Below are 144,179 nucleotides of genomic sequence, written 5' to 3'. Positions count from 1 at the left end.
GTGATTAGGAAATAAAAAATACATATAACTTATATCAATCAAATCTTAATCACATTTTATATGAGAAGTTAGTCCTAAAACCTCTTCCTTTGGCCTTATTGTTCCGAAGAATTCCGATTAGCTCTTTGGTAGTCAATAAAAGTTTCCACGTACGATAGGGGATTATAATAACATTGTCCGACCACAGTAGGGTCCCATTCGGGTAAAATTTATTCTGGTGTGTATTCACCCCCTGCCACACACCTTAGTGGTGGCTTGCAGGTTACATAAATAAAAAAAATAAAAAAAGAATATTCAGATAAATATCATCTTATCGGTTTTCCGAATCGCATCAACAATCATAAATGAGTTTGTAATAGGGCGGTCATTTTGGCTTCCGCGGCTAGAATTTTGAAAACATCAATTTACACAAAGTATGGCCTTATTCAGAACCATTTTTGAGGGAAAAAACAAGGTGCAATGAAAAGGAAGCACGTTTTGTGTTATAATGAAATTTCCCGTTGAAATAGAAATCTCAAGGCTCTCGTGACGGTGGAAGAAATCATTTTCGCATCCGCTTGAGCACGATTCTTGAGTCACGACATTCACGGGGGTAATTCCAACAAATAAAAAGCCGGTAGATTCATCCTCCAGGGCATTGTTGGGCTCAAACCTCTTCTCTAGGGAGCGCTTCTCACTTGTCCTGACCTTGGGAAAAGAATGCATAACGAGCCCTCTCTTGTTTTAAAGCTGGGAAACCTATGCATATAACCTGATGAAAGACGAAAGCATTACGTTCTTTAATTACTCGCCCTCGAAGAGGTCAAATTACATAAGAGGAAGATGGAGGCTTTGTCGGGAGTTTTTTCACTCGCTCATGATATCACAATCAAGTGTATTCCATTATCATAATGCTAACAATTACAATGCGGAAGGAAACAATGAGTTGATAATGGTTGAAAGGGAAGGAGACATGATGCCACTGTTGGCTTAATAGAGGAGGCGTTACACCGTGTAGTAGAGTGGGGAAAGTTAATAGAGTTATTCTAGAAGATGGGAGTTGACTACGAGGATAAGTGACTAATTATAAACTCTTAAATAAATCATGCAGCACTTTAAATGCTAACGGAGAGGAAAAATCGGGATGGGCCGTGATTGGCAGGGGGGTAGGACAGGGTCATTGCCCATTATGGCCAGTACTTTTCGATTTTAATGATGAAAAAACGTTAAGGTTGACATTGGAAGGGCTAAAACATGGAATAAATGTGGATATAGAGATAATTAAGTCAGTAATGTTTTTAGATTGCCAAGAAATTATGGAATCAGACATCCAAATCATTGCAGCTTTTGACTGAGTTGAACATTTCTCAGGAATAGTCCGAGAAATACCTACGGGATAAAGATTATTTATTAGAGAAAAAAGTAATTAAATTATCGAATAGTGGGATCCTTTTGATAAAATTTTAAAATTTGGAGGAAATAAAGTAGAGCATTTCATGCATATGGGCTCTATTTTAGAAGGAAAGAAGACATTAGGAAAAGAATTACGCCAATAAAAGAGGCTTTTGCAAGAAGAAGAGCATTGATGGCGGGTACACTGAGTAAATAGACGGAGAAAAGATTGATTATAACTTTAATATCGAGCGCAAAGCTAAAATATGGATATGAAAACTCACCTTTAAGGGGATAAGGGGGAGAACGCTGATATGATTGGAGTTCTTTTGAAACTTGGACGCGTGATGGCGAGGGTCGGAAAAAATAAGTCGGAACGGAGAGGAGGACGAACGATGAAAGATTTACATACGGTGGGAGAGGAGAGGAAGTTCCAAGAGAGGAAATCCGAATAAGGCAGAGAAGGCGGACGATGGAGGATATATTGAGAGGTGCAATTGTAATCGATCTATCGATTATATCGACCACATACAGGAGAAAAAACGTTCGAGAAATTTTCCCTCGTATACCGCATATTTAAAAAATCCCGTGCTCATATGGATGACTCTTAGTGGGGCTGTTTATGATTTGTTCAGACCCGCATACTATATGTGGAGAAGGATATCCCCTCGACCCCCTAATTCCCTAAAGAAGTACCCTGAGGAGATTGGGGTGAGATATCGACAAATGGGAACGCTCTTCGCATTTCAGCACTTTTTAAAAACGTTCCAACACACCTCGCGCGGTGGTCGTCACTTTTCTCTTCTTCCAGCCCCCCCCTCCCTCTCTCCATTCCTCACGCATTATTTTCGCCACTGGTGGTCATTGCCCTTATCACCGTTCATAATAGCGTGTGGGTGTCCTCTGGTGACGTCATACCGCGGTCCCAACACACCCGACCTTCCCTCCTTCCTCGTGTGCTGGATATTAAATAAATATGAAAAATAAAGATCGGGAAAAAACCGAGCGGGTGGTCGCTTCTCATTTGTTCGGTCGCGAGATGGAGATAGCACGTGGTTCGGAGTGTGACGCGTTGCGAGTTCAGAAAGTAGGGTTGGGCAATGGGGGTTGGGGGATGGAGAACAAGGGGAGGTCATCGTGTGGGAGAAGAAGGGAGCTTGTGTCCTCAGGGTCGGAATCACCATTCTCTGAGTGACCTTCTCTTGGGGTTATACATTTCCACAATTCCTATTATTGCTCAAACGCTTAATTCGAGTTGAATATGTTAAGAATTCTTAGCAGTTCTTACCCCAAACGAGTACAAGCAAAGATATTGTGGGATCAGCCAGAATTTTGCGAAGATATACAATCCTGAAAACGTAGAAATAGAACCTCTATCCTCATTAGCTTAGTGGCATAAACATGACCTTACTTTGCATCTATTTTTTAGAATATACGTCATTAAACAGTATTATTTTACAAAAATAAATATAACCCATACAACTCTGGGGGCATAGAGCATTAATTAGATTGCCGATATTACAATATGGGTGTTTTTCTTGAAATAACATACTTACTGCCTATAAAAAATCATTAAAAATAGGTAACAATGACATAATTTTCCAAAAAATAATTACCAAACCATATTTAAATATGATATAAAGTAAAAAAATATTATTTATTTTAAATGAAGAAGTTCCTTCTCTCCCTTGAGAAGGGTGGCTTGACCACCGAAAATTTGGAAACGTTGAAGCATTCATTTTTTGTGCGTTTTCGTATTCGCTAGTACCATCTTGATACACATTATTATTCACATCCGTGTGACTTTCACATAAATTTTATATGCATACATATATATTTTAAAAATATATGTATATATATATATATATCAAAAAATTGTATATCAAAAAATTTAATAAATATGTATATACTCAATTATATGGGTCGCGGTAGTCCAGGGGGTAGAGCGCTGGACTACTGACCGGAGGGTCCCGGGTTCGATTCCCTCTGGGAACCTTCGGCTCCATCCAAGCTAAAGTGATTTTTCGGGTATTAGGTCTTCCTGGGAAACCATAACCGGCACAGGGAAAGAAACTGGCCCCCCTACCCTGATGTGTGAATTTCATACGCCGTTTAGGGCTTAGTACTGGGTGAACTCTACCATCACCCACCAAACCGACCTTCGGGTTTATGGTTTTTTTTAAATACTCAATATATTTATTTAATTAATATCTCTTTTTCTTATGCGTGTACCATGTGAGTGAATTTATTATATATATATATATATATATATATATATATATATATATATATATATATGTTTTAATTAAGAATTGAGGCACATGATGCATGCAAAGAGGTGTGGGGAAAAACTACTTCCTCGCCATGGCGTCGATGTTACATAACCAGTTCCTAGGATTATTGACACCACTCTATTTCCCCTTCCAATGATTCCTTTGATGGCTGAATGAATCAACGAAATCACTTTTTTATGGCCCAGGTGAGATCAGCAAGTGAGTGCTTGGCGCATTATCTGCTGCTCTATATATATATATATTCCTCTCTCCCATTTCCTTTAGAGCAGCAGATATTGCGCCAAGCACTCACTTGCTGATCTCACCTGGGCCATATATATATATATATATATATATATATATATATATATATATATATATATACCGTTCGTCCCTTCCTCAACTTCCTTCTCCTCACCACGACCTTAAGAGAAATACATTAAATATTCCCTCATTCACCGCCTAGTGTCAGGAGTGGAAAATTTGTAGCTAGTTGCGAGTATGCCAACGACCTGGAGATCCCAATCTATCCATCCTTGTCCCTTAATTGATGTATTGATACAGCGGTCGAAAACACGAAATGAAATCGTATCGAAAATTACCGAGTATCCTTTAATCATTAATCATATATTTAGTTTCAGTCTGTATTCCCATCAACTTCATTCAATCCAATAAAACTTGAATTTCCGATTTGCTCGATGTTTTTAGCATAAGTAACATTTTTTGTTGGTTTTTCATGTAGTTGGATCATATTTTACGGATAGGATCCTAGACAGCCTTTTTCACGATATTTTAATATGTCATCGCTGCGTAAGACTTTCCAGGAGAATGTGCTGAATATGTTCCTTCAAATATGTACGTAAATTAAACACCAAATGGTCATATACAAAAATTATATCATATTCAGGGAGAAATACACACATCTAGATTGTGAGCTGTACGACATAACGCCTTCCAAGTTGCCACTTCGACGGCCCTATACCCGCCCTTATTACCGCCTCATGCCGCCCTATGACGTCTGAAAACCCCATCTCTCAAAAACAAAAGGATAGTCGCGGTGAGGATTTTCCACCTCCGATAACTAACATTTGAAACGGCGGTTATCTCGGCGGCGAAGCCTAAAGCGATATCGCCCGCGTTAACTCCGCCTTACGTCACGCCTCTCCCATTGTTGTCGCAGAATTGCCGTTCCTAACACCCGTGCGCGCGCGGTATTGCGAGAACACTTCGGAGGCGGTGGTTTTCGCAACAAGGAAACATTTCGACGTCGAAACACTCGAAAAACGCAAAGAAAGGCGTGCCCGGAGAGCACACACTAATTACGTAATACCGTCTACCACTGTGAGGACATTCCGCAAGGAAGAAGATACAAGGAAGGTCTTAAAACGCCGCCCACCCATTTCCTTCACCTTCAAGTTTTTCGAAATTAACAATTACAACTTCCCGACGAGGAAGTCGTGTTTATCGTCGATCTTTCGAGTGGGCGGCAATGTAAACAAAAAGATTGAATCACATTGGTTCAAACGTATTGCGGGACGGGAGGAGGAAAAATCCTCATTGGAAATTAATCAGGCATCTTAATCCGATGAGTGGTAGGCTTAAGATAAGGCTTGTCTTAATAACTCACTATTCATTCGAGGTTTTTGCTTTCAAAGCGATAAATAAAACCGAAAAACAAAATAGATCTTCACCCCTTAGACATCTTCCTTAGACTGGATAAATTGTCATATATATATATATATATATATATATATATATATATATATATATTATATTTATATATATGAGTTGCTGAGAGGGATGTTGAGTAAGGATGTTAAGAAAAGACTCGTAAAAACTTTCATATGGAGCGTAGCTATGTACGGCGCGGAAACGTGGTCATTGAAGCGGGAGGATAGACGTAGACTGGAGGCTTTTGAAATGTGGGTGTGGAGAAGAATGGAGAAGGTGAAATGGACAGAGAAGAAAACAAACGAGGAAGTACTTGGTATGGGTGAAGAGAGGGGTTTGTTGGGAGCAATCCTATGGAGGCAGGAAAAGTGGCGGAAGGGGGTATTGACCGGCAGTGGGATGTTGAAGACTGTAATAGAGGGGAGGATAATGTTAGGCAAACGAGGAAAGGGAAGGAACAGGATATGGATGTTGGACGGGAAGAAGGGAGGAAGAAAGTACTCAGAGATGAAGAGGGACCTGATGTAGAGTAGGATGTTGTTTTTTGCTTGGGGTCACAAATTATTTAAATAGTAATTATGTCCATCCAAAAACCTACCTTAACTGGTAGATTACCTAATAATAATATACATATATATATGTAAATAAAAATTCATAAAGACAGTAATTAACCCGAGGGTCGGTCAGTTGGTGACGGTAGAGTTCACCCAGTACTAAGTCCGACGGCGTGTGATATGTATGTATATATATATATATATATATATATATATATATATATATATATATATATATATATATAACTCGTGTATGTATGCATATGTATGTGCTCGTCCTGTATCATGTAAACATAAAATGTGTAATTTAACCTCTGCTTAGTGAGTGATTCCCAAGCTTACTCCTATAATAACTTTATACGCAACTTAGCTCGCTACAACAACGTTTGAATTCATTGGGTTTTGACTCTACTGTGTGAAATTAATTTATTCAGTGATGAAGGCGTTTTAAAATTCCATCCCCTGTACGCTGCATGCGATCCAATTCGGTAATTTATTTAACTTCGCTAGGATCCCATATATTTCAATGGAGGTCTAACAAGGGATAAATAGCATTTCTGCAATACATTTGGCAGATAAGGTATCTTAGTATTAACCACGAAAATAATGCCGGAGTTAATTTCATTTAAAGGTAAGATAACTAAAAATTTAGAATATTTTATGAAAATGGAATGTACGTACTTTTCATTTTGATATAGTCTACCTTTTATTCCGGTGTCCCAAGATGGATTCATTCTTTAAATGTCTTCGTGAAATTCACTTTCTAGAAATCAGTCTGGTAAACTTTGAATAACTCGAACTAACACGAGCACATTGATAATTCATAAATTCTGCATTGATAAGCTGATAGTCTAAAAGAAAACATTACTTTGGCAGCACCTATGGAAGATAATGATAACAAAACATTCGAGTTTCAATTTCCGTAAGGAATTACATGAAAATCACCATGAAAAAAACTATACTTTCAATATTAAGAAAAATGAAATTTTTATTTAATTTAGAATGCCTGCATATGTTTATTTAGAATCAATAATAAATATCATGTGCATGAACAGGTCTTCCATGATAAGTACCACTTGTAAATACCATCGTATTCGTTGAATCACAACATTGCGTTGCCCTGGTGATCGCAAATAGTAGGAGTAGTTTTTATGGGAGGCGACCGACAGCTGAGGTCATTTGCGCCATTAGGGGTGGATGAGAAAGGAAGAGGGGTGGAGAAAAACCCGGCGTCGGCATTAGCCTACTCTTGTCGAAAGTCGCCAAGGGGTCCGCAGTTTAACGTCCCATCCGACGGAAGGCTTACTCACTCAAAGTTCTCTCCACAAAGCACCTCAAGTAGGGATCGAGATACCACTGAAAAAAATCTGCCGCCTCAGGGATTCGAACCCGGTCCCTTTCGATGGGATGCCTGTACGTTAGCCACCGCACTATCCCGATCCCTGTGACACAAATAAATAGCTGATTCGGAAAGAAATGTTTGAAGGATAATATTATTCCTCTTCTATTAAACGGAAGAATCGTAAATGTCCACAGGTTCACGGCATGGATTCAATCTACACTCATATTTAGAGTCAGTATAGATTACGTTGCTATCTATATAGACGGACTCGGACAACAGGAAATTTCGCAGCATCGCGGGGAACGGTTAGTGCGCATGCGCGCAGAGAACTCAATGCGTCGGATCAACGGGGAAACAGTTCGAATCAAACGAGGAGAGTTGACGTGTTGAAAAGGAATCGGTCCGACGGCGAATGGCAACGAAGTTGGTGGGCACAACAGCGGAGCGATGGGATCTCCCAGATAACTCAACGGGGGGAACCGGACCCCATACAAACCCATCGATTCGGCCGTTGGCTAGCGAGGCTAGGCCACCCACGCCGAAACGATTTCGGCAAATTAACTCGGTCCCGCGAGGTCTCCGATGAGATGAAAAGGCTTTTGCGCCCACGCGAATGTGTTTTAGTTAGTACGGGCCATTCCCAAGGTTATATTACGGCCGCGAGTGAAATCCGTTCCACTGATTCGTTCTAATATTGTGGGTGAGTGCGATATGAATTTCAGTATTTTCAGTTATTCATTGCATAAGGAAGAGACAGGTCGGCAAATCGGAACGTCAGGGATGATATTTTTTTGCGTTCTGAATCTATAAATAATTATAGTTCCTGTAAATATAAATGAATGAACCTACGGTCATGAAGCAATGAAAATTAGATAGCAGAGACCTTAAAAATTGATTGCCACTAGGTTTGTAAAAGGAGGAGGGAGGTTAAAAAAAAAAATTACAATTACGGGGAAAGATACGGAATACACAAGAGGTCACTTGGGTGTGCTGGGGAAACAGTGACCCACTTATACCTCATTCACACACAAAAATGCCAAATTAATAATAATAAAAAATGAAATTAAAACCAACTTACAACCACTCAATCACTAGGGTGTGTTAAGGTACAAAAGTCAAATCTCGTAAAAATCGCATTCACGCACACAATCAGGGTTTGCAAGGATATCTCCTAAGCCAGGGACCCGTTGTACTCACACAGGAATAAAAACAATACAAATTAAAGAGAAAAGGCCCAAGTCCCCGTCTTCAATACTCGGATGTGTTTGACCTTTGTGAATCGCACTGACTCACTCGTTCAGGGTTTATAAGGATTCCTCCTATGCCAGGGACCCCTTTTACAAACCTATACTATAGTATATATATATATATATGTGTGTGTGTGTGTGTGTGTGTTTGTGTATGTGAATATATATGTATGTCTATGTTTGTGTGTATGTGTTTATACATAAAAGGGTGCAGGTCGCGGTAGCTTAGGGAAACCCTCCGTGGGCACCCTCACCTTCACCCAAGCTGTGTGATTTTTTCGGTTTCCAGATCTTCCTGGGAAACTATAACCGGCACAGGGAAAGGAACTGGCTCCCCTACCCTGATGTGTTAATTTCACACGCCTTATAGGGCTTAGTACTGGGTGAACTCTACCATCACCTAACAAGCCGACCTTCGGGTTGATTACTGTGTTTATGGTTTTTGTTATATCAGGGTATATTAGTATCCATTGTATTTAAAGCCATTATTTTGCCAATGACCTTAAAAAACCTAGACATATGTATTTACGTGTATTATATCACGTTAAATCCGTTTAAATTCACGTGTACAAATAATTATTATCCATGTAATCGCAGTTTTTAAAATGAAAATATATTTGTTAGAGGAGCAGTTTGAATTCAAGGGGGAGTGTGGCAATTTAAACCATGTCCTTCCTACTCACCTTTTTTCACTGCCTCATGACGCGAGGGCAATTAGTACAGTAGTGATATCAGAGTGACCTCCGAAGTTAGTCATCCGCCGATAAATCCAATCCTTTCCAATTATTACCCTGGGTCAAACTTTTATCGAATGTCGATAATTTTTTGGGAGCTCTTGCTCAACGAACGGCATTTGACTACTATTTTCGACCGAATTGGAACAACTTCTATTTGAATTTATGTTCCCGGACATCGAATAGGTGCAGTTTAATGCTACCCTTTATGAAATACGCCTTTAAAATGTGAGATAACTGCTTCATTTTTCCTCTCTCCTCAAATCCCTTCTAATTGCTAAACAAATTCAAGTGGAACGCATTTTTCGAGCAAGCACCACCTTGTTAAATTTTTACGAATGGATAGGAAAAGATTTAAATAATAATATTATCCATTCCCCATAAACTAATTAGATTTTCTCTACACTCAAATAGGCTCGATATATTAAGGAATATTTGTATATTTTTATTTGTGTATTGATTCCTTTATATTTCTAATTCTGCTGTAATGTCCGTAGAGCGCAAAAATTTTATCTTAAATTCATTAAACATGTTTAATAAAAATTCTTCTCTTCAAGACAAAAAATCTCGCAATATATTTTTTTTTTATTTTATCAAAAAACTAAAAAAAAAGTACACAAAACCCACCACTTCCTCGATCAGAATTTTTACTAAAAATATTTCAACAAGCTAAGGTATAACATTTTTCGCTTGAAATCCAGTACTTACGTTAGAATGCAGATTTACTGGTCAATTAAAAATAAGATATATGAAAAAATAAGATAATAAAATAATTTTGAAAATATTTTCACGGTTAAGTTAAATTAACAGTTCATCTTCAGAATTTCGAGAAAGAGATTACTAGAATATGCGAGTATTGAAAATCTACGGAAAGCTAACCCTTTATCACTGAGAAGCTGTTGTTCCAATTAAATACACTTGCAATGGTCAATATGCTGAATGGCTAGCTACTCAAGCCTCTTGAAATTATGGCTTATTGTCAATATATTGATTAGGTCTTAAATGAAACCTATATTGATTTGATAACAGTTTCGCAGAGTTGTACTCATGGAAGCAAAGCTAAACCTGATAACATTTTATTTATCTTTAATTGACTTATTATTGGGAACACTTTGCCGCAATGAGAATGTACCTAAAACCGTGTCTCAATACACCGCAATAAACAACTTGCTGTAAATATATGTAGTATAAAGCAAAAATATGTGATAAAGATTTTTTTAAAAGTTGGTCCAGCCTAATTTCTTTTAAAGGCCTGGATGATATAAATATATAGAATCATGGAGACCCTGTTGTGATGACTGCTCAGGCTACTGCTTAAGTTAGGCTTTGGATGGATATCTCTACGTCACATTCACAACCCCCCACAAGCCACCGCAAGGGCGTGTGGTGGAGGGTGTTAGGTCACCACTGGTGACTTACCAACCATGCATGAACAATCCCATTCATGACACCTTTACAAATATATTACTTTCATCATGCACTGGAGTAAAAGTTAATCACACGAAGGAAGATACTTAAAATGAAACAATATTCAATAACAGGATACGTCTATTAAAATCATGCGGAAGGAGTGTTAAAAAGTTGGGTCAATTTAAAATTCGTGCTGGATATGGACAAAATATACGAGTGGGGACCCATAAGTAACGGAAATTGGGCTGCGGTGGGGAGCGAGAGTGGGGGAAGCCTTTGTTAGGCCGGTCGTACGTCAGGCTCACGCCTCCTTCGTCAGTATACGCAGCGCCGTCGCTGTGACTAGGTCGGTCCATCCGTGAGACCTGTTTCAGTGAAATAACTTTTTGTTTTTCGGCGAGAAACGTGATGGTGGATTATCAAGAGCAACGCACTGCAGTATAAAATTTATTTCCTGTTGGGGAATTCGGCCGGGGAAACTATTTTAATGCTCAATACATCTTATGGAGAAGTTGCCCTAAGCAAAACCAGAGTCTACGAGTGGTTTACACGTTTTAAAAATGGTGAAATGCCAATTGAAGACCAACCCCTTTCAGGCCGCCCTTCAACATCAAGAACAGACGAAAGCGCCGACAAAATCAATGCCCTCATTTGTGAAGACCGTCGCAGAACCATTGACCAACTCTGTGAGATGTCTGGAGTGTCTTGGAGTTCAATTCAGAGGATTCTAGAGAAAATCTTTGGCACACAGGCGACTGGTTCTTCCATCATGACAACGCGCCGGCTCATACCGCCCTCTCCGTGATACATTTTTTGACAAAAAATGGCATGGCATCGATTGTCCACCCCCTCCCCCCTACTTGCCGGATTTAGCTCCCTGTGACTTCTTTTTGTTCCCCAGACTCAAAAGAGAGATGAATGGAAAGCGTTTTGACACTGTGGAGGAGGTAAAACAAAAATCGCTAGAAGGCCTAAAGGACAACCCGGTAAATGGATTTCAGAAATGTTTCGAACAATGGAAACATCGTCTGGAGAAGTGTATTATGATCAATGGGGAATACTTTGAAGGTAAACCAAATTTAATGTAAATATATTGAGAACTAAAGAATCTATAATAATATTCCTATTAATTTTGGGTCCCCCCTCGTATATGCTGCAAATGCTAATTAGCTACAGGCTCGGTTCCAAAAGTAATGATTTTATTTTTTTAAAGTAATTTATTGAACAGATTTGCACAAACACTTAAAATTCTTCAAAGTACTTTCCTTGGCCCACTACACATTTTTTCCTGCGACTCTACCATGTTCGGTACGTGCCCTGGAAAGCGTCTTTGGGGACCTCTCACAAGGTATTCGTCACGGCTGGTTGCATCTCTTCCATGGACGAAAAACGGGTTCCTTTCAGGGCTGCCTTAATCCGAGGGAACAAAATGAAGTCTGCTGGGGTGACGTCAGGACTATAGGGGGGGTTGGGGCAGCGTTGGACCCTGGTGTTTGGCCAGGAACACGCGATGCCGTAGCGCGCTGTGCTAAGGCGTGTTGTCGTGATGGAGTTGCCAATTAGCGAAAATGTCTCTTCCCATCCTGATAACCCTTTTTCGGAGTCTTTCCAGCCCATCCACTTACTAGGCACCATTAACTGTCTGTCCTTGAGGAACAAACTCCTTATAGATCACTCCTTTACTGTCGAAAAATACAATGAGCACTGTTTTAACTTGTGATTTGCTCATTCTTGCCTTTTTGGACTTGGGGGACTGGTCAGTGTGCCACTCAGAGCTTTGGCGTTTTGTTTCTGGGCCGTATTAAAAAACCCAGGTTTCATCACCAGTGATTACGTTGTCCAAATAATCAGATTCATTTTTAATACGTTGCGAAAGTTCACTTGAAATTTCCGCTCGGTTAGTCTTTCGTGATGCGGTCGGCGAGCAGAAGTGAACAATAACTGACGTCCTGCCGCTTCCACAGCTTAAGAGAGCACTGAGACCGGTTTCGCGGCAAAGCTTAGCGTCCCCCTGTCCCATCAACTCCAAGCGGTTTGATTCCACTCCGACCAATTGGAGCGGCACGAAAAATTTAATTGCATTACTTTTGGAATGTATCCAGTAATTCACGCCCGCTTTGATGTTAATTTTTATCTCTAATTATACGAGAAAAAAACGACATTTTAAATATATTGGTTGTACATCTACATCTACATAATACCCCGCAAGCCGCCGCAAGGGCATGTGGCGGTGTGGGGGTGTTAGGTCGACAACCGTAAAAAGGAAAAATACCCCATGCAAAAGAACAACACGGAAAATTACACCCACAGCAGCGCACACACTCATGCAAACACATCTACATCTACTTAATACCCCGCAAGCCGCCGCAAGGGCGCGTGGCGGGGGGTGTTAGGACACCACCCGTAATTTAGAAAAGAAAAAAAAACCGCATGCAATGACCACAAAATCATATATCCACAAAAAAATGGCATACATTCATGCATGAACACTTATACCCCACACACATGCAAACACTCAATCTACATCTTACATACACATGCACCTGAAAGTATACCTACAGCTTTGCAGTGTTTAACTTTGCTCCGACTTGTAAATTCAGTGTTTTCAATATTTCTAAAGTTACTTCGGTTTCTTACTATTATGATTTCTGATTGTTCGGGGAAAGAATGAGTATTTGTACCACCTATCTCTCTGATATATCGTTCGGCACGAACTTCCTCGTTTGTTTTCATTTATGTCCATTTCACCTTCTTCATCCTTTTTCACACCCTCATCTCAAAAGCCTTCACTCAAAGCCTGTTATCTTGCTGCAGTGACCATCATTTCCGCGATCTACAGTCAATTATAATGCTTTCATGTGACTTTTCTTAATATCCTTTCTCACTGTCTTTGCTAACGATTTCTTCCTCTTTGAGAAAACTTCTGTGCTTAACGGCATTCTTTTCTTGCCTCGTTATCCTGTCGAAATCCATCGTGTATATGACTCGCGGGGATGAATATGTTTGCTCTCGAAGTACGGTAACATTAATGAATTCAATTATTTCAGGCGGATGAGTACCCTTCATCTACATAATACCCCGCAAGCCGCCGCAAGGGCGTGTGGCGGGGGATGTTAGGTCACCAACCCCGTCTATTAATTTAACATTCGCTAGCCTGTTTTCCGATTCGTTAATCGGGATACATGGTACATGCAATGGAAATAAAACAGATACATGAGTATCAGTTTGACCTGAAGAAGGCCTCAGCTCAGGTCGAAAGCTCAAACAATCTATAATGTGATAATCCTTTTACATGTTATCTGTTTCATTTTGTGTTCTATTGTGCTGTCCAAACGTTATAGTGCTCTCGTGAGTGCTTCTTTAGCATCTATATATATATATATATATATATATATATATATATATATATATATATATATATATACTTCTATATCTTCAGAGGAAGACGGATTGTTTCCGTCGAAATATCAAGAAATAACGTGTGAGTGTTCTTCTTTTTTTGTGTTTCTATATTGTGTGTTACTGTGTATTGTACTATATATATATATATATATATATATATATATATATATATATATAGTATTATTATTATATATAGTATTATTATTATATATATTATATTATATTTTATAGACACACTGGTGTGTTTATACTCATAATTTCATCCAAACCTTTCTTCTCGTTACTAACAGTTTCTTCCGCATCCATAGAGAAGTATATCACGCTAAGAGACTGAAGTAATTGTACCTGTAGTTTTCTTTATATCCATAATTTAAATTGCTTTACCTGGTGTTGAGTTACCCTCTGCCACACACCCTAGCAGTGGCTTGCCGGATGTTATGTACATCTACATAATACCCCGAAAGGCACCGCAAAGGCGTGTGGCGGGGGGTGTTAGGTCACCACCCGTAAAAAGGAACAAAAGCACATGCTAAAGCAACACACACATGCAAAAATATACCCACAGTGGCGCACACTTTCATGCAAAAATCCCTTCATCCTACACACATGCAAACACATACGCCATAAACTAACCAATCAAAATGTAGATGTAAATATGTACGTTGAGTATTGTTTTGTAAGGGTTTAGACAAAAATGGTGCAAATAATAATCGCAGCTCTCGCTAATCATTAGAATAATTAGAGGTGGGGAACCTAGCAGTGATTGTAGTATATCTTTCGATGGCTAGTTTCTGATAGCACTGACCAGACGGCCGTGTTAAAACCTGCTCGGCCAAAGGGGGCCTCCTAGTATACCGAGGTTTTCGATACGATAAAACGACCTTCGCTTCGTGGCCTGCCTTGTTTTCTGTAAAATGGCGCGGCGGGTCAGGGGCGCGTGTTTGCCCGTGGAGTTCACGGTCGGGATGTGTGGTGGGGGGGGGGGAGTGCGTGTGTGTTTGGAACCGCGTCGGAATTATGGGTCGTTCGGCTGGATGGTCGCTCGGGAGTGGCCCGAACGCACAAGCTCCAGTCGGGCAGCAGCAAGTGGTCTCCAGTGCAGGAAGAGAGAGAGTGGCACGAACACTTTGAAAAGGGACGGGGAGGGGGTGTTAGGGGAGGGGTGAGGGAGGGAGACGAAAGGGGTGTGCTGTGTTGGTGGGGGAGGGGTTGAGGGGGAGGTGGGTTTGGGCCGAGCGTGAAAAGGGATTCCCTCTTTCCTTTCGCTCGTGGCGAGCGGTTGTTGTCGGGGAGGAGAGAAGGGGAGGGAGGGATAAGAAGGGAAAGAGGAGGAAAGGAGTGTGAGGAGAGAAGGGACGGACGGGTGAGCTCGGAAGGACTGTCTTCTTCTTCTGGCCAGTTGCAAGTCTGCGGTCAGAGCTGTCGGTGTTCTACTTCCTTAGGCTAGTTCCTCCTTGGCGATCATTTTACGTGTGTTGTGCTTGTGAACTTACTTGACTCGCAAACTTCAGAAGAATCTATTTCCTTTTATCGGTGCAGAGGTCGGCATTAGCGATTGTCCCTTCGACCCCAAGTGCAACGTCGTGAGATCTCCTGTGGACATCTGCGCGACGTCCGGGAGGGGGGGTGATTGTCCTCCCATCCCCACCCGCCTACACTCGCGAAAGGGGTTAGCCTCATTCCCCCCCCGCGTGTGGTGACTGTCTCTAGGGGACGAAGACAAGGGAATGCCATCGGTCTGAACGGTGGACCGCAATCGACTTCCTTCCTATGGTGGTGACCCGTATCGGCAGGTGAGACTCTTTATCTCTCTCTCCCACCTCCCCAAATCGATTTCCGCATCAAATAGTGTTAAGTGTATATTGCGATATTAATCATGACTGAGGGGTGGTGGTAGCATAATCACACTCTAAGTATTTCGTATCTGCCTGTAATGGTTACGTTTCCAAAATAAAAGTAACTGTTTCTCATAATTTAATCACGGTTTCAAGGAAATAATCGTCACAATTTTCGTAATCGTAACATTTGAGTTATTGTTCGATGTAAGTAATTTTTTACCTTTAGGCCATCTTTGCATTTAAGTAATCGTTACATGTAAGCATTCCTTATAGGTAAGACATCTTTACATTTAAGTCATAATTACCATTAAACAATCCTTGCATGTAGGGGTTGTTACATTTAAGCCATCGTTACATGTAAGGCATTGTTGCATTTAAGGTGTTGTAACATTTAGGCAACATTTGAGCAATCGGTACATTTAAACAATCGTTACATTTGAGCCATCGTTACATTTAAACAATCGTTACATTTGAAAAATCGTTATATTTAAGCAATCGTTACATTTAAACAATCATTACATTCAAGTCATTGCTGCATTTGAATAATTTTTAGGTTTAAGTCATCGTTACACTTAATAACCGTACATTTACGAAATCGTTACCTATTCCATTGAAACCACCCGCGATGAATTCATAATCAGTTTTAAAACAAATCTTTCTTGCTTTTGGAGGTCGAGCACTGTCGACATCGACTGCCGTAAGTTGCAAAATAAGCTTAGTCGTAACCTTCAAACTACTACAATATCTACATTTCTCCTGAATAATATCTCATTTTTATTTAATCCGTGCATGCTACTTAATTCAACAGTCAGAGAATGTCTGTAAAAATCTGTAAAAATAGTAACTTATGCATAATGAGAGTAAATCGAGAACGGACAGGCTTTCAATATAATGTATACTTCAAACGATTAACGGATCAAATAAATACCAACGTCTGCAATCAGGGAACTACATGTTTATTTTTAACCAAGTAACCGAATTCGTAGCCTGTGTTTCAATCTGTCCAACTCTTCTTCCCTTCGTCGACCCTATCAACTCATCTCGCGAGCGGTGGACAGTGTTTTAAAATTAAATAAAGCTGTAGTTCGTGTAAAATTGTTGGTTCATTTTACTCCCATCATTTTAATTGTACCTCTTCTCCGGGAAACGCTAACATGTAGGTACAATATAAGATTGTTTTCGTAAGGTTATTTTTATCGACCCCGGTGGCGGCGGGGTAACGTCCTCGTCTGCCATTCCAAGGGTCGCGGGTTCGATTCCCGCCTGGGTGAGTTTCCCTCCACCTAGGGCTTGGGTGTTTGTAAATGTGACCATTGTTATCGTTGTTAATAGTTCGATGTAAAGGCCTAAATGTGCTGTTTTCGGACCAATACAGAATAAATAAATAAAAAGTAAGCGAGGTGCGATATCACCCTCTGCCACATACCCTAACGAGTGGCTTGCCTAGTGCCATGTAGTTGTAGATAAAGATTGATAAAGGTTTGATTTTTAGCGTAGAAGCGATGTGATTATTTAGTTCTCTCTACTGGGTAGGAATGCCGAGATTATTATTGTTGGTAGTCTACTGGTTAAGGAAGGTTTTGGATGGACGCGAACATAAAATTCTTCATTTTTTAGCCTCGTATCAAAAGACACAACCTGACACCCATAAAAAAATCCTTCTTCAAATACTCATTTATTGTACCTCCCTTCATTCCGTCCATCATGTCTATTCTTCTCTTCATTCCTCGCTCACTCAACATTCTCCCTTCTGAATCACAATCAGCTCTTCATCCACAATGTTCTGTCGTCTTGGGACCTCTCCCAACTACACTTTCTCCCCTCCTTTCACCATTCCTCGTACTTCTTTGTTTACTTTCCTTTCTATCTATTTCACCTTATTCCTTCCTTCTCCACACCCCTCCAATCTACGCCTATCATTTTGTTTCATATGTTTCCAAGTCGTACAAAACCACGCCCAACATCATAATTGTCACTAATCTATTGTTAACAATCCTTACTTAAGGTCCCCGTCATCAATTCCCTCCCTCCTTGTGAGAGCCTCTTTGCACAAAGCAATTCATCTTCTTACGTCCCTAACACATGGGCCATCTTTATCCGAGACACTTCCAGGATATGGTAACTCTTCCACCCGCTCTTGGTTTTTCCTTACTAGTGTGAACTTTAGCTTATCTACTCGTCTTTCTTGAAAACAACATATGTCTCATGCCGAGAATACGTTATGTCTTGGAAAAATAGCATTCCCCTTGAAAATAAGCGGCAGTTACGTGTTGGGCAAGGACTGAGAACGTAAATTCTTGGACCCGTCGACCCTCTGCCTTTGAACCGCTGTCGACAAATCACACACCTTCATCCACCCCCTGGAAGTTTCTAAGAATAAATGCGTGTGGCAGTGGGTGTCAAGTCAACAAGCTCTGAAGTCAGTTATTGCTATTATTGGAAAATAATTTTTAGTTTTACTCATTATTTGAAATTATAAATTTACCGTTATTGACGCCAATGACATTAGTAACCTCCTGTTAAAATTGAAACCAGTATGCTTTACCATAAAAATAAATAGACGTATATGCATGTCACGTGTTTATAAATCGCTGTCTGCTGCTACATCTACACAATACCCCAGAGCTGCCGCTGGGGCGTATAGAGGGGGGCGTTAGGACACCCCCGTAAAAGAGAATAAAATCACATGCATTGACAAAATGTTTAGGAATGTCAAATTACACCCACACTACTGCATGGTGCCCTAAGAACCATAAATGCGAGGCAGGCAGTGATTACACATAAGGTATGCAACATCAGAAATTAAAGTTTTTCTTAATTTTTACTTATACGAGTAATATATTTGTAAAATATTTCCATTATTGAGTTCATGATAACTTCAGGTACATCCACCGCGTAATCTAGGTGAACTATGATTCTTAGCAAATACGAGAGGAGCTGTTGGCAAAAATAAGGACAATTAATTAAGTTAAATGACATAATGATTACACACTGAGCTATTTTGAATGAAAAAAGAAAATGTTACCCTGTCCGCCTGGCGGCGGTCTGATAGTGTTATTCTGACCCTTATCGTTCGTGGGAAAAACATCTAAAAATTATCTGTTCAAAAGATAATCCAATTTTATATACTGGTCTCTCGTACCGTAGTACGATGGGGCTAATGAACATTTTCTTCTTCATTCCTAAGGAGACCTCCTTCCAGTTTATGCAAAAGATGTAATCTGTAATGTAACTTTCGCTCAATTGAGTGATTCCCAGCCAAGCTCTTCTAATATTTTGGATACGCTCCTAAATTTATCATGGCGACGTTTTAAAAATCTAGCTCCTCTGCGCTGCACGCGATCCATTTCGGCAATCACTCTAACTTCGTAAGGATTCCATATACTTGCAGCATACTCTAAATTAAGCCCAACCAACGAAGGATAACATTTCTCTTTGACCATTTCATCACATTTACCAAGTACCCTTCTAATAAATCCTAATTTATATATACACACATTTAGATGGAAAAATACCAACAGGTGATGACGGCATTGGGTATAGATGAAAGGAATGTGTCGAAGTACTCTGTCAAACTCCCATACCACTAGAAGGTATATATTTTTTTTGCGTATTATTTTAGCCCTTTGCCACCTCGTCACCAGTTCTCGCGGAAGAGTTCATCTTCTGTCTGTACAGAATCAAGCTGTGGCGATTCCAATACAGTTCTACGACTCAAACTCCAGAGATAAAACTTTGCTTGCGTGATGGGGATTTTACCCAAACCTTCCTCCCATTTTTGGAATTCCAGCCACCGAGATCTCCCTCCTCCCCTTTCCTCTCTGCATGAATTCCAAGAATTTCTTCCAGCGACCTTCCCGATTTCTCCAAGATTTCTTTCTTGACATATTTGAACTTTTATTGCTCCCCAATGGCCACGGTCTTTCTTCTCACCTCAATCATTAGCGTTGTTATATTTGTATAAAGTTTCATTTATAAACTGATATTTAAGTGGCTTATATAATTCTGAGGGAGCATACTCTTTGGGAAACGTTCCGCAGACCTCATAAGTGGCTTGAAGGGTGTACCCTGGATGTAGAAAGTCCACTAAAATAACTCCAGTCAAGTCGACCTCCTAATTGCCGCCTAATTTTCCATGAAGCGTCAGGGATCCGAAGGTGTGAACATCTTTGTCTATTTTTTAGACGTAAAGTGCTGTTTTAATCTCGCAGGACTCCAGTCTACCATATTGTTAATTGCACTAATACCATTTCTTCAAGCCGTAGGAGTAAACACACACACACACACATATATAAATATATATATATATGTATATATATAATTATGTATATATATAAATATATATAATTACATAAGGGGTCGCGGTAATCCAGTGGGTAGAGCGTTGGACTGCTGAGTCCAACGCTCACTGGACTGATGGTCCCGGGTTCGATTCCCGGGCAAGGCACTCTGGGCACCTGCAACTCCACCCAAGCTATGTGATTTTTCGGGTACCAGGTCTTCCTGGAAAACCATAACCGGCACAGGGAAAGGAACTGGCCCCCCTACCCTGATGTATGAATTTCACACGCCGTCTGGCTTAGTACTGGGTGAACTCTACCATCACCTACTAAACCGACCTTCGGGTTGATTACTGTGTTTATGGTTTATATATATATATATATATATATATATATATATATATATTTATATTCATACATACTTTGACCTGGACTTGAACCACGGCTCTTGCAACTTGCACTTGCAACTCTTGGAGCATTGCTCCGACGCCTGTCACTGTGGCTAAACCTGAAGACAACCAAGATAGCACTAGCGACCAAAAACACGGAAACACACGCAAAAGAAATAAATTTGTGTGCATATATATAGTATAAATTCCTATCCCTTCTTCCACTAATGAAGGCGCGAATTTCTACTTCTCCTGTGTTTTTCCCTCTTTTTCGTGCAGTTTTTCTTTTTTGTCTAAGTCTCACTTCTGCGTCATTAATCGAGCCCTTGAGAGACAGTTAACTTTATTCATAATTTCACGGGAAGACCTTGACGAATTCGTGAAAAACCAAGGTCAAAAGACGGAAACCTGACGGTCATAATTGATTCGGAAATCCGCTTTAGGGCACGGAAATTCCAACCCATAAATTCCAAGCAAATGCGAATTACTCAACCCGTTTTTACTGCGATCATTCAATATTTTGTACATACTGTCATAAAGACTTTTGTTTTGTTCCAAGAAGATTATGTAAATCATTTTCTTCGAACGCTCAAGGAAATTAGTCGATGCAGATAAATAAACAATAGGTCACCCATAATTCTCAAATTTATTTGTCTTATTAAACTTATATATTATTTTACTAATATTAAGGACTCCCGAAAAGGTTTCCTACGTGGGCTATGTCTGCATATAAATAGTGGGCGTGGCAGTCTATTGGTATCGATCGTTTGTGGAGCACTGGACTATTGACCCGAGGACTATTGTTCTATTCCCGGTTATTCCTGTGAGTACCCAAGCTGTGTGATTTTTCTGTTGCCAGACCTTCTTGGGAAAACATCGGCGGTGCAGGGGAAAGAACCATTTCCCCTTATTAATACCCTGCTAATGTGTGAATAAGTACATATCTACCCTCAACTGTCAAACCAACCTTCAGGTTGATAAATTTGGTTGTTATATTAATTGAAATTTGCCTTCCTTCAGTTTTAATCGTTATTCGATGGATATGTTCATATTAAAAATCCAATGAGCCATGCGAAAATCGTAAAAATAATTATTATATAGCGAGTATGAGGTTATAGCATGCAAGTAGAGGGCGTGATTGGCAAATATTAAGGAAATCTAAGACGTTTTGACGAGCAATAAAATATCTTCATCACAATATCACGTATCTATTACGGTAAACTGACGAATATGACCTTTAAGTACCAAACATAGTTTATTCATTTATATACCAAGACCATTGCTAGAGGTGTACCAATTGGTCAGGAACTCATTTAAGAGAAACATTCGTCGAGTGATAAAAAATTAGAAATTATAATGCGAGCGTTGTACTGGTGAGATGAAAATTTAAATGTCCGGTGCTATCTTGAAATATTTAGCTTGTTAGGCATCGTCAGCACGGGTTTATTCAATCCGAGGATTGGTTTGTAACAGCCTTCCAATTTTATTTATCATGTTCCCATCTGCCAATTTCCTCGTTCCCATAGTAAGTCATTGTACTGACATATCCCATCATCTGCTTTGCGTGGTCCATCATTCTCATTTTAATGTTTTCTTCAGTTATCGTCTTCAATATTAGCTGCCGCGCCTCAGTATGTGTCCATATCAATTTGCCTTCTCCAATTTTTATCTACATCTACAAAATACCCCGCAAGCCACCGCAGGGGCGTGTGGCGGGGGGTGTTAGGTAACCACTCGGAAAATAGAACAAAACAACATGCAAAATCAACACATCCATGCAAACTTATACCCACGGTGGCGTGTACATTCATGCAAAAATCCTTTCAACTTACACGCATGCAAATACATGTACTGTCAACTAACAAACAATTGCACCTTAAGATGCAGTTAAAAGTGTATCCAATAATGTGCAAGCAGAAAATGTGTATTTGAAAATAATAACATAGAAATTGTTTGGTGCTCCTTACTGTGATGTAATCAACCCAACATTAAAATATGCTCTTTCTATACATTAGACCTGGACCTCCAGACTCAGATTTTAAAACACTTAATACCCTCAATTATCAAATATACAAATTTACACGTAAAAATAATGACAGCATTAGCATAATTGGTGGTGACTCTGACCTCCCTGCTATCGATTGGGACATCAAGGGCGTTAAATCTCGGACCCGCGAGTGTCTTTGATGGGCACATCTTCCAATTTTTACTACGCTACCAATATTGTCCGTATCTAAAAAACTAAGACATTTCCCCCGGAAAAGATTCATTCAGTTCACTTCACGAAGTAAGTAGGCACTAATTCAAGACTTCTAGTAAGGTACAGGACACCTGAGTTTTATTGCGACACAGATTCAATTATTGAGGAACCAAATTATAATTGGTAGATTCGACCACGCAAGTGTTGAAATAAGATAATAGGCATCATCACAGACAGGTTCGAGTCCTCATTCTACCCTCGCATGATACGACATCATCGCAAAATCGAACCCGCCTCGCGCCATTCCGGTGGCTTGCGTGGTAATTAGTACGGGTTAACGAAATACGTATTTACTTTACAAGGTCTAGACACATGAGAGACACCACTCGCTGGCGAAAGCGAGAATTAAATCGGCTACGACTAGTTCAGGAAGCGCAAGGTTCAAAACAAACTAATTTTGAGTCACTAGCCAACATTTGACAACATCTCAAACCCATCTTTTTTAATCCAAAACAAGCATATATTGTACCCTGTGCTGCACCCGGGTGTGTACTCGTTCCACTGCGGAAATAGTATATTTAATACACCTTAAAAATTCTTTAGTGGATAAAATCAACACTCGTTTTAAACTTACTTTGTCACTAGCAAGTACACACGAAGAGGTATCGTAAAATTTTAAATATTGCTAAAAAATAATAGCGATAGAAACTTGATTTTTATTTATTCTTAAGACTTTTCTAATAAGTCACTATCCAGAGTTGTTCATTTCTTTAACTTTTCGAAGTCCGTCATCGTAGAAATCAGCAGATTGGGTCGAAAACCATCTACATCCACATTATACTCCACAAGTCGCCGCAAGGGTGTGTGGCAGGGGGTTTTAGGTCACCACTCGTAAAAGAGAACAAAACCACATCCAAAATCAATACATCCATGTAAACCTACACCCACTGTGGCATATAAACTCATGCAATAACCGTTTCAGCTTACATACATGCAAATACATATATCAACCAACAAAAAAATGCACTTTAGAATGTAGTATAATGTATTAAATAACGTGAAAACTAGAATTTGAAAAGTAAGAATGCGAAATCCCTCCACCACATGGACATGCAACATACAACGGTCTTTTTCCCAAGGGCAGAGGTACCAACACGGTCAAAGAAGTAGGGACGTAAGGAGAAGAAATGCGCTAGGCAAAGAGGTTTTCACAAGGAGGAGGGAGTTGATGACGGGGACGTTGAGTAAGGATATTAAGAAAAGACTCGTAAAAACTTTGATATGGAGCGGAGCTATGCACAGCGCGGAAACGTGGTCATTGAAGCAGGAGGATAGACGTAGACTGGAGGCTTTTGAAATGTGGGTGTGGAGAAGAATGGAGAAGGTGAAATGGACAGAGAAGAAAACAAATGAGGAAGTACTTGGTATGGTGGGCGAAGAGAGGGGTTTGTTGGGAGCAATCCTATGGAGGCAGGAAAAGTGGTTGAATTGGGTGTTGACCGGCAGTGGGATGTTGAAGACTGTGATAGAGGGGAGAATGTTAGGCAAACGAGGAAAGGGAAGGAACATGATAGGGATGTTGAACGGGATGATGGGAGGAAGAAAGTACTCAGAGATGAAGAGGGACCTGACGTAGAGTAGGAGACTGGATTTTGTGTTTTATTAGGAGTCCCAAAATATTTATTTGGTAGTTGTGCCCATTCAAAAACCTACCTTAACCGGTAGAATACCTAAGAAAATAATAATTGTGTGCGTGCGTGCATGTTTGGCTGGTGCCCTAACATCCTCTACCACACACCCAGCCTACGGTGTATGGCGATGGTGCACAAAAGTGGGCACTACTTATAAGTTTGAATGAATCGCTTCATTATGTCTATGCAATTACTGCTTAACTTTAGTGGTCGAAATTTTTAACCTCGGATGGGAATTTCTGATAAAATATATAATATTCTTAATAAGGTTAAATTTGGATTTCAGATTAAGATGCGTTGCGCCAAAAAATGTCCTCATTTTTAATGGCGAAGTATTTAAGGTTAGTAGCCGTAATGGTTGAGAGCTTGGACGCTGATTTTTTATCGTCCTCGAGTTTGAATCCTCATAGATTCCTTTTAACAATTTTGCGTAAAAATCTAAGCGGTGCTATTTTATGGCCACTAAAACACCAGAGGGGTGGAATGGTGGGCAGAGGTGAAAGGAGCTGACCTTCCTTCCCCAGAATGAATGTGATTTTCACACTTGAGTGATGATTAGTACGCGGAGATATCTGCCTAACATCGTCCGTCAAAAGAAATCTTATTTGAGTTGATCTTTGTGGATAAATGGAAGGTGAAAGCGGAGAGGGGCAGATAAAGGTCCAGGGCCCCGCGAAGGATGAGAACTCCTCAAGAGGTTAGCCTCTCGTATTGATGTTTACGCTTTTTATATTTCTAATGGGCATAATTCCAGTTTCTCAACCCGTCCAATTGCCGAAAGGGAAATTATATCATGGTGAAAGCAATAATAGCCTTTCAAGAGTCTTTTATGGTACATCTACATCTATTTAATACCCCGCAAGGACGTGTGGCGGGGGGTGTTAGGACACCACCCGCAATTTAGAAAGAAAAGAAAAAAAATGCATGCAAAAGCCACAAATTTATACTATCCAAAAACAAAACATGGCATACATTCATACAAGAACACTTACACCCTACACACATACAAACACTCAAACTACCAACTGATATACCCATGCTCCTACAAATAAACCTGATATCTTTGCAATGTTTAATTTTGTTTCGGCTTGTAAATTCAATGCTTTTAATATTTCTAAAGTGATTTCGGTTTCTTACTATTATGATTAACACAGATAATATTATGGTAAAGCGAATTAATCCGCTGAAAGCCAAGAAACTGTCTATTTTATTCGAGGGTAAGCTAATAAATAAGTCGCAAAAGTCGTTGAGGGAAACTCAAAAGTTGTGGCAATTATTTAATTAGAAATGCTTAAACATTCACCGTACAGTACAAAGATAAAATAAGGGAGATAGATTCTAGTACAGATAATTTTAAATACTCATCCTTTCCCCGAACAATCAGAAATCATAATTGTAAGAAACTGAATTTACTTTAGAAATATTAAAAATATTTAATTTAAAAGTCGGTACAAAATTAAACACTACAAAGATATCAAGTATATTTGTAGGAGCATGTGTATGTTAGTTAGTAGTTTGTGTGTTTGCATGTGTGTGGAGTGAAAGGGTTCTTGCATGAATGTATGCCATGTTTTGTTTGTGGACTGTATAACTTTGTGGCTTTTGCATGCGGTTATGCAGTTTTTTCTTAATTACGGTTGGTACCCTAACACCCCTCGCCACACGCCCTTGCGGCGGCTTGCGGGGTACTAAATAGATGTACAGTCCTGACTTGGCTTCCCGATATGTCATTTTTTCCATGAACTTTAAGGGATCATAATAAAATTATCCGATCGCTTTAGGGGTCATATTCGGGTCAAAATTAGTCTGGTGTGTATTCATCCCCTGCCACACACCCCCTAGCGGTGGCTTGCAGAGTAATAAAATGTAAATCTAAAGAAAAAAAAATTGGTGAAACTGATTTATACTTTCGATAACGAACGAATCTCCTTGACAATTTTCAATTGAAATTGCTCGGATATGCTAGTTTGGCTATCATTCATGATAATTATATAATTTGAACCACTATATTCAACCGAACTATTGAATTTTATTAACTAGCTTTACCACCGGTGCGATAAATCATGTTCCATGGTTTGCATAAAACGTATCGGGAAAAGCTTCGGAAAAATAGATTTATTTTAGATATTGCTTTAATGCCTCAAAATGTTTCAAAGTACATCAGGACACACTTTTGCCAGCGACTTATCCACGATTAGAAGGCCTCAAGGGAGGCGGGGTCCGGAAGGTACGCGTAGCATGGAGTGATGTCCTTTGAGGGAGGATTTCAATTTAAGGAATAGGAAGTATGCTGGGGCCAAGTTGGGACTGTAAGTGGGTTGGGTAATCATCGCTATGCAATTGCAAAGGTCTTCGCAAGCAGACACTCGACTCTGCTCTAGATCGTCCGTCAAAAAGATTTTCGGGACGAGTTTAGTGCAGATCTTTTGCATCGCCAAATTTTCAGTAATTACGGTGTGCACTGTCATCTTACCAATGCCAATATACGATCTGCGACCATGCCCACACCTAACCGAAGGTCTTAATTCAGTACTTCACGCACACATTAGGATAAAATGGTACCCATACATTTTATACAAACCTTGTATATGCATGCCTCTCTCGAATTATCATGATGGCATCAGTTTCAGGAAGCGAATGTTTAAGAAGAACCAACGTGATGAAATAAATGTGAAGATTACGGCTACCCACTTACATAAACTTAAAATGCACGTACAAGACGACACGTCTGAATGGACAAGGAAGTCCTAATGGATTATTGATGTTTATGGTAGATTTTTTCTTATATGGTGCCAATACGCAATCTTCCGAGAGTAATATAGCCGTTGCAACACTTAGTTTATGCCCACATTTCACGTGGTGTACCTTAAGAATGTTTATGTGACATTTACGACTGTTACATCGGTGGGGGACTGCTTATAGGGCTTCTATCTTTCGAGAAATGAACATTAGACATCGCAACCTTAAGATACCGTTTAAGCTTGGTGTCACGTCTTAAAAGAAAACAAAAGTTGTCGATCCGCCATGTTCAGCTTGTTTACGTTTTGTGCGATCACGAAAGGTATCTTTTTTTTCGCGAATGCGAACGCATGGTGGGAAAAGTCGACGTGATTTTATGTACGTGAATGCTTAAACTGCTTTATATGAGGCCATTCAATATGTGTTAAATTCATATTAGAAATACTATAAGTTCTCCTATTTTTAATTCTCCATTTAAAAGGTATTTTATTACCACTCAACGAGGAAGTTCGAGTCAAGGTAGTCATATATTCTTGACCCTTGGTTTTCAATCCTCCCGTGTATAATCTTACAATATTAAATGGAATTAATCGGAATCCCTTCAGCAATCATAAGTTCCGGAAATTGTGTGCATATTTATATTTCAATGGACTTTAATGTATGACTATGCGTTTATATGTGCTTGTTGAGTATACTAGTCGAAATAGCCTTGTCTCTTCTGCCCTTATTTCATTTCTTCCTTGTTACCAACAGCACCTCATATACATCTACATAATACCCCGCAAGCCACCGCTAGGGTGTTTGGCGGGGGGTGTTAGGTCACCACCCGTAAAAGATAACAATACCACATGTAAAAAAACAACATGAAAAACTACACCCACAGCAGCGCACGCACTCATGCAAAAATCCCTTCATCCAACACTCATGCAAACACATATACCATAAACTAACAGACAACTGCACCCCAGGATGCAGCACGAAAGTCATCCAACAACACGCAAACCAGGACACAACATGCAAGAAGGCGAAACACCACCACAACATGAACATACACCACAAAACGCTCTCACCTCGCATTTATAGAGAAGTATATCTCACTTAGATGCCGTAGTGGATGTCTTTGTAGCTATCATGATCCACGTAATTTAAATAAACATCGACCTGGCTAGTCGGAACATCCGTGGTTCAAGTCCCGTCCAAGGAAATACTTCTGCACTTGTGACCTGCTCAATTCCTCCTTACCCACATCTTCTGTGTCTGTCTTTTGTGTTCCTAACCCTTTTCCTTATATCTTTATTCGAGTGAAAAAAATATATGCATGTATCTTTAGCAGTGATGTTGAAAATGTATTATTACCTAATTATTCCCATCGTACTAAGGTAGGAGGGATCATATTGATAAAATTAGAGAGATTAAGTGTAGAACAGATAGATTTAAGATATCATTTTTTCCATGAACAATAAGGGATCGGAATATCATTGTCCGATTGTTGTTGGGTCATTTTCGGGTCCAAATTAGTCTGTTGTGTATTCACCCACTGCCATACACCCTAGCGGTGGTTTGCAGGGCACTAAAATATCAAATAAAAACTGTCTTTCTATATTTCTTCGTAATGTCTGCCTGCTTTCATTCAGTCTAAAAAAAAGCCCTCATCTTTTCTTCCTCTGTCTTCGGATTTCCCAACGTCCACCCTTCTATATCACAGCCTTATTAACATACCACTCCCCCTTTCAATTATTTCCTCCACCCCTCGTTTTCTCTTCCTTATTCTTATCTCTCCAATCATCTCCTCTCTTGCCTCACCATAAAAGGCTTTGGTGTTCTTTTCTATCCGTATTATTATTTCCATTCCCCGGTAAAATCGAAGGAAAACGTTCAAGTAGAAGTGTTATCTCATGCTTCTTAAACCTCATCTTGATTAGACGTAGTGCTTTTGTAGAAATACGGATTTAATTTCGGAATTAAACCGTATACCAAGAAAGGCTAACCGTTTCGTGGATAATTCCCAAGGAACGTACGAATAGTAATGCTTTTTTATTTGGATGGGGAGGGGAGCGGTTTGTTCAGTTAGCTAGCGTGCTTGCCCCTTTAAGATTAGCTGACCAAGTATTGACCACATCTGGGAATTACAATAAATTCGACCCTGGTTTGAAGTGCCAGCGCTTCTATGATTTATTTAGTGGTATCATCCCGATTAATTAGCACCCCTTCCGCTGCCTGCAGCGTTGGGTCACAGTCCCTACCTGTTTACTTGGGGAGGAGACCATTGTATGTTGCATGACCATGTGGTGGTGAAATTTCACCATCTTGCTTTTCAAATTCCAGCTTGCATGTTATTGGATAAATTTCTTACGGCATCCTAAAGTGCAGTTGCTTGTTAGATGGTATATACGTTTGCATGCGTGACAAAATGAAAGGATTTTTGCAGGAATGTATGAGCAACTGTGGGTATAAGTTTGCATGTATGTGTTGATTTTGCATGTGATTTTGTTCCTTTTTACGGGTGGTGACCTTACACCCCCCGCCACACGCCCTTTTGGCGGCTTGTGGGGTATTATATAGCTGTAGATAGATTAGTGTAGGGTTAGTGCGATGGTTAGAGGTTACTGCCATCACACCCGGGATCGAATCCCTGTTGCGGCAGGATTTAGCAGTGATATCTAGATCCCCACTTGGGTTGCCATGTGTGGAGAGATCATTTCAAGTGAAATACGTTGTCCGTCGGACAGGCTGTTTAACTGTGTTACCCCTCGGCGCTTTCGATAAGTGTGTGTAAATTTCCTATGGCATACGACCAGACCAAAATGAAAATTTAAGAGGAAAATGTCTGTCGGGAAGGCATAGTATGCAATAACTTTTTTCCGCGCACATATCACAACAGTTAAATTACGCACTATCTGAAATTACATTTACAGCTCTCCGGAGCTAAGATTGAGCGACATTATTCGCTAACTACCATTAATTACTACTGTCTGATGCCCTGATACCCCCTGCCATGCACCCAGATGGCTTATTTATCGCGTATTGGAATTGCGGTTGTATTTTCGATACCTTTTCAGCGGCTTATGCTACTAATGCACTCCCAAGGGGCGTTTCGCAGTGCTATGATGTAGTTTTGCATGCTTAATAGAAACATAAATATAAGTTGACTTTGTACCCTGGTCTCCTTTCATGGCCGAGAACAAGTTTTCTCCATGACAACAGCATCCTCACTGCGTAGATGCGTCTCTCCCTACCCCCTCCTCCCCCTCTAACCTCCCCCCTCCCCTTTTCCCTTCTCCTCGCACCCTTCACCACCGACTTCCCCCTTCTTCCTGCGCGGTACGCCCAGGGCGGGGGCTATTTTTCACGTGTGCCTGACGCACCGTCGGCTGTCACTTTTTGTGTCTCGCGAGGACTTCCTTCCATCCAACACGCTCCCCTCGTTGAATTTTAAGTTGAGAGTGCAGATGTTCGCGTCGCTATTCGTCGTTATTTTATATTTAAGATAAAGGATGCGTGTGTTTATTAAGTCTTATTATAAATAATAAGTTAATAAAAATAAGTTTATTAGGTATTATAAATTAATTAAATGTGTTTTTAGGGTGTTTGGGTCGTTTTACGCGTTATTTATTACAATTCTGGCTTCAGAGTACTTCAATATCGTGTCGCGTGTAATGAAGAATCTATAAATTGGTGGAATTCACTTTTCAGTACTGCAACCAAAAAAAATTGTACGGTACTTATACATTCTTTTCACATCTACAACTGTAATTTACTCCGGAAGCCTTCGAACGGACGTGTGGCGGGTTGGGGTTGTTGTGCCACCAGTCACTGATTGGAGGTTATTACTTAATGCATGCTTTTGAATATATATTAGCTAGTATGCCAATAGAGTAGGTGCATGTGTGTGTCAGTTGGTAGTTTGTGTACTTGTATATGTGTGTGGGATGCAAAGGTTTTTGCATGAATGTATACCATGATTTGTTTTTGGACTGTATTATACAACTTGTGGCTTTTGCATGCGGTTTTTTTCTTATTTACGGGTGGTGCCCTAACACCCCCCGCCACACGCCCTTGTGGCGGCTTGCAGGGTATTAAGTAGTTGTAGATGAACTCATTTGAGCGCATACTTACACGATTACATGATTATTTCCATCATGCATTAGTTGATGTGTTTTCTCTCATGTATCCCAAATACTTATAGCCGCGAAGTCCGTATTAGGCCTAACTAAAGCAAGTGGTAATTACAGTAATTATGTATGATGTAAATAGTTTTCTCCTTCTTTTCCATCACAGTTTCTTGCAATTTTCTTAGGAAACCTAATTTTTTAAAGACATACCCATGCCTGGTGTTGATACACTCCTGCCACGCACCTTCCCAGTGACTTGCAGTGTATTATGTAGATGTAGATGTATTCGCCTAGTGTGTGTACCCCATGAAAGGTTTGAATACGATTCTTGAATCCAACAAACAATCAAAGGCGAGCAGAAGCGCTTCAAGAGACTACGGATTGTTGCGTCGGAATCAACAGTGTTTTACGGTCAACAATTGCGTCGGCCAAAAGCACATGCGCAGTAATTGAAACTCGTAATAAGAGTTAGATCAATTGAAAAGGCTCATAACCCCAAGTTCGCATGCAATGTTGAACATCCTGATTTCATTAACTGAAGTAAGAATGGCGTTGAATGGACTTCGAGGTTAATTAAGTAGTTGCGTCTTGAGCCGTCCAAAAACCAAACAAATCGCCTGGATCGATATCTGTATGCGCGGATACAGTTTACGATAGAATTTCGATAGATAATGCCCCTTAAGGAGATTGCATCGAGATGTCATGTATATGTCTGTAATAGGGATATCTTGGAACTGAAGCGTGCCTCGTGAATGGTAAGACGAGAAGTTAAAGGAAAATAAATGTTCTACAAGGCGATTTTAAAATTCATACACGTAATTACATACTTTTATACACAGCTTAAACTTCCCAGACGATATCAATCATCAAAACGAATCTAATAGCTGATGACCTTACACCACCTGCCGCCCTCCCTCATAGCAGGTTGCAGGGTTAGGTGTAGTTGAATCAACAAAACTGCGAGTCAGTTTCTGCTTGTAGCATGAGGCTCATAGGTTTCATGTAAAATATGAGAAAACTTCAATTTGGCATGTAGTTTAATATAATATTCCCGTGGCCAACGGAGGCCCGTGTTCGCATCTGCAATTTTTTTAAAAATGAAAAAAATATTCATACTGCTTCTTTATTCAGTAATAACAGGAAGTGAAAGAATTTTCTCGTCATTCCGACCATTTGCCGAACTGAGAAATGGAAGTAGTTCAATAATGGCTTTCGGAGAAGCCTAATTATACGTAGGAATGGTATTAAATTACTATGCCTCAGTCGAAGTTTTAAATGTTTTCTGTGAATTTTAAGATGATGTCAAAATCTCGTGAAGTATACACGGCAAAAGTTGGGTTTTGAGAATCTAGAGATGATTCATGGACCACCCCTCCTCCCTTCGGTGTTGAATCATACGGAAAAAACCAGGTTGGCAAATGCCTTGTCTGTTGAATAGCTATTTACGCAATTGTGTATCCTACAAGGTCATTTTGATTTTTGGGTATTTCTGTGTTTTTGTCTTTGTCCGCTCGTGCTAAATTCATATAAATTATTTTCACATCCGTTAGACTTTCACATAAGTTATATATATATATATAAAGATAGATATATATGCATACAACTTATGTGAAAGTGAAAATTTTATATATATATTTATATATTATATATATAGAATATATATATATACCATATATATTTTTATATATATATACCATATATATTTATATATATATATATATATATATATATATATATGTATATATATATATATATATATATATATATATATATATATATATATATATATATATATATATATATATACTCATATAATTAGGTAATCTACCGGTTAAGGCATTTTGGGATGGACACAACTACCAAATAAATATTTTTTATAACAAAACAAAACCCAACATCCCACTCTACGACAAACCCCTCTTCATCTCCGTATACTTCCTTCGTCCCTTCTTTCCGTCCAATATCCCAATCCTATTCCTGCCCCTCGTTTGCCTAAAATTCTTCCCTCTGTCTATCACCGCCTTCAACATCCCACAGCCGATCAATACACCCTTCATCCATTTTTCCTGCCTTCAAATATTTTCCCCAATTCACTCTATCAAACGCTTTTTCGAAATCTACGATCAGGCAAATACCTCCTGGTTGTATTCTATATTCCTCTCGATTAATAATCTCATTACTGCAATGGCATCACGCGTACCTCTCCCCTTCCTAAACCCAAACTGGTCATCCCCTAAGTAATCATTTGCCCTACTCTCTATCCTTATCTTGATGATCCTGAGAACAACTTTAATTTCGTGGGATATCAAACTAATTGTTCTGTAGTCCTCACATTACGTTCGTATGTAGCCTTTACCTTTTTGTAATAGGAACTAAAATTGATCTCACAAAGTCTTCCGGCCAGATTCCTACCTCATAAATACTACGAATCAGTTCATATAGACTTTTCCCTAAACATTTCAATAGTTCCGCGGGAATATTATCCACCCCCACGACCTTATTTAGTTTCATCTCCCTTAACGCCTTTTCTATCTCATCGTCGAGTATGGTTGAACCTAAGCTATCTTCTGGACCTCTACCTCATGTTCTTTTTCTAAGTCTAAAATTTTTAGCAACCCATGCAGGTCTTCTATGCATTCATTCCATCTCTCTTGGATATTTTCCGTGCCAACTATAATCTTACACGCCTTATCTCTAACTGTTAGCACAGTTTTTTTTTCTTACTTCCCGATAGTTCTTTAACCTTCTTGTGTAGCACACCAATTTCACCCTTTTTCTTTAAACTTGCCATATCCTCGCACTTCGTCTTCAACCATACTTCTTTCGCTCCACTGTTTACCTTTCTCAATTTATTAATTAACTCTTTGTATTTCCTTCGGCCTAACTCTGTGTTTAAAATCTCTCATTTTTTTCTCTCATCTATCCTACTAAGAATCTCATCCTCGATCCATGATTTCCTTGTCTTATTAACAGTTCCCATAGTTTCTTTTGCGGCTTTCGATATCCGTTTTTGATTTTTTCCGTTTGGACTCAATACATACATACATACATATATATATATATATATATATATATAGCTGTGCTATTTATTAGTAGCTGTGTCCATCCGAAAACCTACCTTAACCGGTAGATTACCTAATAATAATAAATTATATATATATATATATATATATATATATATATATATATATATATATATATATATATATATATAAGCGCTAAAAATTAATAAAAATTTAATTTTTCATTTTGAATGTCTTGTTTTTAATCACCCACTGTTAAATATCCCGTCGTTATCTTGTACGGTGAGAAGTTGAAATTATTTTTCTCCTCGGATAGTGAAACCTCTGTTTTTTTGGCTCTGATGTCCTTGAAAAATAGAAAGAACGCTATTCGTTGGGTTCACTGATGCCTATGAATTTTTTCCGACCCCATACTTACAATTTGGGATGGAGGAAGTAAAGCATAGGAGAGGACGTATTGGATAAGAGAAGTGGATGGTGTTTCAAAAAGATGTGGACGCGTCCCTATTTTACGGTTCGGGAGACGTTTCTGACTTGAACGCACATCTTTCCAGTGAGGTGATTGAGTAACAGTCAGTGTAGATCTCCAGGATAAGTTGAACTCTCCCCCTCCTTATTAAGATAAGGTTTAAATAATTTACCGTTTTCAGGAAGAAATTCTAAAAACTATTTGGTCGGGACGGGAAAACCCGAGTTGAAAAACCTTATCGGTTCCGCATCAGAGAAACCCATAACATTAAAGAGTAAGAAAAAGGTCTGCTTCCGAAAAAACTAATCTTTTTTTCACCCTCCTTCGCTCACCTATTCGTTTAGAAAACCCCGACTCCCTTGTAAGACGCTTGATGAATAGGAAGTGCGTCGGGGTGACCAATTTGGACGTGCGACAACTTGGAGTCATCTTAATTCTCGAGCGTTTTCCGCAATTTGCGCCTCGGTAGAAGGGTACAACACCTCAATTTAGCACCCCTAGACCTTCAGAGTCCCCTCTACGCCACTATTGCCCCCAATCCAGAGAACCTTTCCTTCTCACCCGTCCCTCAAAAGATTTCCTCAACCGACAATCCCTCCCCTCGCCTACCTGTTCCGAGACCTCGGGTAGGCGCTGGAAAGGGTCGCCGGGAGGGTAAGGATAAGGAGCAGAAGGGATTGCTCACCCAAGCCCTCCTCATCTCCCTCCTCTCAGGGAGCCAACCCTCCGTGTCTCCCCTCACGTTACGCCGACCACTCTCGCTCACCCTCTCCACAACCCACACCCCTCCCAGCGGCCCTTGTTACCGCCCATTGTTAACGAGCTAAGGAGGGGAAGTGAAAGGGAGACACACGACCCCGTTTGGGATGTGGATAAGGTAGTGGAGAGGGAAGTGAGGGAACAGGTGTGCGCAGAGAGAGAGAAGAGATCTAGAGGTATAGTGGGTGTACCCCAGAGTGCAGTTTTGGGACCTCTTCATTTCTACCTTTTTTGTGGGCGGATAGGAGCCGGTGTTGTACCGGCAAGGAGTTGGGGTGATGAAGGAGGTGGCAGGTGATGACGGATTGAGCTGTTGCCGAGAGGATTTTCCTCCCAATAAAGAAGGGGATGTAGTAGTTAGGTCGGAGCAGTTGACCGTTTTCTCCAGCGGCAACAATAGCTGGCTTGTCCACCAAAATTTTCACGACTGCTCCCGCGTGAGTTGCCCCGTGTGAAGGTAGCTTGGGTCTTTTGATGACTTATTCACTGAAGGGACTGAGCTATTCTTCAGCAGTTAATGAGCGACTGAGAATTTCCTGATGACGATTTTTTGCAGTCGAAATTTTAAGCACGGACGACGGTTGAGAGCGTATGTTGAAGCGGGTGAAATTTACTTTGGTGTTGCCAGAAGGAGCAACATTTGTACAAAGCATTTAATGATAGACGTTCAATTATTGGTTTGATTTTTTTCGGCAAATGTAGTACTATTAATTAGGTAATCACGCAGGAAACCAAGTTTAAATTATAGGCCATACATCTTACATGTAACATAGAATCAAACAAGAAAACTACTTCTTAGCCCTTACCGCGGTCGGATACAGTTATTCTGATCCCTTATCGTTTGGTTCGATGGTATAATTTCTTTTTTTTAAATTGTATATCTTAAGACACAGCAACTATCTTTCATTTCCACTCAATATCTTCCATGCAGCTCCAATTTTATAAATGTGCAACTTACCCTAAATCCGAAGGGTGAGCGCAGGTAAGATTAAGACAAACTATCCTATGTGATACATAAATCTACATCTACTTAATACCCCGCAAGCCGCCGCAAGGGCGTGTGGCGGGGGGTGTTAGGACACCACCCGTAATTTAGTAAAGAAAAAAAACCGCATGCAAAAACCACAAAATCATACATCCACAAAAATGGCATACATTCATGCAAGAACACTTACACCCCACACACATGCAAACACTCAAACTACCAACCATGCACCTGAAAGGAAACCTAATAGCTTTGCAGTGTTTAACTTTGCTCCGACTTGTTAGTTCAATGTTTTTAATATTTCTCAAGTGACTTCGGTTTCTTACTATTATGATTTCCGATTGTTCGGGGAAAGAACGAGTGCTAGTATCTACCTGTATATGTAGTGGAATCTATCTTCCTTATTTTATCTCTGTGGTCTGATCTACCTAAGTAGTGTGGGGCCATTATAATTCCTTCAGTGTCATCGTTAAACTCGTTTGTTCTGAACCTTTCTAAATGTCTAAGCCTCGCTTGTTCTCTCCGCACTTCAAGTGGTTCCCAGCCTAAATCCCCTAAGAGACCTGTCACACTTGTGTTTTTATCATAACAATTTTTAACGAATCTAGCGGATTTTCTCTGGACTTTATCTAATTCTTTTTGCCAAATTTTCTCCCACGGATCCCAAATACTTGCGGCATATTCTAAATGAGGTCTAACTAGAGCAAAATAACACCTCTCTTTAACTTTTTCATTGCATTTGCCCACCACCCGTTTTATGAAGCCAAGATTCTTAAAAAGCTGATCCGCATATTGTCCTGATATGTGCCTGATATATGGGGAATATGCGGACAAACTGGCAAAATATTATGTTTAATCAGAAGAGCACATGGGAAATGTGATGAAAGGGTTAAAGAGGAATGTTATCGTTCGCTAGCTGAGATCTCATTTAGAATATGCTGCAAGTATATGGGATCCTCATGCAATTTGATTGATTGCCAAATTAGATCACGTGCAGCGTAGAGGAGCTAGATTTGTAAAAAGTTGTTATAAACGTGTACATATATATATACACACAATGCCCCAAAAGCCACTCCAAGGGCGTGGAGAGTGTTAGAGGACTACACACTACAAATAGTAGTTTATGTATTCATTTGAATATACGTGTATATAGCCCATATAACAGTACATTCGCGCACACCCATACTACCCACATATTACCCACTAGTCATTTTAGATATACTATATTCCCTCTTATTTCTGTCTGCATGCACCTGGCACCCCGCGATCCACCAAAAACTACTTGGAAAGGGGGCGACCGAACACCAATGATACAACATGCCAAAATATACTACTAGTATTACATGGCTAGCAGATATTCCTATGCGTACATAGAGGGCAAGAAAATACCTTAGAAGAGGGCTGGCACACATGCACCTATGTGCACCAAATTTTAGTCTAATTATTGTAGCAAATTGGTTTGATTTTGTTGGATTTGCGCATCTACATCTACGAGTACGTAACACCTCGAATTCCACCGCGAGGGCATGTGGCGGGGGGTGTTAGGTCAATAAGGTCGTATCTCGCGAGGAATGAACAAACGAATACTTGACTCTGTCTTTGACGGTGTCTATATCTCAAAATTTTATCTCAGTGGTCCAATTATAATACCAATTATAACATGGCGACATTATTCCCACGGTGTCGCAAGAAAACTCAGGTGTCCAATCCTATAACTTTTTCAAGTCTTGCCTGCTCTCTCTGTGAATCAATTGGACCACCAAACTAATTCGTTTCAACATATCCACATCACTTACTCCATTTTCGTGGAAATTTTTAGAAACTTTGGATAATATTCTTTGAATATTCACCAAATCCTTAATTGACGTGTTCTCCCATGGCCGCGAAATACTTTCCGCGTATTCTAAATGTAGCATTACTCATGCTTAGTTTATTAACCATCTTGTTACTAACAACCTGTCTCTTATGTGTAGAAAACAATACATAATTTAGATACCGTCGTGAACGTACCTGTAGTTATTATGATCTACATTACTTGAATTATTTCAATTATATATTTTACCTAGAAATAACATACTACTTAATTTTTGATGTTGCATGCCTGATGTAAAATCATCTTCTGCTACACAGCCTATTAGTTGCTCTTAGGATACCATGTACATGTAAAATAGAGTATCACCTTTTCCTTTAGGTTTTTATATCTCAATGTCTAATGAAGACAGCCAGATATCTTCAAAGTTGGGCCGAGTATTTTTCTCTCTACGCCTTTTACATTAATTTTACGTTCAAAGTATAAATAAATAAAAATGAATAAATATATTTATATATATATATAACAATGATATAGAGTAGGATGATTGATTTTGTGTTTTGTTAGGAGTAATAAAATATTTGTTTGGTAGTTGTGTCAGTCCAAAAACCTACCTTAACCGGTAGATTACTTTAAAAAAAAATATAACAATATAAGAACACATAAAAAGATCACTCACACGTTATTTCTTGATCGTTTCGACGGAATTCAGCTCCGTCTTCATCGAAAGAAATAGAAGTAATGACTCTCTCTCTCTCTATATATATATACATACATACGAGGGTCATCCGGAAAGTAGTACCCGTTCGTGCCGCATGAAGTGCTGACGACGCGAGTAGCCGCTGGACGAGGTCAGATAGCTTCAGTGGCTTGTCTGCCTTCTCTGAGCCAAGTTGGGTGACGCTAGCATTGCCTGTGTTGTTTCTGTGATTGTTTACAATGTTTAAAAAAATTGAGAACGCCGCCAGTTGTGAAGTGAGGGCAGTGATTAAATTCCTCAATGCAAGAAACGTTCGCCCATGTGATATTCATCGCCAATTAAAGGAGGTGTATGGAGACAATGTAATGGACGAGTCGTCTGTTCGGCGGTGGTGTCGCAACTTCAACATGGGGAGGGGGAACACACACGACGATGAGCGTTCGGGGAGACCGTCTGTCATTACAGACCAACTGGTGAGCTCAGTTGACGAATTCGTGAGGAACGATCGGCGCGTCACAATTGATGACATCTGTGAGCATTTTCCCAATGTTTCTCGAACAATTGTTCATGAAATTGTTAAACACCATCTGCATTATGCAAAAATTTGTGCAAGATGGGTCCCTCGCGTATCTCAATGAGCTGGCGGCGAAGGACTATGCAGCAGGAATACAGAAACTTGTCACACGTTATGACAAATGCCTTAATTTGCTTGGAGATTATGTTGAGAAGTAGTTTAAAGTATCCTCTTTCAAATAAAATTTTTTATGTTTGTTAATATTTACTTTTGTGTCTTTATTTCACGAACGGGTACTACTTTCCGGATGACCCTCGTGTGTGTGTGTGTGTGTGTGTGTGTGTGTGTATATATATATATATATATATATATATATATATATATATATATATATATATTTCTATATATATTTCTATATATATTTCTATATATATATTTCCATATATATTTATTTATGTAGAGAGAGAGCTCAGTTCTGTCCTTCTATTCCTCGAGAAAGGTGGCGTGGACCACCAAAAATTCGGAACCTAATGAGTTTATTTTCTTTTTATTTGTGTTTCTGTGATTTTGTCTTTGTCCACTAATGCTATTTCTTCCGATGAGCATAACACATATAAAATGCTCCAATTAATTTCCGTTAAATCAGAAATATTTTCCCCAGGAAACGACCCTCGTCCAAATTTACATTACTAAAGAACTGTTCACATAAGCAAGAAATTAAATAGTTGAGTGAATACGGAATTGGCTAAAATATATTTTCTGTGTGATACGCAGGAAACTAAATTAAAAGAACATCAATATTGCCGTTACAGGTTCAGACGCCATTAAGAATTGACTTTTCTCCGGCGTATTCTCTGGAGCCAATCCAGGTGGCGGAGGCTGGAACTGATTTCTGGCATTCCCTCTTTCAATGAAGTTCTGCTCCTCGAGAACCCTTTGGCGCCCTGCAGCAGATAAAGGAAGATAAAAAATAAGAATCCTATGCCTATGTTTCCTGGAGAAGAAATTTACTACCAGAAGGCACCGAGCGCCAAGATGGCGATGTTCACCTCTTTTCTGGCGATTCTGGTGTTCTCATTGTCCGTTGGTGGTGAGTATTTTTTTTGGTATGAGGAGTTTTCATATTTATTTTTGACACTACTGTATGAGGAGAAGAATGGAGAAGCCTAATTAGTTTCAATTGCCATAATTTAATGTTTTATCAATTGTCTATTCAGTCAGTCATCAAATATCGTATTCGTATCGTAGTCGTGTGATAAAATCAAATGATCACATATTTATGTATTCATCATCAATATCGTCAGTGTTTCATTTCCAAGATTGGTCCAATTCTGACCTCCATTCTCCTCTATTCATTGTTGTATTCCTCCCTCACCCCCCTGCATGATATCTTCACTGCTTCAAACCTTTCTTGTTTTTTTTCCTTTTTGTATTTGCCTCTTGGTCTTCATGTACGGGATATTCCCTTTAGTATTCCCACCTACTATGTCTCTAACCAATCAATTTTGCCTCAAAGTGTATGCTCAATCCATATTTAGTAGTATTTATTCTTTACCGTGGAGTTTATGGATGCCGAGGGACTAAAATATAAACTGCTAAAATAAAAACGCGAGTTATTCAACATAGAGGCGTGGTTAATTGAATTCGTGAGGGAAAATCAGTTTCTTCACGATCACTGAATTAATCAAATCAATAAACGAGTGATGCTCTAAGTCCCATCAACTCGCTAACATCCATGTTTACACATAAATTCATATCTCATCACATGCTATTAAAACTTCAGTTGTTTGCCACGAGTGACCTCCCCGAATCGTTATGGATGACTTGTTCCTATTGATTGACCTTAGAAAAGACAAATATGTTCTTTGGATGGCCGAATTCCGTATAATTCTAAATCTGCGTCTGCATAATATCCCACAAGCCACCGTATGGGCGTATGGCGAGGGGTGTTAGGACACACCAGACTTGCATGCACAATCGCAACAATAAAATATATACAAAAATATAATTTTTATCATGCACAATTGCGGAAACGTCATTAAACGTATTACACAAACGGCGCTGCTGTGAGTGTAATTTTCCACGTTGTTGTTTTGCATGTGGTATTGTTCCTTTTTACGGTTGGTGACCTATCACCCCCCGCCACACGCCCTTGCGGCGGCTTGCGGGGTATTATGTAGATGTAGATTAAACGTAAACAACAAACCATTGATCTGTACGGTTACGGTTGAGTACTTACGATAACTTCTTACATTTATTGTAAACCGGTCTTTAACGACCACTTCAATTTATCAGGGTTTAGGTAAATTCGCATCTCCGACGAACCTTGAGGGTCAAATGGGGTTAGCTGTATGTCTGTCGAATTAGAAGGGAAAGGCGAGGAGAGATTTTGGTCCAAGCGGTGCCCTCTAGTTGCTATAGGGCGGGGTCTACCCTTAATGACGTAAGAGTTAAGGAAGTGAGTGGGCGCATGCCAGTGCGGGGGTTGGGGGGGGGGGGGGAGTGGGAAATGGAGGCTTCTCCGCATTCATGGCAACTTTTTCCTTTCATCCCCATTCGCCCAGGGCCACAAAATCGTCAAGACGACGATACAATCTTCCTCTCCGGCTTGTACCAATAGAGGGATTCGGATGCTAAAACGTTTCCATTTCTCCCGTCGAGAAAGGATGTCGTTTTAGGAATAGTTTCTCAAGTAATTGGTTCGGTGATCGCATCTCGTTTCCTCCTTTTGGGTAATTGAGATGCGGATACGATAAGGGAAGATGGGTCTGGAGGTATGGTGAGGTGGAACGCTCTTGCTCATGTTTGCGTGGGAATCGAATGAGGGAGGTTTTCTCCACCTACCAGACCCATTCAACTGACCTTCCTACGCTCCCTCTTTCCCCTTCGATATTGACAAATATCTTCGTTTGATTAATTAGGCACCTAATTCTCCTCGAGTCTATCATTCAGCAATTAGAATTTTAAAGAAAAAATTATATATATATATATATATATATATATATATATATATATATTGATATTGTCAGTATTTGACCATTCGCCTGAGTTTAGGTTAAGAAGAAGCTGGTAAATATGTCTTCATCGCACACCTTCCATATGTATTCAACCTCACTTTTAACGGGACATCCACGCATCTATTCATTTATTTTATTTTCTTTTAAAACAGGGACATCTTTATTGATAAAAATTCAGATCAAATAATGCTTTATATTTGAGGTTTTTTTCTCAAATAGGATCTCTCCCTATAATTAGTTGATTAAATCCGGGAAAAAATACGATGATCAAAGTAAAGATTACTAAAATTCTTCAAAATAGCAATAAAAAATAGAAAAATAGCTCATCTTCAAAATACCTTTTGTATCGACACACTAATGCCTTCGCCTCTGTTAGTCACGATATGCTTCCTGGAAGATATTGTCGGAATCTCGTTCAAGTACCTTGCCACGACCTCTTTGAAGTTACCCAGCGTTCCAAAATGGTTGCCTTTCAATCTCTTTTTTATTCTTGGGAGAAAAAGAAGTCCGGCGGTGTTACAGCATCGGGGCTGTAGTAGGGCGGCCACCTTGTTGCCACAACGTTGTCACCTGGTGCTTGGAGAGGTGCTTATGAGTTCAGAACCTTCCGACAGCGCTTTGGGGACCATCTTGTCACACAACTTTCTCATCATTAAATCTCCTCTAAGAACGCGATGCATGGAGGGAATATTGCACTCTTATGCTAACATTCTAACACTTATGCTTCGATCGGAATTGATCATGTCTTTCACCTTATGTACATTTTCACTGCAATGTGTCGTTGATGGGCGTTCCTCGTCGTCAACCTCCTCTCTACCTTCACTAGCATCTTGTGTCTGCGAAAAATCATTCCTTGGTACAATGCTGCATCTCCATAAGCATCCTTAACTATGATCAAGGTCTCCGAACTCAATTTTCTGAGCTTAACACAAAATCGTATCGCGGATGATTGCTCCTTGGAGTGTGGAATCGTGAATTAGTGATGCGACCTTCGAACAGGGGTTCAGTCTAGCAGCGATCCGCACTCTGTAACAACCCGCAGACAACTTACACGGAGCGCCTTGGTTTTCCAAAGACATCCCCACCACCATCCCCGCCATAAATCGCGCAGCTCCAGCCATCCACGTCGGCGGGAAAAAATGGCTCTCCTCACTTTTGGCGGAAACCCTGTGTATTTCGTAAAATTTTGAGTTTTTATGGCAAAAAATTTCAGCGGATATAGACCCTAATCGGAAATATCCGTCGAGTAAATGCATGAAAATTCATAACTCAAAGCCATGGAAGCCATCAGCATTCTTCAAAACGTATCCGAAAAAACCTCCTCCCGCCGATCTCATAAAACTAATGTTCCTTCCATAATTGAATGGGCTTGGTCTCGGTGTTCCATTTGATTATGGTTAGATGAAACTCTTACCAAAATGAACACACGGGGGCGTGCTTTGCTTTGGTTTTTAATTGCATACATCTTTCTTGTGCTTTCCTTCTCTCTCCTGCTCTCGTCCTAGTATTCATTCTTTTGGGTCGTTTTTCATTTAGATGAAAGCTATCCAAGCGCTAAGATCTTATTGATTAGAAAACCCCTTAAAGTCTTGAGTATCAAAGTCCGCCTCCTCGACACCTCTCGAACAGCCGATCAGATTTTATCTTCTTCCTCCCGTCGCCGCCCTTAATCAAGCACTGCGAAGTTTGTTAGTTGGGGAAACCACCGCTCGTGGGGCACGGCGCGAGCGTGCATGTGTGCTTGTTTATGGAGACCCGACAGAGTGGGCGTGGTTCTATCTTAAAATGTTCACAAACTAATAGTTAAAAAGAGGTGGTCACCGCAAGTATAATGGCAGCTATCAAGAACAGATTCACCATGAATCTAAAAAATGTTTTTGCAAAACAAATTTTAGAAAACGATTTAAATTCAAAAAACAAATTAGAAAAAAATACCCGTCGCCATCTTTGTAATTCGATGATGAACCGGATGAAATTAGAATGCGATCTCTCGTGAACTTAAAGGAAGGAGTTTTCATTTTGATTCTTAACTGTTAACTTCATTAAAAATTAAGTTAGGTTTCAACTGTCCATGCTGACTGCCCTTGTTCCTTTTGTCGAGGCATATGGCTATCTTTCTTAAAAATCTCTACAAATTCAAATTTTAATGTAAATAGAAAATTGAGTATTAGTAAGCGGGAAGAAGTGTTTGTGTTGCAGGCGTGATCGCGCGTGCGCACAGCTAACGTCTATATATATATATATATATATATATATATATATATATATATATATATATATATATATATATATATATATATATATACACACATACATGTAAATATATATATGTATATAATATACATATATATATATATATATATATATAAATATTATAAGTTTCAAAAATATCCAGCGGCTTTCGGCGTCTCTCAGAGTTTTGGAATAATGTGAAAAATTGATTGTGTTGGTATTCAGTAGCTGTATGGCACTCGAGGTGCCATTATTTACGTTGGTCTTAGAAAAAAGTATTGCCCGCCATTCATGGTAGCCAACGTTTCAACCAATCTCCGATCATCAGCATGTCGATTACTGAGTACAGACTTTTGAGAATCACGGTGCATATTTCGGGTGAAAATTCTTTGAAACGACTATTTTGAATATAATTTTAGTGAAAAAATTGTGCATGTACTTTTGCCAAATGCTCATTGAAATTACTGGTATTTTAAATTTATTTTTTTTTAAGATTCTTCGGCATCACAAACCGATAATATGATTAGGAGCCTCTTGATTTCTCAATGTGAAGCAAAAGGTTAAAAAAAATCTCTTTTGTCTGCGAGAACGAATAAAATTTTGATTTATCAAGTTGCATTTGACGAAATTCGAATATTTTCTTGATAGTATCTGAACGAAGTTTTTGGTAGTTGGTCCCAAGTTTTCATCCTAATGCTCGTTTTTTTAATGTTGAAATTTTTTAAATGTTCCCCATGCTTTTATTTTCTCCTGGAATGGGATATAACCATGACCAGACCCCCAGAAGAAATTTTTCAGAAATGCGAATTAATAAATCCATTGAAGAGACAGTAATGTATAAAGGGTCGATTTCCACGGGCAACACTGCATTTTTAATTTTCATAAAAATAATTAAATTTTACATTTCCGCTTGTTTTTAATCGATTTGGAGAAATATCGTTCAACAGAGTTCTCTCCGTTCCCTCAACTGTTTCAGTTTATTTGCCAAAGAAGTTCGACATTCTTTGCGAGACAAAGATTCAATTCTGCGGAGCTAAACTTTTAAATTATCCATTCTAGTCTTAGCCATAACTCATATGTAATCAGTTCAGTGACAATGGCAATAGACAACTTAATTTCCAACAAAAGATTCAAATGAAGATCCTGACTTAAGTCGAAGCTACATGTTGATACTTATATTTAGAGGAAACATTTTTTCCCAACCTCTAGCGAACTTTCTGGAGTACAGGGTCGCACCCAAAAGTGGTGGGACTGATTCTTTTACAAGAATTTTATTGATGATATACTTACATCGACTTAATAATCTTCAAAGTGTGCTCCTTGAGCGGCTACACACTTAGTATTACGTTGGTCCCATTCCCCGTACGCCCGCTGGAAATTTTCTTTGGGGATGCCGTTGATGACCCTCGTCGAAGCCTCTTGAACGGCCTTTATCGAGTCAAAACGTCGTCCCTTGAGCTGTCTTTTCATCAGAGGGAAGAAGAAGAAGTGCGGTGGTGCCAGATCGGGAGAATAGGGCGGGTGCGGCAACGTGGCAATGCCGTATTTGGCCAGGAGCTGCCTGACGACGAGCGCGCCATGGCACGGCGCGTAGTCATGATGAAGCACCCACACCTTGCGCATGGCCAAATCCTGTGAAATAATGCGTTAGACGTTGGATGCAGGCAGACCCAACTGGTCTGCAATTTCTTCACTGGTTAAGCGTCGGTCTGTGTTCAGCAGTGTCCTCACTCTGTCCACATTCGTGTCGGTTCTTGCCGTCGACGGCCGTCCGGAGCGATGGTCGTCTTCAACGAGCTCCCTACCCTCTTTAAACAAATTGTGCCACTCAAATACTGTGGAACGGCTTAAGGCAGTGTCCCCATAAGCCTGCTTGATCATATCGAGGGTCTCAGTTTCCGTCTTCCCGAGTTTCGCCCAAAACTTCACGGAACAACGTTGCTCTAAATTCAGATTCATTTTGTTTTTCGACGCGGACAAAAAACTTGCTTCATTAAAAACGGTGTCCTCACTCAACGACAGCCCGCAGGCAACTGAGGTTGGTGTCGGCCTGTTGCTAAGAGCCCCCTCCACCGTACCCTGCCAGGCAGACCCCCCTTCACCGCTCCGTTCGCGCCAGAGAAAATCAGTCCTACCACTTTTGGGTGCAACCCTGGATAGGCAACCCGTTTGTCGTCATCTGATTCGCATATGTCAATTGATCGACCAATTTTCGATATATTTTCATGTCGACCAAGCCGGTATGGATCATTTTAAGGAGTGGGTACATTGAATTTAGATTTATGGATGATGTCACCATATTGTCGGCATGACGTAATGGACGATGTTGGTACTTGGACGATATGAACGTGAATACTTGAAGTTACGAATCTTTCAAATGATTTGGACGATGAAATGGATGTAAATCGTCGCATAATTGCTCGACGATGCACCTACTAGAAATCGATATATGTTATACTTTAGATGTATGGCGATACGTCGGTATATCCGCCCGTCCACTGCATTCATTTCTTTCATATTAGGTCGATATTGATGGATGAATATCACAGGGCTCCTAATTGAGAGTAAAACCATGATATTCAGCGTAAATTTTCCGACAGGTGACTTTCTAATGCTCTGATTAAAATCCGACTCTACGCATCGGAATCCTAGTTTAAGCGTGTAGGTTAATAGGTAACCTGGATTGCTGCTAACTTGCTGGAAGGAGATGCCCAATTGTTGGGAGGAGGTGCCCAGTTGCTGGAAAGAGATACCTAATTGTAGTGAAGAGATAATTGTTGCAATGACATTCGGAATACTGCAAAAGAGAAAACTATATTATTACATATTAGTAATCTGTTGGAAAAGGATAATTGTTGAAAAGAGATAATTGTTGGAAAGAGATAATCGTTAGAAAGAGATTATTGCTGAAAAGATCTTTGTCAGAAGGAGATAATTATTGGAAGTGGTAATATTTGTAAAGGGATTATAGCTGATGGGAATTTTGCCAACAAATGGAAATACCAGGTGGAAACTTATTATCCATTTAAATCTAAATTTATCTCGCAATGGTTTTACATTTACTCTTACATGCTTTTAGTGAAAAAGCTTGGGAATGAAGATCCAAAATCCAAAAAAAAAAAGGATTAAGAGCCTCCCATTTTTCCCATTTTCACTAATGAGCAGCCATTGACCCTAGTTTATTTTATTGTATCTTCCACAGGTGTCAGTGCCCTACACAGTCAGGTTGATATTGACCTGAGCACTGGCGTTGTCCGTGGCTACAGTGAGCAAATAAGGTTCATCCTGACACCTTCTAGGGATGAGAGTCCCATCTCAGATGTTACCGCTGCTGGAACCACCTGCTCCAGAAAGGCCATCATACGGGTGGACTTCGGTTCCGGGCAATTCAAGGTAAGCCGAGAAGATCAATCAACCTTGTTGTCACATGGATAGTTAGGCATATTTTTTCTACTTAGCATAATTTCTTCTTTAAACCATGCCCCACACAAAGGTCGACTGAAAGTTGACATATTATGGCATAATACAACATTTATATTTATCGGACTTCGGCGGAATGTAAGTGAACACATTTAGGGCTAGGTAACTTGGTTTATACGGGTACCTATGATGATATTTTAGTATATGCAAAAAGGTGCTCAAATATTGAATTTCAAAATATTGTTTGATGAAGCTTGTAGAATTCAGTCATCTGGATTTCCTTAAACTTCATACTGAGCATTTTAAAATACGAGGTGTGTCCGAAAACTATCACACCTGGGTTCCTATCTCCGCATTGGCGCTAATATTCGTCATCTGGGCGGTGGGCTGTGACATCCTTCAAAGGAGTCCCCATTTGATTGAACCACATTCTCCCGGCGGTGCTTCCACATCTTAAAGCAGTCGTCGAACACAGATTTTGGAATGGCCCTTAGCTCGCGCATTGCATCACTCTACGTCGTCGAGCCGCTTTCCTTTGAGCACCATTTTCAATTTTGAGAACATCCAAAAGTCGTAAGGAAAATTGTCGGGGCTGTATGGAGGCTGGCGAAGCTGTACAATCTTTTTTTTCACCAAAAATAGCAGCACAAGGTTCGATGAATGCGCTGGTGTGTTATCGTTATATTTCTTCTCATAGCATCACGAAATCTTTTTCAGAACTTCAACGTAATATTCTTTCTTGATCGTGTGACCTCGTGGAGCAGATTCTTAGTGCACAATACCCTCAAAATCAAAAAGAATAATAAAAAACGTCGCTCGGATACTTTTCGGACACACATCGTATATTTTAATTTAGAATTACTATGCATTAGTGGCGGTGGAGACAGTGTCATTTGCAGAATTACACGGTTGTGGAGATGACTGTCAAACCAAGCAATGCCAAGTCCTCTCATGGAGACTCCACAGCTGCGGTCATGAATTTCCTATATTTGTTTGACCTGTCAGCCATGTTGCATTTGCTTGCCTTACCAAATCAAAGACCCCAGGTTGATGTCAGACGGTAGGATTACTTTAATATTTATCCGCACTTCAGAAAAGGTCAAAAGCAAGTCTTTGACAAGGCAACAATCGTGGGTCCATTCAACTTTAGTACTTTATTATTCTACTGTAATTTAGATTAGATTGAAATGAGATCTTCTAGACTGCCGTATTCTGGGACCCATTCATCCCTGGTTGCTCAAATATTCAAATATACTCTAGATAAGGCAAAAAGAAGGTAATTTTCGATGCTAGACCGATCCTGAATTCATTCGACCGAAATCAGAGTGAACATTTGACGCTGTAACAAACTTGGGCTGACCTCAATCATTTCATTTCATTTCCTCTGTCCTGGGTTTCATTCTGTGACCGTAATCAATTGTTTACTTTTACCCTGACTGCATTTCTGCTCTTCCTTAATATTTCCCGGTAGGTTGCTCGTGTGGTCCTGAAGTATGGAGACTCCCCGAGAAGGTGGACCTTCGATGCCTCCGACTCTCCTCTGGCGGATGGCTATGGTTCCGTAGTCTCATCCCCTCTTGCTTCCTCCGGCCACCACAATCTGACCTTTGGTGCCATGGCTGAGATCCAGGTGCTCAACAGACAGCTCAGGGTGTATGGTCGGTGGCCCGCACCATCCCTCAACCTCTACGCTAAATCAACGCACAAGGTAGGAGCAAGGCTATGCTTTCAATATATATATATTTGTGTTCTTGTTCTCATGTATTGTGAGTAGGAGAAAGCTCTGAGTAAATAACTGGAGTTACCCACACAGCAAAACAATAGCATGGTGAAGGATACTTTCGTATTGTAATGGTTTTAAAAATAGAATTTAAATAACTGCAATTAATTCCTGAAACACGCCGAAATCTGGAAGGTTACTTGTTCTACTTACACCCCATAGATGCTGCTTCTGCACTCTATATCAGGATTATCATACGGGGTGCCAAGTTTTAATAAAAATAATAATTATTATTTTTACATGTAAATACGAGGGAATAGTGAAAACTAATGCACACATTTTTGTACACCACAGATAAAATGACCTTCAGAAGCACTTCTAGTGGTATGTGGAAGTAACATTCCCCCCTCAACACGCATGTGCAGGTTTGAGGTCGTTGCATTCATCCAGTGTATTTTGAGAAGCGGAAGTACGGAGACTTGTTCTACTGCTGTCAGCGTGAGTTATAGAGACACCTAAGGGTACTCATTACACCTCGGACGATGAGGTGAAAATAGCTGTCGATAACAGCACGCTGTTTAAACTCGCGTTGACATAGCATTAGAACACGTCCCCATAATTCCGCTTCTCAAAATACACTGGATTAATATAACGACCTCAAACCTGCGCATGCGTGTTGAGGGGGAATGCTACTTCCACATATCACCAGGAGTGCTTCTGAAAGTCATTTTATTTTTGGTCTACAAGCATGTGTGCATTACTTGTCAGTCCACCCTCGAATAACCAACATAGTCAATAACTTCATATTTACATTTTTTCAAGTGAGAAAAAATCAAATTCTACTCAAAAATCAAATTAACTGAATTTACCCAATCAGTATATTTTATTACGGTTTCCTTGGGAGAATATACTTTCTTATACCTCCTTTCATTACATCTAAATTGCCTGTCCAATTTCTACCCCTTTTTCGTTTGCCCAACGTTATCCCATCTATTCACAGTCGCTAATCAAAATGCTCTGAATCCATCTTTTCTGTCTCATTTGGATTTCTCCCAACAATCTCCTCTCCTCTCCCACCATACCTAGCAGGTCTTCGTTTATTTTTCTTTCAGTCCAGTTAAACCTTGATATCCTTCACCACAACCACATCTCCAAAGCCGCCAACCTACACCTATCATCCTGCTACAATGGCAATGTTTTTCGTGCTGTACAAAACCACGTCCCATAGTAAAGTTTTAATGTAATAACTACTACGACATGAAAATACGGCTATAAGTGGAAGATTATGAATCGTTTCATATGAAGATCTCCTAAGTTAAGGTAATCCCAGTTGGTTTTGTGCGTAGGATTTGAAAAAAAAGTTGAATTGATAAATTTGTTCAATTGCCACAACTGTGGGAAGTTTCGACCACAGTTCCACCGCATCTCTTCCTAATCCCCGATGAGATATCAATGATTGAACCCTCACATCCATCTTTCAGATGGAGCAGGAGGTTTTTTCTGAGGAAACCCCGGACGAATCTGAGGAATCGCCCCGTTCAGAGGAGGCCTCCCCAGGGGTAATGAGCGACGGCGGGTCCAGCCGGGAGGCTGCCGCCTCTTCAGAAACGCCTCCTGGTGACCCTCCAGCGGGAGATGATGACCAAGAGGATGACCAGGAAGGAGAGGAGGACGTGGGGAGTGGGAGGGGTGGAGGTGTTCGGCATCATTCCACAGGCACCCCCACGCCCACCTTGCCCCTTGGAGGCTCCCGGATGTTTGTTCGTGTGCTGGATGGCACAGTACAGCCCCACGGTCACGTGGAGCTGGTGGTGGGGTCAAAGGGGAGGTCTCTCTGGTGGAGGGACGGTAGGGCGTCCCACGAGTTGCCAGCACCACCAGGGTTCCTGCGCCAACACCAGAGACGCCATTCTGGGTCCTCCTCTTCCCTATACCTGTCTTTCAATCGTGTCCTCGGCGGGGAGTGGAGGTCAGGTTCAGGACTCTGTGCCATCTCGGTTCAGATGATGGAGGCGGAAGGTAAGAGTTCGCCGGATATGTGACCTCTTTGGTTGTCTTGACCTCCCTGTTCCTTCTCTGGTCTCTTGCTCATTTATAGATCACTGTGTTGTGGACGTAGTGTGGACATTATTCTTCAAATATTTCTGCAATAGTATGTTAAGATGGGTAGGTGAATCTGCTGAATTTACTCTAAGGCATTACTGAAATTTCTTTCAATTTGTTAGCGGTCAACACTACCAGGTCTGTTCAAAAAGTATCGCGGCTTTTGCGTTTTTCAAGCATTATTTATTAATTCACGGATATATATTTTGTCCCCTTCAAAGTAATCCCCATTAGATATTATACACTTGTGCCAACGTTTTTTTCAATCTTCGAGGCACTTCAAAAAATTATTTTTTGTGACCTTGTTCAACTCCTCCTTCGATGCAGTTTTTATCCGGTTAATCGTAGCGTAGCGTCGTCCTTTCATGGGCCTCTTCGGTTTCGGGAACAAGAAAAAGTCACCGGGGGCTGGATCTGGGGAAGACGGTGGCTGCGGCATCATTAGTGTGTTGTTTTTGGCTGAAAATTCATGCACTAGTAACTAGGTGTTAGCAGGGGCGTTGTTATGGTGTAAAAGCCAATTTCTGTTATTCCACAAATCCGGGCGTTTGGGTTGGATTGCTTTGCGCAAATTGCACATAACTTGCAGGTAATATTCCTTATTTACCTACGTTCTACCCTGTGGTAAGAACCCATGACGCACCACGCCCCGGCAATCGAAGAAAACTGGGAGAAAAACTTTCACATTCGACCGAACTTGGCGCACTTTTTTCGATCTTGGCTCGTGCTGCAGGGAATGTTTGAGCTTTAGTTTCCGCGTCATAACCATAAGCCCATGATTCGTCACCAGTTATGACCCTCTGGAGCAAATTTGGGTCGTCGCGGACAGAGCCTCATTAGCATTGTTAATGCGGTGCTGTTTTTTGTTGAAATTGAACAATTTTGGAACGAATTACGCGGCGACCCGTGTCATGCCTAAATCATTGGTAAAAATCGAATGGCAATTGATATATTTAGGTCCCAGGCAACTTCTCTAACCGTGATTCGACGATTGGTCAATACTATTTTCTTCACTTCATCAATGTTGTCTGTCTTTGACGTGCTCCTGTGTTCCGGCTCGCTCTTCGTCCTTCACATCTTCTCGACCCTCTGAGAAAATTTTGTACCACCGATAAACGTATATTCGGTCCAAAATAGCTTCTCCATATGCCAAAGTCAACATTCGTAATCCGTCCGCGCACTTAATGCCGTTTTTCACATAAAATTTGATACAGATTCCTTGATCCATTTTTTGGAACAGGCAAACATCGAAGACAAGGCAAAACAGCTGTCAACAATTAACTGAACATTCAAAATGGCCAAACTTTTCGTAATAAGTGAGACATCAACATCGCCAACATAAAACATCCTATAAAGTCGAAAATCAAATATGCGTAACCCACGGAAATTCAAAATTCGCGATACTTTTTGAACAGACCTGTATGGTTTATAACATCAGCCCCAACCTCATGCTCTGTGGTGCAATGTGTGTGGATGGCTACGATTACCTGATAAATTTGTGCGTATGATAATTCGTCAGACCATGTTGATCCTTTAAAAGTCATCAGAAATTTACAGTTTGTTGACCGAACCATCAATAGTTTAAATAGCTGAATCACTCCAATGGCAAATTCAATCATCTGGGTTGCAATCCCACTAAAGGTCAATGTTATTTCTATACCATGAAGGCAACCTCCATTGAACTCACTGCTTCAGCTAGTACATCAGGTTATTTAAATTCCTGTTCCTTATTTAGTTCCATTTACCTTTTCAGACAGCTATATAGTAGAAGTGAAGTGGGAAATACCTCGGTAAGATTTTACATGAGGTCACAGGCATAAGTGTGTGTAATCAATCATCACTATGGCGTTAAGGATTGTGTGGGGGTGAAGGGAGAAAGGTATACACAAATTGATTAGGCGTAATAATTCACCAAATGTTGGTTCTATTTATTGTAAATGTTGATGATGATGGATCAGCAATTTGTGACAGATTAATATATTAATATGTATTGTACACATGGGGATCGAGATACTGCGGTGGCTATTGTATAGGCTTCCCATTGAGAGGGCCCAAGTTCAAATCCTGGAGACAACATATATTTTTCAGTGGGATCCCAATCCCTACTTGAAGTGCTTTTCGGAGAGCACTTTGAGGGAGTCGACGTCCGTCAGATGGGACGTTAAACTGCAGACCCCTTGATGCCTTTTGACAGGCTTATGCCGATGCTGGGTTTCTCTTCACTCCTCCTTTCCTATCGATCCCTAATGGCATAAATAACCTTAGCTGTCGGTGGCATACCATAAAAAAAGTATTGCACACATCAGTATTAATCTCCCAACAAATATCACTAGTAATCCATCACATTTAAGTTATAATTTGTCTAGTTCCTGACTCTGAGAAATCAACTTTTTCACCAATCAAAAAAAAATAGAAATTTCAGTGGCATATCACTCATCTGGCAACTTATTCAACTCATTTCTCCTAAAATGTCGAAAGGATTTTTAAAATGTTTCCTGGTAAATTTCAATTCAAGATATTTACATTGAACTTCTCCATTACCTTACCTCTTTATTTAAGCATGCATTTCATTCTTTTTAACCGCAGATCAATGTCCAAGTGCTCAGAATTCCTGTGACAAGAATGCTGTTTGCAAGCCGTCTCGAGTTGGTCATCAGTGTTCTTGCAAGAAGGGTTGGCAGGGGGATGGAATAACATGTTCAGGTAATAATAAATGTATAACATTTTGTTCAAATTTCAATCAAGCAAACAAAATTTTTTTTCAGTATCCAGGTATGGCAGAATTGTTTTTTTTTTACATCCAAATTTAACTAAAGTCAACGGCATCACTCTGGTTAGTCTGAGCTTGAAAGTCTTCTGATGAAAATTCATTCTAATTATCCACAAATGATTGTGTCAATTCAGCTCACCACCTTTGAAATCTGCATCATTATGCTCCCTTTCAAATTTATAGTAAAATATTTCCGTTCAGAAATAAAATTCTGAATAGTGAAGTTAATTTGGATGCTAATTTAAGATTTAAGATGTAGTTGCCTTGCTTGGAAAGGCTCAAAAATACGTATAGCGATGTTCAGTCAATGCCTTACAAAATTTACTTATAATGGTACTTTATTAGTAAAATGTAGATTGGTTATATTCATTTGTGTGACTCTGATATCATTAAATATATTTTATAAAAATATTAATGATTTAATTGTTTTAAGTATTTCATCAAAAGAAATCCTATATTGATGCATGCAACAGTGAAATATGTAATTACATTAGAAAAATTCCCCAGTTATTCTTGTAAAAGAAACAAGCCTCTATTTAAGGAAAGTCTTCTTTAATTTATTTAGGTATCTGTGCTCCTTTTTCATCTTTTACTATATCAGGAAATGATTTGATGGTTCCAATTTTGTCTACAGCATTTGTGGGCAGTTCATAACTACAACAATTTTTCTAATGCCTTTTTAATCTGTTCCTAATGCACAAAATGGCTTTAAATACTAGGCACTCATTCTAGAGCGATCTAACTTTCCGGTTCATGCCGTTTTTCCTCCATCTCCCTTGTACCTTACACTTTCCACCTAGTGCTTGGACCCCCTGCCGTACATCTTTTTGGTGGGTCACTAGGTATTTCTGTACATGTAGATGTAACTCAAAGTAGCTTCTAGCTATGAATTTGAATTCACTGCTAATCCCTGCCTCAATAATATTGCTCTTCCTCGAGAGATTATTGAAATAAGTACATTGATGTTTTCATTGTCGCACGTATTTATTTGTATTTCATTGTATACAGGTACATACATTGCATAGTGGTTATTTTGAGTTTTTAGAAATACATTCAAGTTTTAAATTCATCCAAATCTTTTCTTAGGATTGGGCATACATAGAAAGAAGTGATTTAGCTTTAAATATGCTGCCACTCTTAAAGAAATTAAAAAAATATATGCATGATGCAATGTATAGGGTTCACGTACATAGGGAAACCCCTAATATGATAAGTGTTTCCAAATACTTCAAAGTAGCATCGCTTATTGTATGTACAAGAACAGCTTGTAATCATCTGATTTTCCACCGGGGCGGTTAAACAACATCCATTTAAATGCATTGTCAATTGAGTGAAAGACGAACTGATGGCATTTTGGCTACGTGAATGTATTAAATATGTGTTTGCCAGTTTGGTGGTAATAGTCTTGTGGATGTGAAAACTGTGCTTTAATTAATGCATGACATTTCGAAGAGGTCAAATATAGCATGACAACAAATGCAAGAAGACTCAGCAATGGACCAGCCAGTTTTTTCCAGTGAGAAAAAGAGACCCCCCCCCCCCCAAAGATGGGTTCTTGGTGACCATGGAAACATGTTGTCAATGTTTGCAAAATACATGTATGTCTACATGGAGCTTATATTGAAAAATGACAGACGTTTTTAATTTCTGATGTGAGTAATTAATCTAAAAAAATAATAAGATTTTAGAACTTGGCACTCCGCATTTTTACCATTTACTGAATGCATTGGAAGACTATTTATGATTATTATTATAAATGAAATGATGGAGTAAATGAGTTGAGATGCAATTTTTTCATTACAGATATTGATGAATGCAGAATTAGGAACGGGGGTTGCTCTCACATTTGCAAAAATGAACTCGGGACACATTCCTGTGACTGCCTGCCAGGTTTTACTCCTGACCCCGACGATCCAAATAACTGCATTGATGTGGATGAGTGTGCTGGGAGAACAAAGCAAGGGGCTCCAATGCATTCTTGTGATCATAGTTGCCAAAATGTTATTGGTTCCTATGAATGCCAGTGCAGGAAGGGCTACCATCTTGCCTCTGATGGTCACCGGTGCATTGGTTAGTATGGAAAGAATTTATTTTTCTTCCTTACTTTCCATTTCCACAGCAGTGAACTTGAAAACTTTTTGGCATTAAGTTTCTCAAATGTTGAAATCTCACCTGATCTTTAAGTCTGACCTTTTCAAGTCCTTTTTGGTCCTTTGTTATTTTAAAAGGGCATTTAATGCACTATTTACAGGCTTTCTATAAAGAATAATTTATGCATCTATCTCTAAAGATAAACACTATCAGTTTCATTATCTTAACTTCATGTTTTTCTCAGCCTGTATATTTCTTTTATATATACAAATATATATACATGCACACATATACATGTGTGTAAACATATATATATATATATATATATAAATATAAATATATATATACTACCTTGATCAAAAAGTTCCCGGAATAACCACCGTGTGGCGCTCCCATCGTTCCGATTTGAGTTCTGTATTTTCCTCGGAGATTGGTATAAGAAGCTAAAACCCCGCATTTATCCCATAAAAGGAATAGAATAGAGTTCCAAAAATAAGGAACAGTTAATTTATCACTCACTGTCTCAAGAAGTTTCTTCCGTTATCACAAGTTTACGTCCATTTTTCCCAACAATGTTATATAGGCAGTTGAAAATTATGCTATTCCTTTTAGAATTGTGAAAAACATGCCTTCAAGGCTTAAGTGTTTTAATTAGTTGCACTTATTTTTCAATAGCTCTTATGGAGGAATTAATAGGAAACATGCACATCCAATAAAAATTCCATATCCTTCGTACTTACGAAAACCTGCGCGACATGTTTAAGGATAGAACATGTGTAATTGTAACTAAAGGTGATCCATGTAATATGTAAAATGTTATGCAATTATTTTCCGAATATTTAAGTAATGGGTTAGTTCAAGCTCAGCGGCGTTGTTTTCGCGGCATGAACTGGCAACCTTGATCATATTTCGCTTGTTGGGTGTTAATAAACAAACCCATTAGCCGCAAAGTAAAAATATGGCTATCGGGATGAAATTTAAAAATAAATATAAAATTTGATATAGATATTTGTGAATATTGGATAATATAAAATTAAAGTAAGTAAAAAAAGAGCTAAATTCTTTATGGCATAAAATAATGAGCAGCAAACCTAATCAATCACGACACGCCAGTAAAATATCAACCATCATCCAAACAACAAATGAACATCGTTATCACTTGTATGTGTATAATGTAATGTGTAATCGTTTTTCCGTCTATCTCAATTCACCATAAATACTTTTCATAAAGAATAAAACTTGATGGGATAAACATTACTCAAACATATAGCCATAAACCATAAACACAGTAGTCAACCCGAAGGTCGGTTTGGTAGGTGATTGTAGAGATCACCCAGTACTAAGCCCTAAGCGGCGTGTGAAATTCACACATCAGGGTAGGGGGACCAGTACCTTTCCCTGTGCCGGTTATGGTTTCCCAGGAAAACCTGGTACCCGAAAAATCACATAGCCTTGGTGGAGCTGCAGGTACCCAGAGACTTTCCCAGGAATCGAACCCGGTACCCTCCAGTCAGCAGTCCAACGCTCTAACCCCCCTGGACTACCGCGACCAACCTTTAAACATATGTTATGTGAAATAATATTTAAAAGGTAATATTTTAATAGAATGCAACGACATACAGAACATTTCTGGGACATGGTTTTTTTTGCATACGCTAATTGAAATTAGTTTCTTAATTTATGCTCATGCAAAGAAAAAAATAGGTGAAGAATTTATTATTAAATATTATTTTCCTGCAACACAATGAAGAATTATTCCTAAAACCATACATAAATTAATCGAACATGATAATATTATTACGGCTCGCGTTTGAATGGACGAACATCCAAATGGCCGCCTCCCCGATGTTCCCTTTCTAAAAGCTTAGCGCACCGGTACACCAATTACAAAATATGCGTAAACACCGTGTAAAACAGCAAAAATTACATAATATCTATGAAATGTTGGCATGTTATGAGTTTAGGTGTGGCGATTTAACCAACTTTGTGATGATGCGTTCGTGTCGGGCGAAACCACGTCGGTCTATCGAATTGACGCGTAGTTTTCAGTAACGAGACCGCCCCCCACCCCCTTTCATCCCTTCGAAATGACGTCATTTTGTTGAAATTCGCGCGTGCGTGATGCGTGATCCCCAACAACACCTTTCAACCCGAATTCCACGCAGCAGCAACACGCAAAGGACACAACCCAACTCGAAATCCGTTTTGAACACCCCCCCTCTTCGTCCCCCCTCCGCCTAACCCCCCTACATGGTAAAAAAACACTCCACGCCCCGCCCCTCTCTCTCTCTCTCCTGCGCGTCTCCGGAACGCCTTAAAGACTTAATCTTTTCTCCCCCTACCCTTGGAAAATTCTGCTCGTCAGGCAAACCTTTTTAATACAACAAATAATTTGAAAATTGACATTTTTAGCCTCTTCATCTGATTACAGCTCCTTAACACGATGCAATGATATTTTGGCAGTAAAAATTGTGCGTAGACGTGTTCAATGTACACTAATTTTATTTTCCTTTTTGTCACTATAAGCTCGTTCCTAATTGCGTGTCAAAGTACGAGGGAGGGCTGAAAATTGAAGGCACACATGCTTGTAGACCACAAACAAAATGAACTTCAGAAGCACTCCCAAGTGGAACGTGAATGGTAACATTCCCCCTCAATACGCATGCGCAGGTTTGAGGTCGTTACATTCATCCAGTGTATTTTGAGAAGCGGAAGTATGGAGACGTGTTCTAGTGCTATGTCAACGCGAGTTAAACAACGTGCCGTTATCGAATTTTTAACTGCTGGAAAAGTGATTCCTACTGAAATTCATCGTCGTTTGAAGGTTGTTTATGGTGACGATGCTATTCATAGGTCTACTGTAAATCGACATCCGTCTTCTCATCAGGCAAAAAAGTTCAACAGACAACCATCCGCAAAAAAAAAACTTCTTTTGGCTGTGTTTTGGGATGATCACCGAGTTTATGATTCCGATTTTCTGGAACGAGGGGCAACGGTAAATTCTTCTCAGTATACACGGTCTCTAAAACACCTCCATCATCGAGCCTCGTATATGTGCTAGCAGAATATTCTAAATGAGGAGAATTTTTGACGTATCAAAACGATTTTAAGTTTACTGCAGGTGTTATAAACTTGTGGAGAGGAAATATTTCCAAATAATACTCGTTTTAAAGAATTTTACAGCTAACGCTCATTATAATAAAAGTACACCATTGGTAAAATTCGATTAAATTCAAAAAGTTAAAGACTAAGTTAAACGTCATTATAGGAAGACAAAAAATTGAGCAGATGGCATAATTTAACTGCGTACCTTGGAAGATTTTTGGACCAAAATGGTCGAATTGGTAGGGTCGCAAGGAGAAGAAATGCATTGGGCAAAAAAGCTTGCGGAAGGAGGAGGGAGCTGATGATAGGGACTCGTCAAAACTTTTATATGGAGCGTCGTTTTCTACGGCGCGGAAACATGGTCTGATGCATAGATTGGGGGCATTTGACATGTATGGAAAAAAATGAAATACAAGGCATGGTGAAAGAGGAGTAGCGAGGACTGTAGGATGCAAGTGAGGCAGGAAACGTGGATGCAGAGCATTTTTATTGGAAATGAGATGCTGAAGACTATAATACTTATACAGAGGGAAGAATGATAGGCAAGCGAAGAAGGGGTAGAATTAGGATAAGGATCTTCCTTTAATGTCATCCAAAATGTATAGTATATCCTTTTCCTCCCTCTAACTCGCTTTCCCAGCATTCTCCCCTCTAAATAGCACCAACTTCAACGCTCCTATACCTCCTTTCATCACATACCGCATCCATTTGTCCTACCTTCTTCGAATTTCTCCCAGCAACCTTGTATATCTTCCCTTGCAATGCCTAGAACTACACTGTTTTCATTTTTCCAATTTTTATTTCCTTAATTCTTCTCCATACGCCCACATCTCGAAAGCCTTCAAATCTACACTCATCATCTTGCATCAACAACTAAGTTTCTGAAGCACAAAAAACCAAAATCAATGTTTAAGTCTGCAATAGTATTTTATTTGATTAAGCGTCCTATCATCAATTGCCGAATTTTTATGAACGCTTCTTTATGTAACTCGAAGTTTCCAATTAATATTCACACCACTCTGCCCACCTTCATCCAAAACACTTCCTATATCAGTGAACAGTTCCACCGGTGGTTGGTTATGTTCTCTAGCTTTGATTTTTACATTAGTCTTCATTTCTTTAGAATTTCATTATCTTCATATTCATACGATTAATCCTTATTCAATGCCTATCACACTGATCCTACAATCCGATCAGTAATGACTGTAACCCTTTTGACTAACCAGGAAGCTAAACCTTGATTATGGAGTTCTCCACCTTATTTCACTCCTGTCTTCTACCTTCCCATGCTTCTTCTACCATTTCGCCCGAATACATGTGTATATTGAAAAGAGCAGGGGGTAGTGGGCACCCCCATTTTACTCCCGTCCAGCTATACACAACCTAACTCTCTAATCGCTATCCGCGTGTGCATTCTTGGGCACGTTAAGGTCCCGGATAAGTCATCTATCTCTTCAATCTACTCCAATCCTTCGCAAAATGTCCATTAACTGTGTCCAGTTTACTCTGCAGAACGCCACATCAAAATCCATGAAACACACAAAAGCATCCTGGTTGTACTCCATGTCCCTGCCATTTATACTCATATTATTATAATAACACAGCCAGGTTACAAAAAACATTGTAATAGCCGGGTACATTGTCAACATTTAATTAATGACGGGTTGCGGAATGAAAATATTTCAAATGTAAATTGCACACAGTCATTTTCGCCCAAAATCCGTAATATCCACCAAGTGAGCCCGAAGACTGTTGAAATTATCCAAAGAAAGATTTTACATTACCCAGGTCAAATGCCCCCCCCCCCTTAGTCATGCTAATCTTAGTCATATTTTAAATATAAACTCACCTTTACTAGTTGGGGTGCAGCATTTTCACCTTCCGCCATTACCGCGTCCTTATTTTGAACCGTGTCATCAGCAACAATATACCATTTGGATGACGTAGTAAACAAACAATTGATGTGGTCTCCTCGACAACTAAGACCTTCAACAACAGCAATCCGACGAAATTAGATGAGTTGAAACCATTGACTCGTAGAATTGGTGGAAAACCAGAGAGAAAAAAAGAGGAAGAGTACGCGAAAGAGTAATCTCCACGACACTGAGATATTGGAGGTCTCACAACAGAAGTAACGATCAATTAGAGCGCTTTGAAATGACATGCAGAGACATGATATCTATAAACCGCAATGAGGGTTCTTTTGAAAGTTTTTAGAAGAGTAAAGCCTCTTTCTTAAATCCAGCTCGAAGGTCAGTTGACAGCTCCCCTTCTTCCATACTCCATCCGCCCTGTGCACTCGAGGTGGCCACTCGTTTACTGGACTCTAAACCCCGAATTTCCACGGTTTCCCCCGACAAAAGCGCCTCATGTTTCCATCTATTTTTACATTATCTCGATCGAATGGAGTTGTGAGAAATGGCCTCATCCTTCGACGTGCCCTAAAAAATCGTACAATACGGCCGATCGCTTGGGGTAGTAAGAAAGGTCTGTCTGTGCGCTTTGTGAAACGTCACTCCTCGTAGTCAGTGCAACTAGTGGATATTACCCCAGTTGATCTTAGTTTCTGTTCTGGTTACCGCCAGGGCGTAGCGTACTCAACGTCCGAAGAAAGAAAAGGTGACCAGCATATCGAACTTTCCCGACGATCTTACTTTAAGAACAAAGATTATTATTAGTTTTATTCTTCTACCGGTTAAAACTCTTCCTTTAATGTTCTCCCATACCTTTAAGTAGTTCCGCAGGAATGTTATCTACCCCAACGGCCTTATTGGATTTCAATTCCCTTAATGCGCTTTCCATCTCGCCGTCGAGTAAGCCTGGACTTAAGTTAATCCTCACATTCTCTTTCTATGTCTAAGCTTGCTGGATACATTTGTTTTACCATACAGTAGTTCCTTTATATATTCCTTCCATCTCTCTTGAATCTTCTCTGGTTCAACGCATATTTTTCCTGAGTTATCATTGACTATTATCAGAGATATTCAGTGTTTTACCTTCTTGTATTGTGCAACAATGCCACCCATCCTTGGTAAACTTTCCATATTTGGGCCCTGCATTTTCCACCATGGGTTTTTCGCCCTATTTGTTTCCAGCCTCAGTTAATTGCTGAACTCTGTATACTTCCTTATACCTATTTCTTCAGTTTGCATTCTTTCATTTCCTTTTTTTCATCCATCTTTCTTATAATCTCGTAAGTAATCCATGGAGGATAGAGCTCTGAATTGATGGTAAAATTTCAGCAATTTTTAAAATGTGGAAGGGATTGAAACTGCCACAAGTTCATCTTCAAGATGATTCAAATCATCAACCTATTCCCTTTCGAATCTCAAGATGCCTTAATTTTATCACTTGAAAAATCCATGAATATTGCTCATAAAGTTTTCATTTTCAAAAATAATTCATCAGCTCAGACTACTACATTAATAATATCCTTCTTTTAATTCATAATTGCTTTTCAGCATTTTTACCATTTATTATAAACAATCCAATAAAAACTACATTCAAAGCACAGCAGAAATTATGATACAGAATACATTTTTCTTTCACCTATACTATATGTAACTTATGCTTGGAAGAAGTTCGGCCAATTCCAAACAAAGAATAGTTCATGCTAAGGTGTTCATGATAAAGAAGAGACTACTTCTTTGTTCAAATAACACCCAAGGTTGCAAACAAGGAAGCAGTCCATCAAAATGTTTGAATGGAGCATGTCACTTCATGATTTAGACAAAGAATAGAAGAAAATAAAAGAAGAAAATTTAGATTTAAAAATAGAAGCAGCCTCTGAAACATGGTTCTGAAGAGGAGAATGCTGAAGATTAAATTGACAAACAAAGTGTTGAACAAGGAATTACATGGAGGAAAAGGAGAAGATGAAGGGAAAATTTTTGAGAGAACTCCACAACAAAGACAAGAATTAGATTAGATTGAATTGGATGCACCTTGAAGCATATATGGATTAGTGAAAAACATAATATAAGAGAAAAGTGAAGGGTACTACCAGTGAGGAAGGCCAAGATGCAAGTTTATAGGACAAATTAAAAAGGATTTAAAGCAGATAATTTATCATGGATTTAGAGTATGATCACTGGATATGGAACAATGGAGGGCCAATCTTAAGACTGAAATACTGATGATGACTTGTTATTTTTACATAAATCAATAGGTAACCACCACAGTAATCAACTAGTATGTAAGTTTGATAGGTGAGGGTAGATTTAACCAAATATTAAGCCCAACAGCATGTGAAATTCGCAATATAACAGGGTATTAATAAGAGGGGGATGTTCCTTTCACTGAGCCTCAAATGGCTTTCCTGGAATATTTAGCTACCCAAAATCATTACGTTTGGGTGAAGCTGAGGGTGCCCAGAGGTGCCACTCAGGATCAAACCCAGGCCCACCAGTCAGTTTCCCAACATTCTATCCATCCGACTAATGCATTCCTAAAAAATAGGCACTGTTTTCATCCAAAGAAAATGGAGTGGGTACAAAATTTAAAAATATGAAAAACGTTTATTTACAAAAATTTTACAGCTTTCATTTTAACAGTTCATAAGGATATTTATTCACTCGGAGTGTAACAAATTAAAAATTCATTATGGCAAAGAGCCACCTCTTGTCAGGCACATAAAGTAACATTATTAACTTCTTCAGTCATGTCATTCCTCTGTATTGAGACAACCATCATGGATAGTATGTGTTTGAAAACAAGCATCTTCATGATACAAGCAGCAAATAACATAATCCATCATTTTCATCGATAGGAAAAGAACTTCCTCACCTTTGGAGTCATCAATCGTTTTCATTTTCAAAAATAATTCATCAGCTCTGACTACTACATTAATAATATCCTTCTTTTAATTCATAATTGCTTTTCAGCATTTTTACCATTTATTATAAACAATCCAATAAAAACTACATTCAAAGCACAGCAGAAATTATGATACAGAATACATTTTTCTTTCACCTATACTACCTTGATCAAAAAGTTCCCGGAATAACCACCGTGTGGCGCTCCCATCGTTCCGATTTGAGTTCTGTTTTTTTTGTTAAATTGGTACATCTGTTGTTGATATTCCCTTTAAATCTTAGTGTCATAACTTGACATTTGCAAAAGTTACGTAGCCAAGAGTACATCTATCTCTGTGTGTGTTGGCGATTTTTTACAATTTCAGAAATGGATTTAAATTTGCAACAACGAACTTGTATTAAATTTTGCGTAAAAAACGGATTTAGTGGCGCACGGACGTTGGAAATGTTGGAAAAGTGTTTCGGCAACGATTCTCTAAAAAATACGGTCGTTTACCAGTGGCACGAGCGGTTCAGAAGTGGTCGTGAGTCAATCGAAGATGATGAACGCAGTGGCAGACCATCGACATCGAAAGTCGGTGAAAAAATTGATAAAGTAAAAGAAATGTTGGTCAATAACCGCAAATTAACCATCAGAGAAATAGCGGAGGACTTGAACATTGCCTATGGATCCGCCCAAGACATTGTGGTTAATGATTTGGGTTTCCGTCGTGTAGCAGCAAAGTTGGTGCCAAAAGACCTCAATTTCATGCAAAAAAGAGACCGTGTTGACGTCGCAAAAGACATGATTTGCGAGGCTGAATCCGATCCCACATTCATCAAAAGGATCATTACTGGAGACGAGACGTGGGTTTATGAGTACGACACGCAATCCAGACATCAGGCAAGTGAATGGCGTTCACCAAATGAGCCGAGACCAAAAAAACCACGTCGTTTTCAGTCAAAAAAGAAGGCAATGCTGACGGTTTTCATGGATTCAACGGTGTCATGAATTTTTGCCAGAAGGCCAGACAGTAAACAAAGAGTATTATTTGGGCGTTATGAGACGTTTGCGTGAAGCAATTCGCCGAAAGAGACCAGAAATGTGGGCAGAAAACTCGTGGATTTTGCACCATGATAACGCACCGTCGCACAGTGCTATCATTATTCGTAATTTTTTGACGAAAAATGCAACAAATACCATCCAACAGCCACCGAATTCACCTGATTTGGCTCCCTGTGACTTCTTTCTGTTCAATCGAGTTAAAAAAACCATTACGGGGAACGCGTTTTAGCAGCCGAGAGGAAGTAATGGAAAAATCGCAGGAAGCACTGATGGACATACCGAAAACCGAATATAAAAAATGTTTCGAGGATTGGATCAAGCGCTGGCATAAGTGTGTTGCAGTCGATGGGGATTACTTTGAAGGGGACAATATAGATTTAGATGAATAAACTTGTATTTTTAATTTTCTGAATAAATTCCGGGAAATTTTTGATCAAGGTAGTATATATATATATATATATATATATATATATATATATATATATATTATATATATATATATATATATATATATATATATATATATATTTATAATAGATGATTTCGTCAACGTAACACGGAAGTGTTGAATAATAAATTGGACAGCAACAAACAATATAGAAACACATAAAAAGAACATACACGTTATTTGTTGATCATTTTGACGGAATTCTGCTCTGTCTTCATTGGAAGATAGAGAAGTAATGACTGCTGGAATAGTACAGGTGCGGGGTGTGAGAGAAAGGGAAGGAGACCAGGGGAAGGGGAGAACGGGAGGTGGAGGAGGGGTGAGAGGAATGGTTGGGGAGAGGAATAGGTCTTTGAGGATGAATTTGAGGGACTCAATTCCCCTTTCACTGCAAGGGATTGCCTTTGAAAGATACTCCTCATCTATCTGAAACATCAACTTCATTTGTGAACAAACCGGAACCCAAAAATCATGTTGTTTTGGTATGAGAAATCTCTAAACCCCCCATACACAAACATATTTCATGTGCTATTTTCCTGTTTTGAACATATGGGTGGCATCCAATGGAATTCTCAATTTTGCTTATCGTAATCATAATGTTATTCAAAGAACTTCTCTTGCAATGGTAGCTGTGGGATTATCCATTTACTTCCTCAAGATCAGTAACTTGAACTCCAGGTCCACCTTCCTTTGAAATTGGTTTTCTTCACTCTTTAAACATTTCCTTGCAATGCTGCTATCTTACAGCTGTATTATAAGACCAGACTCTCCATAAACATTCTGTAGTATTAGATTTGCTCAGACAAGAACAGAATTTTGATGCAGGATTGTATATGTATTACATCCATTGTTGCAGTAGGTGACGTGAATATTTTTCAAATTGAAATGGCTTCTGCTGACACCATACTTGAGTCAAATCAATGAAACTCGTAACCAGGTATACATTACAAATTCAGCCATAATTGTGGCATATGATAAAATTTCTCCACAGCAAATTGTGTAAACATAAACAAATATGAGCCATATTTATTGAACAGTCCTCATATAGACAAAAAACTGTAACTGTTTTCTTTATTTCTCACGTTATATTCTTAAAAATATTTTTCATGAATGGCCAAAATAATTTAGCATAAAATCTACAAAGTTACCTTTTTTCCAAAAATATATTGAAGTTAAACTGGGATCGGCTTCTATTTGAGCATGTAAATAAATGTGATTCAGTAAGCCATGGTTCTTTTTTCCGTTGAGAGAATGATTTAGCCTTAGAACATGTACTCATGTCCCCTTATAATATAGTATCTCCTTGACTGAATGTTATCATTATCTCTCCTCCCTCCTCAGCAAAGTTTCTTTTCTGGGAATATCTTGAGGGGCTCACTTTTGGCTAAGTGGTGAAGTTTGTCACTCTTTTCCAGCCGGGTCTGACTCCTGCCCTGCTTCCCTTGGGTGCAGGTACGGCTGTGAGTTGGACTTCTCCAGCCACGTTGGTGCCAGGGTTGGGATTCGCTGCTCTTGCCCTCGGGGATATGCCCTCGACGAGAGGGACATGAAGTTGTGTGTGCCCACCTGCAGCATTGGGAATGGTGGATGCCAGCATGTGTGCCACGATGCTGCTTCCACTGCAACCGGTCCTGCTCGCAAGGGAGTTGCTCATGGAAACTCAAGGAGACCCTCATGCTCCTGTCAACCAAAATACCTCCTAGGGGCGGATGGAAGGACTTGCTATGGTATGCAGTACCTATAGTTAGAATAGTATCATTAGACAGTAGAAAATCACAAGAGATGATATTACTTAACTTGGATTTATAATGTGTGTTTCTGAAATATTACCGATGACTTCCAAACCTCAGGGTCAAGAATTTTTCATTAAAGAATCCACATATTTTGTGTCAATTAGGAAAGATTATTTCAAGATGGGAATGGAAATTGACAGCTAACTTTGGCGAATAAAAAATAATTCAGGAATAAGACATACACTATGCCTTAATATTGATTTTTACTAAGAAGAAACTTTGAAAGTTTAACGCAACAAACAGAAATAAATTTATAATCATAAAAAAACAAAGTGTAATGACATAAGTATAAGACTCATATTTTTCCAATTGCAAGGGATTGAAAACCAACTCTAGTTTTATTTTTGAACCCTAAGAAAACCAACCCTACAGCAAAAATCAATCAATATTAGTGTATTTTCTTCACCAAATTAATATTAAAAATATGGTGTTATCTATGCACACCAATGTTTCACTTGGGATGCAATCCAAACAGTTCTGATTCTTGCTTCAAGTGTTTTTTTGAGCTCCCAATTTTGGAACTGAGTTGGGAAGACTTTGGTATGTTGCACAAAAATCTTTGTTTAGCTAATATCATTTGAAGTCGAGGCTCAACTCCAAATCTTTAAAATGCTATAGTTAATAGGTCTGAATTTGAGAATAAAAACTGTTCTGTATTTGAACAGCATAAGTTTTAATGTGGTTGAAAATCTATGCCATCTAGGAGATGAATATTAAAATATAGATACCGATATATACAATTCAGAATAATGACTTGCTGTAATTCCAGCTTCCTGTTCTGTAAATAATGGTGGATGTCAGAAGAAATGCACCACTACAATGAAAGGAGTTGTTTGCAGTTGCCCCATGGGATACATTTTGAATGAAGATGGAAAAACTTGCTCAGGTAATTGACTTTATAAATCCAAAAAAAATATCCATGTAAACTACAAATATATGATAATCTGTGTGAAAGCTTTGCTATCTGTGGATTATATACCATATTTCTGCTCACCAATAGACTGGAGACTGTGGCTTCAGATCTGTTTCATATGAGGGCTGTATCTGTTAAAGATAAAAATAATTTTTCAAGCACTATCCATTTTAAACCTTGACTCTTATGCAGCACCCTAAGGTTATTAGCTATAGCAAAATCTTTGCTCTGAACGGAGGAAAACCTTTTTTTTTATTAGGGTGGTGGATGAAGGACAAAAAACTAAAACTAAAGGAAATTTCAAATTGAGAAACTTTGTAATTTTCAGTAGCAAGAAGGAAAGTTTAAATATAGTATTTCAGAAATGTGCTAAGTGTACTGTCAATGTTTTGAAATTAAGGTAATCGTGAAGTAGTATATTGAAAGAAAAAGATAAATGTATATTAAGTAAGAATTAAAACATTTGGTGTGTATGAAAGTAAATAAGCAAAATGTGAAATTTTATTCAGATATTTATAGTCTTGAAATACAGACCATAACCAAATAAATATGGGTACAGCATGATGCATTTCACTACACTATAGAATCATCATGTTCACATAATAATGGCACAGTATAGTCGAAGGTATGATTTCTATTTGGTCGTGTGAAGTTTTGGATAAACATATTTTAACCCCTACATTTGTTAGCTTCTCCTAGAAAAAACATAACCTAACATCTCTTGCGATGTAAATCCTTCTTCAATTCTGTTCACTTCCTTCCTCCCTTAATTCTGTTTTACATGTTTATCCTTTTCAAACCCTTACCTCACATAAAATATAAGAACTTGAGTTCTATGACCTCATAAATTAATAAAATAAAATGAAAACTCCTTTAGCCGTAATAAGTTAGCACCACTCATCTCGCAATGAAAAGAAAATTTTGTTTTGATGATTTGTGGGAAAATAAATTCCATGGCAGTGACCAATCACAAGCTCTCAACCAAAACACCCATCTGCAGTAGTTTGCAGGAATGTTACTTCCTCCCTACTGACCAAGTACAGACACAAACACTCAAACCCAATTGGGATCATTTACAGGGTTAAAGGGACTCCTTTAAGGATACCTGGGTTTATGAAAAGATAGTCACTATCTGTGACTGTTTATTAGGTATAAATTCTGCCCCAAGGACAAACCACAGGGCTGACAAATTCACAAGCACTCAGGAAAACAATCACTTACACAGGGCCTCACCACTGGGAGAATATTACACAAATTGAGCAAAGTTAGCAAAAAATAGGGAAACACAAGAGTTAGTGACGGATACTCATATTTTGCCTAAAATTTAGCCCTCCTCAGCGAACTGGAAGAGAAAAGGACTTGTAACAAAAAGTTATAAGTTAATTGGGCCACGGACAAACATTCAATAGATACACTAAGCTTAAGAGGAGCCAAAATCAAAGTAAAGGCAAAAATTGGAGGGATCAATGATGGTAAGGGGGGGGGGGGGAAATGGGTAAAATGAGGTAATTTAAGAGGGAAAATTTAAGCGGGGGTAAAGCGGTACTTGTAAAAGCAAAATAATAGGAACCAATGATGGTAAAGGGGGAGGGGCATTGCAGTGGGCAGGGGGAAAGCGAGTGGGGGGGAACCGAAAAGAAGGAGGTGATTATATTAGAAATCCTTATTTCAAAATAGAGAAAAGGGATGAGTAAGGACGTTATACTCACTATACTTTCCTACCTCACTAACATTCCCCTATCTATGCCACAGTTTTCAACATTGGGATCAGGATGGTGCAGTGGCTAACATACTGGCTTCCCACCTAAAGAGCCCAGGTTTGGATCCTAAAGATATTTTTCAGTTGTATCCCGATCCTTACTTGAGGCTCTTTGTGGAGGGCACTTTGAGTTAGTACGTCATCCGTTGGATGGGACGTTAAGCTGTGGACCCCTTGGTGCCTCTTGTTAACAGTAGGCTAATGTTGATACCGAGTTTCACTCCACCCTTCATCCTTTCCTATCCATTCCCTATGGGGCAAATGACCTCAGCTGTCGGATGCCCCACCCCCTAAAAACTGCAACTACAACTAGTTTTCAACATTACATCACTTATTAAAGTAATATGCGTCTACCTTAACTGCTTCCTTTGGATTTCTACCAGCAATCCCCTATACTCCCTTTTCACCAAGCCTAGTATACTTCTGTTTGTTTTTATTTCCATCCTTCCCCACACCCACATTTCAAAAGCCTCCAATCTATGCCTATCATCCTGCTTCAATGACAATGTTTCCGCGCTTTACAAAATTATGCTTAATACCAAAGTTTTCACAAAATTTTTCTGAACATCCTTCTTAACGTCCCTGTCATCAATTCTCTCCTTCTTATGAAAACATCTTTGTATAACAAAATTCTCCTTTGGTAATATCCCTGTTACTTTAACCATCTTGGTCCAAAACACCTTCAAGATAGGTAAACTGCACTACTTGTTCATTCTTTTGCCCGATAACTTTAATGTTTATTTTAGCTTTCTTCTTTTCAAAAATACCATATTCTCTGTTTACATTAATCTTCATCTCATACCTGTCACACTGATATACTAATGAACTTTGCTATAATCGAAGTTCCTTGGCAATCTAGCCAACTAAAGCTTGATTATTCTCAAACTTAGTGATTATAATGGATTCCCCATCTGCTTTCAATTTTGCCTACAGACCTTTCCAAGTCTTCCTTACCAGTGGGAAGGGAGCAAATATATCTTGCAGCATTTAAAAAATTGTGGAAAACAAACTTCTTTTTCAATAGGTATGGATATCAAGAACTTTAATCAAGTTGCATGTGACTCTGTTTATGTTAGGTAGGAAATGATATTTTGTGAATATATAAACAGTGTAGATACTAAAACTGTTATTTTAATATTTTCAGATATTGATGAATGTGTCAGTGGAAACGTAACATGCGAATATGGATGCGCGAACAGCATTGGAAGTTTCGAGTGTCTATGTCCATCAGGTTATCGGTTGAATCCAGCCGATGAGAGAACTTGCTTGGACATGGATGAATGTTCCATTGAAAACACATGTGAGCACAAGTGCATCAACACTCCTGGCTCTTATGTGTGTGAATGCAAAGCAGGATATCAGAGTTTTGGAATCTCACACTGTGGAGGTAAAAATGAGCTCATTCATTTGTTTACTTATACTTTGATGGTTATAAAATTTGAGGAATGGCATCTTCTATTTCTCAGTTAGCAGAATAGAAATTGGGTTCAGGACTAATTGCTACCTGTCAGAAAATTCTGGAAAATTCATTGAAACAATTATTTGGAGTTTTATTAATTCTCTGGTAAAAGACCTCACTTAACAATGAAATAAAATCACCACGAATTATTCCACTCATTAGTGCTTGAATCTTCCTATTTTTATTAATTTTTCAAACATCCCAAAGAAGTACAAAACTTAAACTTGTGAATGGGTAAATGTAGTTGATCACCTTTGGAACCTTAAAATATTCTGTTTCCCAATTTGATCATATTTCCTTTGCCACTTATTGAGTGTTATTGAGAACTTTTACCTTTGGAAGAGAATGTACTTACTTCTTACTTGAAGTAGTTAATCTATCAAGGCATACTCTTAAACTCAAAATTTCAGAGTTTAAGAGGACGCCTCGATAGCTTAACTGACTGAAGCTCTTGGCTGGGCATTGATGGATCCAGGTTCCAATCCCAGTCTAGACAAATGATTTTTACACTCTGAAATTGTTGCGTTGATAACTTACTTAGAGCTCTCATTTTAAAGCTGTGCTCCTGTTTGTGGTGCACTCCGATGAACCAATTTTCAATGAATATTGCTAGCAGAAAAGCCATGTTAATACATTCTTTTACAATCTGAAAGACTGCCTGGAATGTAGAAGCTATTCAATTATGCCACTTGGCAGGAAAGTATATGAGGTCAATTACAGGAGACTCTATTTAATAATTTGTTTGTATTTTAAATGAAATGTTTTAAAGTGGTACAAGCATAGATGTTCAAAAATCATCCGTTTATTTAACTAAAATGTAATGTTAACATATCAATTTATTTGTTAAAATAATCAGTTCAACCCAGTAATTTACCAATTCTAAAAACCTTTCACTTGTGGATCAATGCTTAAGTCAGTTTTTCTTCAAGCACTTGACAAAAGCAGAAATTTTTCGCTTAAGTTTCTTTGCATTATTTTACATGTTATTAAAGACATAGAATTCAAATGGAAAACTCGATGACCATTTAATGACTTTTTTTATGAGCACATTCATATTAAAATATGAAGGAAGATGTGGTAGTTCAGTGGGCAGAGCATTAGACTAATGACTGGAGGACCTAGGTTCAATTCCTGGAGTTACCTCTGGGAACCCTCAGCTTTACCCAAACTCTGTGATTTTTCAGGTACCAGAGTTAGGTGAGTTCTGCCTGAACCTATCAAGCCAACCTTTTGGTTGACAGCTCTGGTTTGGGATTAAAATTGGACAAAAACCAAAGCACGTAGAACAGTTTAACAAGTAATTGATGTTATTCTATTGTTTCAGGCTTCACTTCGTGGAAGTAATTGATATCCATTATTGAAATAGAAAGAAAGACTCGTACTTTTCCACAGATTTTATTATACGGCACGACGCGTTTCACCGACTTGATGCCGCAAGTCGGTGAAACGCGTCGTGCCGTATAATAAAATCTGTGGAAAAGTACGAGTCTTTCTTTCTATTTCAATAATGGAAGTAATTGATGTATTTTTCGACATTTTAGATGCAGATTCATGTTCATAAAGTTTCTCTAACATTGGGATATGTACTCTTTTCATCACATGCTGAAAGGGTTTCTACATTTAATTACATATAAGTTCAATATAACATATTTAATTTTGTAAAATAGACACTTTTACACCCTTCATCCCAATTTTTGGGCCAGATTAGACAAAAAAATTTAAAATTAGAGTAGTTGGAAATGATTAAACCCTTTGTCAGATGTACCATGGATTTTATTAGCAGTTATAATGCCAGTGAGCATTTGAAATGCTACTTTTCTTAATACTCCATTAACCCTGTACATTGGTACAGGTCTGTAGATATCAGGGTTGGCTGTGATCCATTCCTTATTGGTTTTTTTCATCTTCTCGTCAATCTGTACCCTCCCAATCCTCTTTTGTTTCACCTTGATTGATTGCAATGACAGGCTGTGCTGTAACCCTTCTTTGCAATCCTTGAACAAACAGTCCACATATAATTCACCTTTTAAGCTACTTTTCTGAAGCATTTAGCAAGAATTTTTCAACTCCCCTAGCGATGAACCACACTTGCAGTTTTGCCATATTAGCCTGAATATAACGTGATGTGTTTGGCCCAAATTCATAATGAAAAAAAACCACACATTAACTGACAGCCATAGGAAAAATTCTTTGAATTTCACAGGGCCATGCATTGTATCATAAAGAATAAAGGTTAGCATTTTTTCCATTGAATTTACCATAAGTTTCTATTCATTTTATTCTGCACAGCTTTTGTTTGTATTTTCCTATTGAATTCCCTGATTCTGTTAAGATTTGGTTTGTTATTCAAATCAATGTTAACTAACAATTTGATGATGGAATTTGATTCTCATATGTCTGAATTTGGATAACATGAATACAGAGAATTTCCTCCAATGATTTGACCAACATCAGACCTTGGAACTTACCTCTAAAGGGATTAAAAAAAAAAGAATTGGCTTAATTTGAACTTTCTCTTTCAGATATAAATGAGTGCTACATTAACAATGGAGGTTGTAGCCATAAATGTATAAACACTCCTGGGAGTTATTATTGTGGATGTCACATGGGATATCAGCTTCATCCGAATGGAAAAGATTGCATAGGTAAGCTTACAAATATTTTTAGTTGTGACTTTGTAAAATTATGAAAATATAATTAAGAGAAGTGGTAAGAAATTTTAAAAACAACAACTTTATGATTCTTCTATTCTTTGAATTTTGGATGTATTATGTATTCATGTATAATTATGTATTAAGATCAGATTTTCCTGGAACCTGTACTTCTGAAGAATTTAATTGCTATTAATCTATCTGGCATGCATGGAGTACCTACTATTTCTTTTGTATTTTATCGTTTATTTCTCAAAGTAAATTGTCATCATATTGGATTTTAAATTACTATATGAATGTAAAGATGAATTTAGTGCTACTATGCCCTAGAGGCAATGACTCTTTTCCTGAAAATTATCAGGTGCTGTGTGAAAAATAAGCTCATTTCGTCTCAGGAGTTGAAACCTCAAATTCGTTCTCATGTGGGCAGCAGTTGAAATACCAAACCGTTTCTGGAGAAACCTCGACAGAGATAGCACATCAAGGTGTTTCAAGATGTCAAGGTAAATGCATTATTTAGCTTTCATCTTCTTTCACATTGAGAATATCATGGATTAAGTCCTCTGCAGAAGGAAAATGTCATGCTGACTAAAACTCCTTATTAATTGCAGATTCAGTTTCGTCGACAAAGTATTTGATGACCGCCAGATTTTTCTTCACTGGTACCAAATGTACATCATTGGCACAGATGAAAACAACAGCGGAGGCCTTAATTGAAGAGTTAAATGGTATTTATAATTTATAGTCATAGCTAATGTAAATATTAAGTAATGAGAGAGATCAATGAGAAATTTTATCAATGAATGAAAATTGGTGATTCATCTCAATCACTTCAACACATCCACCTGTGAAATATGCAGTTTATATACAGCATTGCATCCCTAAGAGACTCCCTTTTATGATATCAGGCACACCAAATTGACACTAATGGCCTTAGTAACAGTTTAAGTCATGACATTAAAAGGGTTAAGGTGAACTTTTCAAGTACTGGAATATTTCAACTGCACCCTATGGAAAGTACATATGAAAATAATATAACTGAGAACCTTTTTTATTTAAGAAAGTACGAGGCCAAAAATATATTACTTTCAAAATTTTTTGTTGGCACTCCCTAACGTAGTAGTCATCAAAAAATGCCCAAATAAGGATTCCATTGATAGAACTTAGGAAGCAGTGGAAAGAGTTCTGAATAGAAATATTAAATAATTACCCAAAATTAAATCACGAGTAATGAAACTAGATGGGAGCAAGTAAGGCAGACATCTCGCAAACAAATGTTTACCATTAAGTAGATTTGCTAAATATAGTGGATCCTATTTAATTCAAACCATTTTGTTTTTTGCAGTAAATACAAATAGTTTTAATAAATGCAGTAACCACATTCTGTGGATATCTTCAGCTATTGCAATAAACTAAAAAAAATCAATGAAATCAAAAAGTCCCTGCAACCTGCAACATTGGATCTATGATTGGTTTTTATTTCATTTGAAATATATTATGAGCTCTCCAATTGATAAAAATTTTTTCCTATTGCTATTTTGTAATCACATCATTGCCAGAAATACCTAGATCAATGAATCAAAGAGGACAACTAAAATGTGGTTGATTAACCATATTGACGTTTACTGAAGACATTGTGGACCGAATTATAATTTATCTGTACAATCTACAAAATCAAACTATGTGCATCTCACATGAATTATTATGGTAGATTGCAATTATTTAGCTCAAGTAGGAATGGCTCTTTTCCTAGGGGTAAAAAACTTTATTAAGTTTCGCCAGAATACCTGGAAAAAATTATTTCATTGGAACTATTTAAAATTGAAATTCAAAAAATTTTTTTGAAAAACTTAGTATTCTATGCATACAGGTTCTGTATGTTCTATAGAACCTGTAAGTTCATTCAGCATTCTAAAGAGATGTGGTAATTATGCATAATTGCATATGATTTTATTCACTAACTAGTGCTCACTATGGCAATCATACAAGTCACAAACATGACTTCACCTGCAGAATAATATAGCAAAACTCAATAAGCATGGCCCTAGGTAACTGGGGATATGACTGTACAACAATGTCCGTATTGTAATATGAAATGCCAGCTCTATTGAATCATTCAGAATGAAAGTAGACACGTTCTTGATAAAAGAATCCTTCTTTTCTCTGGAAGACTATCTGAATTGAAATTTAAAAAAAGTTTAACCTTAGTTTCTAGTTAACTAAATCATCGCAAGCATATCATAACCCCTTGTTATAATACATGCCATGGTCACCATTTTGTATTATTATTTTCATTATTACATTGCATATCTTTGATTCGGGGGTGAGATGGTGTGGTGGCTAACGTACAGGCTTCCCACTGCGAGGGCCTGGGTTCAAATCCTGGAGACAACAAATATTTTTCAGCGGTATCCCGATCCCTGCTTGAGGTGCTTTGTGGAGAGCACTTTGAGTGAGTACGACGTCTGTCAGATGGGACGTGAAACTGCAAAGCCCTTGGCAATTTCGACAAGAGTTGGCTAATGCCGATGCCGGGTTTCTCTCCACCCTTCCTTTTGCAACCATCCCTAATGGCGCAAATGACCTCAGCTATCGGTCGCCTCCCATAAAAACTACAAACTACTGCGTCTTTAATTCTTTGTGTGCATATATTTATTTTGAATACCGTTGTCATTCTTTTATTATATTATATTCATCTATTACCATAAGAGTGCATGCAATATTTTTGTGATGCTTTTGTATTTGGCATCCCTCATATCTCAAATATGTTCTTTCCATTGTCTCCCTATGATCAAGAATCCATATAAATAATGATAGTATTGTTCAAAAAGTATTCTGTGGAGGAAAATTGGTTATTGGTCTTAATTATGTCTCACAGACACACTTTATTATCATATTTCCAGCAAAAAACATGCAGAACTGCTCCCGGGACTGCAGGCTCCAGGTGAGCAGGGTCAGGTGTGAGAACTCAAAGAAAGTGCTGAAGAAATTGGGGAAGGACAAGGGGGATGTCATCAGGGTTGTCTTCCAAATCGTCTCACGGCCATCAAACAGCTCTGAGTCTTGTGCTGGCAGTTGTGAAAGGAAATCAGCATCAAAGGTGCTTTGGCAAGCTGCAAACCACCTTAAGAAATCTCTGAATGGAGCACGCTTCTCTGTCAAGTAAGATTTTGGCCAAACCTACCAACTCCTAAAGTGAGTCATTCAACTTCCACTCCTTAAACAATTCTTTTCAACATTATAATAGAAATGAGTGGGTGTCTTATTCCTTAAGTTCCTTAGATTCTGTAATCTACTGGAGTATTTTAATACTTATTGTGTCAAAGAATATTGCACCATTCCAAAAATAATTGACCAAGTTGACCCCATTCACCCATGTGATTTGACTATAAAAATAACTCTTAAATGAGGAGCTGATGTACGAGGGTCATCCGGAAAGTAGTACCCGTTCGTGCCGCATGAAGTGCTGACGACGCGAGTAGCCGCTGGACGAGGTCAGATAGCTTCAGTGGCTTGTCTGCCTTCTCTGAGCCAAGTTGCGTGACGCTAGCATTGCCTGTGTTGTTTCTGTGATTGTTTACAATGTTTAAAAAAATTGAGAACGCCGCCAGTTGTGAAGTGAGGGCAGTGATTAAATTCCTCAATGCAAGAAACGTTCGCCCATGTGATATTCATCGCCAATTAAAGGAGGTGTATGGAGACAATGTAATGGACGAGTCGTCTGTTCGGCGGTGGTGTCGCAACTTCAACATGGGGAGGGGGAACACACACGACGATGAGCGTTCGGAGAGACCGTCTGTCATTACAGACCAACTGGTGAGCTCAGTTGACGAATTCGTGAGGAACGATCGGCGCGTCACAATTGATGACATCTGTGAGCATTTTCCCAATGTTTCTCGAACAATTGTTCATGAAATTGTTAAACACCATCTGCATTATGCAAAAATTTGTGCAAGATGGGTCCCTCGCGTATCTCAATGAGCTGGCGGCGAAGGACTATGCAGCAGGAATACAGAAACTTGTCACACGTTATGACAAATGCCTTAATTTGCTTGGAGATTATGTTGAGAAGTAGTTTAAAGTATCCTCTTTCAAATAAAATTTTTTATGTTTGTTAATATTTACTTTTGTGTCTTTATTTCACGAACGGGTACTACTTTCCGGATGACCCTCGTAGAAAACCTCTGAGGGAGGTCATTTGAACTACATTATTATTTTGAAGTCTACCATTTAAGGTAGGTTTTGGATGGACACAAGATGGAATATAGCTACATTCCTTAACTTTGTTAAACAAGGCACAACCTGACTGCAAACAATAGATAACCCCTAATTCAATTCCACATACCTCCTTCCTCCCTTCATTCTGTTTGACATCCATATCCTATTCCTCTCCCTTCCCCGCTTGCCTAAAATCCTCACCTATATCAATCTTTAACATCTAATTGCCAATGAAAATTCTTTGTATCTCCTTGCCTACTTCCTTTGGATTTCTCAGAACAACTCTCTCTCCTCCCCAAACCATATCATTTTACATATGATGTTTAAAATCATGTTAAATTTGAAAATAATTGCACAAATTCAGGAATCTCAATGCATTCTGCAGCGGATTTTGTTGTGCTCATGGAAAAGCAAGTATTCAAAAGTAATGTCAGGCACTTTAAATGTTATTGATTTTGATATTTTATCTTTATTAGTTTAATATTCCATTAATTTACAATTATTTTGTTTGAATTTGTCCACAGACCACTGGATGAGGAGCTTGTTATCATCCCTAGGAGTTTTCATGCCCGAAGAAGTATTCAACAGTCATGCCAGGAACAGTTTAATTCCACCAATGAAATTTGTGGTAAATATTTAAGTGTATATAAATTATATATATATATATATATATATATATATATATATATATATATATATATATATGATTTCCACATTTATATATATATATATATATATATATATATATATATATATATATATACATACATGATTGACCTTATCTTTAACTCCTAGGCTAAATTGCATCATTGCAGTGAATCCAAGAATATCAGATTAATTTTTTTAAAAGACTGCCACACTGTGCTTTTTTAATTTTAAAAAGAAAAATTTTTTTCTAAAACAAAATTTTAAATCTGTCATTTGATTTCAATATAATTATAGCCAAGGCATATTTTCTCAATGCAATCAATTCAATTAATGTCAATTTATTACTAGTAATGAGGATAGAAAAAGAAACTTTGCACTTCCACTTAGAGATTAAATACTTCACATGACCATGGTTTCGATGCTGCACATCATCATCACCTGAAACCATGGTCGTGTGAAGTATTAAATCTCTAATTGGAAGTGCAAAGTTTCTTTTTCTAACCTCATCATGAAGGAATTCCACAGAGTTAAGCCTGAAACTGTTGTTTATCATTACTAGCAGTTTAAAATCACTGCCTATGTTCTAGTAAAATCCTGTCTTGTTTTGGTGAATCTGCAAATTAAGAGCAATCTAATCTCTCAAAATATGAAATGGCATTTCTAAGCGTCATATTATCCAAGAAATATATTAATAATTATACGAGTGATTTTACAGAAAAAGTTAAATATCTTGTTCATAAAATTGGAATCTCTATCACTCTAGTATGAATATAAAAAGGCGAATTTCTAAAACCCAACATTTAATTCACTATCAGTGACAGTAGGTGAATGCAGGAATACAGGAATCACTAATTAAATAAATGTCAAAAATATTGTTTTCTATGATGTACCATACATCCTGGCCGATGTCTACGATGAATAAATGTCGCTTTTATATGTACCTGCTAATTTTTTTCCCATACTAAAAAGTCTTTGTTCTTTTCCAAAGTCTTTTTAGTATGGATATAAAATACTGTGACCACAATGTGAAGCCTGAAACAGTAGAATATATGTTAATTTTTTGTGGAAAATATACAATATTCTTTGTATTAAGTGTTAAAATCGAAATACTTCCTTTTGTGACCCATTTTTTCATTAATTCTGAGAATCAGTGACAAAAACTTACATATGAACCTATTTAATTTATAGCCACCCTGCCATATTGCTGAATTTGGTATTTATCTTTAAATATATTCTCACAAATAAAAGAGGCAATATTTTGATTAGAAAAATGATACATATTATGATTAATAATTCATTTATTAACTCTTTCTAGTCATATTTCTTAATAATGCTGACAATTCTTTGATTCGACCTTGTTGGTGAAGTAAATGACTGCAATCTAAGCTCAATCATTGGGCCATTAATCTGTTTTAATTGGTGCTTAAAATGATTGATCTAATGTTCAGAGTCAACTTCTAACCTTCAGGCTGTTAATTGTGATTTCTTACCAGAATTCTGCCACCCTGGAACATTTTCTGCAAACGGGCAAGTTCCTTGCGAGCCGTGCCCAATGGGGACTTACCAACCCGATCGTGGGCGGCTTGCTTGCATTGACTCGGGAGCCAAACACAGCTCTGCAACAGGAGCCAGGTCATTCACTGAGACATCAGCATCAGGTGAGGCAATAAGATGGATGCAATCCTATTGATGAAACAACTGGTTTCTCATCCATACTCCCTTATAATGTGGTGATGTAATTGAAGAGTTGATTAGCTATTTTCTTGTCTTATTAGAAATCCAAACAGATTGAATCAAGGTATGTGGAAGAATATTGTGTTCTGCATCAAGTACCTACCTTTACTGGTGGCAATTACAAGCTACAAAGGTTACAGGGAATTACCAGACCACAATCCTTAAAATCTGAAAATATGCCATCTGTTTTCAGCAGTAAATTGAAACTATATTAGGTGTTTTTCAGAAAGGAGATGCCATTTGTTTCATTGACAGTGTTTTGGAGAACATATTTTGTGATTTTGTTTACTTTCATATGTCAATTGTTGTATGATTTTATATCGTTTCTATGACAGCATTTTGGTAAACATTTGATTTGTTGTTTATATTCAACAGATTCAGACGAGATGTAGTGGAAGTTCATCACTATGAGAAAAACAAAATTTGCACTTTTCCAAAGATTTTCCACAGAGGTCTTGCACCTGAAGATGGTTTGATGAACTGAAACACGTTGTAAGTTACAGATAAATCTGTTGACAAGTGCAAATTTTGTTTTTCTCATAATTTGTTGTTTAACTTACTTTGGTATCTCAACTTTTGATGGGATCTCCATTGTATGTCAATTTTTCCAAATATTTGAATTTTGATTGCCTTGGGTATGTGCTAAATGGTTAATGTTCCTTTGACATTCATAGATGTTCAGGGGCTCTATCTTAAAACATTTTTGAATAATTTTCTCATAGATACAGTAAACTCTCAATTACCCATTCTAAATTCCATTAGTATGGTGGAGCAAAAGTAATAAAGAAATAGGGATAATTGAAATACGCAGACAAAATGATCGCGATATATATAAATGAATATTAACCAATCATTTAATAAGTCCTGGTACTTATTGAATGGGACATTAACCTGAATTTATATTTATCGATATTTACATTGACTACCTTGAAAAGTAGATGAGTCATTGAATGATGGGTTGTCTGCCAAAATATTTCATTTTGTTCCATGAAAAATGCCACTGACTGGTATTTTTAATTGCATAGAGGTTACTATAATAATTACTACTACCACTGGAGTAATGGAAGTGCAATTTATTTGAGCTGACTTGGATTAAAATTGATTTTACATTCAAATTTTTAAACACTCAATTTAATTGAGATCCATAATCCTCTTAAATTGTAGACCTAAATCAAGTATTAATTTACCAAATTATGTTGCAGAGCTATGTACACCAGGATCATATTACAGCAAGGAGTTGAAATCCTGTATTTCATGCCCCAAAGGCACATACCAACATCGCAGGGGACAAAACTTTTGCATTCCTTGCCCAGGAAATTCATCTACTGACTACTCTGGTAGCAAGCATGTCGATGACTGCAAAAGTATGATAAAAATAATTAATAACTGCATTAAATTGTTGCATAAATTGAACTCTTGTAATTATATTATTTACAATTATGGTTTACACGTTGTTCTATATATTTATGCTTGTATTTACATTAAAAGTTTTATATATCTGTAGTTATAAATACATATTATTATAAAATTCTGATTACTTTTTTCAGGGAGCAACTGTGTTAGTTTTATTAATGATCTCTTTGGTGTAATTGAATCACCAAATTACCCAGGAAATTATCCAAACAATATTGATTGCACATGGATAGTAAAACCAGGAAGGGGACGGAGGCTGTTGGTCATTGTTCCTGACATTAAGCTGGCCAATGATAAATGTGGTGATTACCTTGTAATGAGAAAATCAAGTGAGTGATGAGTGGTGAACTAAAATTTGATTTGAGTTAAAAATGCATTGGATTAACTTTTCAAGGGGATGTTAACTCATGATGAAAAACGTTTTTAATCCATAATAATGAGGATGGCTGAGGAGTTCATCAAATTGGCATGGAAGTAGGTAGGGTTGGGAGCTCTTAAAATAAGTTAATGTGTTGATGATCAAGAGTTTATTGACCAACTTGTCAAATAGTTATAGTTATTACTTAGTGCCTTGCAGAATCAGTGTGATAGGCAAGGGATGAGGATTAATAATAGGAATGAAGGTAATGAGATTCTTTAGAAGTATGAAGGCTAAAATAAACTTAAAATGTTGGACAGCATTAACCAGAGCAACCAGAAAAATTCATTTATTTAGGAACTGTTTTGGACAAGGGTGGGTTGAGTGAATCAAAATAAGATTTGCATTAGTTAAAGAAGCATTTACAAAGAGTTGATGATGGCTGTATTACGTAAATACCCTATTTCCTGTCTCATAAGATAAACAGTGGTTTTTTAGGTTAGAGTTTGTTAAAAAGTATTTGGATCAGGCCAAAATGAATCAAAATCTTTCAATATTAAAACTTACTGTAAAGAAAGTGGAATTGTTGCATTAAAAATAGGAGCACTTCCCACTATATGGTATGTGAAATTCACATATAATCAGGGTATTAATTAGGGGGGCTGTAGATCATTTCCCTTTGCCTCCTATCATTTCCCAGAAAGATCTGTTACCAAAAAATCACACAGCTTGGATGAAGCTGAGGGTGCCCCGAGGCATCCCCAAGTAATGAGCCCGTGCTCTCTGGATAATAGCCCAGCAGTCTACTCAATGGATGCCTCCTGTTTGCAATCATTAGTTTAATAATGAGGTGCATAATTACCTATGCGGTGGATATGCAATTTATAAAATAAAGATGAATAAAAGTATTATTCAAAAGTAAAAAGATTAGAAATGATTGAACTATGTATAGTAAGGGATTTGATTGGTGCTGGTGGCCAGTGAATTCCCTCTCTAAGGGTTTGGGTTTGAACCCTGGTGGTGACAGGATTTTCCAAGGTGTCCCAATTCATACTTTTGGTGCCATGTGATTGGCACCATTCTACAGATGAGATTTTGAGCATTGTGAAACCCTTGGTATCTCTTGCTGATATGAACGTTCCTATTAATGAGTGAACTAAAATAGTTTTTTGTGTTTATGAAGCATTAAAGTTAGTTTTATTAATTTATTTTAGAGTCACCTTACTCCGTCACCACATATGAAGCTTGTGAATCATCCAATCACCCAATAGCTTTCACAGCAAGGACCAAGAGACTCTGGATGCAATTCAAGTCGGATGGTAATAACACATCTACCGGATTTCACATACCGTTTGTCACTTACAATGGTGAGGGAATGTTTTCATTGATGCACTTCTGCTATACTTTATGGCAGATCAATTACAAAAATGTTTAATATATATATATTTGTATAATTCATTTCCCACTCAGAGGAATATCAAGCACTAATAGAAGATATTGTGCAAGACAGCAGACTTTATGCATCTGTGAGCCATCTGAGGATACTTCAGGTACGTTCTGTCATGCTTGTTTTATTCATAATTCAGTCCGTGTGGACTATGCTTTCGAAAGGTTTGTCAGCATCCACCATTGTAATGAGAATTGAGGAAAGGCAGTAAGTGTTCATTGTTTTTGGCATTCATTTACTGGCTAGCATTTAGTCTGGAATAATCTTATGTCACTTCGAGTGGCTGGAGCGCACAGCAGCCATTGAATGCTGGCATAACAAAAGCTTTAAACCCTTCCTCAATATCTTAACATTCTGGTGACTTGTCTGCAAACTTCTGCAATTGATATTATGCATGTGTATATATTATTTTTTGCTTACCTAGAAAGGAAGAAATATCAGGTTTATTCTAATTTGGCATTCTGCTTAAGGGTAAAGAAATGAAATGGTTTTAAATAGTTCATACAAGGTCTGTCCCAAAAGTAGTAGGACTGAGTCGATTAACAAAATCTTTATTGCCAGAATTAATACATTCACTTTAAAAGTCTTCCAAGGAGCACCCTTGCGCGTCCACAGACCACTGCCAGCGAGTTTTCCACGCCTCGCATGCCTTCTGAAAGGCAGCCCCCAGAATGCTGCTAAGCTCCCTCATTGTGGCCTGTCATAATGCTTCCACCAAGCCATGGTGACATCCTTTCAGCATGGATTTGAGGTGGGGGAAGAGGAAGAAGTCTGGTGTGGCAAACGTCAGGGCTGTAGAGTGGCTGAGGCAGGGTTGCCACGTGCGAGTTTCCTTTTATTTGCCCGAGAGCACTTGCTGCACCAACTGCGCACACACCTTTCTCATACCTGTGTTTTTGGTCACAAGTTGATGGATATCACTTTTAGGAATACCAAGTTCATCAGAAACCAAGCGGACACTTAATCTGGGATCCCTGTTCAACAAATTCTTCACTCTTGCAAGATTTTTGTCACTTTTTGAGGTTGAAGAGTATTCTGAATGCTCCATCTCTTCAATATCTTCTCTACTCTCCCAAAACAATTTGTGTCACTCAATAACACCAATTTACCCATGGCGTTATCACCATAAGCTGCCTTGGGCATGCCATGAGTCTCTTTCCCGGTTTTTTATGCAAAATTTGATGGTGCAGTGCTGTTCCAATAACCATTTCATGATGGAGTATAATGAGGTCACATTGTAGAGGTTTTGCAAATGAACGATGAGTACTTTGCAAAGGCTGGATGTCAACCGCCACTGGCTTCTAATTTTTCCTGAGACTCCCCTCCCTTGAACTCAGCCAGAGAATCTGCCACTTGTCCGTCTGTCTATCCGGGAAAAAATCAGTCCCACTACTTTTCGGACAGACCTTGTATGCAACTGGACTGGAAAAAATAAAAACTGGAAAATTCAAGAAATAATTGCTAAAAACTGCCCTTTCATGTGATTATTCCTATTTCTCTAAGTAGTTTATTGCTGATTGAAATAATGTAGGGGGGATCGAGATGGTGAGGTGGCTATCGTGCTGGCTTCCCACCCAGAGGGCCTGGGTTCAAATCCCGGCGGTGAAGAATGTTTTTCAGTGGTATCCCGATCCCTACTTGAGGTGCTTTGTGGAGGGCACTTTGAGTGAGTACACCGTCCGTCGGATGGGACGTTAAGCTGCGGACCCCTTGGAGCCTTTCGTTAAGAGTAGGCTAATGCTGATGCCGGGTTTCTCTCCACCCTTCATCCTTTCCTGTCCATCCCCTATGGCACAAATGACCTCAGCTATCAGTCGCCTCCCCAAAATACTACTACTACCAATAATGTAGGTTTATGTAAATATAACATGGGTCTACCTGGGGATCTAAGTATTTTTTTTCAAATCAAGGTTATGCGAGGGTATGCAGTCATCAGCATAGATATTTCTCTGTATCTGTGACCACCTCATGTTGCAAATTTTGGGGTCTCTATCCATTTTCCAATTTCAAAAAGACATTTAAATTTCACAAACGCATACATGAATGACCCCAGAAACAAAGAAATGACCTTGATGATGACGGCCCAGTTTGTTGTCTACTGTTTTCTACCGGCTATAAAGAATACATAATTGCATTGAATTGACAAGTTTCTTGTTAAATGGTGCTCGGTTGCTTCCTGTTGGAATTTCATTGTTAAGAACAGTATTAATTTTGAGAATTATGCTGGTAGCTAGCAGAAATAGCCATTTTTTTGCTTTTTCTTCCTGCAATTTAATAATCATGCTATTTTGAGCTGGCTACCAAGATAAACACTGAGCTATGAAGGTATTAATTATATTACCTCAAGCTATACTGCTTTATTTTGTTTTCTTAGCTATGTTGGGCATGCATAGAAAGTATGGGTTTCTTTGTAAAAATTGATGAGTTCAGAAGTAGATAGGTTACTAAGAATAATCATAAACTTCTACAATTATATAGTAGAAACATGATGCTTTCTTTGTGTGTTGAATTGATCATAAGACCACTGAATAATTTCAGGATAGAAAATTGCTGATGGCTTTGATGGAAGTCATTGCACAGCCGATAAATTACTACAAGTATGCCAATGATCAAAGGAAGATACTTCCAGGCTCATTCATTCGATTGATGACTCCAAAGGTGAGGAAGTTCTTTTCCTATCGATGAAAATGATGGATTATGTTATTTGCTGCTTGTATCATGAAGATGCTTGTTTTCAAACACATACTATCCATGATGGTTGTCTCAATACAGAGGAATGACATGACTGAAGAAGTTAATAATGTTACTTTATGTGCCTGACAAGAGGTGGCTCTTTGCCATAATGAATTTTTAATTTGTTACACTCCGAGTGAATAAATATCCTTATGAACTGTTAAAATGAAAGCTGTAAAATTTTTGTAAATAAACGTTTTTCATATTTTTAAATTTTGTACCCACTCCATTTTCTTTGGATGAAAACAGTGCCTATTTTTTAGGAATGCATTAGTCGGATGGATAGAATGTTGGGAAACTGACTGGTGGGCCTGGGTTTGATCCTGAGTGGCACCTCTGGGCACCCTCAGCTTCACCCAAACGTAATGATTTTGGGTAGCTAAATATTCCAGGAAAGCCATTTGAGGCTCAGTGAAAGGAACATCCCCCTCTTATTAATACCCTGTTATATTGCGAATTTCACATGCTGTTGGGCTTAATATTTGGTTAAATCTACCCTCACCTATCAAACTTACATACTAGTTGATTACTGTGGTGGTTACCTATTGATTTATGTAAAAATAACAAGTCATCATCAGTATTTCAGTCTTAAGATTGGCCCTCCATTGTTCCATATCCAGTGATCATACTCTAAATCCATGATAAATTATCTGCTTTAAATCCTTTTTAATTTGTCCTATAAACTTGCATCTTGGCCTTCCTCACTGGTAGTACCCTTCACTTTTCTCTTATATTATGTTTTTCACTAATCCATATATGCTTCAAGGTGCATCCAATTCAATCTAATCTAATTCTTGTCTTTGTTGTGGAGTTCTCTCAAAAATTTTCCCTTCATCTTCTCCTTTTCCTCCATGTAATTCCTTGTTCAACACTTTGTTTGTCAATTTAATCTTCAGCATTCTCCTCTTCAGAACCATGTTTCAGAGGCTGCTTCTATTTTTAAATCTAAATTTTCTTCTTTTATTTTCTTCTATTCTTTGTCTAAATCATGAAGTGACATGCTCCATTCAAACATTTTGATGGACTGCTTCCTTGTTTGCAACCTTGGGTGTTATTTGAACAAAGAAGTAGTCTCTTCTTTATCATGAACACCTTAGCATGAACTATTCTTTGTTTGGAATTGGCCGAACTTCTTCCAAGCATAAGTTACATATAGTATAGGTGAAAGAAAAATGTATTCTGTATCATAATTTCTGCTGTGCTTTGAATGTAGTTTTTATTGGATTGTTTATAATAAATGGTAAAAATGCTGAAAAGCAATTATGAATTAAAAGAAGGATATTATTAATGTAGTAGTCAGAGCTGATGAATTATTTTTGAAAATGAAAAATTTATGAGCAATATTCATGGATTTTTCAAGTGATAAAATTAAGGCATCTTGAGATTCGAAAGGGAATAGGTTGATGATTTGAATCATCTTGAAGATGAACTTGTGGCAGTTTCAATCCCTTCCACATTTTAAAAATTGCTGAAATTTTACCATCAATTCAGAGCTCTATCCTCCATGGATTACTTACGAGATTATAAGAAAGATGGATGAAAAAAAGGAAATGAAAGAATGCAAACTGAAGAAATAGGTATAAGGAAGTATACAGAGTTCAGCAATTAACTGAGGCTGGAAACAAATAGGGCGAAAAACCCATGGTGGAAAATGCAGGGCCCAAATATGGAAAGTTTACCAAGGATGGGTGGCATTGTTGCACAATACAAGAAGGTAAAACACTGAATATCTCTGATAATAGTCAATGATAACTCAGGAAAAATATGCGTTGAACCAGAGAAGATTCAAGAGAGATGGAAGGAATATATAAAGGAACTACTGTATGGTAAAACAAATGTATCCAGCAAGCTTAGACATAGAAAGAGAATGTGAGGATTAACTTAAGTCCAGGCTTACTCGACGGCGAGATGGAAAGCGGATTAAGGGAATTGAAATCCAATAAGGCCGTTGGGGTAGATAACATTCCTGCGGAACTACTTAAAGGTATGGGAGAACATTAAAGGAAGAGTTTTAACCGGTAGAAGAATAAAACTAATAATAATCTTTGTTCTTAAAGTAAGATCGTCGGGAAAGTTCGATATGCTGGTCACCTTTTCTTTCTTCGGACGTTGAGTACGCTACGCCCTGGCGGTAACCAGAACAGAAACTAAGATCAACTGGGGTAATATCCACTAGTTGCACTGACTACGAGGAGTGACGTTTCACAAAGCGCACAGACAGACCTTTCTTACTACCCCAAGCGATCGGCCGTATTGTACGATTTTTTAGGGCACGTCGAAGGATGAGGCCATTTCTCACAACTCCATTCGATCGAGATAATGTAAAAATAGATGGAAACATGAGGCGCTTTTGTCGGGGGAAACCGTGGAAATTCGGGGTTTAGAGTCCAGTAAACGAGTGGCCACCTCGAGTGCACAGGGCGGATGGAGTATGGAAGAAGGGGAGCTGTCAACTGACCTTCGAGCTGGATTTAAGAAAGAGGCTTTACTCTTCTAAAAACTTTCAAAAGAACCCTCATTGCGGTTTATAGATATCATGTCTCTGCATGTCATTTCAAAGCGCTCTAATTGATCGTTACTTCTGTTGTGAGACCTCCAATATCTCAGTGTCGTGGAGATTACTCTTTCGCGTACTCTTCCTCTTTTTTTCTCTCTGGTTTTCCACCAATTCTACGAGTCAATGGTTTCAACTCATCTAATTTCGTCGGATTGCTGTTGTTGAAGGTCTTAGTTGTCGAGGAGACCACATCAATTGTTTGTTTACTACGTCATCCAAATGGTATATTGTTGCTGATGACACGGTTCAAAATAAGGACGCGGTAATGGCGGAAGGTGAAAATGCTGCACCCCAACTAGTAAAGGTGAGTTTATATTTAAAATATGACTAAGATTAGCATGACTAAGGGGGGGGGGCATTTGACCTGGGTAATGTAAAATCTTTCTTTGGATAATTTCAACAGTCTTCGGGCTCACTTGGTGGATATTACGGATTTTGGGCGAAAATGACTGTGTGCAATTTACATTTGAAATATTTTCATTCCGCAACCCGTCATTAATTAAATGTTGACAATGTACCCGGCTATTACAATGTTTTTTGTAACCTGGCTGTGTTATTATAATAATATGAGTATAAATGGCAGGGACATGGAGTACAACCAGGATGCTTTTGTGTGTTTCATGGATTTTGATGTGGCGTTCTGCAGAGTAAACTGGACACAGTTAATGGACATTTTGCGAAGGATTGGAGTAGATTGAAGAGATAGATGACTTATCCGGGACCTTAACGTGCCCAAGAATGCACACGCGGATAGCGATTAGAGAGTTAGGTTGTGTATAGCTGGACGGGAGTAAAATGGGGGTGCCCACTACCCCCTGCTCTTTTCAATATACACATGTATTCGGGCGAAATGGTAGAAGAAGCATGGGAAGGTAGAAGACAGGAGTGAAATAAGGTGGAGAACTCCATAATCAAGGTTTAGCTTCCTGGTTAGTCAAAAGGGTTACAGTCATTACTGATCGGATTGTAGGATCAGTGTGATAGGCATTGAATAAGGATTAATCGTATGAATATGAAGATAATGAAATTCTAAAGAAATGAAGACTAATGTAAAAATCAAAGCTAGAGAACATAACCAACCACCGGTGGAACTGTTCACTGATATAGGAAGTGTTTTGGATGAAGGTGGGCAGAGTGGTGTGAATATTAATTGGAAACTTCGAGTTACATAAAGAAGCGTTCATAAAAATTCGGCAATTGATGATAGGACGCTTAATCAAATAAAATACTATTGCAGACTTAAACATTGATTTTGGTTTTTTGTGCTTCAGAAACTTAGTTGTTGATGCAAGATGATGAGTGTAGATTTGAAGGCTTTCGAGATGTGGGCGTATGGAGAAGAATTAAGGAAATAAAAATTGGAAAAATGAAAACAGTGTAGTTCTAGGCATTGCAAGGGAAGATATACAGGGTTGCTGGGAGAAATTCGAAGAAGGTAGGACAAATGGATGCGGTATGTGATGAAAGGAGGTATAGGAGCGTTGAAGTTGGTGCTATTTAGAGGGGAGAATGCTGGGAAAGCGAGTTAGAGGGAGGAAAAGGATATACTATACATTTTGGATGACATTAAAGGAAGATCCTTATCCTAATTCTACCCCTTCTTCGCTTGCCTATCATTCTTCCCTCTGTATAAGTATTATAGTCTTCAGCATCTCATTTCCAATAAAAATGCTCTGCATCCACGTTTCCTGCCTCACTTGCATCCTACAGTCCTCGCTACTCCTCTTTCACCATGCCTTGTATTTCATTTTTTTCCATACATGTCAAATGCCCCCAATCTATGCATCAGACCATGTTTCCGCGCCGTAGAAAACGACGCTCCATATAAAAGTTTTGACGAGTCCCTATCATCAGCTCCCTCCTCCTTCCGCAAGCTTTTTTGCCCAATGCATTTCTTCTCCTTGCGACCCTACCAATTCGACCATTTTGGTCCAAAAATCTTCCAAGGTACGCAGTTAAATTATGCCATCTGCTCAATTTTTTGTCTTCCTATAATGACGTTTAACTTAGTCTTTAACTTTTTGAATTTAATCGAATTTTACCAATGGTGTACTTTTATTATAATGAGCGTTAGCTGTAAAATTCTTTAAAACGAGTATTATTTGGAAATATTTCCTCTCCACAAGTTTATAACACCTGCAGTAAACTTAAAATCGTTTTGATACGTCAAAAATTCTCCTCATTTAGAATATTCTGCTAGCACATATACGAGGCTCGATGATGGAGGTGTTTTAGAGACCGTGTATACTGAGAAGAATTTACCGTTGCCCCTCGTTCCAGAAAATCGGAATCATAAACTCGGTGATCATCCCAAAACACAGCCAAAAGAAGTTTTTTTTTTGCGGATGGTTGTCTGTTGAACTTTTTTGCCTGATGAGAAGACGGATGTCGATTTACAGTAGACCTATGAATAGCATCGTCACCATAAACAACCTTCAAACGACGATGAATTTCAGTAGGAATCACTTTTCCAGCAGTTAAAAATTCGATAACGGCACGTTGTTTAACTCGCGTTGACATAGCACTAGAACACGTCTCCATACTTCCGCTTCTCAAAATACACTGGATGAATGTAACGACCTCAAACCTGCGCATGCGTATTGAGGGGGAATGTTACCATTCACGTTCCACTTGGGAGTGCTTCTGAAGTTCATTTTGTTTGTGGTCTACAAGCATGTGTGCCTTCAATTTTCAGCCCTCCCTCGTACTTTGACACGCAATTAGGAACGAGCTTATATTGACAAAAAGGAAAATAAAATTAGTGTACATTGAACACGTCTACGCACAATTTTTACTACCAAAATATCATTGCATCGTGTTAAGGAGCTGTAATCAGATGAAGAGGCTAAAAATGTCAATTTTCAAATTATTTGTTGTATTAAAAAGGTTTGCCTGACGAGCAGAATTTTCCAAGGGTAGGGGGAGAAAAGATTAAGTCTTTAAGGCGTTCCGGAGACGCGCAGGAGAGAGAGAGAGAGGGGCGGGGCGTGGAGTGTTTTTTTACCATGTAGGGGGGTTAGGCGGAGGGGGGACGAAGAGGGGGGGTGTTCAAAACGGATTTCGAGTAGGGTTGTGTCCTTTGCGTGTTGCTGCTGCGTGGAATTCGGGTTGAAAGGTGTTGTTGGGGATCACGCATCACGCACGCGCGAATTTCAACAAAATGACGTCATTTCGAAGGGATGAAAGGGGGTGGGGGGCGGTCTCGTTACTGAAAACTACGCGTCAATTCGATAGACCGACGTGGTTTCGCCCGACACGAACGCATCATCACAAAGTTGGTTAAATCGCCACACCTAAACTCATAACATGCCAACATTTCATAGATATTATGTAATTTTTGCTGTTTTACACGGTGTTTACGCATATTTTGTAATTGGTGTACCGGTGCGCTAAGCTTTTAGAAAGGGAACATCGGGGAGGCGGCCATTTGGATGTTCGTCCATTCAAACGCGAGCCGTAATAATATTATCATGTTCGATTAATTTATGTATGGTTTTAGGAATAATTCTTCATTGTGTTGCAGGAAAATAATATTTAATAATAAATTCTTCACCTATTTTTTTCTTTGCATGAGCATAAATTAAGAAACTAATTTCAATTAGCGTATGCAAAAAAAACCATGTCCCAGAAATGTTCTGTATGTCGTTGCATTCTATTAAAATATTACCTTTTAAATATTATTTCACATAACATATGTTTAAAGGTTGGTCGCGGTAGTCCAGGGGGGTTAGAGCGTTGGACTGCTGACTGGAGGGTACCGGGTTCGATTCCTGGGAAAGTCTCTGGGTACCTGCAGCTCCACCAAGGCTATGTGATTTTTCGGGTACCAGGTTTTCCTGGGAAACCATAACCGGCACAGGGAAAGGTACTGGTCCCCCTACCCTGATGTGTGAATTTCACACGCCGCTTAGGGCTTAGTACTGGGTGATCTCTACAATCACCTACCAAACCGACCTTCGGGTTGACTACTGTGTTTATGGTTTATGGCTATATGTTTGAGTAATGTTTATCCCATCAAGTTTTATTCTTTATGAAAAGTATTTATGGTGAATTGAGATAGACGGAAAAACGATTACACATTACATTATACACATACAAGTGATAACGATGTTCATTTGTTGTTTGGATGATGGTTGATATTTTACTGGCGTGTCGTGATTGATTAGGTTTGCTGCTCATTATTTTATGCCATAAAGAATTTAGCTCTTTTTTTACTTACTTTAATTTTATATTATCCAATATTCACAAATATCTATATCAAATTTTATATTTATTTTTAAATTTCATCCCGATAGCCATATTTTTACTTTGCGGCTAATGGGTTTGTTTATTAACACCCAACAAGCGAAATATGATCAAGGTTGCCAGTTCATGCCGCGAAAACAACGCCGCTGAGCTTGAACTAACCCATTACTTAAATATTCGGAAAATAATTGCATAACATTTTACATATTACATGGATCACCTTTAGTTACAATTACACATGTTCTATCCTTAAACATGTCGCGCAGGTTTTCGTAAGTACGAAGGATATGGAATTTTTATTGGATGTGCATGTTTCCTATTAATTCCTCCATAAGAGCTATTGAAAAATAAGTGCAACTAATTAAAACACTTAAGCCTTGAAGGCATGTTTTTCACAATTCTAAAAGGAATAGCATAATTTTCAACTGCCTATATAACATTGTTGGGAAAAATGGACGTAAACTTGTGATAACGGAAGAAACTTCTTGAGACAGTGAGTGATAAATTAACTGTTCCTTATTTTTGGAACTCTATTCTATTCCTTTTATGGGATAAATGCGGGGTTTTAGCTTCTTATACCAATCTCCGAGGAAGACAGAAGGGCGGGGCGGGGGTGTGGGGGGTGGCTAAAAGATATATTAGGTGTCAGAGAGGTTAAATGGAAAAAATTTCGATCGTACCGCCCAAAAATAAGTTGTCTCTCCCATCTCAAGGGTGGCGTGGATGGCATCTCGACGAAATAACCCGCTGTCCCCGAATTCTGGGGACGCAGGTGTTAGGAGATGGCGGGAAGCAGCGTGCTCGGGATGTGGTAAGACGGGTTGTCTACCTTCATTTGTTTATCATCCAACGTCGCACCGTATTCCCCTCCCACGAGGGCTCCTCCTCCTGACGGATTCGGTTATTCAATTGTCGTCCCGGAAAGCTCGGGGACCCCACACGGGGTCGGTGGTGTTTACACTTACTTGCAAGGGGGATGAGAAGAGACGGCCGACGACGTCCCAGCCGCATTCGAAATTTTGGACGCGTTACATGGGGGTTGAAAGGGGGATGTTGCCGAGATGGAGGCACGTAGGGGGTAGGAAGAAACATTAGCACCCGTTTTCACGTTTAAAGTGTTCGCTCGTCCATGCGGTCGTCCGTCCTCTAATGAGGAGCCAGGATTGTATCTACGTGCATGGGGCCTTGGTGCGCTCTGTGAAGACTTTTCTCGTTCATCCATTTTATATATATTATTATTATTAGGCAATCTACCGGTTAAGGTAGGTTTTTGGATGGACGTAATTACTAATTAAATAATTTGTGGCCCCTAGCAACACACAACATCCTACTCTACATCAGGTCCCTCTTCAGCTCTGAGTACTTTCTTCCTCCCTTCATCCCGTCCAACATCCCTATCCTGTTCCTTCCCTTTCCTCGTTTGCCTAACATTCTCCCCTCAATTACAGTCTTCAACATCCCACTGCCGGTCAATACCCTCTTCAGCCACTTTTCCTACCTCCATTGGATTTCTCCCAACAAACCCCTCCCTTCGCCCACCATACCAAGTACTTCCTCGTTTGTTTTCTTCTCTGTCCATTTCACCTTCTCCATTCTTCTCCAAACCCACATTTCAAAAGCCTCCAGTCTACGTCTATCCTCCTGCTTCAATGACCACGTTTCAGCACCGTACATAGCTACGCTCCATATCAAAGTTTTTACGAGTCTTTTCTTAACATCCTTACTCAAAGTCCCTGTCATCAACTCCCTCCTCCTTGTGAAAGCCGCTTTGCCTAGCGCAATTCTTCTCCTTACGTCCTTACTACTTTGACCGTGTTGGTCCAAAACACTACCGAGATAAGTAAACTGTTCTACCTGCTCTAGTTTTTGCCCCCCTTTTTTAATTTAAGCTTGGCCTTTTTCTTTCTAGAAAATCGCATAACCTTTGTTTTATTAATATTGATTCTCATCCCATACCTGTCGCACTGAATTTCCAATTCACTAAGCAATGCTTGCAGCCCCTTGGCTGACTGACAAACTAAAGCTTGGTCATCAGTAAACCTAGCTGATTTTACGAATTCCCCGCCCACCTTCATTCCTACTTCCAGTTTTTCCCATGCCTCCCTAATCATTTCCTCTATATATACATATATATATGTACACATATATGTATAAGTATATACATATTTAATATATATATAAATAAATAAATAAATATATTTTTATATAGATAAAGAAATATACGTATTATATATATATATATAATTATATATATATATATATATATATATATATATATGTATAAACAATTTCAATGACAAAACAACCAAAACAAGAACAATGTGTGCATCAGGAATAAGTGAACGAAGTAAACATGCTCTTTGTATCCTTATCTTCAGAAAACGAAAACTGTTCCACGACGAGATGAATATATGAATAGCATCTAATTCAAACTATACTAAGTACAGAAACACAAACACAGGAAACTCGCGAATATGGTATCAGTTGTAAGAAGGACCATAAAAAAAATAGGATCAAGTAATGAAAAAATACCAGGCTAATTAGAATGAAAAAAAGAAAACTACTTTTTATCCTCGGCTCGATTGTTTGCAGTAAATTAGATTTCTTATCGTTCTAGGGAAAATTAACTTCTTAGGTCTATCTGTTCTACACTTAATCTATCTAATTTGATTGACGTGATCTCTTTTGCCTTAGTACGATGGGGGTAATAACGCATTTTCAACATCATCACTAAAGTGACCTGCTTCCAATTAACGCACGAGATTCAGGATGTAATTTAGACTCCTCTCCATAAATGATTCATAACCTAGTTCCTCCAATAACCTAATTCGCTAATTAGTTCATCATAACAACGCTTTATGAAATCAGCCCATCTCCGTCGAAATATATCTAATTAGTCAATCAACCAAACTTCATGGAGATTCATTCATCACTAGGATTCAAAAACTATGTTGAATTAGACATTTTTTATCTTCACCGAAATTTAAATAATGATATTCAGGCCTTAAAAAATGCTGAAATAACGCAACTATTCTGATGACTGCCGTATTTGCCTACCTTACTTCATATTTTTATAAAACATTTTGGTTACACTGGTTCTGTTCAAAAATTAATAAATCCTACAATAGACGTCAGGACACGCTGCATATTTTTTTGCAGCAAATATAACCATAATGGAAACCCTTGATTTAAACACCGCAATATGCGTATGTACGAATTTAAAATGCCGAGGAATTTAGAAAGACATCAGTTAGACTGTATTATGGCTGGGCGAGAGATTTTGGAACAGCGTGATTAATTCTTATTTTCCCGGGAGCGAATACGAATTCAGATGTTGATTTAATTTGATAAATCGTAACATCTAATTCAAAAAACTAAAATAGGGAAGAATATTTAGGAAATGGCATTTATAAGCATTGACCTGGAAAGAGTATCAGAGAATATTTTGAATGAGGACAGGGAGCTGAGTACTACTGTGGAAAAAAGGGCATATCGAAAAAGTTATATTAGAAGCAGCAAATGAAACTATAGGAACAGTAGATAGGAAAAGGACCAGGAAAACATGGATCACAGATGAGTGGATTAGAAGGATAGACGAGGTGAGGAAATGGAAGAATGTAAACACCATGGGGTTAGGTAGAAGGAAGCATGAAGTATTGATAATTAACGGCTTAATGGCTAATAGGTCGAAAGAAGCGAGGTGTAAGATGCCGTGGGAGGACATGGAAATATCCCAGAGAAAGGGTTACATTGGCGTGCTTTACAAGATCTTAAAACCCTGCCTGGAAGCAAGAAGGCAAAATCGTCGCAAAAATTCGAACATAAGTCAGGAAAAACATTAGTTAAGCCATAAAATATCTAAGATAGATGGAAGGGAGCTGATATAGAAGAGCTCTTTGATAAAGAACATAGGCCAGTAAGCTTACACACAGAAATAGAATATGTCATACAGAGTGGAAGTGGTAAAAGAGGGATGGGAAGAACTGGAGATAGAAATGAAAGTCGGCGGGGAATTCATGAAATCAATTAAGTTTGTTTGCTGATGAGATTGAATTTTAGTTTGTCAGTCAGCCCAGTGGTTACAATTACTTTTTAGTACACTACAAAATTTGTTTGATACCTATAGTATCTGAATCAATGTGAACAGAAAAAAGTTTTTGAGAAGGAAGAAGGCTAAAGTAAAAGTTAAAATAGGATGGGAAAAATTGAAGTTGGTGGAATAGTTTACCTACGCCGGATATTTTTTGGACCAAAATGGTGAAAGTAGTAGGAGGAAACTGTAGGGAAAAGAATTGCGTCAGGCAAAGAAGCTTTCACAAGGATGAGGGAACTGATGACAGGGACGTTCAGTACGTAATAAGAAGAATTTGGAGTTAAATATCATTTTCTTACAGCGGAATGTAGGAATTAAAAAAAAACTACACCTGAATTACAAAGTTGAATATGATAATAATTTGACGACTCGCGTAGTGACGGATAAATACAGTAAAAATACGTAATATTCGAGATAATATTTCAAAACAGAGCAACCAGGTGGCATTAATATAAAAAAACAATTGAACCTCAATAAGAATAATTTCATTGCGCCATATATATTTTTTTCCGTAAATTCACGTTGAGGGTATTTCTGTTGGACATGCACTAGAGTTCAAGGGAAACATCGAAATTCGCTCTCTCAAAATGTGACGCCATTATCATTTAATCTTCTGGCAGATATGAGGAAGTATCCTTTTAGCGATCAGGTTCTATTGGCGTGACATCGAAGTGGTCCGTTTGGTTTGTTGCTCCTGGTAACGTGGGAGGCCTCTTCTCTTCACGCAGAAGTTCTCGGGGGAAGGCATTTTGAGGGTCGGGGAATAATAATTCGGGCACCCCTCCCCCAAATCCCTCCTTGTGCCCTCTCATCTCCTTTGACATTCCTTCTTATTCCCTCGCGTGATCTTCTTACTTCATCCCAAAGACACGCGAATGATGGATCTTTTCCTTCCCGGGTCGTTAGACGTTCGGGTTCAATTCAAATAGGCGCGGCCTTTTGCGTCGGAAAAGATTCAAGCGGGAAATAAATATATTTAATTGACGAGACGAGAGGTCCATTACACACACACACACACACACACACACACACAACACAAACTCTATCTCGCGCGTTTCAAATCCAGTTTGTTTTGGAAAATGCGCAGATACGAAAATCGATCAGAAAAAAACAGGGAGGTAAAAACAGGATCGGGTTGATGAGATTGCTTAGTGAACTGGCTTCCAACTGTGAAGACCACAGGTTCGACTCCCGACGGTGGCAGAAAATGTCAGGCATATGCGGATCCCTAATACGAGGCATATTTGAAGATAAAACGATGTTTGGTCATAAAAAATGTATTCCTTAGAAAACATTTTTTCGGCAGTTTTTAGTTTTCTACAAATCTACCTCACTTTTCTTTATATTCGCCGTTCGCTTCTCAGCACTTTTCGTGATGCTACATCAGCCTCTTTAATCTCTCAGCAAAGATGTTCACCACCTGGGAATTGAACCACTTGACCACGGTGGTCTTGAGTTCCTTGTCGTCTTCAAACAGTTGTCCATCAAGCCACTGTTTCAAGAGCTAGAGGGAATAGTCGCTTGGTACAAGGTCGGGACTGTCGGGTGGGTGATCGGAAAGATCAAAAGCGGTGCAGAAATAAATTAAACAGATTCAGGCGAGATGTAGTGGAAGTTCGTCATTATGAGAAAAACAAAATTTGCACTTTTCCACAGATTTATTTGTAACGTACTATACGTTTCTATTCATCAAACCATCTTCAGGTACAAATCTTGCACCTTAAGATGGTTCGATGAACTGAAACGCGTAGTACGTCACCAATCAATCTGTAGAAAAGTGCAAATTTTGTTTTTCTCATAATACGGTACACAAATGCTTGTCCACTCAACATTTTTTTCTCTTTTTATTGGTCGATTTTTTTTATTTTCGGCACCCACCTCGCACAAAATTGTGATATTAGTGATTTTCGTACCAATCGCGGAAACAGTAGTACGTCCAAAATGAATAAATTTATCAGCCAAAGGACTAATCGTTAATATTTGAACAGATCTCAGTTCTTGGTTCACTTACTAAATGATTTTATTTATCTGGATACTAGGCCTGCAACTCCGCTCTTCGTCATACACATTTGCGCGGTAATTTTTTTAATCTAGACATCATTGTGAAACTTCTCTTACAGTGATTACTGTAGGTGTATAACCAAGGCACGAAATTTAGGAAGCTGAGGATAATTTTGCCTCATCTTTAAGAGAAGATCCTTTAATGGAAGACCAAGAGACAAATACATGGGGTGGATTTAGAAGGACATGAAACAATGATGCTATCAGGGGGTGAGAGGGAATCAACACTGGATTGAGAAGGATAAAGGGTTTGCAGTAAGCCAATATTAGGATTGAAATACTAACGATAATTTAAACTCGTTTATAGGTTTCTCATATAAACCCTTTGAGATTTTATTAATTTTAACAACATTTAATGAATGAACTAAAGAGTACGTAGATCAAAATAAAACCGAAATAGACACTGTCTACGGAATTTGGATTAAGTTTTACGAAATTGCTTCAATTTCTACGAGTTCTTCATTTTAATGCAAACGAACGAGAGAGTTGTGAGTTTAAAAATATTGTATGAGGAAAATGAAAAATGTCATTGCCATATCGTCACAAAAGGGTGAATATTTGGGGAACTTTCAAATTCAATGGAGTTTTTTTTAATGTTTAAATGTCGAATTTCCCCGAATAAATAAGTTTTTACTCATAAAACTTTCCCATTGTGCCGACAAATTCCGCAGTCACCCCAATACGTGACAACTCTCCAAACAATCCCCCGTGAATTCGACGAAATCCTTTTCTTTATTTTTTTGATTGCGAAGCCATAATTCTTTCAATATGCGCATGTGCTGCCTTCCTTTTACTGTTACGTCATTACAAACATTGTCATATTGCCGAAAGAATCGCTGATGGAATGTGCGTATGGTAAAACAGACAAAAACAATTGCATATTCATTAGCGTGACATCCAGGCGATCCTTCGGTTGTCGCTTGGACGAAATTTCAGCCCCAAAAACAAAAGACGCGACAAAATTCCAATAGCTTCAGATAAAAAAATAAAAATTAAAGTAGCAGAAAAGTAGTAAGAGGTTACTCAACCTGTAATTTTTAATGAAATGCCTAAGGATTTCAGGATATTAATGTCAGTGAATGCTGTGAAAAGGAAAACAAAAGGCTTTATTGCATAGAAGGGACGAGGGCTTGGAATAAAAATTGGCACAGAATATATGTAGTTGTGTAATTACAACATATTATACCTATCTCTTTATAGTTTAGTTGCATCTGCTGTCAAGCCAGAACTGTCTGGATTAGCAGGATTAGAATGAGTATCCAATTTGTAATATTCAAATGATACTACTATTGCGTATGAAGACCATTATCTGTAAATGTATTTTGTATTACATTATTCTATTGTGCATGATGGATAAAAAAATTAGATATTTAAAAAAACAGTCGTTAGCCCAGATATGGCGTCACGGGTGAAATCTTACTACTGAGTAATTTTGAGGTTTTCAAAGAATCAGCGGACACTGCCATCCATCTGCCTTCGCTAATTGTTACCCTCTGGCATTCTGGGAAGAAAATTATTCCATGTGAAGTAGATGAATCGTTATTACATTGAAGGCCATTTGCATGAATCTGTCCCTTACGAATGGACACATTGTGTTATCCTGACAATAGAATATGGTTTTCTTCCGATAAGATGATATTTGTGTTTTGAATTTGATGACGTAAATGCCAAAACTAATTGCATACATACCACTTTTTTCGGCCATGAAATGATATAGGCAATCAATTAGGGCCTTTGTTTAATTTGAGATTTCTACGAAGGGGTTAATTCCTCCCTGAAAGATATTATGTCGGTTTTAATGGGAAGGGAGGAAGGGTATAGTTATTTATATGCAGAGTGATCAGAATCAAATACATGTGTGTGCGTGTAAAAATGTCGCACATATGTGACAAAATTTACACCCACAAGTTTAGATACAAATAAGAATGAACACTTATTGGCAACTTAAAATTCCATCTTAATCAGGGTATGAAGAAAATGGGAAGATAAAGGTGAAGGAGAAGAGAAGATATTGGGTGGGAGGGGTGGGAATAGACAGATGGGGGTGCATTATGGATGATTGGTTATTAATACAACAGGAGAGGGAAGTGTTGGCTAATGGAAAAGATGGGAAAGGTTTGACCTGGGTAGTTTGGAGGAATATTATGGCCAAATGCAAACTAATTCTATTACCATTAATTGAATTATTGTAACTGTAGGCACGGAGGAAATAATGGTTGCATTGCTGCAATAATCAAAAGTTTCTCCGTGGGTTGTTGTGTTTCTGGGGACTGGGAGGGCGGCGGAGGGCGAGGAGACCACATTCAAGTTCATGCAATAGATTTAATCTGCATTGTACGGTTTGTTCCTTTTGGCCATTTTGACTTATTTTTTCCCTCCACCTTTTAAGAATAACCCGTAATTAATTAAAAATTGGCAAATTTTCCACAAAATAAAATTTAAAACGACCGGTTTCAATGCAACTACATAATCATCAGGTGATAATGATGTAGTTACACTGAAACCGGTCGTATTAAATTTTATTCTGTGGAAACTTGCCAATTTTTAATTAATCATGATATTCCACCATTACACGCCTGAAACGTTTCTTTTTTAATAATCCGCTAGATATCATTACCCTCCTCCTTCGCCTTTTTTTCCTTTAGGAATGATCGGCACTATCCTTCATATCGATCAAGAACCCTTTTTCTAAAGCAAAGAATATAGTGCAATTGGATTTGACGAAAGCGTTTTTCATTGAGAAAATGTACTAACTTGAGAATTTATGTAAATAAAACTAAGGTTATGTGATTTTCCAGAAAGAGAAAGGCTAAGGTTAACATTAAAATAGGAAGGCAAGAAATAGAGAAGGTGGAACAGTTTACGTATCTCGGAAATATTTTGGACCAATACGGTCAAAGTAGTAGGTACGTAAGGAGAAGATTTGCGCGAGGCAAAGAGGCTTTCACAAGGAGGAGGGAGTTGATGACAGGGACGTTGAGTAAGGATGTTAAGAAAAGACTCGTAAAAACTTTGATATGGAGAGTAGTTATGAACGGCGCGGAAATGTGGTCATTGAAGCAGGAGGATAGACGTAGATTGGAGGCTTTTGAAATGTGGGTGTGGAGAAGAATGGAGAAGGTGAAATGGACAGAGAAGAAAACAAATAAGGAAGTACTTGGTATGGTGGGCGAAGAGAGGGGTTTGTTGGGAGAAATCCTATGGAGGCAGGAAAATTGGATGAAGGGGGTATTGATCGGCAGGTGGATGTTAAAGACTGTAATAGAGGGGAGAATGCTAGGCAAACGAGGGAAGGGCAGGAGCAGGAGCGGGATGTTGGACGAGATGATGGGAGGAAGAAAGTACACAAAGATAAAGAGGGACTTGTTGTATAGCAGAATGTTGGGTAGTATTTTGTCAGGACTAACAAAATATTTATCTGGTAGTTGTGTACATCCGAAATCTACCTTAACCAGTAGATTACCTAATAAAATATACATGTATGTACTTACTGATCACTTCAATTACATGTTTGCACTAGAAAATTACGTTAATAGTAATTGTAACGAGTTGAAATACTTATTCCTTTTTTTGGTGTCATTAGAACAAGCTCAGTGAAGAATAACAAGCATTTATAACTTCATTTAGCAGGAGAGGAAGGTATTAGCTAGTGGGATATTCTGCCTGGGTCATGATGGGGCAGGCTTAGTACAAGAGGTTGAAGGATTTTAAATAGCCAAATTCAAGCTAATTCTACTGTCCATAATTGGATCGGTATGACTGTAGACAGGAGGAGAGAAATAATGGCTTAATTGAGGCAAGAATCAAATTGCTGAAATGATTAAATCAATTGCTGGGGCTATTTATCTTTTGCTGTGGCCTTTATTAGTTACACCAAACGAGAGTTAAAATTCCCTGAAACATCAAAAAATTCCTCTGTATTAAAAACACCAAGGCATTAAAAAAGATAGGCTAATAAGTGTATGCCCTATTTATGAAAGTAACACCCTTCTCCTATTTTAATTATTCATTCTTTTACATTATTTAGAGACACCTTAATTATATGTGCAGCAATTTCAATTAGATGAAAATCATGGATTATAGCATGAATAGGTTTAAAATAAAATCAACACACGCTTAATTAATTATGAAAGAAGTGTTTATTTTGCGAATATTTACACAATTAGTTTTTTGGTGTACAAGGATGATCAACAAAAATTTTTTTCTGCATGAAAAATGGCTGATGCATATAATAAATAAATAAACTAAACGCGAAATTTCCGATGAACCACGTTTCTAAACCACTGTATCGCTATTGAAGAGTGTACTCGTATACAGTACACCGTTTACCACACAAAAAAATATAAACTTGTGGATTTGAAGGACGGGTACAAGACGGGAGACTACGCGAGTACTCTACCCCATTGGCTCGTCTGCTTCGTCCCATTTCCCCGGGCGTAGTCTGCAAGGTCCGAGACCCGACTTTTGCCCCTAGAGCGTGGCCTAGTGAGGTGGGAGTGGGGAGGGGGTTGAGGGGGGCGTGTGGTGGAAACCAAGTGTATTGCATATCTTTCCCCTTCGGCAAGGACGACACTCGGGACTCGAGTTCTTTTTCGTTTCGCCAGTTCGGACGTAGACCTCACTGGAAGGCGTGGGGACTGTGCCTCTAACCGAGAGGCCCTCTGGTATCGGCGAACCACCCTGTGATAATCCGGGAAGCAGTAAATGCGTTAAGTTCGTGATTTACCAACTCGATGCACGCTGGGAAGAATGTGTGCTCTCGGAAAGGTTTGAACCCAAAGGAATCTACATCCATCCGTGCCACTACGTTTTTCAACGTGTACTCACATCAAGTGTCAAGTTTTCAATCAGGAAAGTGGTGATTTAAACATTAGGCAGTGGTGAGATCACTGAAAAGTGTTCCGGAATGAGCGACTGGCTGGGATCATACAGCATAGACCGACAACTTCGCTTCTGTTTGAGTACGTGTCACGTGCAAGACTCAAATCCGTGCTATCCGTGCGTAATTAGGGGATTTAATTTCGCCTGGGCTCTTTTCTCAGCCGGGGTTTGCGTTACTCCCATGGCGACAGAAGGAAACCGAAATATCCGGGAAGGGTACGGGATTTCATGCACTTGTCAAAAACCTCTGTCGGAATCGCCGAAAATCATCGATCTTTCCGACTCGATGAAACGAACCGAAATGGATGTAGGAAACGAACTCGAATCTCGAGCTGGTATTATTCGAGCAATCGATTGCCAACTCTTCGGCTGTACCCATATCTTAAAAACCTCTAAGAAAGGGGGGGGAGAAAGAGAGGAAGATACGTACGATTGCCTACCGAAATTTTACATCTTTTATTTCCGTGTGATGAACTATAGGGATTGTTATTTCGTGTATGCCCGGTATACCTTCAGCATTAGTGGACCCGAGGAAGGTGATGGCCTGCTAGTGATGATGACACAGTGCCCTAAAAATTTTGCTGGTATCGTTGGCTACATTCTACACGTTACCCCGAAAGCCGCCGCTAGTGTGTTTGGTCGGGGTTGATCAAGTGCAGCATATGACATAAAAAATCGAAATGTTTTCCTTGATTGTGAGCTGCCTATCAATATGTAAAAATATTGCGTCAAATGGGTCAAATGATGAAGATAGTATTAATTACCGGTACATTCACCACAGTAAGTGAAATAAACTTCTCTACGCGTAAGAGACGATCTTTTAGATACCTCTTAGTCTTATGGGGATCGAAATGGGGCGGTGGCTATCGTACTGACTTCCCACCCAGAGGGCTCAGGTTCAAATCCTGGTGGTATTGAATATTTTCAGAGGTATCTCGATCCCTACTTCAGGTGCTTTGTGGAGGGCACTTTGAGAGAGTACGCCGTCCGTCGGATGGGACGTTAAGCTGCGGACCTCCTGGCGCCTTTCGTAAAGAGTAGGCTAATGCCGACGCCGGGTTTCTCTCCACCCTTCATCCTTTCCTGTCCATCCCCTATGGCGCAAATGACCTTAGCTATCGGTCGCCTCCCCTAGATACTACTATTACACTTAGTCTTATTTTCATGATATCTCCTACCCTAATACGATAGGGCCACTGATACTCACATATTCAATATATACTTGTATGACTAATCTAACTGAAAGTGGATGAAGGTCAGTTTCGCATTTCACGGTTCCATCCAATACTCGGCAAAACTCTGAAATGGTGTACGGTGGGGGGTGTTAGGACACCAGCATTCTATGTAAAAAATTTATTGGTCTCCTTTTGTCTGCACTGCGTGTGACAACAGCTCTCATTTTAGTGTTGCGTGTGCTTACTTCGTAAGACAGTGTTGAAAGGAAAGAGGGAGAGAGCATATGAATCCTTCTAGGTGGATGAAATCCTTGAAGACGTTTGCCGAAACTGGTGTCCGGGATCGAGCCAGGAGCACATGCCCGCCGGCTTCGCTCAGTTCTCTCCTTAGTGGTGAGTAAAACCTTATTTTATCGCTTCCATTTATTTGGTTTTCTACGTTTCGTTCTGCTGTAATGAGATCACTTTGAGGACAGTTACGGACATAATGTCCTGAAAATCCTTATTGCCCTAATATAACTATAAAACAATGAAAGTAGCTTGATAGGCTAACGTACTATATTACGTATTTGAAATGCGAAATAGAATTTTCAAAAATAAAAATGAATACAAAATGGTGTTGGAAGTAATAGAATAGTATATCAATTTGGAGGTATGTGATATGAGGTGGTCATATTTTGATTAGCATGGACCATCGCGCAGTAATACGCGAGGTCAATGGTTGTCACCCGTGATGAGGCTTACGGAAGGTTAATTTTTTTCATAATTTAAGCCTTTATTTATGGGGAAGGTGTGAAATTAATCTAAATAAAGTCAGCCTAGGGGATACAATCATTGCTGAGCGCACTGGGAAATCAGTGTGATACGCATGGAATGAGAATCAAATACCCTCAAAACTAGAAGCTGTACGGTTTTCAAGAAAGAGGAATGCTAAGTTATATGTATATAGTATGTTATATGTTAAATATCCTTTATGGAAGTAATGCGCATCATTTTATTGTGACGCGACAATCCATGGCAGCGCGGTAAAACGGGTTGGGAAATATGGTGGGGTGTCTGCCCTTCCAACGCTGCCGGTCGCCAGTTTGTTCCGAGCAGTCTGAGAAAAAATATGTGCCCCTGCGTGAAGTGTGTTTTTCGACTTTCTTACACGTCAAAGACACGGTTAATCTTCACAATGACAATGCCCGCAGCCACACTTCCTTCATCGTTACCAACTTCCTGGCCCTTAATCTCACCCCGGTGGTCCCCCAGCCCACTTATAGTCCCGACATGGCTCCATGCGACTTTTTTTTGTCACCCCGACTGGAGAGAGAGTTGAAAGGAAAGCTTTGGGTGACCGTGGAGAACATCCAAAAGCATGTTACAACGTTCCTGAGAGACATTCTCGTCGAGGTATTACAGGGTACCTTCCAGGCGTGGCAAACACGTCTCCGCAAACGCATTGATGCAGGGAAAGAGTACTTTGAAGAGTACTTTTATAGTGGACCTGTATGTCAAAAGTAGCAGGGTAAAAACTAGAATAAGTGGGACAGTTTACTTATCTAGGACGTGTTTTGGGCTACAATGGGACGTAGGACGTGTTTTGTTTGGGCATGACCACGTTAATGTGCCAACTATTTTCATTCGGTAGATAATGACGGATATTAATAGTTTAGCTCATCATGTTTTTGTGAACTAAAAGCGGCACCCTGACAATTTCAATACTTTGAAAGAAATCAGGTGTATATAATGATATACCTGGACGGTGACGTCAAATTTTATATCCAAATTATCATACGTATATCACATTTTTGCAAATATATTTATTCTTCAATTTCAAAACATTGCACTTCTTAAACGCTACCATTTCTCTGGTGTCCATATTTGAATATTATTTTGCGGCATCACCTTTTTTATAGCACTTACCTACAGTAGTGGGTTGCATAGTTGCTATTATTTTTAAGTAAGTGTATTGCAAAACTTCTTGACTTATCAAGAGATCTATGTAAAAAAGAACGTCTAAATCAGTTCCTTTTTTTCACGCCGGTGAAACGATTCTATGTCAGAAAAGTTAAGCTGCAGAGGCCAACTTACATCTACCACCAGTGCACTTTGATATTATTTTGATCTTGAAAGGTTAAAAATTCATTTAGTTAGCCAATTGTACATCGATAAGTATCAGTATAAGTATTCAATCCGATGATTGGTTTATTACAACCATACATTTTTCTCTCTATTTAGCGGTACGTCTCTCTTACACCCCGTGATACGTTGCTTTTCTGTTTTACGTCCGTAATTTGTCATGTTCACTTGTCTTTTACGAGATATTCCCTTCACTTATATTTCTAAGTAATTCATTGTGCCTAAAGGTTTTCAATTCATTCCAATTCATCTAGTTCTTGTCTTTGATTCAAGAGTTCTCTGCATGTGGTTCTTTCTTCTTCTGCTCTTCTATGTACTTCATCTTTCCTCGCTTTGTCCGTCCATTTGATATTTAGCATTCGCCTCTTCAGTGCTATATTTCCGAGGTCTCTTCTATTCTTCGCTGGTTCAGTTTTCCAATATTCTTCGTCTCTTATCCGTGGAGTGTCATCTTGCTCCATATGAACGTTTTGACGAACTGCTACCTTAATTGCAACCTCAGGGGTCTTTGAACATAGTGGTTGCATCTTCTACATCACGAACGGCATCTAAAATTGACTTATTCTTCGCTTGATGTCGGTCAAACCTATTCCACCCCAAGTTATACTCCGTCCAGGTAGATGAAGCACTCTACTTGCTCTGGTTTTATTTCTCGAATCGTTATATTTACCCTCAGCTTATGCATCGTTAAGTGCTATCTTTAGATGGATTAGGGTATATCTTTCATGTTGCAAGTTGGCAAGTTTATAAGTCAGTAATGTTGCTATGTAACATTAGCGAATTTGATAGATACGTGTTCGATTAAGAAACATGAATTCGTGTGTGACACATGCAGTGAGCGACATTTTTATTTGCGGAATTTGAACCCGAATGAGAAATATTCGCGCGCGAATAGTACAAGGGAGACATAAAATATTATGCCTTTCTGTGAGAGGGGGTGAAATTGCTTATAATAAAATATAGTTCTACCCTTATTTGTCCTGTTACTTTTGAAATCAGTGTATTTTCCTTCACTTCTTCTAAAACGTTTTCATTACTTTTTCTATCTGCTCAACTTGTATTCTTCCTTTTCCTCCAGATCTACATTTTCATTGCCTCAATCTAGATTTAATAACTATTTTGATACCAACTTGATAATAAACCAGCAAGTTTATACAAAGAAATAGAATATGATGTACATGGGGATAGAATAGGATGAAGCATACTTGATTTTGAGATGGAAAGGCATTAAGGGAATGATGGATAACTTGTCCACATAACTACTTAAGGTTTTAGGATAATTTAGAAGGAAGAGTTTTAAATTGACTAATTCATTGCATTTATAAAGGAAAATTTGGATGGAAGACTTCGTCAGGTCGGTGTAAGTTTCTATTCCAAAAAGAGGAAAGGGATATGAGGACCACAGAACAATTAGTTTGATTTCGCTCGCATCTAAAGTGGCTTTCGGGATCTCTGCTTACTCCGATTGGTTTATGTGTTTTACAAATTTAGAACCATTCTTCTATCTTTCCAATCGAAGCAGATTTTTGCAATTTTTTTAAAATGGGGGGTCCCCCATGAACATATACAATACCTCAACGTATCAAATACGTACAGTATTGTATAGATAACTTTCTTCCAAGCGAATGTAACGGCCTACGTAGGTGTCACGTCGTCAGAAAAAAAATCTTCCACTCGTTCGCCTAAAAATCCAAAGCTCTATGCCTACCGATTGGTCGGAAGAATTAAATCAAAGAAAATTGTTTCACTTGAATCGACCAAAATCAGGCTTTTTACTGTGATCGTACCAACCCGTATAAGTGACGGTTTAGAACGGAATTAGGGCGTTTTGATATGACTGAATGGGCGAGGGAAATATATACGAATTGAAGATGGGGTTTTGGTACTTTTAGCTTTTACGGGGTACAGTATCATATATTGGACTGGTTTGGATACAATCCCTGCCACACAACTTCCCGATGACTTGCAGGATATTATGTAGATGTAGAGATCAGTGATAATAATTGCATACCCTGTTTTCCTCTGACAATCTAATGTGACTGCTTACCCGGGAAGGTTTGGGATGCTTTGGCGTGAGGATACAACTGCTATTTCAGGCATTTCCAACATTCCAGCAGTGTTGATGGTGATAGGGAAACGTTGACACGGATACCGTGGACTCACTCTCCCCACCCCCGGTGATCCGGTGCCATGGCAACACCGTCTCAACCCCTCCCACCCCATTGGGAAGTCCCCCCTTCCCCTGCCACCGCCTCCAGAGCTGGGAGGTGCCCACATTGAGAGAGGTGAAAGGGGGTGAGGGTGGGCGGTTCATCCCATTCCGAATTCGCTCGGCGAATTCACGAGCGATTCGTTCCCTACCGTCTCTTGGTCCAGAGGTATAGAGAGATTGCTTTGATTTCTTTCATTTCTTTTTGTTGGGCCTAAAGGCCCGAACTTTGGGGTTTAGGGGGAAGGATGTTCGTAGTTTTGAGGGAGTTTGGGAGATGGTGCGGGGGGGTTGTTGCTAGGGTGTGGAGATGACCGTTGCCGGGGAAACGAGGGGTTATGTGAGGTCAGGGGAAGGGAGAGAGGAGGCGACAGAGAGATGGAGATGCAACCTCTTCCTACGTACACGGTCGTGTTCACCGCGGCGTGAAGCCCAGATGCCGCGGACGTGTGGCCTTTTCAAAAGGCGTTCACTCCGGCCGGCGCACCGTGCCCGCAGCCTTAATCCCCGATACACTCGCTCCGGATTCCGACGTCGAAAGGGTTCGGCCGCACGCTCGTGAAATGGTGAGAGGGGATTTCGTCGGACTCTGTGTTCGTTCGCCATAACGATCGAATGTGGACGCTGAACGAGGAGCGTCCTTCATTTCCCTCTTATGTGGGGAAGTGCTAAAATATGCCTGAATTACGAAATTATGATAATGTTTCCGGGGATTTATTAGATACTATGGCGAGCTCCAATTTGTGGAAATTCACCTTAAATAAAAAAAATGTATATATATATATAAAAATAAAAACACGAATGTAGATTTGTAGAATATAGAGGTATTTGTATATATATATACCCTAAATTAAAAAAATGTATAATTATATATATATATATATATATATATATATATATATATATATATATATATATATATATATATATATATATATATATGTGAAATGAACTAACCCCTTTCCACCATCTCGACGTTTGGATACAATCCCCACCACACAACTTCCCGGTGACTGGCATGGAATTATACACTCATTTTTATTTTACCTTGTACTTAGCTTAATTGGTATGAGGTAAAAATCTATACTCACCTATTAAACCAACCTTCCGATTTTTTTTGAGACATGACTTTGAAGGAAACAGTGCTCTCGTTAAAAATTGAAAGCTTAAAAATAATGAGCTTTCAATTTTCAATTACAAAAAAAAGCTTAAGATTTTAGGCGAGGGTATTTGAATCAAAATCACGAACTAATCATACAAATCAGCACGATTAGATTAGATTTGATAGGCGAGGGTAGAGCTAACCTTACACTAAGACTTAAACAGCGTGTGAAATTCGCTCGAATGAACAGGGTAGTAAAGATAGGGAATAAAATATTGTTTTCTCCGTGTAGTCATGTGCTTTTTCAGGAAGATTTGTAAGTTATCCAAGCAATCATGCAGCTTGGTTGAATAAATTGAGGGTGCCCACAAGGCTTCAGGAGGAATTAAACCCGGAACCTTCGATCAGTAGCCTAGCGCTCTTCCCCAATGCACAAACACGGGTCACGCCATAATAGTAATTGTACGTTCGAGTATGGGAGTTTCAATGGGTGAGATCTACTTTAACGGCGAAAGGATGGTTGAACTTAAAAAAAAAAAATAGCGAGCTATCTTTGTGGACATCCTTTCATCTCCGACGCGACCCATCAGGGTTGATTGGGGTCTTATGGCCCTTGGGGTCTGCATGGATTGAGTCTGAGGGGTATTCCTTAGAGACAATTTCTCTCAGAAACTCTATTTCACATTAATTCGAAAACAGCACTTAAGCCTTCACATTAGACGTTTAAATATCAATGTAAGGATAAAAAATTAGAAACACCCAAACCCTAGATGGAGGAACTCCCACCTTGGTGGGAATCGAACCCGGAACCTCTGGTTTGGCAGGAGAGGACCCCCCCGCCACTAGGTCCGTCTATGAAGGTGGTTCAATAAGTACCCGTGTTTGACAACAAAGGGCATTCCTCAGGGAAGTTTATGTTATCATCGTGTGCTGCCATCTATCAAACGACGGTGAAACAAATTTCAGACTGATTTAAATGTTAGTTTGGATTTGGCAGCCATTCGAGTAAGACGTGTTTCGTGATTTTCGCTAAGATGGAAAAAGAACAGTATCGTTCGGTAATTCGCTTTTTGTTTTTGGATGGGAAGAAATGCGAGGAGATAAAAGCAAAGTTAAATGCTGTTTATGGGGACACTTCGCCATCTATGACCACGGTTAGATATAAGTTCAACGAATTTAAACGTGGGCGAAGATCTGCTTTTGATGAGGAGCGACCAGGACGCCCGGCAGACGTGGTTACCGAGGATATCATTCAAAAAGTCCACGCCATGATTCTTGCTGATCGACGAAAGAAAGTGCGCGAAGGAGCAGAGGCCGTGGGTGAGTCGACCGGAACGGCAATTAATATTTTACATGATAAGTTTGCGATGAAAAAATTGTCGGCCCGATGGGTGCCGCGATTGCTCACGGTGGACAACAAGCTGTTGTCGCCGCCAAACTGCATGAACTACGTTATGAATTGCTTCCGCACCCCCCGTATTCACCCGATCTGGCTCCATGCGACTTTTCTTATTCCCTATCTTTAAGAAATGACTCGCGGGGAAAATATTTAGCTCAAACAAGGAAGTTATCGCCGAGACAGAGGCGTATTTTGGAGAGTTCGACAAATCCTATTTTTTGGAGGGGTGAAAAAATGGCCTTAACGTTGGGAAAAGTGTATCTTCCTAAAAGGGGACAATGTTGAAAAATATAAAAAATATTTTTGAAAAAATGGTTTCTTCATTTCAAACACGGCTACTTATTGAACCGCCCTCGTATTTGACCGTGAATAACCCCCATATCTAACTCACCGATCCTCTCCACATTATTCGACTCTAACCTCTTCTGCTCTTCAAATATTATTATTCAGGTACGGGCTCGATTGTGTATCAACTTAAGATGCATTTTATGCGTTTTCCTTAACAAAATATGTCATTTAATTTCTAAAGGCTCTTTCTGATTTTTCGACCGAATTCATTCATGGTATTATACATATATAAATAAAGGTTTCTCGGACTACCATTTACTTAGTAGTATCGTGAGAATTTCCTCTTTCATTGATCCTCACTATTTCAGTCTTCTTAATTTTGTAACTTCTGCCCGACTTTATGCTATCTATGAAGCTCACTCTCTTCCTTCCTCTTCCCCACTCACCCAACGTTTTCCCTTCTTCACAACGGTCTTATAAACATCCCAATCAACCTCTCAGAATTTCTCCCGCTCACTTTCTCAATCTTTTTCGGATTTCCTCCGGTAACTTCCTCTCATCGCCCACCCTGACTGAAACATTTAACGCTTATCTTCCTCTCTGTCCAACTGATTTTCTGTGTTCTCCGCTACACACACATCTTAATAACCTCCAATCTACTCTCGTCCTCTTGCCTAAAAGATCGGCTCTAACATCCATGAAGCCGTGATTGGCCGTTTGTATCTGAAATACTGCCCAAGCTGATATGAACTGCTCAACTTGAATGATCAAGATTATTTTATCTTAATTCAATATTTGACTTAGATTTACTACATCTCGCTTATTTAATTACTTTAGTTTTATTGTGGTCATTCCTCATCGAATAATCTCAGCAGTTTTCATTAAAAGTATTCAATAATAGCTGCAATTCATTGATTTTCTGACCCACTCACTACGTATTGTTCACTGTTTTCCGACTGACGGACTCATTCACTGTTGATAGGCTATCTTCAAACTTAACGATTAATTAAGTCTCCTCAATATCACCCTGTATTCAAAATTTCAGGCCGATCCTCGCTATCTGCAACATTTTCTCAGCATATACATGGTCCATTATGAAAGTATTGCCATGGTTTGATTGTGACGAGACATCCTTGGAAGTGCGGTAAAACCGATCTGGAGATGTGGTACGGGGTCTGCCTTTCCAACGCAATCAGTCTTCAGATTGATCCGAGAAGTCTGAGCGAAAATATATAGATAGAGCGGATATATATATATATATATATATATATATATATATATATATATATATATATATATATATATATAGATCTGAGAGCGGATATATTCAGATATGCCTCTGCGTGAAGTGTGTTTTTCGACTTTGTAACACAGCGCGATGGAGCGCCCAGCCAGCCAGTGCCACTGTACTAATGTTGAAAACTGCTTGCGATAACGGGAAACCATATCTAACTCCCCTGCCAATCAGTGTTCCTTGATACTTTGCCCCCTGTAAAAGATGACACGCATTTGCAAACACACAAAGACATCTTGATTGTGTATACGTTGTTCCTTCTAATTAATATTCTCATCTCTGCAATGGCGTCAAGTGTTCCATTTCCCTTTCTTGAGACTAACTGATCTGGGTTATAGAAAATAACCCTTCGAAAGGGTCCAAGTATTCCGTTTCAGTTTTTCAGTCATTCAAATTAATTAAGTTTACACGACTGAAGTTCTTCCTTGCCGTACCATTTATCACTCTATCGGTTCTTGTGCCTGGAGAGAAATTGATTTCCATTAAATAAGTTCGTCCTAAAATCTGAAAAATTCTAACGCCAACGTGTATACCTACACGTGGAATAAACGGGATTATCATTTTTAGCGGTAGTCTACTGGCTCAGGATGACTTGTTGATGGACCCTGACCCGCTCACACTATTGTGCTCGTAAGTTTGAACTAACAAGACATGAAATAATGCTTAGACACCTTGCTATATTTTACAATAACTCGTTCTTTAGCCCTTCACAGTTTCAACCCCCCTTAATTTTACTCAGAATGCCTATTCTTTTCGATGAACGAAATGTTTCGCGGTTAATCTTGGATATAATTTTGTTTTTTTTTTAAGCTAACCAATCTTACCTTATGCCGGATGCAATTTTTCCGGTTTGGTTCAATTTTTTGCGCCTGCATTTTTGGATGGAAAATGATTTTAAGATACCTCAATTCACAAGATAATTATTCATATTGAGATTAGTCTACCAATCAAGGTAGGTGTTATTTCGGATGCAATATCTAAACATTGCTAAATTCCTTAGTCCTGTCTAATGCGACATTAAATAGATACTCGAAAACCTGCATTGCAATGGCCATTCTTTGATGCATCCTGCCTCCCTTATTTCATTCCATTTGACATGCCTGTTCTTTTCCTCCCTCTCTTTCAGCTGCTCAACACTGTCCTTTCTATACACCCAGAAATTTAGCGTTTGTTTATCTCTATCTCTGTTCATTTCAATTTTTTCATTCTTATCGACCCGTGCGTCTCGGATACCTCCGATTTACGCTCATTCCTACGCTGGTCCTGCCTTCCAAACAAGTTTCAGAGCCATACAAAACTACACTACATGCTTGAGTTTTTAATAAAATTTTCTTTGAATCTTAATTTATGCTCTCCGTCATATTAAATCCACCTTTTTGTGAAAGGGTCTTTTCCTAATGCAATCTTTCTTTTGATTCTCTAGCTACTTTGTCCACTTTCTCATAAAACACTTAACAATGAACTGTAAGAATGATATCATTCCACATTACCGCTCGCCATTATCATTTAAATTCGTTCAGAACAAAATGATTATTTTAAGCGCATCTCCCGCAGTTTCTTTGGAACTAATTTCATTTAACATTTAGGTTACTTTATACATTTCAGAACTCACGCAGATTCGATGAGGCCTAGATAATTTCTTTTGAAGAAAAATACGCTTAGGGTATTTTCTATAGGTACCATAAAATACCAATGGTTAGTTACATTTAATTTCATGTTTCTTTTTTCAATTGGTGAGATTAAACGCGGTCCTTCCATTTCCTAGATTGTGATAAAAAATAATTTCACTCAACCCTTCGTAATTACTTCCAGTTTTTTTCTAATACATCTTCTCCCTGGCCGTTCAGAAACTAGCGTGATCATCTTCAAAAGACCGGAGAAGACGGGCTTTGGAGAGGTCACGGGCCGGGACCATGCTCCGTCTGCAGCGTACAATATCATGAAGATCCCTATCTCAGCAATGATCTCAGGAGTTGGGGGACGGCCCATCGCGAACACAACTTCCTCTAAAACCCGTAAGACGAGCAGCAGTATTATCTCAGAACTGGTGCAATAAATAGCGCCCATCTCCTCGAAACGGTCCCTTTATTTATATATGTATATGTGGAGTTACATGTTATATTCGCGTCTCCCAAAACTATCTCCCCTCCCCCCCATTATTTCGGAGGAGTGGATTTCTTCCTCGCCTTGCCGCACCACACCCATTTGATCGCCAATCTCCCTCCCCCGCCCCGATACCCACTCCGAAGCGGAAGGTATTCTGCCGTTGAAATCTCCGGGACCGTAAAAATAAAAAAAAGAATACCGCCGTGACTCCTCGGGGGTGATAGGCGTGGGTGCGCGCGGCGTCCGTTAGCTCTTGCGGGGTGGGTGTGGTGGGTGGCGCGGGGGCAGCGGAGAGGTGTGGGGAGGTAGGTGTGCGAGTGGGTGTGTTGGGGATAGCCGGACCCGGCTGGCCATCGGTAGGGCGAGAGCGAGACGCCGGTGTGGGATTCCGTTGTCGCCCCAGCCAGGAAGTGGGATATGACGGTAGACAATATCGTCAATCGTCGCTTGAGTGCCCGAGAATGTCACCTGGAATCGAATCTGGGCCATCTGGATCGACAGATGTACGTTTTTTCCACTGCGATGACATCACCAGTGTGTTGTGACTGGGGGCTGTGCCCCGGATTCCAGATAACTTGAAAATTTCAATATTTCCCCTTTTGAAGTACGTTTTATCGGCCGGGATGATAAAATAAATGGGTTTCCCGAGTTAATGTGGATAATTGTTCCTGAAAGTTGATGATTTCAGCATAGTCTCCTATGTGCCACCCACTGTTGACATCCAAAAAACGTTCACTTACCTCTTTGCGTCGGACAGCGTCAAAAGATTTTCTTACCGGTAGGTATTCTTATAATTGTAAGGAGGGGTATTTGTTCCAATTGCTCCGAGAATAGATTGCTCATAATTAATAGAAACAATTGTTAGTTTTGGCTTAACAAAACGAATTATTAAATATTAGTGGATTAATATCAGTGTTATATTTCATTCCTTTGCCCTTACGTTGGAATTCATTTATTAATAAATTTAGCAACGGTATTTTATCAGATTAAGCTGGGTTTTTAATGGACTCTTTAAATATTCAATACGGTACTCCTAATTCCTCAATAACATGGCAAAAAATATGTTTTAATATTTTGTGCCATAAATAACACCATATTCCAATAACTAACTTATCCTTTAGCTCTAAGTACTTTCCACTTTTCTCAATCCCATTCAATGTGCCTATTCATTTCCTCCCTCTACCCCGTTTTCTCAATATTCCAGGGTTATCCCTTTTATTGCCTTTCTCTTAAGTATTCCGATAACTCCTCTCAGAATTTCATGCATCCATTCCTCCTGCCTCCTTCGAGTTTCTAACAGATTCTCTCATGCTCTACCATGCTTAGACCTTCATCGTTGATTTTACGTTTCTTCTATTTCATTTTCCCCACGACCTTATATCCAAGTACAAGGGCTCCATTCTACGCTTAATTTCTTGCATCGACGTCCAAGTTTACCAGCCATGTAAAACTGCACCCTGTGATATTGCTTCCGTTAAGATTTCTCTTTCGAACTTTACTAAATGTGTCTGTCATCGGCTTCCGGTTCTCTAACGACAGGGGGAAAAATTTTGATGGGATGCATTATTTATTTGATAAACATGATATTTTTTAAACGAAAGATGCGATTTCACACTTAGCCATAGAAAAATTCTTCATTGTGAAAGAAAAAAAAGAGAAATGCTTCTCGAACTCTATAGGATATTATTTTCACGAAACTGGTTTCAGAAAACGTTCACTTAAGTCCACATGGTAGCATAAGTTGCCGAAGTATAGTTCGTTAGAAATATATATTTTACCGGAACGTACTGTGTGCTTTTTTTTTTACCTTCTTTCCATTGGAAAATGAAAGATTTCCACCTACTTGCCTGCCAATTCCATTCAATGAATCCGCCATTGTTATGGGAGCGGTGGGACTGTAATTTCAGATCACAATCAAACATTTGGCTGGAGTAAAAACTTAAATATTCAGCGCGAATCCAGAAAAAAGAGATCACATTAATCAATACCAGTATATTCGGCAATTTCCTTTACATTCAACGATGTGTTAGTATTCTAGAAAGTATTTTTTTTAAGAAAAGTATATTTTTAAGGAAGAATAAGGCGGTCTTTTCTCAAACGCAGTTACATATAAAAGGATTAAACTCAACGGTTTTTCAGCGAGGTTTATTCTTAAATAAATCCCGTTCAAGGCGAATGATTTTTACTCTGAAAATTCTGCATTCTAAAATATATGAGTCACTTCTAAATTATATGCCATCATTTCATCTCGATTAATGTGGTGCCAATGTTAAACATCTCTTTCATGTGAAACAATAAGTGATAGTATTGTAAATCAGACAAGACAGAAAGACAGAAATTATGGGCGCGAAACATGGTAGGAAGAAATAGTTTATTACAAATGTCCATGGGTGATTCAACCGTTTTAAAACTTCACTGTAAGGAGCATAGACAGAAGTTGATAACACTCTTATCACATTTTTACCCCTCAATCATCATTTTCCAATCACTAGTCCGTATCATTTCGTCTACTTGTGTAACGACCGCTGTCCAAATTTGCTTGTGCATTGGACTGCATAAGTTTAAGACTTCTTTCTAGCCCCGAAATATGACTACCGAAAAAAAGGGGTTGAGAGTGGGATGGCAACCAATGAGATGAGAAGGGAGTCGAGAAGGATAAAAAAAATAATATTGATGGAAAAGGAAGATGTAATAGGCATGTCAGGAGGAGGAAAGAAAGTCACTATCTTGTATGTCCCAAATACGTTGGCCATCTTGGTTCAAACACTTCTAAGATAGGTAAACTCTTCCACGAGGTCTAGTTAATGTTATATTGTATATCTTTTAATTTTCCCTTCCTCCTTCCCGAAAGCTTTTACATTTATTCTTATCCCATACCTATCTCACGTTTTGCAACCTCTTGGCGGACTGGCTAACTAAAACTTGATCATCATCAGGCCTAACTGATTTCATAAATTCCCCACCGACTTTCATTTCAATCTCCAGTTCTTCCCACGCCTCGTTAACAACATCCTCCACATATAAGTTGAACAACACAGGTCATAATTGACGCCCCTGTCTTTCCCCTCTTCGTAACACTGCCGATCCGTGCTCTCCATCCGCCACTCATACCTGAGCTGTCAGGACAGATTGCGGAAAAGTCTCCTATCCCTCCAATTTACCATTGTTTTCTGCAATGCATTCATTGTTTCTACCCAATTCACAGACTTACCCCTCTTCCTAACACTGCTCATCCGGACTCTCTATTACTGACACGTCCCTGAGGGCTTGGGATTGGGGGCTTTTGCGATGAAATAAGAGTCGAGGAGGAAGGAGAAAACATTAATGGAGGGTAAGGGAAGCTAAAGAAGATGTACTAGCGTGGTGGTGGAGGATTAGTGGAGGTTACTGGGAGAAAGTTGAGGGGTCAGAAAAGGAAAATGAAGTTCGTATTCAAGGGCAGCGGAATCGTCAAAATTCGTGTGGCTCCTAGGGCTAAGTCGTCAAAGTGATGGCAATTCAAACCATGTCACACACAGGCTAAGTTTCCCGCCGACTTATATGCAGAATTGCATTAAAATCGAATGAGAATGAAAGCAAGAAGATGCGTTACGAGACTCAATTGTTTTTCCCTATGAAATGCTCGCTCCTACCAATCAAAATCGAGCATGGCGTCGAAGCGTGACTGTTGATAACAGAGGAACTCTGCTGCGCGTGCCGTAAACTATGCGACAATGAGTAACAATTTCACAGAAATGTGAATGGCTGCCTAAAATATTGACGGGACGGATTTATCGACACCGCCCGATTAGTTGGAATGTTCTGGGTTTGTCAGAGATCTGTTATTTAAACGACAAGAGCCCTTTCAATGAGTTGACGTAGAACGTCGCGGGGTAAATCACACGAGACTGGGTTCGCTATGGTTTTCTGATGAAATATTGTGAAAGATGTGCTCTTTGCTAAGTTGCTTTAATGCTCTTGCAGGTACCAAAAGGCGTGGATGACTTTCGTCAAATATTACCGGAGTCGCCTCACTCTTTCAGTTCCATCCGGGTCAAGCGGCGCAGGATATAAACACACAGTTTCCCTCCTTCTCGCGATACCCTCGGGCTTAGATACTCATCTTGTTGCCTGGCTTATCCAGCCGAAGTTGGAAAGTTAGCACCTTGAGAGGTTGAGTGAAATTAAATTCTCGGCGCGCCTTTAGAAAGGAGAATATATTTTCCCGACAACGGTTGCTGAAGAAGGAAGAAAATTAAAACAAATATCCGAACCAAATTTTGGATTTTTTCTGATCGCGGAGTGTATGAGTATTTGCAATATAATACATGAATGCATTGCTCGGCCATTGTGGGAAAAAAATCCCGACATTGAATCGCGCATGCGAATATACGCACATAAACACGCGCGCAGTTAAAGTAAATAATTTTGAGTATCACGTGGGGGGCGGGAAGGATCGCCTGTAGGAAATCGATAACAAAAGCGAAGCGGTAAACAAGCGTGCCCGCCTTAGCATCCAGAAGGAAGGAGAACCCATACAACTTCTTATCACTCTTCAACCGAGTGAGAAGACGCAGTCACCATTCTATTCTTTCCTTTTCTTCCCTTCAATCTGGAAAGGTCGAACCCAAAACCCTGTCCCAAAATACAAAAGGACAAAACCACGGGCACACCCCCATCCTGAGCGTATGTTTGTGTTCGGGTGTTTTGCACGAGGGTTCTTCCGTGTGACCCAACGTTTTATTGGGTCTGCGATACTTAGGGTGCTCGGTTTTTTTTATAAAAAGACATTGCTTCATTCTTTTTATTTTATTTACAACCCCAACCATGTAGAGAATTCACGACTCCCCGCCCACCTGAAGAAGTGCGAATTCCTCCCCATCAAAATGTAACAAGGCCCCAATCAAGGTTGAGGCAATATATATTTATGTAGGTAGAACCTGTGGAACAATGGTTTCCGCCTCCGCTCAGTCAATAAAAGGCTCTCCATTCACGGAAAATATAAACAAAAAAAGCAGAGAAAAAAGAGCGCCGATTTTTGTATGCATATTTATATATATATATATATATATATATATATATGTAAATATATATATATATGTATAAAAAAATGTGTATATATATATATGTATATTTTTTTCTATATATATGTATACATATGTATATATATGTATATATATGTATATATATGCAAATATATCTATGTATATATATGCAAATATATCATTGTATATATATATATATATATATATATATATATATATATATATATTGTTCGGGTACCACTTTTACGATTTATATATATATATTTGAGGACCAGCATTATTAGCAGACCTTCGGTGGATATTTTATTTATTTTGGATATAGGGAGTACAATAAGTAAACGAGGTTGTGTTTCAATGGACTTCACTTCTCTCCCCTCCCCTTCTTGCCTCGCTGCCTCGAACGGTCGACGGCAATGACCTACGCATCGATTTCGCGAGTGCGATCACGCAACAGGGGGGGTTGGAAGCGGCCGAGGTTGTGGGGTAGGGATGGAACGTTGAGGCCGAATGTTCGGTCTAGAGCGGAATTGGGAAGATTTCAAGGGGAGTGAAATTAAGGGATACAAGGGAAAGATCTGCATACCACTCTACATTTCGTAACCACGGGCGTGTGGCAGAGGCTGTTAGGTCAACAGCCGTTAGAGTAATTTGCCATTAATTTATTTTAAATTAAGTTTTTCCCGCGGTGTCGCTTGAAAATATATTCTGAACTTAAAAATTGAATTAAAGTTTACCTACATATTTATAAATATAATTCCACATATATAAACTCAAGTACACAGGAATGGGACTGGAAAGACTGGAAAAAATGGTTAATCATAAGATCATCTCTTACAATACTAAACTCGGTGTAACTAGCTGAGTATGCCTAACAGAACATTGGAAACCCCAATTTTACCGGGAGAAATCATCATAAATATAAGATGAAATGCCTGCCGCAGAAAAGTAATATTAAAAAAATTGCATTTCTCAAAAAAAATGGTCATTGACTGGAACAGTCCACCTGCAAAACTATTCTATCCCTTCTTAAGCAATGTAAAATATACGTAAAAATATGTAAAAATGTTTTACGATAATAGTATAAATATGAAATTCAATGCATGGATGCAATTAACGTAAATTTTTGTGCATAAGTGTAAACGCAAAGTATGTTACCCCCTGGCGATCTGCCAACTTTTAGCACTTTCCCAAATGAAAAAAAACGAGAATAAAACTAATATTATTAAAGTTAGAGAAAAAATAATATAGTACGGATCGGCGTCCTTATAAATACGTAATGAGTGGCAGCAGAGATACTCGATAACGCATATGAAAGCAGGAAAGAAAAAGAAAAGAGTAAACTTACTAAGCTTATTCTACTTAATTTAAAAAAAACTTCCTTTTTGATATGGTTCAAATCTGTTTATTTGTGTAATTTTTTTGGAAAAAAACATATCTCTGAAAACCATGTTTTGCAATCAAACACCCTGATTTTAAAGGTTCTTCACCTGCCTTCTTCAATGGTATTGAATCTATATATAAAAAATTCTCCAGAAAATCGACACGTTTAATATTTATTTTGGAGATTCCACGCATAAATAAATAGGCAATCATTTATAATATTTTTTAGTAACTCCCGCATTAAAACCTTTGCCATTAAGATCAAAACTTTGTAATTTCGTCTTAAAAGTCTCACTGCCATACACTGCAGAAGATAGAATTATCTTAACTGAGTCTTACCTGATGAGGATCCCTAATAGTAGTCATAAACTCCTGACGGAGGACTAACTAGCGAAAATTTACAGCTCTTCTTCCCTTCCTTATTGCATTTATCCTAGACTCTCTTCGATATAACTTCATCTTCTTTACTCTTTCCCTCAACCAATAACAATTTCTCTAGCTCTCTGCATTCTTTTACAATTGGCCTCTCTCTGATCTTGAAGGAATACGTTATTGTCTTGCATAATATTTCGGAGTTTTCAAAATGCAATGGACACATTCAAATGACCTTCTTAAGAGATTCATGATAACATTCCATCTTGAAAACTTTCAAGCTTTTTATTCCTTACCAACGGAATATAATAGTTTGGCATTTCCGTAAATCCAAAACGTCATTTGACTTAACCATGAATGCGAGAATTTCATAGTGAAAAAAAAATAATTCACCATGAATGGGGTTCGAACCCGGGCTCTCAATTTGCAGTTTAGTAGTTTATAATCATTTACGAGCTACTTATGCTACCAAGGCAGCGGGGACATTCTAAGTGACTGTAGTGAAAAAACAATTTTGAGACGAATTGCGCTTCATACATTCCCGCAAAGTACGTAATTACAAGACGTAATATATATAATACGTACATACAAGTGCGTGCATCGTAATTATAGACGTAAGAAATGGTAAAAATTTCATGGTGTGAATGTAAACAGGGTTCAGGGCTCCAATGTTGGTCAATCTGAATTACAGCATTACACCTTGAAGTTCTTAGATTTTTTGTTTATACCTACATCTACATTCTACCCTTCAAACCACCACTAGGGCGTGTGGCAGGGGGTGATTCAACACTAGACGTTATGAATCAAAAATTAAGATATTCTCGAACGTAAGATACAAAATATGAGTGAAATAATTTTAATAATGAAGATAACAATAACTGGAGGTAAATGCGGATTATTACTACCCCCATCGCACTACGGTAGGAGAGATCATGTGTATAAAAATGTGTATAGGGAGATTAAGCTTAGAATAGATAGATTTAAGATGCCACTTTTTTCATTAACGATAAGGGATCAGAATAACACCGTTTGAACAAGGTAGGGTCATATTCGAGTAAAAATTAATCTGGTGTGCATTAATCCCCTGCCACACACCCTAGTGGTGGCTTGTAGGGTACTAAAATAAAAAAAATAAATACGAAAACTTAATTGTGAAATATCTCTCTACGCATAGACGAGCTTGTTAGTAAGAACGATGAGAGTAAACTTAAAGTTTAGGTGAACTAACCACATAAAATGGGTGAATCCACAAAAAGTACTCGCATTGAATTTTTTCGCAATTTTTTACGCTTAAAAATGACTTCTGATTACTCATCCTCGGCAATCGTCCCCGTCATTTCGTCGTAAAAAACAATGCCGGGTAAAAAATAAGCGATTTTCATCGTGTCGTTTCGAGGGCCATTGGCGGAAAGGAAAACACTTCCCAACCCTCTTTAATCGAAGGGTTGAAATGCGGGAGCCAGTCGTGGGTTAATGTTTTGATTTACTGCTCCTGCGCGCGTCGTTCCCATTGGCCGACGTCACGCGGTCGGTGGCGCCGCCCCTCCCTTCCTTCTTCTCCCGATATGAGCGATCGCTCCTCATCTGTTTGTAAAAACTCCCCCATGATATATTGTGTTGGCTATCCACCAAGCATGCGACCGCCAAAGACGAGGGAAGAACCGTTATAATTCGGACACTTAATGCATATTTAGTAAACGAATAGCGTGGGCTCTTTGCAGATCGTTTCTACAATACATTTCCCAACGGTCACTTCAATTTATATATATTTTCGTTCTTCCTCTGTTGTTTTTTGTTTGGTTCCTTCGCGGACGAGCAATAAAAAGAATTGCCGCTCGCACCGATTATCATGGCCGCGGAAGATCGAGATTAAAGGTCTGGTTTTGTCTGTCTTGTGGCAAGGAAAGGGTACTGGGGGTGGGGGATGGTGAGTTCCTTTGAATTTATTTTATTCTTATTATTTTTTATATATATTTTATTCCCGAGTTTGGTAGTTAGAGGGGGCTTGGATACTTAACCGTTTAAAGGTGCGAGGGGTCGCCGGCTTTGTGCGCAATTCGGAAGTTTTTTATTACATACATTTAATGCCGACAATATTCCCGTCGAGGGCGTCACAAAAAGTATCGTTTTCGCATACTTTAAAGCGTGCGTAATTGTTACGTAAAGGAGGTTGCGATGGAAGAGTGAAATTAATCGATATTCATTTATTTCTTTCGATCCCTCGATCGAGAGATCCTGGTTACGAAAATTAAGATCAGTTTATTTCCCAGTGGATCTATAATGGAGCCGGCTGTTCATGTAATGGTTGTGGAAAAAAAATATATATTCCCATTGTGGTAAAAAAAAAAAAATATATATATATATATATATATATATATATATATATATATACATTTTTATATAGAGAGAGAGAGAATTTAATCGAAGTAACACGGAAGTGTTGAATAACAAACTTGGACAGCAACAAACAATTTAAGAGCACATAAAAAGATCACTCACACGTTATTTCTAGATCATTTCGACGGAATTCAGCTCCGTCTTCGTCGAAAGAAATAGAAGTAATGAATGAAAACATGACTTCTATTTCTTCCGATGAAGACGGAGCTGAATTCCATTGAAATGATCTAGAAATAACGTGTGAGTGATATTTTTATGTGTTCTTATACAATTTATTTATATATATATATATATATATATATATATATATATATATATATATAAATCAAGGATAATATTGCCGCGTTGTCTCCATCCACCACGTTCCTTTTGCCATGTGCATAAAACATTTTGCAGCAACAATCATTGTGCATTAACGTACTCATGTCGCATGACGTAATAACAATGACGGTATTCGTTTCGTTATAATGGCGGCAGAACAACGGTTCAATTTTCGGCGTACAGAATTAAAACGCGTTCACTAAGACACTTGATTAGATTCATTTTTTCAACCGGGCTAGGGAGATTACTGCATTTACCAGTCATTCGTCATTTTCTCCTAGGCGTTTCTACCATTATAGTAATTCACGTTCTCATATAATCTTAGCCGTAGAGATAGATAGATAGATAGTCGTCTTTATTTTGGGGCGAGATCGAGAGGATGGATTCTCTTTTACCACCTAACCCCTCGATACACATTTACAAGATTAAAATTACAGATAATTTACCGACATTATACAGAAATAGCAATAAAATTACTGCAAACAATATTTTAAGGACTAACAGACAGCCACACAATACATTAGTTGCCTAGTTCAATTGCTAACTATAACACAATATATATAACATACACTTGGAAAATACATATACATACTACAAAGGTGCCTTGAAAATCGATTTTATTGCCTGTGTTTCAATAAGTATTGCGGGTAACACCTCTTAAAAAATACTTGTTTTATTGTCTTTCCACGGAAAAAACTGTTTTAATTGTTATCCAAAATATTTCATTTTAAATTTGGAAAAGACTTTTCCCAGGAAAAAATGACCTGTATTCATTTTTCCTATTGAACTTTTGTTTTTTTAATGCTATGCTATTCGTATTGGTTCTCTTATAATTCTGGAAAATATAATTATTCTCTTGCCAAAACTGTGTTTTTTTTTCTTGAACACTTTCGTAATCTGGACGTTAAAAAAAAGCAGGGTCTGCGACGGGTGAGTTTCTTGAAATTATTCCCTAGGGTTTTCTGATGTCATTTTATTTTGAATTCTATTTTTCGCCCCTTCAAGCAGGGTTGGATAAAGTGGTACAGGCGGCCGGATTTCTTATGCCATTAATTTTGTATCAAGACTCACTATCTCCTCTCCCTTTTGTTCGCGTTTTTCGTGAGTAATTTTTTTTGCATGAAGTTTGGAATATTTTCGCGATGCGATTCATATCTCCGACCATTTTTTTACTTCAAATTATGACTTATCTTCGCGGTCCTTTCTTCGACTCTTTTATGCATACGTTTTTTTGAAGTGATTTAAGTCAATAGGGAAAATTAAATGGTCACTTGCAAATAATGTGAGAACTAAAGACACTTTTTCATTTTGGACGAAACGAACTTATCGTACTCTGCTTATCCGTAACGTAGACATTGGTAAGTCGTGTATATTCCATAAGAACATCATTAATTTAGGGCATAGATTTGTGTTTTCTAAGGTCATCAATAATCTGGCCATCTATGTCGACTCAGGGAGTTCAGTTGTAGAAACATCTAAAATCATAATAGCGTGTCGAAAGATTAAAATGTATGCGCAAGCATGGACGGCGAAGAGTTTGCGGAATTTTCTAACATTGTCTCGCTAATTGATGTAATTACTTAATTAATCGAAAATAAACGATTTTTTTCCCTTGAGAGTTCAGTTAAATACGTCTGCATTGTTGAATAGTACGTGTGCTTATAGCATTGTTGTTTATTTTAGTTTCCCTTGGCAATGGAGTGTCAGTGCGTACGTGCTTGGAGAACTTATGAGTGCGTTCTCGTCCGTGATTGGGTTAAGTTAGCGGCTTAAAGCTTAAAGAAGATGATCATGAACCATGTTTAGCGTGAAGTCCTTAGAGGTGTAATATGAATAGGAATATGGTGTTATCACTCACATCCTTAACTCCAACTTTCTTAAGTCATGTTATTACTTTCAATGTGAAATTACATCCAAACCTTTTCCTTAAAGATAACAATTTAAGGACTATTCATCAAAGACGTAACACGGTGAAAATGCTCGATATCCATAGTGAAGCATTACTTTGTGAATTTTCCTCTGAAATTTTCTGGTATTTGTCTTATCTAATACGGGAGTGGTGTTCCAGTAGGTAGATCCCTGGGATACTGCCTGGAGGGTCCGGGTATGATTCCGGGTGACGCCTCTGGGCACTTTCAGCTTCATTCCCTCAAACTGCGAGATATTGTTTGGGTACCAGAAACTCCTAGGAAACCGACATTGGGCTTAGTACTAGATGGGATCCTGTATTCCTCCCGCTTTAATATCTATAAACTAATCTTCGGGTTAATAAGTAGATGAAGTACTGTAAAAATTATGTCTATCTCATTAATCCGCTATTTATAAAAATAAGGAATCCAGAAATAAGACCCAAATAAAAAAAGGGAGGTTAATGTCATGGCGTCCATCTGTGGAATATTTAGCAGCATTCCCCAAAAAATTGGGTTAAATATGAGGTTTAAGGAAAGATGAGGGAAGATCAGATTATGGGACGATCCCATTTGTATAATACTTTTAGTCTTAGGCAAATACGCGAGAAGATGAACGCTAAAAGATCAGGAAGTTTATAAGATATTTATGGCTATAGAAAAGGTAAATGATTCTTTACTGATTAGTCAACTTTGGAGAGAAATGGAACTGATTAGTATTGCATCTCAACTAAAATTTCTTATTAAACGCGTATTCCAACAGTCTGAATATTCAGTTAAAAGAGGAAAGATGCTCATTGATTTGCTCCGTACATGTAAAGGACTTAGGTAAGACTTATGGCATGTCCCCCTCCCTTTATACAGGGCTCGTCCGGAAAATAAGTGTACTGAGCTCAGGAAAAAAAAATTTATTACACTTTTACATATCTTAAGCTAATATTCCTCAAAATAGGACCCTTGTGAGTCGATACACTTGTTCCAGCGGCGTTCCCATTCCTGGAACGCTCCCGCGAAGGCATCATCGGGAACCTCTCGAAGACACGTCGTCACGGCCTCTTTGACGGCGTCCAAAGTCCCGTATCGCGTTCCTTTCAAACTCCTCTTTATCTTCGGGAACAGAAAGAAGTCCGGTGGTGCCAAGTCCGGGCTGTAGGGCGGGTACGGCAGCGTTGCCACGCCGTGCTTGGCCAAGAAGTCCGACACGACAAGCGCGGTGTGAGACGGCGCATTGTCGTGATGCAGCCGCCAGATGTTTTTGATCGCTGGCCGGACGCGGGCGACTCGTTTTCGAAGCCTGTCGAGCACTTGGACGTAAAATGCAGCATTTACAGTTTGTCGTTCAGGTACAAATTCGTAGTGGACGACTCCCCTTTTGTCAAAAAAAGACAATGAGCATCGCCTTGATCCGAGATTTGCTCATGCGAGCTTTCTTTTGACGGGGTGATGATGGGGTGTGCCACTCCGCACTTTGTCTCTTCGACTCCGGGTCGTACTCAAAGATCCACGTCTCGTCACCCGAAACAACGTTCTCTTAAAAATGTGGATCATTTTTGCAGTGATCCGCAAGTTGTGTCGCGATTTCCAAACGATTGAGTCTTTGATCATCACTGAGCACTTTCGGCACCAACTTTGCACAAATTTTTCGCATCTGTAATTGCTCCCTAATAATCTCGTGAACTATTGTTTTTGGCACATTACACTGCTCTGCTATCATCCGAACACTAAGACGACGATCAGAGTTAAGTACATCGCGAACTTTTCGCACATTTTCGTCGGTGAGTGTCGTTGATGGGCGTCCAGGCCGTGGTTCGTCGTCGACCTCTTCTCTGCCCTCCACGAACATCTTGTGCCACCGAAAGATCATGTTTCTGGACATGGCTGACTCCCCGTAAGCCTGGTTAATCATACCGACAGTTTCGTTAGACGATTTCCCAAGCTTTACCGCAAATTTGATGGAATAACGCTGCTCCAAAAACTTCGGCATCGCGTTCCGTGACGTGGGTCGAGCGTGGAGGTTCGCGTTAACAGAGGTCCTCACTACACCACAGCTCAGAGCCGACTGCCTTTTTCAGCGTCGCTTGCCAACATACCCCCCTCCAATCGCAGCCCGTCAGAGCGGTGCTGGGCGCGCCTGGAGCGGCGGGAAAAAATCAGTACACTTATTTTCCGGACGAACCCTGTATATGTCCAGAATGTATGTTCGAACATTGTAATCGACCCTGTGGAGGCAAGGGCGTCCCCTTTAAGCACTGTACAATATGTATACTCTCTACTGTTTTCTGACAACCAGGTATTGATTTCATGAAAGCCGATAGGATGCTAAATTTATCGGGAGTAATTTATTGGAAACCTTTGAAGGAGGAGAACTTCGAGTAAACACGAAACAAAAGCGAATATATGTTAGTAAGAGGGGATGGAAAAGGTTGTAATCCACCCCAACGTACCATTCGTGTGGTAAAAATATTTAAGTTATTAAGGAACATCCGTTCACGAATCCGCAATGTGTGGATGCAATTAGAAGACGGAGTATTTCAGGCTCGAGGAGTAATTAAAATGTGAAAATGGGATTCAATGGAGCAGAGATATATCCATGGGAATAAAGGGGAGTATTCTTTAAAAAAACTAGCGGATAGTCTACTGAATTATAGGCAAAGAGCTAGAATTTGAATGAACGCCTGAAAAGTAAAATACAATCTGTGGAGTTGGAGGAGATAAGGAGAAGAGCCAGGAACTCAGTTAGAAAGGTAAGAAATGAAGAGATGGAACAAGTTGTGAACTCGGAAAAATTAGTTTTACAATGAATCCAGAGGCGATTACTCCAATGGTATATCTATGTTTGATGATTGGACGAGGAAAAATGATGGAGAACTCAACTCAAATTATCATCTCGGGGAGAAAGGAACCGAGAACGATCTAGGAAGACCTGAAGAGAGTGAAAATAGAATTATAGATAGATAGAGTTCTATATTTGAGCGATATTGGGACCTAACGGTCCCTTCTTCCATGTAGCCAATCGTCAGATAAATATTATATTAGCTATAAAATTATAATTACATGAATGTATACGCATGAATACAAATAAACTGACACAAATTCATTATGTACAGAGTTGCACATCGAAAAGAAAATTATACATGCATACATACATACATACACACACACACACACACACACACACACACACACACATATATATATATATATAAATATATATATGTATACAGGTATGTATATATATGTATCTATATATACATATATATATATATATATATATATATATATATATATATATATATATATATATATATGTGTAATGGGCTGACACAATATAACACAAATAGAATAGAATAGCAACATTTAAAAGGACACTCACACGGTAAATTGTTCGAGCTATCGGCCCTGTCAGATGCCTTCTTCAAGAGAGACTCTCTTCTTCAAGAGAGAGTCTCTCTTGAAGAAGGCCTCTGAGAGGGCCGAGAGCTCGAACAATTTACCGTGTGAGTTTCCTTTTAAATGTTGCTATTCTATTCTATTTGTGTTATATTGTGTCTCTCAAAAAACTCACACGAGCGGCACAATAATGGGCTGACATGTATTACCTGTACATGCATATACCTATATAAATTAAGGATGCAACCTATACCATGAAGAAAAGGGGGTTTTGAAAATCCTGCGGGAACACCATTAATTAGAGAATTAGGCCCGTATGCATAGAGAGTTTCCTCTTTAAGGTTGCTTACGCACTTGTTTGCCGTAATCGCGTCTACTTTGTTCCGAGGGTGGAAAAATCCGCATTCGAAGACTTCCTTTGCTTGAGGTGCCAAAATGAAGGGAACTCTGGACCACCCTTTGCTTTCTTCGGGTTGAATACTGTTTAAAAGGAGAGTCTTACGACTTCCGAGCAGAAATCCTTGCATCGTTCTCGCATGTGCCTTAATAAAGGCTCGCTTCGTTGGAACGACTCTCACCACGGTCTTAAGGATGAGAGTTCGTGGATTGGAAGAAGATGATTACAATTACCGAAAAGAATGGAGGAGAAGAAAATAGTGTAACCATATGAAAAGTTGAAAAAAACTTTGAAGATAAAAAGTAAGGGATCATGAAACCAATATTGGGGAAAATATTCAAATGAAAACTTTCAGGAGGGGTATTATTTCGCGTTGGTTTGACATCTTTGTTTTGGCATTCTAGTTTCAAGTTTCACGTACCTCCACCCGAATCGATTACGTTTTGAATTTGAGATCAAGCTAATGGTAACACATTACCCTTATGAACCCTTTTAATGATTATGCTTGGAGTTAGTAACGCTGGCCTTCTTATTGAGGACAAATAAGTGGCAAGTACCTCTTATTTTCTCGTTACCCTTCGTCACGCATTTTCATCGTTTCTGACATAGAATAACTGACGTATTGATGCAAGAATGAACCAGAGAAATGGTCAGGAAATATTAACAAATGTTGAAATGGATGGCCCTTATAACTTAATGGAGAGTAGAGATAGGGCTTGCTAGCTGGTGAAGTTGTTCAAAGGAAGTGGATCAGTCCAGTCAGGCATAGAATTAAGGAGAGATACGAGGCGGCGGAAGAAAAGCTAAACATTTATTGTGAGTGATTATCTAGAAACGTTGGTATGGAATGAATGATGCTAACGGTATGTTCGAGATCTACAGTCAATTATTTTATAGAAAGCAGTTTAGGGTTTAAGGTTGAGTAGAAGGCAATTGGTACAAAACGTGATACAAGGGTGAATTTAAGGGAATATTTCTTTGAGTACAGAAGGCGAATTAAGGAGACGATTACATGTGTAAACACGTGTGTGTACATATATATATACAAACACACATGCAATCATCAATTTTTAATCCTAAGATTATTTACTACAGCCCTCCATTATTTACCCTATTCAATGTTAATTCCCTCTCACCCCTTGAGCTTCTCTATTTTCCATTCTTCTTAATTCATCCCCTTTACTTCAATCCTTCAAGAATTCTTCTTCGAAGAATTTTCATAAGGGTATTAATTTTCTCGAAATAATCTAAAATCGGAATTCTCTTTGAATTTGCCGACCATCAAAGGAAACGGCTTTGGAGGGCATGCGTGCGTGTATGTTCGATTATCAACACGATAATCATCTTCACGTCGATGTATCGTTTGCCTCCTAAAGTATTTATTTTGCGTGGACGGCCGATATTGGAATGCGAGCACCGCGAATCTTTTCCCTCGGGGATAGTTTTACGGATGGTGGGCTTGGGGGTGACGCATTGCCCCACGGCGAGTCCTCTCTCTCTCTCCAACCTCCCCCCCTCCCACATCTTCGGTGGCTGCGTGCGTCTCCCGCATGGCTTTGGGGGTCGGCGTTTTGCGTGGTTGAGGCCCTGAACCCACCTGGAGGGCCAGAAAATGGCGCTCGAGTTTTTGCGAAAACCGTATCCGATCAGGTTATTCAACCCGCAAAGAGTCCCAAGTCGAAAGGGTTAATGCCGGTCTCCACCAATCCTCTCTCCCTCCTCTTCTTCCTGTACCCTCCCTGGGATCTCCTAAGTATGCATGTGGGGGCGAGGAGCGGGAATTCAGGTCTATAGTTCCTCCTTTGGATCGGGATGGTGCGGTGGCTAACGTACAGGCTTCTCATCTTGAGGCCCCGGGTTCAAATTTTTGGAGAAAACAAATATTTTTCAGCGGTATCCCTGTCCCTACTAGAGGTGCTTTTTGGAGGGCACTTTGAGTGAGTATGACGTCCGTCGGACGGGACGTTAAACTGCGGACTCCTTGGCGCCTTTCGTTAAGAGTGGGCTAATCGCTGGGTTTTTCTCCACCCTTAATGTTCCATCCATCCTTAATAGCGCAAATTACCTTACCTATCGGTCACCCCCCATAAAAATGACTACTATTTCCTCATTTTGGACCATGCGATCTAGTTCTTTCCTCCGAGGAATTCGTATATACATACACATAGGAATACGTATACACACACAAGTTCTTTCCTCGCTTTATCGATATCATTTATTTATGTACCCCGCAAGTCACCGCTAAAGCGTGTGGCAGGGGGTGAATACACACCAGAACAATTTTTACCCGAACATGACCCTACCGCTCTCGGACAATGTTATTTTGATCCCCTATCGTTCGTGGAAAAAATGACGACTTAAATCTATCTGTTCTACACTTAATCTCTCTAATTTTATCAGCATGATCTCCCCTACCGTAATACGATGGGGGTAATGATACATTTTCAACATCACTGCTAAAGAGACCAACTTCCAATTAATGCAAGAACTTCAATCTGTAATTTAACCTACGCTCCAATGAATGATTCCCAGCCTAGCTGCTCTAATATTTTGGGTACGCTACTCAGTTTGTCATAGCAACGTTTTACAAATCTAGCTCCTCTAAGCTGCACGCGATCCAATTCGGCAATTAATCCAACTTAGTGAGGATCCCATATGCCCGCAGCATATTGTAAATGAGGCTTAATCAGCGACAGATAACATTTCTCTTTGACCTCCTCATCACATTTACCAAGCACCCTTTCTAATACATCCTAATTTTTTGTTGGCTTGTCAATATATTCCCCGAATGTGTTTCACCCAGGAGTGATCGTGAGTGAGGGTAACGCCTAGGTATTTAATCGAGACTACACATTCCATTTCGGTGTTCCCAATGCACAATGCGTTCGGGTGGGATTTCTTCTTTTTCCGAAAATTAACGCCTAAGCACTTTTTCAAGTCTAATTCTAATTACCATGGGTCGCACAAGCGTTGTATAGCATTAAGATCATCCTCAGGATCACGGATATCACAGTAAACCCCTGTATCCTCGGCAAATAAACGCATCTTACTGGTGACTACGGAGTCAATGTCGTTACCGCTGAGGAATACGAATAAAAGAGGTCCGATAACACTTCCCTGAGGAACACCTGAATTAACTTTTACTGCACTTGAGCTAATTCAACTATCACTTCTCTTTGAACCCGACCATTCGAAAAGTCTTTAATCCAACCCCAGATAATTTTATCTATGCCATATGCTTTTAGCTTTGCGAGTAGTGTACTATGAGGTACTTTTTCGAAGGCTCTCTTAAAATATTTAAAATCACGTCCACTGGAACGTCATTCAAGCACAAAATCAAGCATCCATTTATTTATGCTAATTTATTTTTTCCCTGCGGTTAGCCAGCTGAGAAGAGACGTATAGGAAATCAATACTAAGATGACGGTATACGTTGATGGTCGATAGAGATATAATGGGCAATCCTACCCGCCCTACCTGCTGAATTAAGTAAGGATTAATACGATATTCAAACGGCTTTTTGTGAGCTGCCCCTCTCTTCGATAATATTGGGAGGCTGCCAACTGAGGTCTCCTTCCAAAGCAAATAGGATATATATCATGGCAAACATTTGATGTAAACTGAAAGTCAGGAATAGTACCCACGCAGAATGTGAACTGATTAGCTTCACTTAAAGACACTATTGCCATTGTAGAAGAGATACTAGGTGCGGTGATTGTTGGCAGTAATCCAAAGATGACAGGAACAGGACAAAGGACAGGTTGATGTAGAGCATTTTGATTGGCAATAGGGTGGTGGAGTATACTGGGATATAGAGGGGAAAACAAACGAGGTAGGGGGTTGAAAAAGTATAGGAATGATGGGCGGAACAATTGAAACGAGGATGAAAGCATGCGTAATCTAAGAAGGGCTTGATGAAGTGTGGGTAGTCAAGCTGTGCCTTGTTTAAGGCGAGGCTAGTGTGTGCAGGCGTGTTCTGTCTCTATCAAACTGAAACCGACCTTAAAGTAGTAGGCTATCAAATAATATAAAATTCGTTTCCAGCTTCAGTAAACATTAGGAATGGCTTTTTATTCAATGAATTCGGCTCAAATTCTAATAAGAGAATGTCTAATGAAACAGGAAAGTTGGATGCCAAAATGTTGCAGTGACGATGGAATGCTGACAATATATTAAAATTAATAGATATATATATATATATATATATATTTATTTATGTGTATATATGTGTATATATATGGGTATATATATGTGAATATATATATACGAGGGTAATCCGGAAAGTAGTACCCGTTCGTGAAATAAAGACACAAAAGTAAATATTAACAAACATAAAAAATTTTATTTGAAAGAGGATACTTTAAACTACTTCTCAACATAATCTCCAAGCAAATTAAGGCATTTGTCATAACGTGTGACAAGTTTCTGTATTCCTGCTGCATAGTCCTTCGCCGCCAGCTCATTGAGATGCAGGGTCACTCCTTCTTTAAGTTCTTCATCGCTGTCAAATCTTTTTCCTGCCAAAAAGTCTTTAAGCTTTGTAAAGAGATGAAAATCTGAAGGGGCCAAGTCCGGGCTATACGGTGGATGGTCGAAAGTTTCCCATTTGAATTGCTGCAAAAGTTTTTGTGTTATCCCAGCTGCATGAGGCCTGGCATTGTCATGAACGAGAATGACACCAGTAGACAATAGACCTCGCCGCCGATTTTGTATTGCCCGCCGTAATTTCTTCAATGTTTCACAATACGCATTGGCATTAATAGTGTCTCCACGGGCCATAAAATCAATAAGCAATACACCTCGTCGATCCCAGAAAATGGTTGCCATGAGTTTCCTGGTGGACAGAACTGTCTTGAATTTTTTTGGTTTGTTTGGTGAATGAGCATGATGCCACTCCATTGACTGTCGTTTACTCTCAGGTGATGCATAACAAACCCATGTTTCGTCACCAGTAATTATGCGAGTCAAGAAAGAGTCTCCTTCATCAGAATAACGTCCCAAAAACGTCAGTGCTGCAGCCATACGCTTGGTTTTGTGCTCATCTGTAAGCTTGCGAGGGACCCATCTTGCACAAATTTTTGCATAATGCAGATGGTGTTTAACAATTTCATGAACAATTGTTCGAGAAACATTGGGAAAATGCTCACAGATGTCATCAATTGTGACGCGCCGATCGTTCCTCACGAATTCGTCAACTGAGCTCACCAGTTGGTCTGTAATGACAGACGGTCTCTCCGAACGCTCATCGTCGTGTGTGTTCCCCCTCCCCATGTTGAAGTTGCGACACCACCGCCGAACAGACGACTCGTCCATTACATTGTCTCCATACACCTCCTTTAATTGGCGATGAATATCACATGGGCGAACGTTTCTTGCATTGAGGAATTTAATCACTGCCCTCACTTCACAACTGGCGGCGTTCTCAATTTTTTTAAACATTGTAAACAATCACAGAAACAACACAGGCAATGCTAGCGTCACGCAACTTGGCTCAGAGAAGGCAGACAAGCCACTGAAGCTATCTGACCTCGTCCAGCGGCTACTCGCGTCGTCAGCACTTCATGCGGCACGAACGGGTACTACTTTCCGGATGACCCTCGTATAAGTAGGGTATAAATAAGGGTGGAGATGCGTAGAATTGGGTTAGACATCTTAAGAGTAAGTCAAATGAAAAGGCCCGAAGAAGGAGAAGACTTTTGGTGCTGCATTTACTTTTAGGATGATTCCCATGGGCTCCACGAATGGAATTTCGGGAGTGTGCATAGTAATAAATAAAATCGCTGCAATGACAAGAAAGAACTTCAAGACTTCAGAAAGAGTTTACTGATTCCAGACCTACAAATGTGTTAACTTCAGTACAATCAATTAAGCGGTCCAATGAAACTCTTGCAAGAATTATACACCATTGAACGGAGAAGAAAGTGAAAGAGTATTTAAATATGTATTTAGAGGGAGCAGAGGAATAAGAGGAGTTCTCAGTGCCACACCCATCTTAGAGAAGAGAATATTGACCAGCTAACCAACCGACAAATATCGCATTCCTGTGTCCAGGAAGTCTTGCAAAACTTGAATTGGGATATCAGTATTATAAAGTAAATCACGAGTACATTGAACTAAAACGACTAGATATTAATACACGCTCTATACAGAGATCATGTAGCTTTGATTAGATGAGGCATAAGCAGTGAAGACACTTAAAAAAGCAGGATAGTGCATTGTGCCATTGATTTTATTTTGTGTTTATGGTTAAGATAATGAATACGATCATGAAAAAGATAAAAGGCGGTGTTTAAATTCAAGGTATAAGGATGTGTATACTTCGATTTGTGGACGATATACTGGCAGAGGAGAAAGACTTCTTACTGAATACTAGCAAATATGGAGAATGGGCTGAGAAATGCCTCAAGTTAAACCACATTAAAGAAATATGATGATCTGTATTCGACGTAGGCAAGTGAATCTCCCATTGAGACTAGGATAAGAATCTCTTAAACAAATTGGTGAATTTTCCTACTTAAGCAGAAAAATCACGAATACTGAATAATAATGAGGGAAGTAGTAAGCCGAATAGTTTTTATTAATTTGATAGCAGTAAATTAACCGTAATATTGGATTTCAGGACGCGGATTTGTTTACAAACATTCCGTAGATGAGCGATGTTGCCAGGTTGTGTTGCAGAAACAACATTACTGAGCGTGAACTAACCAAAAATTCAAATATTCTAACAATACATGTGCCATATTTCGTACTTTACTTCCATGAATTCAATCTGGTTTTACAAATTTTCTACCCTAATTAATGCTTCTACGTTCTACGTAACTATGGTAAATATGGAATTTTTATTGGATGAACTATTAATGTTTGGTGTGGCTTAAAAGCTTCCCTTTCCTAATTTTGAGCTTGAAAACTGCTTTCGGTTGCATACTTATTTGGTAGTTTTCTCCAATGCTTATGAAGTTTTCCGGCTTCGCAGTGCATTCATTCAAATGTTTGGTATGGGCCTTAGCTCTCTACCGAAAAGGTAGAAAATGGCTCTCCTCCAAAAGAAGAACTTAATGGATTGTGCGAGCCTCGAAGAATCCCTGGTTTCTAGTTGGCGTTTATCATGCAGCAAATTGCGCATAACTTGGCCATTGAACGATAAATTAACTACCAATTATTTACAGAGTCCGGTTCAGTCAGAAAAATGTTGTCTGTCGAACTTAACACCACTCATAGCTGTGGAGGGAAAAGTTGAATGGCGGAGAAAGGAAGGTCCTTTATTACTTAGAGATTTGGAAAGCAAGGAATATAATATTTAAGAAAAAAATTAAATTTAAAAATATTATGTTGAAACAATACTTTGATGCTTTTGATCACGAATTCGATGGTAAAGAGGAGCATGGTTTGAAAAGTATCAGGGAAATAGTAAATTTGAATAAGAAGACTTTCTGGGTTATGTCCACGAAAAACCTATGTATCTTTGGACCACTAAGTTTTCCAATCGGATATTTTCAGTGAAAATTAAAAACCAGAAACATTGCTTACTGAGTGTGTGGAATTCTAAAGTCAATAATTTAATTTCAGTATGTTATGCACATTTTATAAAGTTACGCCGGAGAAAACAAATTGTTCACAAAGTTGAACACGCTCATAGATTATAATATGATTGTAATCTATTATTATTATAATTTTATTATTATATATTTTTATAATTTTATAGCGTGATAACCCCCGATTTTTCATAGAAATAAGTCTATTTTTTTAAATACTTTATGGGCGATGAGAGCAGTCACAACGTTATCCTATCAAGCAAAAACCTTTTCAAATGTCTCTTTTTAACACCAAATGGCTTTTTTTACGTGTTAACGTAAAAAAAAGTCGGATGTCTTTGCATACATACGGCTGCTTGCCAAGCATCCCCTGCCACACGTCATTCACGGTGACTAGCCCTACTTATTGAGTTGATATGTGGATTATTCTTTCGGCGCAGGGTCTTTAATTCGGATGTCTATTAATAAATTCGGCTGCTGGCCCAGCATCCCCTGCCACACGTCCTTCACGGTGATTAGCCCTAATTATTGAGTTGAGATGCATATTATTCTTTCTGCGCAGGGTATTCAATTACTTGACGTAGAGATTAAAAGTGATCTCTCAAGATATTCTGAAGATTCACTTGAGAAACTGAATTAAGTCTGGAAGAAAATTCAAATGGATATATGTACTTCGGGATTGTGATTTTATTTTTCTGCGGCGATATATATTTTGATTCGGTCAAAACATTTTCCGGGGGAGCTCTCTTCGGAGGAGCGTGATCCGTTAGAAAGCACCCCAACGCCTCCCTGGTTTTCGGCGAGATGGTCAAGGGGCAAGGGCTCTCTTACCCCCGCCCCCTCCCCAGACGTGCGCAGATTAATTCCTCACGTTTTGCGGAGAATGATGCGCTGGAACGTGAGAGGTTCCTTGGTTATGATTAATGGATGGAAACAAGACCTTAATTTTTCTTAAAGAAACTCGTCTTGACGTCAGTTCTGGACCGGGAGAAGTTAAGGAAAAAAGAAGAAGAAAAAAATGCGTAATATGAATAAATGAATCCGTTGCATAATATTCCGAAGCAAACCTCGGGAACGTTTTCCGAGTGGAGTTGATCAGTTATTTGGGGGAGGTCACTGACAGCTGAGGTCATTTTTCGCCATTAGGGATAAGTGGTTGGGCATTTTTGTAGAGATGGCATTTTCTGGGAATTTAAGAAAAGGGAGGTTGGAAAGAAAAATCTGGCATAGACATTAAAGAGTCTACATCTTTGCAACACCCCAACAAGGGAGTGTGGCGGGGGCTGTAAGGACGCCAGCCATTCTTGAATAGAAAAAAGCTTGCACATAAATCGTGAATAATGCTGCAATTCTTTATCTCTGGATTCTCTGCTCTCCTGATAATTGTTTTCACTCAAATTAATAGCAGCACTAAGGTTATTAATTAATTTACAATATTACACCTCTCATTGTCGATGCAAATGCACCTAATCGTTCTGGTCCCATAGGATCGTGTGATATTGTAAATTTCTGATTATGCATTTGACCTAAAGAAATGATTTCATGTGTGTTAAATATCTTTTTCTGTGGAAATAATTGCGTACAACTTCATCCATACAAAACCCCGTATATGCTGTCGTAAGGGTGTGTGGTGAGGGTGTTAGGGTACCAATCATACACTCACAAATGTTAGTTTATGCATGCACTTGAATAAAAATTAGCTCATGTACAAAAGCAATCGTACTCGTATTGACATATGCATGTCAATATTCATCAATTATTGGTTTTTGCGCGGGATCAATCGATAAAATTATAGTATTCAAGTTAATTTTATTTTTCTTCAAATTGGGGTCCGATTTTCTTACGATTGCGTATCGTGCGTGGAAAGGAGTACTTCTATGTATCTGTAATGGTGAGTATCTCTCATTTCTTTATCCTGGTGATTGAATTGACATAATTTAGGCTCACAATACTAATTCCCTTAAGGTCGTCAATAAGCTCAGTTGCCCAATATCTATCTTAAATTTGTGTTCTATCTGGTCTCTTCATGAAATAATAGATATGCCAACCTAGTTCCACCTGCATGTCCCATTACGCTTACTGTCTTCTCTTAGCAATATCTCATAAATATGGAGGATGTTTTCTTAACCTTTTCCAATAGCTGAATTAACGTTTCTTCCTTAGACCCAAAATACTCGCCGAACATTTCAAATGTGGCCCAAGTAAAGCGTAGCGATTCTCCTTACTTTTTCATAACATTTCCCAACAGCGAAAAGTCTTCTCTCTCTCTCCTTAAAGGTTTAACTAAATATTCTTTTGATTTGTCAACCCAATAAAATGTTACATTTTAATGTATCACCCAAATATTTTTAACTACTCTCTGAAATGCTTAACTAGATCCATTTTATTTTATTTTATAATTGATATCTTGTTTATCTTTTCTCGTCTTGCAACATTTCAGAGTTGTAAACTAATTGATATTTAACTCTAATCAACTTTCCTCACACCACTCCGATATCTGGTGTAAATCGTTTGAGATAAGCCCAAAATCTATCGGCGTTGTCAGCTCTCCGTAAATCTCTTTGCTGTCCGCAAATTATCTATGGTAACTTCAATAATGTATATTTACTCGTGCTAGTGAATCATTAGATTAGGTTCTCCGGTTACGCAGGGGAAACGAAATATTAATTCTTTAATATAAACGATCGTAAACAAATACAAAGTATAATAGATTGATCAATAAATTGTTTTTCTTGTAACGTATCAAACTTTAATTTATTAATCCATCTCCCATTATTAAAGCTTATTGAAATTAAAAATTATTCTGATCATTTAAACAAAAATACATATGATTTAATTTTACTTACAACAAGGAGTAATAATGTATGGGAATTGATAGGAAAAATATTGTATTACAATACCAGAAGTGGCACGTCAATAGAATTCTCCGTTAAAATTCTCAGCTTGCACATCCTTTCAATACCACCCACCATTTTAGATTTAGCTCTGGTTGTGAGACTATTGGGTCGGCATGCCAAACAGAATTAAAAATATGGGAATTTACACAAGTTCTTTGTTAATATTAACTGAAATTAGTGGTAGTGATTAGGGGAGGCGACAAAGAGATGAGGTCATTTGCGCCTTCAGGGGGGTAATTTGGTAGGGGTATCACATTCAGGGAGTAGGGGAAGGGAGAATTGGGAGGGGAGGGTACCCCCAGAAATATTCGGACCCTCCGCTACTCACCCTCCCCCATAGATAAAAATCCGCAACCTCAGGGAGGGTAGCAAATACACATTAAACCACCGCATCAACCCTAATCCTTACCTTGGATATAATTTCCTGATGAGATATATAAAACAAAAAAAAGTTGAAGGCTCACGATGCGCTGTATCCATTCCTCGTGAGTTAATTCCACTCGATCCCCTTTCGGACCCTGGAGGGGGGAGAATCCGTTGACTTCCTTAATTTCTCCCCACCCCCTAATAAATGCTAAAATATGCGCGTCGTAATCGACGCTTATTAATGGGTAACAGAGCCGCGGAGGGACCGAAGGGGATAAAAATGTCCGTGAAGGAGGGTAGAGCCATCTATCGTCGGGGCGTTGAACCATTTCACCGAGAGAGAGAAGGGAGGAGAGAGGACCACCCCGGTTGTGCGTCATAATCGCGTACTATCATTTCCAGAAGTCTTTATACTGTCACAAGAGCGTCCGGGATTGGGGAAAGTTGAAAACGGTTGTTATATCGGTATTCGATGGCTGGATGGCAGTAAGAACTTTTAAGAGCGCCGTAGAACTATTATGAATCAAATGTCCGCCAACATTTGTACATAACACAACACAGCTTAGAACATAGCTTAAGTTCTCATCTTTCGCTACACTCTGGGCGATGGTGACTATATCCAGAATTGTAGATCTAATATTACCCACACGAACGTATTTTCAAAATATCGGAGTTATAATGCTTAAAACCTTTATTATTATGTGGAATCAAAGAAAAAATATACCTAAGCAGCACGTATAACTTTACTCTGATTAAATTAAATTCGGAACAAATTGTAATGACAGATAGTATTTAAAATGTTTTTCGTAATTGCCATATAAAAATCATACGCTTAAAAAACGTCTATAAGTAATTATGAGTATCCTCATTCGCCTTGTAATATTTGATGAAAGTGTATTTTTAAAGAGTTTACATATTGTCATTAGCTGGGTTACAAATATGGTTGAGGGAATGCCTTAATTTTGAGGTACATCGTTACATTGCTGTGTCTTACTTTTAATGCGTGTAATGCATGTAAAATACGTTAGGAATGGGAACGGGAATAATTTTAAATCTTTGTGTCATCACATGTTCATGTTTCATTTTAAATTAAACTTTTTTTGAACTTTAAACTTTTAGGACTTATACATTTATACTACAAACCTTATTAAAAACAACGAATTTTTCCCGTGACATTTTTTCATTAATTCAACACAGTTTAATATTAATTCGCTGACCATCCCTCAGTAGTCTGACAAAAATCTAACTTCATGCCAAT

General features: G+C 38.8%; 1 protein-coding gene across 1 annotated transcript; it reads left to right on the top strand.

The window, feature by feature from the left end:
• The first annotated feature begins 40,531 nt into the window (after positions 1-40,531).
• Positions 40,532-87,573, top strand: LOC139696124 (signal peptide, CUB and EGF-like domain-containing protein 2). Its single transcript, XM_071594722.1, has 20 exons — positions 40,532-40,603; positions 47,965-48,155; positions 49,654-49,890; positions 51,384-51,921; positions 54,592-54,708; positions 56,579-56,845; positions 67,694-68,005; positions 68,841-68,957; positions 71,888-72,130; positions 74,725-74,847; positions 75,249-75,356; positions 75,465-75,581; positions 77,757-78,015; positions 79,596-79,699; positions 81,213-81,377; positions 82,656-82,817; positions 83,001-83,195; positions 84,439-84,591; positions 84,695-84,774; positions 87,210-87,573. The coding sequence occupies exons 1-20, from the start codon at positions 40,549-40,551 to the stop codon at positions 87,354-87,356; spliced, it is 3,690 nt and encodes a 1,229-aa protein (XP_071450823.1). The 5' UTR covers positions 40,532-40,548; the 3' UTR covers positions 87,357-87,573.
• Positions 87,574-144,179: the final 56,606 nt, after the last annotated feature.

This window comes from Hetaerina americana, unplaced genomic scaffold (genome assembly GCF_022747635.1).
Source record: "Hetaerina americana unplaced genomic scaffold, ioHetAmer1.1.p SCAF_69, whole genome shotgun sequence".
In the NCBI taxonomy this organism is placed as follows: domain Eukaryota; kingdom Metazoa; phylum Arthropoda; class Insecta; order Odonata; family Calopterygidae; genus Hetaerina; species Hetaerina americana.
The sequence above is the reverse complement of the archived record's forward strand: the minus strand, read 5'-3'. Positions and strand labels throughout refer to the sequence as shown.

Bases quoted from the DNA above. Each gene is read 5' to 3' on its own strand.
- LOC139696124 (XM_071594722.1), top strand. From the start codon at position 40,549: ATGGCGATGTTCACCTCTTTTCTGGCGATTCTGGTGTTCTCATTGTCC. The intron at 51,922-54,591 runs GTAAGAGTTCGC...TTTTAACCGCAG, and splicing joins TCAGATGATGGAGGCGGAAG to ATCAATGTCCAAGTGCTCAG. The intron at 78,016-79,595 runs GTAAGATTTTGG...ATTTGTCCACAG, and splicing joins GGAGCACGCTTCTCTGTCAA to ACCACTGGATGAGGAGCTTG.